Below are 123,105 nucleotides of genomic sequence, written 5' to 3'. Positions count from 1 at the left end.
TTATTCATTCGATAAAATAGGTTTACTTAGCAAGCATATGCTGCTTATTGCATCTAAATCAGACTGTGTGATCACAGTTCCTTCTTGAAGTTGACCGTTTGCCTGAAATTGTACTCAAGATATGCAACACCTGGTAAACCTAGTCGTGTAATGGGGATATGCCCCACATGTGATACCTAATTGAACGAAATCCATCAGGAACTTCTTATTGTACAAATGCTTCAAACTCCTACCAAATTTCATTACAGGGTCATTCCATGAAAAGGAATCTTGATAAAAATAATATACTATTATTAATTCTGTAATAAAGTAGATTATATTACACGAATTGAAAACAAAAGTATTTATTTTTATTTTTATTGACTTCATACATAGTTGAAGTTGGTAGTATGTGTACAATGGATTTGTATTAGGAAAAGTCAAATTGGCACACCTATCTAACCTCTAAAACTTCAAAATTGTGTACTATACACATGCTGTTGTTCACTGTTTGAATTCCCCACTCAATCAAAAAATTGTAAGTTTCTTTCCTATTATAGCATTTAATAAGTTAGTATGTATTAGTGACATACACGTAACAAAAAAAGTGATTGAGTTAAATTTATTACTAACCTAAAATAAAATTAATAAGTTTGATAAAATTGGCAGAAGTAAAGCTAGGAATGAGTTCATCATTCCCAAAAATAATGTAATGTCAATTAAACTTTCAAATGTTTGTTTATCATTTTCTGTCACACTTGTAACAAATAAGTCCAGAAGGAATGCAGTTGGCCTAGCTATCTAGGTCTTTGAAATGATGTATGTTTTTGAGACGTGTAGAAAAGGTTCAGTTTAGGATAAGCTGAATTCTTTCTTCTTTAAATTATAAATCAGCTTGATCAATGTTACATTTTGAATGGAGTTCTCTAGTATTCTATAAATTTAGTTTACAACTCTAAGCATAAGTCTAAAGTTCTTTATTAATAGCAGTAGGCTCCTTGCAGAGTAGGTAAAGTAGATTTATTCAATACAGTTCCAGCAATAATGAACTTCTCGTGGATGTGTGCAGATGCCTCCTGTAAAAAAGTCTCTGCTTGGAGAAAGACGATAATGACTGATTCTGACTTGAAAGAAAGAAAAAGGGATAAAGAAACAAAAAAAAAATGAATTGATATCAGATTCTAAAGTTAAGACAAGAGCAAGAGGCAATGCTTGCCAGAAGAATTGTTGGAAAAGGAAGAAAAAATCTTGCTGCAAGGTGTTGTCATGAAATTAACATCGGAAATTTCACCTGTACTTAATTAAAAAATAAGTTTCAAAACCTATTTCTGACTTCATTTATACGGTACCTAGGTTTTGTTGTAAAATAAAGCCGTTTTTCCTGCATATTGCACACCTAATTCAGTACCTTGTTACACCCGTAATAAATTCATATCTAAAAGAATTATAATCCAAAAGTAATTCAAGATTATGGAAATGTACCTCATTAACTGTACATTTTTAAAAAGATAGTGACATAATTCACAGTTATTCATTTAAATGTTTAAGGTCACAAATGGGGCGCTCAGAGCACAAGGGAATCAAGTCACAAAAATAAACTTTTCAGAAAATTAGACTTAGACTTTTATGTACAGTTACTTACCCATTAAAGGTGAGTGTGATTTTTTTAAACATCTACACCGTTGCAAAGATTGTGAGGACATGATTCTTTTGTGCTCTGAAAGTAGCCTCATCTAAGATATGTACAGACGAAATATCTCCCAATTGACCAAAAATGGACTTGATTCCCTTGTGCTCTGGACGCCCCAAATTTGTCTGAAAAATGTCACATCCGTAACCAAGGTTTAAAGTTGAATTAATTTGTTATGATTTTTCTAAATCTATTTGTTGGAGGTGTTTGCTCTTTTTGAGAAGATGACATTCCGATAATTGGTGTGCTGAAATAAACATTGTATATTAGATTAAGCTTAATTTTAAAATCAAAAGAATTGAGTGCAAAAATGTCATACCCATAACCTTGGAATGGCTTTAAACCAACTTTTCTAGCATACATCCCTTCGGCAGACAAAATTATAAGACATCACGTCAAAAATCTATTTTGGACTGCTTGTTTCTATGGAATAAACCATGCCCTCAAATTGTGATAATTGTTCATAATTTGTTCAGTTCTGTCATGATGCATGAAGACATGTTCCTCTATTTTCTCGTTCTTACATTACCTGATTTAGAGCAAAAGTGATATAGAATGACGTTTTGTATCTATATCACACTAACTCAACAAATTCAACTCTAAAAGATCTAACAGTAAGTAATGACATTTGAAGAAACTGTCGCTTTGTCTGGATTTCGACCACTATGAATACAAAGAAAATGTTATTTAATAATGAGGTGGATATTTTCGTGATTTGCTAAATACAATTTCTTTTTTTCTTCGAAGAGAGCTGTAAGTTCCGTGATGAATTTCTGGTGCAAGTCGTCGATCTGTTCTTGTGTAGGGTTAAGAATTTTCTCCATTGGCAGTGGTTTCCCAACTGAAAAAAAAAAATATTCAATTTCAATATACTGTATATTAAACAGCTATACCTATCATGTATAAAGAATCGATGAAAAGAGACATTCAATCCAGGTTCTTAGTTATATGACAGAAATGAAGCAGTTCAAACCTTTGAATCTATAATAATCTTAAGAATTGAAAATAAAGAGAAGATGATAACTAGGATGACGAGTCTCGGTGAACATCTTGTATTGAATCACAAGTGACGAGCACAGTGCAGTCCCATCATGGAGAATGCCAAGTGCTGTAGAATGGACATAAATATCTGCCCACAGCAAGAATCAAACTACAGACTACTTGGTGGGGAAAACATAGGCTATTCATGGACTATGGTGAATGGAATGTTATTTTACCATAACACAATATTTAGAGACTAATAGGAATTATTCATATGTAGATATGTAGCATTCTTTTTATAAGAAAGATCGTACCGTCGAACTGCTTAACATAGTCTATCCTCTACTGCATTAATACTTATACCCTACTATGTTGTTCTAAAAAAATTTGAATTGTTCCAGTATGAACTTAAAATAGTCTGGCACCAGGGACACACATGATAATGATTATTATTATCATCATCATAGTGATGATAGAAAAAAAGTCTACCTAGGGGTGTATGTATATCAACCAACTCTGTCTTGCACTCTGCTACTTACTTTGTTCCAAACATCAAAGTATTATATCCTAATGAGGTACCTTTAAGGTGGACTGCATACCAGTACGATACAATGCAAATCTTGGACAGACATAACAATGGGTTGTACAATATAGGAGCCACCAGCATGGTCTCAGGGTAGCTAGTGGTAAGTGATACTCGTGATCCCAGTCATTCTTGGCCATGTGTTCGAAACCTGCTTTGACCGATTATTACTGATCGAGGTTTTCCTCTTGAGATTTTCTCAAACAGTATGAATGTCGATAATCCCTCAAGGAATCCTCGGACTGATTTTGCCAAATTAAAATATCGCTATCACCAATCTCATTGATGCTTAATAACCTCTCAGGTGAAACATTGTCATTAAGTGATAAAAAAAAAAAGATGGATTTATTAAGAATTCATGATGCTGAGGCTACTTGTACTGCATGTGTAAACAGAAACGAGGCAGATTTATTCATGCACTAGTATTGCTAATCAGTATTCACCCAGACAGTTCTGCTTGAAGTTCTGGTTCTGCTTTCCAATCGAATTTACAGTGTGTCTGATGAAGACACAATTCTAAACGTTTTGAAACAAATTATAATAAACACATTTTAATTAAAACGAACCTGTTCTAAAAGTAAATATGGGCTCAATTTTTAATCTGTTTTATTATTGTAACAATATATAATTGTAATTATCGGTAGGTCTGTTATAATTATGTATTTTTGTAAAATACTTTTTCATATTATCTTGGATCATGTTGCAACATGGCGCAGTTGAGGCCATTGATACCTAAAGAGAATTTCAATTGATTGACTTATTGTTGAGAGCTTGTTGGAAACAAAAAGTCTCTCTTCGTGGTAAGTTGTTTGTTTTTTAAATTGGTTATTTAACGACGCTGTATCAAATATTGGGTTATTTAACGTCGATGGAATTGATGATAGCGAGATGAGGCCGAGAATTCGCTAAAGATTACCGTACATTTTCCTTATGGTTGGGGAAAACCCTCTGCAAAATCCCAACCAGGTAATTGGCCCAAACGGGAATCCACGCCCGAGAGCAGTTCTAGATCAGCAGGCAAATGGCGGTGGTCTGTGGTGAATTGTTACATTTATATTTTGTGAAGTGGTGTGGTGACAAAGGTAGCCTAAAATATGGCAGGATATATACTACAACGAAAGTGCGCATTTAATGACATTTGGCTGAAGAATAAGAAATTCGCGAACCGGCTGTCAAAGAACGGTGGTAAAATCGGGTTTTATAAAATTATTCTCGTGAGTTTTTCTGTAAAGTTAGAGTGCGTGTAAATGGGAGGATAAAGCGTCTCAATAGTTCAAATTCTCATGTTAATAAAAAGCGTGGTGTACTAACAAGTTCTATAGTTTTAATGTACGTATTTTATATAAATGGAAAACAGAAACAAGAAATAGTCTTCAATTAGGATTGGGTTCTGTCAGTCATATAAGTTTTGAAAATTCATCTGCATAATATTCAGGTTTGGGACCGATTCACCACGCTATTATTTTTTGTGAAAGGTGTCCGGCTGTAGTTAAAGTTAGCAACTCTGTCGTATATAATATATATGCACTGTAAACTAGATTTCCTCGATAATAATTGAATATAATTACTGTACATTCATTTACCTATTATTATCGAGGGACTCTACTTTAAACTGAGCTTTTCTTTTCTACATAAATGTCCAAAGGTAGTAAAACACGCAAGAATTGCGTAACTAAAGTCTTCAATTGCATTTTTGGGTACTTTCATTACATTTTACTAAATGCAGCGTGGTCACAGAGTACCTAAATCAAAGATTGAAGTGACCATGTGAAGGCACAGACTAGAATGGGCTGTTTCGACAAGTAGACCAGACACACTCCTTATTTCTGTGAGCGACGGAAACGTAAAGAAACGTTGAGTTTGAACCGCCAATGTTTCTGTATTACAGAACAACGCTGAAGTCACTTACAGCTAACAAGCACGGTGTAATAACATACAAGTAAGTGTACAAGAAGCTTTGGAAGATCGCAGTTTTTCTGGTCTTTATTAATTACAATCAAATTTACTTGCAGAATATGCCCGAGGAGTTATATATTTCGCATACGGTCCTAATGTAAGGAAGTAAACAGAGATGTATGTGATGGGGTTAGGTGAAAGTAACGTGCTATGCGTAAGTTATGTGCCTACGTAAATTAAATGCAATGTGTTGAAAAATAACAGTAAAGTATATACTGTAATTCTTTCACAAAACATTTAATGTTTACGTAAACACAGCGCATCTGTTGTTGCAAGTTGCCGTTGTACGAATTTGTCATTGAATTGTGTGTAGGTCTATATCAAGTTATCGTGGTTAAGTTGTAGTGTTGCACAACGGTCAGTGTTTTCTTTCTTTCTTTTTTTTTTTTTAAGAAAATGCATTAAACTTGTACATTGTGTTCAACAATAACAGTGAATAGTTCATAGAACTTTAATGGACGTAAACAGTGTCATTTGTGCTATAACGGAGCAGTGATAAGATTAATTTGTGTTTGAAGTGTTGTGTATACTTCCATACGTACAGTAGAAGAGGTTAGTGGTCAAATGACATCTTACACAACGAAAATAAGTTAAATTATTTACTTAATATGCCGTTGAAAGAACGTGATCATGGACATGTATAACTTCAATCACAGAGTTATCCACAAATTCGGCCAGATGGAGAACAGAAGTTAGGATTTTCTCTTCAAGCAGCCTGGTAAGGACTATTTTCCTTTATAATGGGTATAATTGCATTGTTTGTTATTGTCTGGTTCTGCTATAACTATAAGTACCGGTAACTTACATTAATCTAACTGCATCTATGTGCGAACTTCTTCCTGCCACAGAAATTTAACCTTTTCTATAAAATATGCAACACTTTAGTTACTTATGCTCCCTCAGTAGAGGTCTATACAAATATTTACATTACATTTTCAACGTATTCTTATGATTGACATATCGTAATGTCAGCCTGTTTACACTCTAACAGAAAAGTACAGTATGTGCCCAGGACTTCTATAGACAAAAGATGGAGGCTTGATTGATGTTTACTACCTAATTATCTAATACTCGTCAACCTGTTCTACAGTAAAAGACCACCACTGGTGTACAGATATTCCAACTTTCAGGTATAGGCCTATGTAAAATTTGGATACGTAATGACTTTATGGTGCCTGTAACAAGATAGTACCGGTACATAGATCTTGGCCCGATTTTATGATGCCTGTAACAAATAATACATAGGTCTTGGCCCCAATGATCTGATGGATACTAATTGTCACGATGAAATATCCTCATCAGGTCATCACTTTAAAAGCAACAATGTGTTGTGCCACGTATCGCATTGTTCATGTACCCTGCTCCACGGGACGCATGGAAGGTAACCAATTTTCTCTGACCCCGAGAATTTCTTTTGAAATGATCTGTGTGAGATCGTGTCGAATAAAATTGATGGTTTGTGTAATTGTAGTCAAAATACGGCTACAATGTGTGCAGAATGAACGCTGCATCGTTTGTTTGAAATCCGTCTAGTCCATGCAACAATTACATCACATGGATTCCATATGAACATCAAGGGAGTCCCGCCATGTTTCCATGTACTGTATTGTATGAATTACTTCTAAAAATTATTACATAGGCTAAGAAATTCCGATGAGTATGGAAAACCCTCGATATCAATATGTACAAATGAATTGTATCAAGAAATAACTTTAGTAATCTCCTGGTAAACAAACTGAAATTAAACTATTTAAATTAAGGGAACTATCTTTTGTTTGTGAATATGTAGAGGATACAAAGGCCTAGTACGCTTTGGTCTATCGGCTAGATTCTCTCTTTTTATATCACGATGAAATTTCCCACGTAGCTTTAAGGGTCTAGTTTTTTTATAAGTTGAAAATGGCACTGAGTATCTCACTGGTTGTGTCTAAGAATTTTATGTAGGGTAAAACATCTTGTTTACACTACTTTGAAATTGAGTCTTTCTATAAATGTATGGAATAATTCCACAGATTACAAATGAAGAGTACAGGGGAAAAACCTGGTAAGTTCACGTTTTATTGTTTTTACAGGAGAGCAAATTAAAAATTTCAAGGCCCATTAGGGTACAGTCTCTTGTCTTTGGGTTATCATTCTTCAAATTTCTGTGGACCAATGAGCTTGTTATTTTGTACAGTTAAACTACACAAATATACACTATATAAACTATTAAATGACATCTAAAACAAAAAATCGATAATTTTGGACTTATCACGTTTTTTCCTGTGTCCTTCAAATAGAAGTTCTTGAATAGAATTGTATTTTTCAGTTTAATGAAATAATATAACTTAGAAGTTTTGTATATTATTAAATATACCGGTAGATACTACGTTATTAGTTAATAGAAGTGACATAATTTGAAAGTGTTTACGTTCCAATAAAATATAAATGACACTCGGGAGGAAATTAAACGCAGAATAAATATGGGAAATGCCTGTTATTATTCGGTTGAGAAGCTCTTATCATCCAGTCTGCTGTCCAAAAATCTGAAAGTTAGAATTTATAAAACAGTTATATTACCGGTTCTTCTGTATGGCTGTGAAACTTGGACTCTCACTCTGAGAGAGGAACATAGGTTTAGGGTGTTTGAGAATAAGGTGCTTAGGAAAATATTTGGGGCTAAGTGGGATGAAGTTACAGGAGAATGGAAAAAGTTACACAACACAGAACTGCACGTATTGTATTGTTCACCTGACATAATTAGGAACATTAAATCCAGACGTTTGAGATGGGCAGGGCATGTAGCACGTATGGGCGAATCCAGAAATGCATATAGAGTGTTAGTTGGGAGACCGGAGGGAAAAAGACCTTTAGTAAGGCCGAGACGTAGATGGGAGGATAATATTAAAATGGATTTGAGAGAGGTGGGATATGATGATAGAGACTGGATTAATCTTGCACAGGATAGGGACCGCTGGCGGGGTTATGTGAGGGCGGCAATGAACCTTCGGGTTCCTTAAAAGCCATTTGTAACTAAGTACCTAAGTAAGTTACGTTCCAATAATTGACAGCAAGCATTTTATCGATTTTGATCGTAAGATGAACAGTAAGCGTAATCAGTACCAGTACTACGTAATAAATAATAGTAGAATGATGGACGGCTTGGGAATAAAGAAAGTTCCTTTCTAGTAAATACAGAGTTAGGATTCACCGGCGTGGTCTCGGGGTAACGAGTGTGATTCGTAATCCCGGTCGTATTTTTCCGTGGGTTCGAGTCCCGTTTGCCTGGTTTGGGTTTTTCCTGACATTAGTATGTTTTTTTTTATTAATTCGATTTAGAATTTTTTTTAGCAATTGATTAAATTATATTTTTTCTGTATTTATTTACTTTATCGATACCGTTCCTTTCCACTATTTCTCCATTTCTTCGTGTGACATTCATCCAGCTATGCTTTAGACTACCCCTCAGTCTCCGGAGCTCCTTATCTTTCGTAAATTTCATTGTTTTCATTCGCGACGTATTTTGTATATCCTTGGCTTTGAGCGTCGTCAGATTGAATTGTGTTTCTTTCCTCTTTGTTATTTCACTTTTCCTCCTTCATTTTCCCACGGCGCGTTTTCTGTGATGGATTGCATGCTGGGAGTACTGTAGCAGTTCAACGTGCTTGCTTGCTGAAAATCCTGCTCATTGCTGGCTGCTTTGGTAACGAGACCTATTACCCATGGCCGTATTTAAACATTCGCATTGGGCCCGGGGAAATTTACCACATATTTTGTCGCCCCCTTTCTTTAATCGATTCTTTGCAATGTAAACAGTCAACAGGGTCATTACTTTGAAAATTCTAAATCATGTGTACTCACAAGCAAACATTGTGATGGGGACATAAAAAAGTTAAATTTTTTTCTTCCAGCATGTTAATAATGTCACTTGACCGCAATTAAGAGGCCGTCCAGAAAGTGATTTTCCCCTTGGACAGTTTACAAAAAAAAAAAAAAAAAGCACAATTGCATGTAAATATTGATTGAAACAGATACAGCAATTGTTGCGCTATTTGTTGACATACCTCCCACTGCAATTCTCATGCCATGGACTCAATTTTTGTATACTTCTTTCGTAGAAGTCAGCCGCCTGGGATCGGAACCAGACAGCCCTCTGCACCTTTCTAGCGATCCCACAATATGACAAAATGTCTCAATTCCGGTGGGAAATATGTTGAAAAATCATTTACTGGCGAAGAATTGTTCGTGTTGTCTACTGTACCCTTATGATTTGACTCAACAATATTATCATTTATCACTTAAACCAGAAGCAGTAGACACAGAAGTACAGGTTGTTGGGCCGAACTTTTCGAATCCGTTTTCTTAAAATAAATCTAATTTTGGAATTCTTTGATTAATTCATTGTTCCGAATAGTCATTTTGTTTTTTGCATTGCGCACCACTTAATTTAACTCTAATGGTCCCTCTTTCATAATTAACAATCACTAACTCACATACCAACTGATCAACCTACCAGGCCACCATCACTCCGCATGTGCAACTGCAAAGAAACGTAACGTAAATAGTTCAACAGCGGGCTCTGTGCAGTTTGGGAAATGAGTAAGGATGTTTTGATTCACAATATTGTTTGATCGGGTATGCTATATTAAACCCTAAGTACATGGCCAGTAACTGTCTGTCAATCCCTTTCCATTATTTTTAACCTAATTCCGTACAAATATCACAGTCTTAATGAATGCTACACGTTTATTGTTTTGAGAATGAGAACGACACTGCGCGCCGTTTCACAGATGAATTGGTAATCGATCTTTGTTCCTAGCAAAAGTATTCTTTATTCGTTTTGGACTTGTTCGAATGTCGTATCACGATATATATTTTTTTTTCGTAAAGAATTACAAAATAAAAATTTATGTACGATTTTAAAGTGTTTTTTCCCCCTCATTCATAACTAAACCGCGGGAGTGCGGGCCCTTTACCGTCAAGGTATGTATGACTGGAGCGTTCCGTGGCGAGTGTACTGAACTCCCAGGTAAGCAACTCACTGTGCGTGCTTCAGACGTACAGTCTCGGGTATATGAATTGCATACATACAATAATCATACATTTCGTACTTACCTAATTGATGCGATATCGACGGAATCTTTTTCTTTACAATAATGAATTACAATGTACAACTATGTACATACGTAGATTGTCAAAGGAGAAACTTCATCGTTTATCAGTTAGAATATGTGTGTACTGCGAAAAGCTTCTTTAGACATCGCATGAGGTTAATGGAGCGTACGTGAAAAGGTTTACATTGTCATTTAAGTTTTTGTCCTGATTTTTCACCTAACTGTTCAACACTGCATAGCCATTATTTTTTTATTATACTACCTAATTTGTCATTTACCTTATCAGGACACAATCCTTGGGGTACCTTGTTAATTGTTTCCGATACTCTCTCAATTAATTTAATACACCCGGAAATTTGTAGACCAGACATTTCCAGTTGAGTTATAACTTGTGGCAAATTTCCGTAATTGGTCTTTATGAATTGTAGATTTTGGTGCATATTTTCTGAAATCAGGGATTTTGCTGTTGTAATGGCAGCTGAATCTTTGCCATCTAAATCATGAATAACTAGTTTGAATTTATTGTAATGTTCTGCGAAATATAAGGCAAGCCAGGTGCCCCATCTTGTAATTACGGATTAAGGTGGAAGGGGGAGATCTGGTGCAATTTCTCGAAATTTTAATATTCTTGAAGGGGCTTTGAGATTTTTTTTTCACATACGCTATAAAACAGTTCACATCGCTATATAGCCTAAAGCACGAATAGCTTCAGCAACTCTATGCAGTTCGTGCGCCAGACAAGTTAAATGCACCATGTTGGAATACCGCTCTGCTTTAATAATATATGAAGCTTCATCAGTGACGAAAAGAAGTACATTATCATATTTAATCTTTTCCGTATATAAAAGGCGCATAGCCTTATACAAAATTGGACAATAGTTGCATGGTTTACCTTTTCCAATTTCTCTGAAGTTAGCACAAATTTTTTCCCTGCACAGTTCTCGAAATGTATACCGACCACCACATTTGCCACATATCTACCACTTAAGTCTGTAGACTCATCAACTGAAACCCATAAATTTCCTGATCGTTTACGCTTTCTCGAATTTTGCCAATCGTATTCTGGTACGAAATTGGTAAATATTCTTTACGTATTGTTGCTTCTTCTGGGATATGTTAATTTGTATATTTTCCAGAAATGATCTAAAGTGGAGATTGCCCAAAGTTCTGAATGGAATGTTTGTGTGTACCAACATGTCACATGGGCCTAAGTCTACATTGAATTGTGACCAACTATTTGAACTCGACTTGTTCTTATTTGCGTTCAACATTTTCCTTGTGTCTTTTACTATTACAGTGTCTTTCAAAATAGTAACTTCTTAGTTCGTAATAATCTGAAATTACACACGACACGTACAACACTTTCTTCTATAATAGCCTAAATATTGTTGTTTTAGGCATTGTAATATGTGTCATTTCACATACGCAACTCTTCAGTATGACAGCTAACAAACTCTGAATGTTTCGGGTTCGATGCACGGAACAGTACGGGGAAAGGCGAGAGACACTTACGTCATACTCTATACCCGTCTGCATAGTTAACTGCAATCGCCGTGTTAGGGCCTGCACTCCCGCGGTCTATTCATAACAAAATTCGCAAGTGTTTCGCATGCCCTTCGGGCAAAAAGTGCCGCCCTCTTCCCATTGGTAAATATGGGTCTGCCTTACCTATTTTTCCTAAAGATGGGACATGACATTAGCGCTGCAATCGGGAAAACCACTGAATATCACATAGCGTGGAAGGCCTGTTGTTATGGTAACAATGGTTGAGTCCACACCTGTGGAGTAACGGTTAGCGCGTCTAGCCGCGAAACCAGGTGGCCCGGGTTTGATTCCCGGTCGGGGCAAGTTACCTGGTTGAGGTTTTTTCCGGGGTTTTCCCTCAACCCAATATGAGCAAATGCTGGGTAACTTTCGGTGTTGGACCCCGGACTCATTTCACCGGCATTATCACCTTCATCTCATTCAGACGCTAAATAACCTAAGCTGTTGATAAAGCGTTGTAAAATAACCAACTAAAATAAAAAAAACAATGGTTGAGTTACTATGATGTACAGAAGTAGGCTACATAATATGGAGTTTCAGTGCAGTAATTCTGCGTTTTCATATGGTGAAGAACCGGTAGAACGGAGAAAAATTCTCTCCGGCACGTGCTGGCGCTTTATCCATTAAGCCACACCGGATTCAAGTTCCGATGCCGGATTGATTCCCTCTCAGTTTAAGTTATACCTTCTGGGAACCAGAGGGGAACACAGGTGGCCACAATCCTCGATTAATTATTCTGTGACCAAACACACTTTGCAATTCATGCATAGAATTCGCAGCGATGTGCGCTGTAGCTGAATCCTGCTGAAACCAGTCACTCAATCGTTCATTTTTGTTAGTTGCGGAAAAAAATTATTTAAAATTGAAGTTACATAAACGTTTGAATCAACTGTTATGTCGAAAAATATGGGACCGATAATTCTACTCGCACTCACTGCACACCAAACCCCAACCTTTGCAGCGTGGTGAGTAACTTCATGATTAATATGGGGATTTTCGGTAGCCCAGTATCTATTGTTCTGAGTAGATAGGTGACCGTGAAGATGAAGCCACGTTAAAAGTGAGTCCACGTCGCCATTATGAACGGACTGCACAAATCAATTGCAATAATTAACCCTACTTACAGGATCTTGTGGTTGTAAACCATGAACTACAGTTACTCTGTACGGCTTAAGTTTCAGAAGTTTCGTTGCTACAAAAGCTGACGTTTTGGAAATGTTAACCTCTTGTGCTAAACGTCGCAGTGATTTGCGGGGTGAGTGCTCTAACCGGGCCCCTACTTAATCAAGCTTCTCTTCTGTCAGTATACGACGTTGTTGAAAACGTTTCTTGTTCAAAAAAGATCCTGTACCTCTGACTTTATTGACAAGGTCATGAATAGTTGACCTGCTAGGAATTCAAACACCTGCCGCTCAAACGTCAGACCCAACTCTCGTTGGAAAGATAATACTTTCGCTCATATTGTTAACTGTGCTTTTGCATTGTGAATTAGCTTCAAGAATAGATTCCTAGTTTCCGAGTCGCTCGATAAGTTTACTATGGTCCGTCCCAGGATTCTGTAGAGTAGAAATATGAAATAAGACCTCTCCGCAAGTGGTATGTGGGAGGACAGGACCAATGGCCGCTCTGAGCGGAGACATTGGTTGAACGAAGCTACCAATCGCTTGCAGGAATGGGATCATTTCTATCTGAACACTCTACCATGAGATTTTACCCCTTAGCGGCCTCGAGCTGATGCTGCCCGCAATACACTCCGGCACAGATGTACTCCTCCCCTATATGGATCAAGTCTCTACAGATACCTGGACGGACCATATAATTTCTTGTTTTAGCTTACATTGTAAATTATTCATCTTACCTACGACGATCATTTCTCGACGATATGGCAATGGCCCACTGCCGTAAGCAATTATAGGAGCAACTGTTGTTTTCTTTCTGATGAATTCTTGGAATCTTCTAAACCGTGATCCCTCAGGAAAATCCACCTGGGAATAAATATTTTGTTCTCCGAAACAGATGACAGGTACCAGTGGAGTTCTATTTAGAAATGAATATCATTAAATTAATACATAGCCTTTTTCATTATACACAACAATTCAAATAACTACAATATTATTTAAATAATTGAGGCGTTCCGTAAGAGAAGGGCGAGCCCGCCAAGGGTCGAATTTTGTGTTTTTTACTCCTCGGAATATTTAAGACACATAGGCTATCTGCAACTTAAGCCTGGCAGACGTTGGCGGGCTCTCCCTTACTACATCGAAATTATCATTGTTTGTAAGGTTGAAGAAACTGCGTAGTCTGTGAGAGGTTCATAATATTCATATTACTCTGTACGAGAAGGACGAATACGCCACTCCGCCTGAAGGCGCGCGCCATTAATTGTCTCAGTGTTGTAACCACACAGACGAGTACAACCGTAGTGAATAATTGCATGTATTTATGGACATTGCAATAGTATGAGCAGGACGAATGTACGATTCACCTTTGTTCCTTTTAACCTTATACGTTTATCCATTTTCCGACATGCCTCTGACGTTTCCTACAATAACCAGATATGCCTGGTTGATTATCACTGTCACTGTTACTCATACCAGGACGAATAGTATTATGAATAAATTTGAATAAGGAACAAAAAAAAAAGTTTCCTTCCCAGGCAGGATTCGACCCACGAAAGTCTTAGTTACCAGTCTATCGTGCTCTGAGTGAACAAGGATCTGAAATCAGCTACAAGGGTCGGTCCGGTTTTTTTGTCACTTCTGTACATTTTTTAAGCTCGTAGGTCTATATTGAATCCAAACTTCAAATACCGTACTAGGTTACGTATCCGAACCTACCCAACTTTTAAGTACTTTAAACTTTGTTATTAATGAATACTATTGGTTCTACTTACCCATGTTTCAACGCCAGCTTTACAAAACCTTTACGTTGTTTCAGAAAAATTGTGTACTGTCCAGGACGACTATAAAATGCTTCGGAAGCCCCTCCTACAGCAATCACTGTCAACGTTTTTGGTTTGCTTAGTATATTGCTGATAGCTTTCGGAGATGCTGGACAAATACCTGAAAAGATAACTTAAATTAAAGTTACAATAAAAAGCTATTTTATTGTTATTTTTAATTACAATAACGCTTGCGTCCCTTAGTTTTGTCAAATGTTTATGTACGAGTACCGGTACTGTTGTAAACACTTGTGTCTATGTATGTACGTTTGTATTTATTCACACTGCAAATGGTTAAATACCCGGTGGCAGTGGTAACTAATTAAACTTAATAATGGCAATGAATAATAAACATAATAATAAATCAAATTAATAATAAGTTAATAATAATACTAATAATAATAAATAATAATAATAATAATAATAATAATAATAATAATAATAATAATAATAATAATAGTGTAATAATATTAACAAGGAGCATCCTAAATTAAATGAGCCACGCTCACTTAAAATAACATTTAAAGTAAATCTAATTTGTATCTTAATCCTAAGTTCGAACTAAAACCCACGAGTATATGTTCATACATGCACAAGTACCTTTCAGCACTACACTCATTTCGCTGTCAACTCATCCACTGCACTGGGACTACGACACATTTCACTGATATCATCCTGATTTCACTATCACTTCAAAAACATTTCACTTATCAAATACACTATAAACTACAGGGACATCATTTTATTTTTACTTGAATTTTTATTGTACCTGCGTTTCTGAATGTACTTGACTTCCACCCCTTCACTAATGTTCTTGCTCCCGTCAGCCACACGAACTTACGGCCGCTGTTGCATTCGAAGTCTGCTAGCAGTGAAGTAAAGAGTACAAAGTGTAGTGTGTTTCAGAAATGTGTGCGTTTTCCTTAGAAGGAAGAGCCTATATTACTGAAGCTTATTTCCAGGGGCAGGTATTTATGGAGATTAATTTTATCATTTGTGTTTTTTAATATTAGTGTCGACGGAGATTGTTGGAGATTGATTTGTACTTTTGGCGGAGATTAATGGAAATTTTGGAAAATACAGTTATTTTGAAATTGGAGTATTAACACGGTATGAATATTACTTTCCAAATAATTAACATTAAAGGTTCATTGGATTCTGGTAAAGGTGCGGTATGGCCGATAGACAATATTTGTTGGATTGAGACTGTATTTAACACACATTCATTAAAAACGAAAAAAAAAAAAAAAAAAAAAAAAAACTTGCAGCCCTCAAATTAATACTTTCAAATTATTAGTGAAATATTGAATTCTCCGTCTTTTGAGTTCACTAATGTAATCAGAACACCTGGAATACCATGTAATATAGCCTACTTGAATGTGCAACAAATTCAAATGAAAAAGAAATGTCCGAAAAAAGAACTCAGGATATGAAATTCGCTATAAAACGACACAATAATAATAATTCGCGAATGTGTTCATATTTCGCTATTAGAACTTTATTTCGCGATTTTTTGTGATTGTTTTATACGCATATTATTAATCAGAATCACTTAATTCGTGAAGCTTAGTAAAAATATATTGTATATCTGTTATGTTGTGATTTTCGCGATCTCTGTAAATACCCGCCCCTGCTTATTTCGCGCAGGTACGGTGTGTAACATGACTGAATAACTTTATCTGTATGGACTGAGCAGAAGTGAAGATTAAGTTACCGAAAGTACGGTAATATGCTGAATAAAGTAGCCATTATGTATTGATTAAAACCGCCTGAAGAGTTGAGTTTGTAAAAAAAAAAAAATGTTACTACTCTACTGTATTTTGATAAAATACCGTAAAAGTAACCTAATGATCAAACTCAAAATCCTAATATCGTATTTCCCTGTAACATAAAAGGATACGCTACTTTTCTCTCCTCCTATAGCTAGTAAAATAATTTGTTTACATATTGCACTAGTAACACCAAACTCCTGTAATGGGAGGGGGTAACAGTGTTTCCGAGTATAGCCAGGTTAATGTCAAAAATGTTGGTAAAAATAAAGTGATGTCCCTGTATAAAATTTCACCGACACAAACGCACTTCACTGACATAACACACTTCTTCACTGATACAGCACTTCAAATAACAAAACATCAATTAGGTACACCTTTTAAATAGTGTGCATAATATACTACCGTTTATTAGTAAAGTCCTTAAGCCTATTTTTAAATACATTTTTGGTTATTGGTAAAGTCTTTAGTAAGTCTGCAGTAAAGCATTCCAGTCCCTGATAGTACGATTGAGAAAAGAAAACTTTCCAGTGTCGGTCCTCTGTCTTCTTTCCCTCAATTTATGTGAGTGGTCATTTCTTGAAGAGTAATTTGGCGGCTGCAACCTATTTTTTAGTTCTCTCCAAGCAGGCTCACCTCTGTATGTTTTGAACATTGCGCATAATCGAATTCCCGTTCTCCTGTCCGTGAGTTTGTCCCATTTTAATGTTAAATTATTACGACAACGCTTGAGAGCCCGTTTTTTAATATTTTCTAATGTCTTAATATGTTCTAATTTTTAAGGATCCCAACAAGCATATTCCATTACTGGACGAACTAGTGACTTATATGCAATCTCTTTGGATTTATCAGAACTTTTTCTTAGTACCTCATCACTAGGGACGACACTTTGTCCCAGTTCTCCACGAGGTTCACTGGTACTGGTGTATAGAGTACCTGTGTTTACTAGTTGATAGCAGCAGTCCAGCGACAGCACGCGACTGTTTGCTGGTATAGATCGGCGGAACGAAAATGCAACTTTTCTACAGGTTACCACTGCCGTATAGTATGTATGCGCGTAACATATGCCTTGATTAGTTACAAGTTTACAATATTACTTACACATATTTACAACAAACACGAGTTAGTCAAATTACACACAAGTATTTGCAATCGAGTTACGTACATTATTCTGATACAAATTGTAGTTCGTTACAATATACTGTATAACAATGTGCATTTTTAAGTGTGAAAAAGAGAAATTCCTTTTGTTTTCACTAAAAATATGCTTGTACTGCGAGAAAGTTTGCTCAACATCGCACGATGTTATACATAGGTGCATCTCAAAAAGATTAACAATAGTTGCACTGTTTACTTTTACTAGTATTTCCGATGTCAACAAAAATTTCTTTCCTGGTTCATTGGAGGACATCACTCCTACAACAACGTGAGCTACTTATCGTCCCACAGCATCCGATGTCTCACCTATAGATACAAATATTTTGTTACTACCTATAGCTGTCCGAATGGGATCAGAGTTTTTTAATATACAGACGATAAATAGATTGTACGCATTGATGTTATACTAGGCAGTTTTCTAGACGTGTATTTTTCCATAAACCGCTGAAAATGTGGATTACTGAACTTGTGTATTGGACTATTCGCCGATACCATCATCTCGCACAAATCATTATAAAACTCAAAGTTTGTAAACCGAGCAGATGAGAGAAATAACGGGAAACGTTCACTATGCTTTTTCGTTTCACATTGCTTTTGCAAATCTTAACGAACCTTTAGTTCTGTTTTGCACACTTTACAGCTTATATTATTGCCCTCCACACTAATATACTCACTTCCAAACGCAGTTGCAATTGCATTCAGTTTAGACTCTTGTCTGACTACATTGTATTATGTTTACATTACTGCACATAGAGCCACGATCACAACCACCTTGCCATTAAGTGACAACGGCACCAGTAGTACTGTAGGAACTGTAGGTAAGCCACTACAATGAAATACAAGTAGACAGCGGCAGAGAGCAACATAGGTTCGAATCCTAAACAAATCAAACGTACGTACGGTCGTGCTTCGGTGCAGCACACACAGGTTGCCCTTTCCTTTCACAGTGCAGTACCTTCGAACCCATGGCCTCCGTGACGTCAATATAGGCAAGCAATAACCAACCTAAAATCCGTCCATGATGGGACAAAGTGTCGTCCCTGCTCATCACAAAGTGTAACGCTCTCCATGCTTTTCCAGCTGTGTCAGTAACGTGTTCCTCCCAGCCGAGATCGCTGCTAAAAGTTATTCCTAGGTATTTACATTTGTTAACTTCCGGAATGGTTTCACCCCCTAACGTATACGATGCGATCATTTTATTTTTTTTTTTCTTGTAAAGATGACGGCTTTGCTCTTTAGAGAATATATTTTCATCTTGTTGACCATTTCCCAATCGTTTATTCTATTGAGGTCATTCTGAAGAAGAGTAGTATCTTCATAACTTTTTATTTCCGTGTATACAAGACAATCATCCGCAAATAAGCAAACCCTGGACAAGATGTTAACTGGCAGATCATTTACAAGAGCCAGGAATAGAAGGGGCCCCGTGGGACTCCGGAAGTAATTTCTATTGGGTTCGATAATTCCTCCCCCACCCGTACTCTCTGATTGCGACAAGTTAAAAATTCCTTGATCCACTGGAGTACTTTGAAGTCAATCACTGTTGATTGTAGTTTAACCAACAATATGTCGTGTGGGACTACATCGAATGCGCGTGAAAAGTCAATAATCACTGCATCTACTTGGCTATTTGAATTTATTCCGCCTGCTAAATCCTGACATACAGTTACTAATTGGCTCTCACATGAGTAACCCCCCTCCCCCGAAACCCATGACAATTATGTAACCAATTTGAATCATTTCAATGCTGCCTTAGATATGCTGAAATCAAGTGTTTTATCTGTTTGCAAACCACAGAGGTGAGGCTGACTGGTCTGTAATTTTTTGTAATCTATGAGGTTGTACCAAAAATCATGAATATATTTATGACAGATTGAAAAGAAGTCCACAGGAATATACTATTTATGAGAGAAGTGTATTTAATTTTCTGTATTACTCCACAAATGTCCTAAATTTTGTCACTTTTATTCAATCCAAATATAATATATCGGCATCCAATAGTAAGCATTGAAAATCCGATCGTTGTTGTTTTAGTCAACTGTCCGAAGACAGGTTTGAACCTCATAAGTAATACCAATAAGGCATCACTCTTAAGGCAACTAAGCCAGGAGTTAATGGGGTAGGGTTGTCAGTTCCTTTCCCCCATCCGATCGTTAGAGAAGTTTATTGTTATCACTTATCAGTGTAGCCTTTGAGTATTTTTACATTGGTCAAATAAATAATTTTATTTATTCTACTGCATGATATGAAAGTCCGGAGAAGGAGAAAATCGGTATGACTAAGGTAACACATAGCCTACTTAGCCTACTTTCTCCTTATACATGTTAATTCGTTTCTTTCGCTATGTTGTAAATGATATTACTATTTGTAGTGTTTCTTTAACCCTTGATACAAAACGTACATTACGATTCCAAGTAAGAAGATATACATTCGTTTTCTGAATTGCACACAACATTCATATTTTGTAATTTCTACGTAAAATATTTTACTTCCTTATAGATTTTACAGTAGGCCTACGGTGTGATAAAGGGCTATTCAAGAGTCACGAAATGCTTTAAAAATCCTGTAATTTTGTTAAAAATAAAGTTTATGGAAAAAAATAATAGTTTTATTCATAAAAAAATGGGTTCATTTTCACAGAAGCTTCTGCTTTAATTGTTTTACTACTATTGCTGTGGCAAATTAATTAAACAGTAACACAATCTATTCTCGATTAAGTTAATGCGTTTGTCTTTTTTGCAAATCCATATCATAGTATAATCGTTTTTGCCTCTACAATTGCGAATTGACCTTCTTCAGTATTACTACCTAAGTCTTAAATGTAATTGAATTTCTTACAATACACAGACAAGATTCATAACTCTGAAATTCTGAATGAATTGAGGTCTGGACCCTGGAATATATCGTCATTGCAGAAGCTTGTAAAAAATTGAAGTGGCGGGTTTCGTGGCAGACGAAACTTTGTAAAAACAATGTGAATGCTGTGATGGTTTGACAAGAATCCGGAAATAGACAATATTCAGAATATGGAACATGCAGTGTGAATCGAGTTGCAGAGGATCTATTCGAATGTACCTCTAAAGATAGATTATTGTTCTCACGTAACTGGCTATATTAGCATTAAACCCTTGTGAAACAAAAATTAAATACTTTTGCGGAAATTCTGTCAACATAACGAAGAGAGTTTAGAAGTGACATAAGATCCTAGAGCGAAACTGTAAGGAACGTAGACTTCCACCCCATTCCATACTGCGCGCCAAAAAGTAGAAGACATTCTTTGTGACGGGTGTAACGAAAAAAGTGGACAAAATTTCAGCTATGAATTCCTCATATGTCGCTATAGGAGAGAAAATGATATCAACATAAGTGCGGAAATAATTTCTGATTAGGGCTTGCAAGTATGATCTAGTGCACTCCAATACGTTTATTTGCTGGGATTATTATGATGCATTCTGTTTACATTTCCTTAAATGTTACTGTTCAAGTTGTCCCCTCCTGCCTAAATACACGCCGCAGCTCGTCGTCTCTTCGGGCCGTATTCATAGACATTCTTAGCGCTGGCTTCCGGTGGATAATCAGCGAACTAACGTTTTTCGTGTTCATGAACCTGTGTTAGCGATATGATATGAATCCTGTACAAGTAACCAGTCGATAGCTCGTAGCACGGGCTAGCAAAATGTCTATGCATAGCACCCTTCGAGATCCGAACATGTTTGACCCCCACGCTCAGCAGATCCCGACCCATTGCATTGTTGACATACTGTATATTAAGTCAACTGCCATTATTACAAGGAGCGCACTCAATTGAGTGACTTGATGGCCGAGATTCAAGAGTATTGTGCACTGTTGGGCGAAGAATCTAAGTAAAAATTAATAACTATTGTTACCATAACATATATTCTGTAGGACCGAAAATTAATCTTTACTTGGATTCTTCGCCCAACAGTGCTTAATACGCACTGTGGAATCCCGGCCACCAAGTCACTCAATTGAGTGCGCTCCTTGTATAATGGCAGTTGACTTAATATATGTCAACATATATGAGCCGTTCAGAGCAGAAGTGGTGTAAGTCAAAATTGGATAATGAGGTTTAAAGTAAAAAAAATCTGTAAAATACAGCGCAAAGTAGCAATTAATATGTCCTTCGTGCTATCCACTGACTACTAATAGTTTAAATAAATTGAATATTAATTGCTACTTTGCGCTGTGTCTTACTTTAACCCTCATTACCCATTTTTTACTTACACCACTTCTGCTCTCAACGCCTCATATGTCGAACATGGAGTAAGGTCACAAAGGGAAAAACACTAGAGGAGAGGGATTCGATCCGGTCTTGTAGATTGAACTTCGGCGTAGGTCAGTGGTTAGAGCGCTTGGTACGTAGAACCAAGGACCCGGGTTGGAAACCCGGTGCCGGAACGAATTTTTCTCCTCTAATAAACATCATTGTTTTTATGTTGGAAGTAGATACTTTAAATTACAAAAATGTATTAGACCTATTATTAATGTTGTGCAATTTTTTTCGATCCAAATGTGATCAATACGTAAAGTTGTTTTCGCAAAGAAAAATTTTCTACTTACCAAGTGCATGTATAAGTTCCCGGATGTAGAATAATTTAAAATGATAAGCCAGAGTAGCCGTGTAACATTTGTGGTTTGGAAAAGCTTCATCGACTTTGGTAGCATTAGTACCAAAGCTTATGAAAGTTCCAAGAGCCAGCATGCCATGTGGGAAAGAACAAAACATGTAACTCATAGTCGGATCCAATTCGGCTGTTTTTACTAGACGAACAGGAAAATAGTCGCTGAAATATCTCCAGAAGGCTGAATTTCTTACGCGTTGAGACCTGTAAACAGAAAATACAGTGAAAACTAAAATGAGAACAATAGTTCGACTGACCAGGGAATGCATCTTGGCGTCAGTGGAGCTTGAATGTCTTGTAGCATGTTTGTATCTAGCTATCACGACGATAAAAATGCGAATTGAAATGTGTGGGGAGTTCGTTCAATACCGGACATGTAAGGTTTTTTTCCTTGTAATTGAAAAACAAATTATTATATTAACTTTATTTTCCCTTTAACATGAAATTAACCATAGCCCTCTCTAGTCATGGCCCGGCCCACACTACGTGGCAACGTCGGACAGCACGTTAGTTGCCGTCCTATGCTATTGCGTAACTGTTAAATGCGAGAAAAGCAGTAGGCTACATCGTTTTTCTGTTTCAAAGGAAAAGTAATGACTTCCTAAATCTTCGGTTAATTCACTAAATATTATAGATCAGCCTATTATTGTCAGTTTTGACGCACAATGTTTTGCAATCCACATACATACTGGAGAGAGCTATGAATTAACAAATCAACTATAACAAACATTTGTAGTATAAACTCTTCAAAAAGGAATTTAAAAAATGCTGTAAAGAAATAAAGCGAACATGAAATTTTGCATAGTCTATATTTAGAAATTGAGTACAGCACCGGACGCATTTTTAATGTTGACAGTAATCGCATTCATACTTGTCTGATGTTAACGGAACACTAGCACAAGCTTCGTGAGTTCACATTTTACACGACAATAACGAGAAATGCGCACAAATATGCAGATTGTATAGTTATTGCTCGGCTATTCTTTGCTGTAGTCTCTCAGAGATCTTGTCCTGTTGGGAATATAGTGAAATGGTAGCGGCTACAATATTTCTACCACAGATTGCACACACACACACTGTTCTGTTGGCTCGTGGAATTCTGGCTTTGAGCGTAGCTTCTGGTGGTGGAATCCGTGGACTGCTAGTCTTGTCAGGGTGCTGTGAGCTCGAAGTTTGGTCCTGTGTAATTTCTATCCATCGTGGCATCCGTTGCGAAGAACTCCTGCGAGATCTCGTCTATTTTCTTTCTTTGTTCGAGTAAAGCTCTTCCGCTCGTTCTGAAGGTAACAACAGCATTTGTGACAAACATCCTCGATGAACTTTTCCCGGGCGAGCTCGCAAGCTAGTCGTAGTGGTGTATATATTGATATTACTAGAGCAGTCTTTAGAAATCTGGCATTAACTGCTTCCAAGTGTTCCAGTGCTTTTTTAAAAAATATAAATATGGCCAAATTAGATGTATGCCGTATATGAGAATCGGAGATATTTTTGCTCTGAAAAGAGTCATTGCAGTATCCAGCGACAGTGACTGTAACTTCTTATCTCGTAAATAGCTTTCGTTGCTGCTAATGCCCTTTCCTTTGCATGTACTGTTGGCTGAAGCATGTTCCGGATGTCTGGAAATTTACCTCAAGGTATTTGAAGATATTCACAATCTGGAAATTTTTTCCCATTGAGTATGATAGATTCACTTTCTCTATTCCCCCCCCCCCTTTTCTGAACACCATCTGCACAGTCTTCGTTTCGTTGACTTCTAGGCTGTTGTTGTGTGCCCATTCATTTTACACGATGAGCATTGGATCCTGTCTTCATTATGTGTTTCTCCACACAAAATGCAAGTGGATTCAATATCTTCAGATATATGTCCCCCCACCCCCCGGATATCATCTTTCTTTCGATGGTTTAGGATTAACTTCTGACATCATTTACGTTCTATAAATTACAAAACATGAACTTAAATTATGAAAACATATATAAATATCACAAAAGAGTACGTCCGGTACTGCCCAACTGAACAGTGTTCGGTACTAGCCGACACGACTGAAGATTTGAAACCGAGATTATTCTAAAATCATCACTTCAACTACATTAAGTCAAATCAAAAAGTATTATGTTGACTAATTATTAAATGATTAGTATGAGATACGATATAATACCCAATTTCCTGTATTTTAACTAAGCTTAATTTAACTCGACACAATTCACAATCAACTGATATATGTTACAACGGCAACTGTCACCGGTCAAAATCACACAAGTGCTCACAACAAAGGGTTGTAGTAACTAGTAGAAGGATTGACACAGTTGCTGCCATACCTTGTCAGTGATAAAAAAAATACTAGAAACGTTATGTCCGGCACTGAACGAAATCACCCTACCAGGTACTGATTTCAGTACTTCCCAACTCGAATAATTTTAGATGTGCAGGAAACACGATTTTGAGGAAAAACTCGCCAATTTAGTTTTAGAGTGCGAAGTTAGTGATTGAATTGTTTGTTCCACTCCTTCATCCCCAACCCCACTTTCGAATTTCAAATTGCATACACTATTTCTTAACAATGTTTATTATTGTCTCACTAATATTACTTATCTAACTTCATTATTTACTTCTACTTTCATTATTCACTTTCATGGTGTTTTACGGTCTTGTATTAATGTAATAAAAGCCAATTATTGTATTCAATTAGAGTCTGGCTGGACAGAAGAGAAAGCCTTCTGGCCTTATCTCTGCTAGATTAAATAAATAATAATAATTATTGTTATTATTGTTATTATTATTATTGTTATTATTATTATTATTATTATTATTATTATTATCTTCAGACACACCATTTTAAAGGAAATGATAAATCCAATAAGTCTACCGACAAATATAAAAAAAAGTCGGTTCATCCGTTTCTGAGATCTAGAAACGTTTCATTTAATGATTTAAAGTTCAGTTGATATACAGTACTATGAAGGTACTGTGCTATTATTATTGTATGTATTAGAAAACAGATCTGTTATTTGCCTGGTATGATTGGAGTTTCTGTTGTTGCAAAATTGCCCGGCGGTTTTCTTGAATTAATTATTTTTACACTCTTTGACAGATCATATCACTTGTGTAGGATATTTCAGTATTTATCGTTAACACTATCAGTACATCATGAACTATTGCTGTGATTCTGTTTCTATTGTAATTTGTTATAAATGGCTTGTATTCATTTTAGCCTCTGTAATTGTATTATTGTTATTAATTAAATTATAAGTTTCTGACTCTATCTCAGAAATGGATGGCCCAAATTTTTTTTGGTAGACGAATAGAGTTTATTATTCCCTTTAAGGATGTGTCTCAATATATGGGTGCAATTTGAAATTCAAGAGTGGGGTGGGGTGAAGTGGTAGAACAGAAAATTCAGTCAGCAGTGGTTTTGAATTTTCTCCTCAAAATCGTGTCCTCTGCATATCTAAAATTATTCAAGGCGGGAAGTTTTGAAATGAATACACGATAGCAAAGAGAGGATATTGGTCGTCACAGTATGTTGAACTGAATAATATAAGCTATATTGTGTAAATGATCAGCTCGTATTTTTCTTCCATTGTTACTTAATTTGACAAAAGTAGAATACTGTATAAATAAATAAATGAATAAATGAATGAATGAATGAATAAATACGCAGGCAGATAGATGGAATAGATGAAATAGACAGACAAAAAAAAAAGGAAACAAACAGGGAAAGGCAAGCAATGCAGACATAAATAAATATATAATAAATGAGAAAATGAGTACATAAACACATAAAAAGTACTGTCACTATTGTTCTCGCAGCATTTCCTGCTTCCTTTGTCATAGCAAATGTTTCTCAAATCACAGTGTCACCTATATAATTAGGCTACATTCATATTCAGGCATTGGCCTTTTCCAACTGGAAACCTACTGTATGATAGGACTACACACATATTCTATGGAGAGCATTTTAAATTAATCTAAGCCAGGCTGATGTGTTATACAATGGCAACGTTTTGTGTCCTCACTTATTTCCAGCTCTCTTAATAAAACGTTACTCCACCTAGTAGACATTTTTAAAGCCGTATTTCGAGTCCCGTATGTTACTACAGATACAAGTTGCTTTATGTTCAGATTCATTTCTTCACGCTTGGAGTAACACATTTCCTGTTGTATTTTCTTTAAATGCAAATGACATCGATAAAGTATTCTTCTACAGAGAGATCCTTCGTAACTCCGAGATTGAACATTATCAATTCTACTGTATCAATACCCGTGTGTTTCCACCTAAAGCAAGAGATTAGAGTTAAACCACTGTTTATGCATCTTTGATTTTTTTCTCGTTCAGCTAGTGTTTCAATATCCCTTATCCTCCTTTGTATTGTTCGTGGTGATAATTTCTTACTGTTAAAAATATCAGATTATTCGTGACAAATAATGTTAGCAACTATATTCAGATATGTTTTAATGAACTGCCCTTCATTATAGAACCTCATGATTTTGCGATTTCCAAAAACTTTTCCGTTCAGAATTACATTGGCTATGTTCATGCTCACCTATGATTTCGTGATAATCTTATGGCGTGTCGTAATGCCAGTATATATTTGATTTATAAGTGCGTATTCGAATTTTATAACACAAGAGGCGTCTAAATTGTCACCATATGCACAACAAATACTGTTCCTCCCATTCTTCCTTAAAAACACGTTTCCGAACAGATGTTGAAGGTTTTGAGAAAGAAACAATCTAAATCCAATCAGATAACACGCCACTGATAGATGCAAATGTAGATCTACTGGTGTTGCAGGGGAGTTGGAAGGAAGGGAGAGGGTGAAGCAAAGACAGTTTACTGCAATGCCCCTGCGACACCACTATTACTAGTGATCGCGATGACATTTTTGCCGATCTCTGGTCTACAGCTTCAGCACTTTCCTACTTAGAGGTTTATAGGAAAAATGTTTTCAACGATAGTACTTCTGTGTTGCTCTTCTAGGCCTACCAACAAGGAATTCAGCAACTTGGTCAATAGAAGAAGAACTTCTCATTGTTACACTTATTGAACGATAGTTCCCTAAAAAGCTTGGTCGACAATAATGTAGCAGAACTGATCTTATGCCTCTTCCTGACATCAGTGATATGTCAAAAGAACAAAAGTCAACAATAATAATCACTGGTGACACAAACGTTGGGCTTGGGTATCTCAGTCCTCTATCCTGAGTTTTTAGCACCATTTTCAGTTGAGCATTCAGCGATGTAAGATCATCTCCAGAAAACTACCGTGTTTAAAGGCACTTCGAAAGGGATTCAGAATGATTTGCTACTATAAATGCATTGACATCTACCAAGGATAAATAAAGGTTGAAATAACAGTAGTCGAGAAAACTGTACTATTAATATTTTTGTTCCTTTGCATCGAATCCTGGGCTTTTGATAGAAAACTGTGTAGACACCTGAATTTAACATTTTCTGAAAGAATTAGTGGAATGGAATGTAATTTATAAATTTGATTGTAATTTGAATATTTTATAAAATCACAATACAAAAAGAAAAAAAGAATCACAGAAATTGTTGAAAATTTTCACATGCTGTAGTTACATACGCTTCTGTCTGATTCAAAATTACAAGATTGCAGTGCCTTCAACAAGGAATCTATTGATTTTAGGACCGCTTACGTCTTTCAATGACGAGGTTACAAAAACACACTAGATTACCCCGTTCATCGTATGGAGTCTTCATTGCCTTTTTATTTGCGACGTACCTTTATATTTACGTTAACTTATGAGTTATGACTTATACTAGCAACTGTTGTGATTTTGTTTAGACATTGTATCATAAGTCGTGTTAACCACATACACAGGGTTGGCTCGTCCATAAGAGCTGCGGAGCTGCAGCACTCCCTGCTTTGACAGGAAAATAAAAATAATATTTATTTTAATTTGTAGAAGAATTGTTACAGCTTTTATTGGTAAATTGCTTTATATTTCATCTGGCCGGGAATATGTACGATTATCTTATGCATAATCTTTTTGCGCGTCGACTGTATTGGAATTGACACTGCATTCAAAGTAGTCCTGGGATCTGCAGGGTGGGACAGCTCATAGTGATATCTCTTGCATGGTCAGGGGGTAGAGAGGTGAAGGGAAGCAGAGGGGAAACTGCCGCTGTTTAAAATCCGTATTTCGCTGCAGTGGCTTGCAGAGCCAGGCCACAAGGGATCTTTCCTCCCCTCCCACACCGCTATTGTAATGCTGCGTCAAATGGATTCTCTATTCCCTTGAAACTTAATGACAACATTTTTATTTTCTTTTCACATACTTATTGTTGTAGAATCTTATCGAGTTAATATAACGAAATTAATATTCTCTTTTGCCTTATTATTACGTATATATCCAGCCTCCAGCAGAACCTAATATTTGCCTTAACTCAAAATGATTGCACGAGTAGAATCCTCTTGATATAGCACGTAAAATACGAAAGAGACTTCTTTTCCAGTTTTAGAAAATTGTTGACCGTCAGTATATCTGAGTGTTGCTTTGGTGTGACGTCTTAGTACCGTAACTTAACCAGTGCAAATTTGCAAGCGTGAGTGCGTGTGAATTACAGAATATTAATTTTATTTTTCTAACTTTCCCTTGCGGAGAAGATTGATGTAATGAAGTGAAATTAAAGGGTCGTCCATTACCCGACTTAAATCTTACTCAAGCTTCATCCAGTGCATAAATGTAAGGAAGTATAACAATGAAATTTACTCGAAGCGTTTGTGGTTACGTGGATGTAAACAAAAAAAAAAATCTGTATTTAGTTTTCCTTGCCTCCTCTTCGGTGGTGATGCTGCATGGACTAGGAGTGGTGTGACACATTTAGGACATTTGCCCCTAAAAAGCAAAATGCACGAATCTTCGCAGTCTCACCTGAAAATGTTGTTTCATTGGCTATGTTAGGCAAAACTAATATTGCAGTGCAATTAAGTGAAACGAACAGAACAAACATTCTCAAACACAATCAAGAAGTGAGAAAAAATCGTGAAATTATTAAAAAAAAAATATTGATTGTATCAAATTTGTGGCCAATGTGAACTTCCCCTTAGGGGACATGAAAAAACGATTCGAAGAACCCTGGTGTATTTCGTGGGTTGATACAGTTCGCGAGTAATCTAAATGAGCCTCTCAAAAATCATTTGGAACATGCCACTTTTGAAAGGCAATTCTAAGACAATTCAGAATGAACTAGTAGATTGCAAATTGAGTGTCTGCCGATCTGAAATTCAGGCTGAAATCGATAGTACTAGTTTTTTTTTTTAGCGATTAGCAAATGATGCCACAGACATCTCCCAACTAAGTCAGAAAGTTCTGGTTTTTCGATATGTAGTGCATTTATTTTTGTCCTATACTTATTAGTAATGATATCAAGAAGTGAAATTTGTATGTACCAAAATCTACTGCAGCTCTCCCAATCCACAAGTTCACGAGCCGCCACTGCACATACAAAAGAAATAAATGCTGTTTTCATTGACACAAGCGAAGCTGAAAAAAGGAGAAAAGTTAAGAATTGAGTTACTGCAAATCTGTGTGAAAATAAGTGTAGTCTATACATAATATGAAATTTAATAACATCAATACAAATTTTGTTTACTAATTAGAGAACGATCTAGCATCTTCATCACGGATTCTCCGTTAGTTGTGATTAACGTGGTGCTGTAAGGGCAACTTGCTCTGAAGTTAGGTTTTTATTTGCTTCCACACTTTCATGCACAGATGCTCTTATGATTCCTGTTTTTAATGTAGTCTCTATAACATGCTACAAGCATGAGCATTCATCATATCATTGAAGCCTCCTAATTGTCTGAAGTGACTGAAAAATAGCTCTTTGTCGTCACAGGGAAAATTAAGCATCAGGACATAGTGAAAACCTATATTTAACATATAGTGATGCAGACGACAGTTGACTGTATAGTGATAATCATCACTATACAGTCAACTGTCGTCTGCATTGTATGTTTGTGAACTGAACATGTCTTGTCTATTTCGCCCTTCCGTTTGAATTTGCGCAGTATACGGCAGACACGTGTCTGTGACCCATTGGAGACATTTATGACTAAGTAAACAAAAATGCAACTTGTCCTCATTGCGAGAACGGTAGGCCTGTGTTGGACTGCATACGTCGTGAATCGTGAATGTCAACCGCTTTTTTTATCGTTCTCATGAACTTGAAAGTTGCTTGTTCCTTGTTTGCTCTCTATTTCACCGAAGTGTTCACCTTGAACAGAACTGCAAGTTTCAAGTGCAGCTATGACAGAATAATAATTTCGCACATTTTACATACATTTTCTCAAGATTGGATGAGTACTTATACCATTTTTGTGGACAAACGACGAACTGGAGTGAAAACATGTTGGTACCAGCATTATGCAGCTTGTACACCGTTTTAACATGTTTTCCAATAATTTCCCTTTCATCTTCCCGAAAAGATTTCTCCAGGAACTGAGATCGCACGTTTTTTATGATGTGACTGATCGAAGCTAAGAAATAACTTACGGCTTTCATCCAAAGGGTGTTATGTTTCTAGTGCAGTCTTACCACCACACATTTTTTCATATAACGAAACCTTTACTTTACAATTATCTGTCACAATCCGCAAGACTGAAAATCCTGCTTCTTCAACAGCAGCAATCACTTTCACTGTTTTCTTGTATAATTGGTCACCATCCAGATTAGAACAGAAAAAGAATGCCACAAGAATTCGGCTCTGTTTCCTCATTCTTTGCTGCCTTCATTTGCCTGTTCATCAAGCAGTTCGTTCCTCCCAAGAAATAGGTCCAGTTGCCTGTAATATTGAAGTTTGGCTTGTTCTGTGTTAAGATTTTCTACTTCAATTTTTAATCTCTCTCCAGTGTCCCGGGTAATGTCTGTCCGGAGGATAAGTCAATATATTTCTTAAGGGCACTTATGTGAAGCAAGTGCAAAATATTCATTGATCTGATAAACTCATAATATCCTTTAGGAGAATTGTTGTGCCAGAGAACACAAAGTTTTAGCAAATCCTCAGTAACTTACACTTATTTTTTGTTTCTTTTCAAAACTCTAAGTTGTTGTAACGGTTAGCGCGTCTAGCCACGAAACCAGGTGGGCCGGGTTCGATTCCCGGTCGGGGCAAGTTACTTGATTCAGGTTTTCTCCGGGGTTTTCCCTCAATCCAATATCAGCAATTGCTGGGTAACTTTCGGGGTTGGATCCCGGACTTATTTCACCGGCATTACCACCTTCATCTCATTCAGACGCTAAATAACCTAAGATGTTGAAAAAGCGTCGTAAAATAACCTACTAAAATAAAAAAAAAAAAAAAACTCTAAGCTGTTCCAACAGAAATGTTGCCATCATGCTTTCGGACAAGCTAGCAGCTAGTAAAGAATCATATACCCTTTCGGCGAATGATTTTTTATTTTTTTTTCTTAATTAAGCCTTGCAGACAACTTGGCACATTTTGCTCTTAGTTCAGTTATGATTTTATTCTTTCTCCTTAGGGCTCGTGAAAAAGCGTTTTTGTTTTCATTTAAAACTTTAATGTCGTTCAAATTACGGACAGTAGCTATGCCTATCGGTATCAACTTGGATGGCTACGGAAACCTGATTTTCGTCACACGATGGTTGTTGATCTAGCCCTGTTGGTTCTGGTTCTGACCTTGACTACAAAATTTGGCTTGCTTTTGGAAAAGCAGAACCATAATTATTTCTTTTAGCCGCGACATTACGTTTGCGACTTTGTGGATCCATGAAGATACGATGGATTACCTTGAAAAATGATCGGGACGGAATTTGGAAGGAGTCGTCTGTTTTTAATGGAAATACTAAAATAAGATATGTCAAAATGTGAACTGCATACTACAGATCTTTTTGAAGGTTGCCACAAACTGGTTTTGTTCAGGTCTTGCCGCGATATTGATTTAACCCATATTTGACGCAAGTCAACATTTGACGGAAATTGATGAAAAGTGATGCCAGTTTAATTTTTATCACCACTTTTACAAAAGGATACGCAACAGTAAACTATTATGAATCGAAGTGTATATTAGAATATCAATTCGATAACCTGAAAACAATAAGACACTGTGTATGCAAACAAAGGCGTACAATAGGATTAGGATCAAGTCATCTGTGCATGCTGTAGGCCTGTATGTTAAACAGGCAACAAGCACACCCAAACGTCATGTGACGCTACGATACTGATTAGGTTGCTAAAGTAAAATGATGCTACGAACTATCTTTCAGTTTCAGATAAAACCAGCGGTGCGAATTAACGGGAGGGTGGGGGGATACCCTCCTGTTGGAAGTTATCCATCTCTCATAAATTTAAATTAACATTCCTGCCAGGGATAACTTTTACCCCCCTACAAAATATAATTGTTTTAATACGAGTATACTTTATAAAGTATAAAGTAAGCAAAGAAAATAATATTGGTATATTATTATTACCGGTAAGCTGACAACAGTTAATAATTTAGGAATTACATATCTTATCTTAAACCTGCTCATGGATATTGTGGCGCCAATCTGGATTGTTCTGGTTACTTGTGCGCCCATCTAGCGAGAGGGAAGGCGCGGGGAAAGGGAAACTCGAGCTTCGGTAGGAGCTGTATTGCGGTACGGAGCGAGGGGAGAAGGCTACGGTGACGGCGCGGAGCGGAGAGAGTAAGGGAAACATCGAGAAGCAGATTGCTCTCGAAAATCAACAAAACCACGCGAATCGAAAATTCCAGAATATGTGATGTAGTAATAAAAGCGCGAGTTGCCGACATGTCAGTCTGTCTGGAGTCAGTGAGTGTTGAGTCTTCAAGTCTTGGACAACAGGCAAGTTCGACGTGCATGGGCCGCATCTGGGAGACCTAGGTTCGACGTGTAGTGGATCGCAGCCGGGAGACTTGGGTTCGACGTGTAGTGGACTGCATCTGGGGAACCTAGGTTCGACGTGCAGTGAACCGCCGCTGGGAGACCGGGGTTCGACGTGCAGTGAACTTGAGTGAGTGATTCGTAACTATGACCGTGTCCAGCAGGCGAGTGTGACGCAGTTCGGGAGACTCGAGTTCGACGTGCAGTGCACTTGAAGAGTGAGCTAGAAGAACTAGCTAAGGCAAGCAAACTGTGAACTGAGAACTGATAGTCCTGTTCTGCACATAGTGCATTGTGAACATTAATTGAAATTAGGAGTACATTGTTGTTCTTGTCAATAATACACCTCGTGTAGAGTCATATTGTCGCTGTGTGGAGTGCTGTGTTGAGTGGAATACCCATTGTTGTAGGGTGAATTATTAAGAATAAAAGTCGCATTGTTGTCGGGTGTGTGGTGGTTAAAGCAGAACAAAAGTTACAATATAATTAAGTCATTCAAGTCATCTATTTTTAAAAGTGTGATACAGTCATGAAACAGAAGTGAGTTTATTGATTCCGGTACTTTGTTATTCTTACTTCCAATGTTTACATTTCATCACAGTAATGTCAACAACTTCAATAATAATAATAATAATAATAATAATAATAATAATAATTTTATGTAACATGATATTTTCTATCTAGGATTTTATCCCCCTCATCAGAAATCTTAATTCGCATCCTGGATAAAACTGCGCTATCATATACCCAGTACGCTTACCTTTTATATATCTCAACTATATTGCCTTATATTAACAAAAAAATTCACTTTACACATAAAAACACTTTTCACAAGCTTTCTCCCGCTTTATCTAAACAAGTATCTCAATTAATGCGCCAATTTCCCTATACAAACAATGTAAATTCGATGCAAACAGCTGTGTAATTGACATCTAGCGGCGGAGTTGGAAATACTACGACTGTAACGGCCCGCGGAAGATGATACAGAGGTCTTGTATGTAACTACAGCGTAGGCAACACCTCAGCACATCGCATTATTCATGACGTGCTTAAGTTTCACAAAATGTCTGCAAGGTGGGTGCCACGGCAGTTCACTTGCAACTTTGATACTTTGATAATGCAAACCACTCAAAGAGGCGATGGAAGGAAAGATATTTCCGTTCTAATGAAGAGGTGCACCAGACGGTGCATGAGTGGCTGCGCATTCGATTGCAAGATTTTTTCAGAAGAATCCGTGCACTTGTTATGCGCTGGAGGACCTGTGTTGAACGTCCAGGAGACTGTGTCCAAAAATGATGCATTTGTGTTTCACTTTTGTTCAACAAATTAAATGAAAAAAAAAAAACGGTTTTCATTAGACTCCCTCTGGTAAGACATTCAAACAACAGAGTAAAAAAAAAAGTAATGGCCCACTTGAGTATTCTAACATAAAAATGGAGTTTTAAGGTAAGCGTTCACTACATCGTATCGCACTCATCGGGCGAATCGCACGTATCGGAAAAAGACAATCTTTGCTGTAATTGTTATGTAACCGCGTTCACTACATCGTATCTCACGCATCACCTCTCGGCAAATCCGTCCACGTTTCTCGGATGAGCAACTTTTCCGATGCATGCGATCATGGCCTTAATAAATCAATTTTAATTGGTCAACTGTTACTATTATATATTATTTAATGTACCGAAGTACATATGATATTTCCATGCAGATGTTCTGCGTCATCATACGATGAAAGAGTAACGGAACGGAGAAAAACTGTCTCCGGCGTCGGGATTTGAACCCGGGTTTTCAGCTCTACGTGCTGATGCTTGATCCACTAAGCCACACCGGATACCCACCCCGGCGCCGGACAGAATCGTCTCAGATTAAGTTCCAACTCTTGGGTTCCCTCTAGTGGCCGCCCTCTGCACTACGTCATAGATGTCTATGAACGTAGGACTGAAGTCCACACATGTGCTGAGGTGCACTCGTTATGAGTGACTAGTTGGCCGGGATCCGACGGAATAAGCGCAGTCTTAAATCACGAAGTGATTTACGCATATCATATATATTATTTAATGTACCGAAGTACATATGATATTTCCATGCATGGATTTAAGACGGCGCTTATTCCGTCGGATCCCGGCCAACTAGTCACTCATAACGAGTGCACCTCAGCACATGTGTGGACTTCAGTCCTACGTTATAGACATCTATGACGTAGTGCAGAGGGCGGCCACTAGAGGGAACTCAAGAGTTGGAACTTAATCTGAGACGATTCTGTCCGGCGCCGGGGTGGGTATCCGGTGTGGCTTAGTGGATAAAGCATCAACACGTAGAGCTGAAAACTCGTGTTCAAATCCCGGCGCCGGAGAGAGTTTTTCTCCGTTCCATTACTCTTTCATCGTATGTTACTATTATGTTGTGCCATGTTCAGTGTCGCGCCAAAATGGCAGACGGAAAACTTATTTCGCTTGTAGAAAATTGCGAAGAATTATATAATTTGAGGCATTCCCATTACAGTAATCAAGTCATTTCTTACATATATATTATGTAACCAATATTTCTTTCGTTTCTTCTTCTTCAATTAAGACGCATGAAGCAATTACAAATTCTTATTCGCTAACAATCATAATTAATAGACCTAACCTCAACTCCTCTGTTTTCAGCAATGTCAATATCGTACGACGTCATGTTTCAAACAGCTGATAGGGGAATCCGATGAGGCGATGAGGTGGAGCCGTTACAGTGAACGCACTGCACTTAAAATATCCGTTGCGTACGATTCGTACGAGGAGTGCGATACGATGTATTTTATTTTATTGGGTTATTTTACGACGTTGTATCAACATCTCGGTTTTTTAGCATCTGAATGAAATGAAGGTGATAATGCCGGTGACTAGAGTCCGGGGCCCAGCATCGAAAGTTACCCAGCATTTGCTCATATTGGGTTGAGGGAAAACCCCCGGAAGAAACCTCAACCAGGTAACATGTCCCGACCGGGATTCGAACCCGGGCCACCTGGTTTCGCGGCCAGACGCGCTGACCGTTACTCCACAGGTGTGGACGATACGATGTAGTGAACGCTTACCTTTACAGAGTCTTTGGACTAATGTTTTAGTTTGTTTCATAAAAAGTGTAATAATTAAACCCAATTTCGAATTAATGTGATGCATTTTACATAAGTTGTCCATCTTCCTGTTATATCCCTTCATGAATAGGTAGTCTACATGTAATATTGAGTTATGAAAATCTATTGAAATAATGTTAAACATTTCTTCTTTGCTGTTATTACTCGTATTAGCCATTAAGTAGATCACAGTGGTCAACCTTTTCAACGTGGCTGCCCGTACGAATGTGAGACTACAACTCACAGCTCTGATCAGATTTAGATTTATTTAATAACATATAGGCTACATAAAAACGCTACATGAAAGTACCCCGAAAGAGCAAAGCTCGTGTTCGGGGACACTTCCGTTTTGATAGAAAGACTTGAAAATGACATACAAGTTTACATTGTTTAGATTCTGATTACACAGATTTTACATACCGGTAATTCATAAAAATATAAATCTCTACTGTTTCTAAAATAAAATTTAAAATTTTTGCACTAAAATCATATTCTTAAGAAGAGTAGATAGGACTTACATAAATATACATACTTTGTAGACAAAATACTTAAGAAAAAAGGTCGCATAAAGATGATAATAATAAAGTTAGTAATAATACTAACTGATAAAAGAGTTCTATTCAGTCAATACCTAACATAAAAACACAATAAAACATGTTATAACAACATTTAAACAGGTTTAAAAACAAACATTTCGCCAATTTTGATTGGCATCTTCAGGTCGTGTATGTCGAATAAAACATGTTATGATAAGTGAACACTTGGCGTATAGGGTTAAAACAGAAGTTAAAAATGTAATAATACTTAAAAACAGAGAATAGAACCAGCAAAAAGACACCACGATATATGTAGAAGCACTATATTGAAAGGTCGACAGTCGTGTCGCCGACCTCACGGATTCAAGATGCTTTTCCAACTTTTTGATTTTTCCTGCTTTCCATAACCGGCCACACGACCGACCTGTTTGTAGCATCGTTAAATCTATCATGAAAGCTGTACCTGCAATGACGGAAGAGTTGCGCCGTTCCCTTGGATCACACACCCCCCCTTTCAACATAGTGTTTCTACATACATCGTGGTGTCTTTTTGCTGGTTCTATTCTCTGTTTTTAAGTATATTATATTTTTAACTTCTGTTTTAACCCTATATGACAAGTGTTCACTTATCATAACATGTTTTATTCGACATACACGACCTGAAGATGCCAATCAAAATTGGCGAAATGTTTGTTTTTAAACCTGTTTAAATGTTGTTATAACATGTTTTATTGTGTTTTTATTTTAAGTATTGACTGAATAGAACTCTTTTATCAATTAACATTGCACTTAACGGAACCAATATGCCTTTAAAATTAATAATAATACTAGTAATAGCTGAGTGAAAAAAGAGACGATGTTGAGATTGGTGATAGATTAATATTAACTTATTATTAGTAGTATAATTAGTGCAGGTCATGTTGATATAGTAACAAATATGAGATAGAAAAATATACTTAGGATATAAATAAACTCCTTTTACAATACATAGTACATATAAAACAGAGAAGTCTATCATATAAATTGTTTTATTCTGAATCTGAAAATTTCATTGCTTAAAGTAGTCAATTCTGGATGAAATTTTATTCTCGAATTATATAGCCGTGGACCATAATTCGCACTGCGTAATGAAGCAGCAGATGTGAAACATTTAGGTTCAACTAAATTAAGAATTTAATTTCGTCTTGTATTATGATCATGTGGCCGAGCCACAAATTTCATTATATTTTTATGATATAATTTCATTAAAGAGTATTTATAAATTTGGTCAATTCTAAAAACATTCAATTCGGAATGGATCAAGTTTGTTGGATAATCCAGTCGCCTTTTCAAACAAATTTTGATTATACGTTTTTGGAACATAATTAAAGGAAGAAGAGCAGATTTTGTAATGCCTCCACATCCAGTTATACCATATTGGATAACTGATTCAACTATAGCCAAATAAACCAAACTTAGGACATGAGTAGGCAAGTAATGGCGAAGATTTACAAATTTGTAAATTGTTTTACTGATCCTGTTACATAGAAAGGTGATTTGTCTATCTCAGCGTTTCTCAAACTTTTTTGAAGTGGGGACCACTTTTTCAAGTCGGAACAGTTCCGCGAACCACCTTACTCTTGTTCCCTACGAAAGCAAATTTATCATTTTTGTTGCACATTTTAATACCAGTATACTTATATTTTAAAAGATAATTTATTTATTTATTATAATACTTTTCTAATTATATTTTTGTAGCCAATCACAAGTAACTTATAACAAATTCTGTGCATTGTTGATTCATCGCTTGCCTTTTAGCAGTTATTTGAAATCCTTACGTGGTACACGCTAGTAGTTGTCCATGTCTCTGTTAAATAGCACCCATTATAAATAATGGAAAACTGACTTCGATCCGGATCTTTGAAAAGAAAGGAACATGATGATACGCTTCATTAGGCAGTGCTAATAGTTCAGAAGCTGTGTGTGAAGAAATATATTAATATCAGTGATTATAGTGCCGTTAAAGAAATATCTAGTCCTAGTGGTAGCTATTTAAAGAAAAAATACTTTCGTAAATATGTCAAGAGTTATTTGGAACTTGGATTTACTTGGTGTGGCAATGAGAGTGAACCAAAACCTCGGTGCGTTATTTGTTACGAAGTGCTTTCAAACGAGTGTATGACACCCTCGAAATTGAAGCGGCACTTAGAGACGAAACACACAGTGTAAAAAGTAGGCGGATTTTAAAATAGACGGAGTTTAAAATTTGTTATATCGTCCTCTGGAAAAACAAATAAAAAAAATTAATGAAGAAACATGCTCGATTTTCAACAAGTAAAGATGCAATTTGGTGTACGACGTACAGTTACATGTTCATTTCAATGTGCAGATGTCGGCAAAACTATTAAGAAAGTCATAAATAGGCTACATGAAAAGGTTCGGTACTTTGGTCCTCTGTTATGAATTCGAGTGGTCCCTGGCTGGGTTAGAGGCTCAGCGCCAGATATGCAGGGAAAAGATGGCGAGAAAATCCACGTTCATAGTGCTTAAAATCCCTCTTTTGTTGCTGAGAGTAGAGTGGGAAGTGGGTAGACGAGTAGGGTAAGAAATTTCATAAAATATCAGTACTGGGAGAAAAAGTGAAAGGCGATTGTCATGTGTCATTTCCAAACTCTGAGATTTTGAGCTATAGTGTGATACGCAATTCGTTTGAATTTTATTTTTGTTCTGTCTTTTTTGAATGACCACAAGGGCAGACCTCGAGGACCACAGGTGGTCCGCGGACTATAGTTTGAGAAACGCTGCTATCTCATTTCAAGTGCTGATCAACAATAATTCCCAGGTATTTCACATCTACAGATTATTTCAGGCAAGGGCATTTACAGGTTGTAGGGAGTTTACAAAATTAATTGTGGATTATTCATTTTAAATGAGAAAGTGATTTCAATTTGTTAAAGAAAATGGCACCAAAGTAGTTTTAGTTATACTTAGAGATAGCAAATTTGCATCAAGCCATTTTTTTATCAAATTTATACCTATATTGGCATGCTTATAAATATCCTCCCAAGCTAAACCACTGAAAATTACCACCGTATCATCAGCGTAAGAATAACAGGAGCCATTATGTACTTTAAAATCAATGTTTAATAAGTCATTGATATATATTAAAAATGAATCGGTCATTGCAAAAAGGTCATGAGTCAACTTTTTTACGAAAATGAGTTATGCATTGAACATTGTTTTGTAGGGGTAGCCCGACCAGTCTATGTAAGAAGATCATGAATATACTTTCAAACAGTGCTGAAATCGAAGCTTTAAATTTCAACTTCTTGCAGAAAGGTCATAAGTCTTTGACTCGTGACCTTTTTGGAATGACTGACTTTAAATCTGTGGGCTATATTCAAAATGTTCATTCGCGGGAATTAATAGTGTTTCCTGCATCCTTTTCATTTCAACTGGAATATCCATAGTTGAAGGTAAGATTTTGTTGTGGTAAGATGCCAGAATCCGATTCTTCAAGTTTTGCCAGCTAAAATACGCAGTTCCCATCTTGCAGTGTCAAGCGAGCTGCAATAGCTGAAATGATGGTTCACCGTAGAAGGTCCAAGAAATTGTATGCCAATATTAATAAAATTTCTGAACTTAGTCTAAAAGAGAATAATGTTTGTGGATTGACCTTTGATTTTATGCAAAATTTGCCGCTGCCAAATATTCCTGTATAGAACATTTTTTATTTGAGACAGTTATGTGTTTGGCATACATAATCAAAAAACTAATCTCTCACATTTTTATGTATATCATGAAGAAAAGCACACAAAGGTGAAAATGACGTATGTTCATTTCTGTTTCATTACATTCAGAGAGCATATTCCACAGAATGTAACTGAGCTGCATCTATCGTCTGACAGGTGCGCCGGTCAAAATAAAAACAACACAATGATCCGCTTTTGTTTATCCATTGTAGCAACAAAGTGATTCCAAATTATATAACGTTACTCTTTCCAATAAGAAGTCACAGCTTCCTACCAAACGACAGGGATTCTTGGACTGTAAAGAAACTGATAAAAAGTTATGATAGGGTCTATCTACGTAAGGAATATGTTATGATTAAATAGGTGTCATGTAAGTTCTCAGTAGAAGCCATTGATGCTGTGCCTGTACTGGACTTTAAGCGATGTTGGTATATTTATTACAAGAAGACTTTTCTCTCTGAATCAAGTATTGGGAAAAATTCCCAAGGTACATAAAATGTCTTTTTCTCTTTCTAAGTGGATGGCATTTGAATACAACTCAAGCTTCCCTGGTCAAATAAAAACTTAACAGTTCATCGATGGTGCCGGCAAAGAGAAATTCAATCCCCTTCACAGTCACAACAAGAATCCTGTAATTCCTATAGAGTTGGCTTATCCTTCAAAACAGATGCCTATCAATGAAACAAAATGGGAACATTCTTGAGGTGAAGAAGTACAATCCAGCTGAGTATACAGAGTTTTACGATCAACTTCAGGAAAGGCCAAGACAAGGAGGAAAAGAAGTTGAAAATGATCAGGAGGACTAAAAACAAACAAACAAACAAAAAACTACTTTCTCAATATATCTTCTATCCAAAGTGAGTAGATTTTCATTAGAGTTCATTCTTGTTCTAAATATAATACAGCTATACAGGGTGATTCACGAGGATTTACTGTCCTTTACGGAGCTTATTTCCGAAGACATTCTAAGCAAAAATTATCATATAAAAATGAGTCCTATTCTCAATATTTACGGAATTATGTTTTGTTATTGGAACGCATTGCTGTGAACGCGTGATCATGGTCAGCCGCCAGCGCGAGCGCTATGGAAATCAAAGATAGCCGTATGCAGTTTACGTAGCATGACGAGTGCCGTTTACAAGCGTGAGGCGACATTTTTAAAAATGTGTTGCAAACTCTCCAAGACTGTAAATTTGGATGCGAAATTGAACTGCAAATAATTAAGTCGGTGGAAATGGTGTGATTTGTAATAACTGTTGTGATAAGTGCGTTAGAATAATGCAATTTTTTAGTTAAACACAGAAAAAGATGTCTGTACGAAGCAACTAAGGACTTTACAGCACATTTTTAGCTTCATAAAACTTGCTAATTAAAGAACTGCTCCTTCTGAATGGTTCATTCTCTATTTGTATTATTCTTTTACATTCAAACTAAAGAAAAACGTATTTTACAAACAACTTTAAATTAGTGTAACTCTGAAAGTATTGAGAATAGGAACTATGATTATATGAAATTTTTTTTTTTTTGTTCAAAATGTCTTCAGAAATAAACTCCGTAAAGAACGGTAAAGCCTGGTGAATCACTCTGTATAATATGAAAATAGTACGCATAAGTGTTCTCATTCATTGTATATTGGTACATTAAACAATTTATGTAATTAGAATATTATTTCCTAAAAATATATTTTATTAATTGGTAAAATGTGGACGTTCATTGCAAAAAGGTCATGAGTCATTGATTTTGAAAATGTGTTTAATGCCAAACAAAAAATGTTAAATGAAAAATATATAATGCAATATTTTCCTCGATAACGCTTTAATCATTGACAGTCGTATGAGCATTAAAAATTAGGTAGTTTATGCTGTAGGCAGTTTTTCTTTCTCCTGTAAAATTTCAATTTCTTGACTCATTTTTGAAATGACCGATTCAAATAGAATAGGACCTAAAATTTTTCCCTGAGGGACACCTATATCAATATTTACATTTTCACTGATATTATCATCAATTTCGGTTAACTGATTTCTTTTGTTTAAGTATGATTGAAATAAATTATGCACAATACCTCTGACTCCTATATCAAATAGTTTATACAGAAGTAAATGATGATTAACCATGTCAAAACTTTCCTTAAATCTAAGAAAATTCCTAAAAGTTTAGAACCGTTATCCAACTCCTGCATAATTTTACCAGTGACTTCAATAATTGCGTCATCCGTAGATAATTTATTTCTGAAACCATATTGATGTTTGGGCAGAATTTCATTTTTATCTAAGTAATTTACTAATCTGTTTTTTTTAACATTTTTCTAATATCTTTGAAAAGCTAAAGAGCAAGGATATACGTCTATAGTTATTCAGGCTTTTTCTTTCCCTGACTTATGGACCGGTACAACTACAGCATTTTTCAGAGATTCTGGAAAAACTCCTTGGATGGGGCATAGATTGAACATGTAAACAAGCGGTTTTAATATACGAGTATGTTTAATGGTAATCTTTAATGTGCTATTTGTAATTTTGTCGATTCCCGGCGAGACATTATTTTTTAAGGATTTAACAATTTTATTAATTTCTTCTTCGGTTACTGGTGATAAAAACATGGAGGAAGATGCGTGCTTATTATGGTCACTACAATAATTTTCCGAGTTAAATGCCGATTTGTTGATTTTCGATGCAGTGCTATGACCTACTTTTGAGAAATATTTATTAAATTCATTAGCTATGTCTGTTTTGCTTATAACTATTTCCTCCTCTTCATTTCAAAATCTATGATATGATGCTATTTTTGTTCACATTCACGTCTGTGGCTTCGTTAATAGTTTGCCAAAATTTCCTAGGATTATTTCGATACTTCTGAAATTGAGATTGATAATACTGAGTTTTCATGTTTCTTATAATAAGAGTTAAGTTATTTCTGTACTTTTTGTAATAATTTATTAAATTTAAATTATCGGGTTCTTTTATAATATTTCTGGCTAATTTGTCTCTTACACAGATTGACTTAATGATACCTGTGGTGATCCAGGGTTTTATTCTTTTTAATTTACAAGATACTTTAAGGTAAGATACATCTGTGCTTATGTCTATATAATTAGATATTACATTTTGGAATACTTGAAAGCATAATTTAGCATTTTCACAGTTAAGGACGGAATCCCAATTTTCTTTTTCTATAAGCGAAATTAGCTGATTATAATTTATATTTCTTTCTGGTATGGAGAGAATAATGAGATGTATTCGGGTTTTTAATTCCAATTTAGAATAACAATAACTGCATAGTGGTCGGTAATAGCACTGCAGAAAGCTGCAGGTACAAATTTCCAATGAAAATGACTTTCTTGCTTCTGATGCAGGCCGTAGGCTAGGGATACCTCCTACTACGGCAAATTGGTGAGCTCGTCGTTTTCGAAATGATAGGGAGATCAGACGACTCCCTGCTCCTGGGCACCGCGAATTTCTTTAAGGTGAGAAGATGAAGCCTAACGCAGTGCGCAATTTAGAAGATCCTTTCCTCACTGCTAATCAGTTGAAGCTGTGTCTACTTTCCCTGTTATTAACCGTTTGAGAATAGCTAATCTTAGAAAGTGTAGGGCTGCTCGGAAAGAAAACATTGAAGAACAAGCTGTAGATCCCCTAATCTTTGTGACCAGTTCAGAGGATTTCGATTGGGGAGAAGTACTTTTCCACAATGAAACATCTATCTCGACAGATAACAACGGACCTGTCGAAGTCTATCATGAATCTGGTCGTAGATTTTATACTCAATATGTTGATCGACGTCGAAGGTCGAGAGGCATTAGCTTGTCATGCTGAGGCTGCATCTCTCGTGATGGGGTGGGTATCTTAGAGCGTGTCTATGCCCGGATGCGTTCGCCGCAATATATTCGCCTTTTGAAAAACATGTTGCTCCCTAAGCTCAAGAACGTTATCCCATAGGGCCATTAATATTCCAGCAGAATTGCTGTCCGGTTCATATGTCGCAGGACGTTCAAACAGTTTCAAAGAAAGCCTGAGATGAAAGTGATCCTTTGGCATCCTAGGTCACAAGATTTGAAGGCCATTGAAAATTTATGGGCGAAACTAAAAGAAAAAATATTTAGACAATAGCTACTTCGGAATACAAACGAGACCTGGGGTCAAGGTTTGGAGGACCTCTCCCCAGGATCAGCACTATTCTGCGAGCTCCTACGAGGGTTGAACCCTATGGTGCAGCTCTGATCTATTTCTAGTTGAACTAAGATTTATATTTTGTGGCACACAATGATTGAAATGTGTTATGGCTACATGACAAATTTAAAGTCTGTACATGTCCGCGATGGCTCGAAGCAGGTGTTCGGGTGGCCGTAGGTGCTGTGTCAGTAGAGAAATGGAGCCTCTCAGCAAAGAACTGTGATAAAATACCTGCAAAAGAATGGAATGTCTCCATCTCAAATTCATCAATATATGACAGGCACCTTGGGAGAATCTACTGTATCATATGGTGTAGTAAAAAGGTGATGTCGAATGTTTAAATGTGAGAGCAAATCGTGTGAAGATGAACATAGTGGCGGTTCTTCGAGAATTGTCACAACACCAGAAAGTATCAATAAAGTGCATGATTTAGTGCTGCAAGATCGACGAGTCACATCATGAATATATATATAGCAGAGAAAATAGGTTTCTCATATCATAGTGTGCACAATATTTCGGTAAACGAATTGGATATGAAAAAAAAAATAACTGCAAGAGGGTATCTCGAATGTTGATGCCGACGCAAAAACGACAAAGACCAGCGCTCTGCGAGCAACATTTAACTAAGTTTAGAGAAAATGAAAAAAAAATTATTGAACGATGTGTGACTATGGATGACACGTGGGTTCACCATGAAACCAAAATTCGAAGTATGGAATGGAAACACAAGGGTTCACCGATCCCTAAATAATTCAAAGTGCAGCCATCAGCCAGCAAAATTTTGCTCTCTGTTTTTTGGGATGCCCAAAGTGTTATTTTGACAATATTTACAGAAAGGAGCCACAATAACAGGCCTTTATTACGCAAATTTAATTAAAAAATTTCGGGATGCTATCACGGAGAAACGTAGTGACAAGTTGAGGCGAAAGGTTCTTTTCACCAAGACAATGTTCCAAGTCACAAGTCCTTAGTTGCAATGGCTGAATTTTTTGAATTGCTGAGCCAGCCTCCCTATTCACCAGATCTTGCATTCAGCGACTTCATGCTATTTTCGAAACTCAAAGAACACCTGCGTAGGAAGAAATTTTCATCCTATAATGAAGTCATGTAGTCCGTAAACCAGTGGTTTGCAGAGGTTGGGCAACCCTTCTTCCAGAATGCTGTGAAAATGTTGGAGCATCGGTGGGAGAAGTGAATCAATCTACTAGAGGGCTATGTGGAAAAATGAGTTAAGATTTTTTTTTTCAACTATAAGTGAATCAGGGCTACAGCATGGGATTCAACCCTCGTAGATCCAATTCACAGAATAATCATGGCTACCATAGAAACCAACGTTATACGCAAATGCTTCATAGCCACCTAAGCTACTTATACGACACTGAAGGCCTGGCTTTCCTCACGAAGGACCGGGTCCAAAATATAGACAACAAACGTTATTGTGTAGATCACGCTATGAAAGGTCTCCAAGAGTTGGGTCATTACTTTTTTCTGATACTGTACAGCACTAATGCAGCAGTCACCTACGTAATGATAATGTTTATCGATGCCGACGAGCGTGTAGAGGGCACCATTTATCTGCGTCGGATACACGGCTACTTTGTCCATTGCAAATATGCTTTCGTTGGTCCAATTTGTTGAGGCAGCGTATAGACGGAATGTAAAAGGGCATACTCGAATAGTTCGTGGATATCACTTTAGAAACTGAATAAATATCAAATTTACCTTTATAAATAGGTTATATGTAATACGTTTTAAGAAGGTGGAAAAAATATACATTTTACGAATGAATTAACATCAAAGTTACGCACTTACTTGTATAGAAAAATGTGAAAGGCTTGTATTCCTCTTGATATGAGGAATGTTAATACAGAGAAATCTGTATAGATATTGACACAGTTTTATCATAGCCTACATCTTTTCATGTTGGTTTACATGAAAGATTATCTCACTCAAGCCTCCATCTTCATGGTAGTGACATAGTCGATTCAAGGGCATAGAATTCGGGTCCGAATGATCACAGCGGCTTGAAAGAGCGTCGCTTCTGTATCTTCTATATGTACTGTGTCACTTTAATTTTCTTAAAGTTTTGAAGAGCCAAGAGAAAAGGTTCGGAACAGAATTAGCAATAATATTTCTGTATACTCATACCTTCTAAACTCAACTAATGAATTGTTTATGCTTGTAAATTGAATTAATTTGCTTACTATGTATTGTACATCTTTGTAAAACTTTCGAATTGTTCCACGTCTCAAAACTGTAATGCTGAGGCCAAGCCTCCATCTTCATGGTAGTGACATAGTCGATTCAAGGGCATAGAATTCGGGTCCGGATGATCACAGCGGCTTGAAAGAGCGTCGCTTCTGTATCTTCTATATGTACTGTGTCACTTTAATTTTCTTAAAGTTCTGAAGAGCCAAGAGAAAAGGTTCGGAACAGAATTAACAATAATATTTCTGCATACTCATACCTTCTAAACTCAACTAATGAATTGTTTATGCTTGTAAATTGAATTAATTTGCTTACTATGTATTGTACATCTTTGTAAAACTTTCGAATTGTTCCACGTCTCAAAGCTGTAATGCTGAGGCAAGTTCTAAGGAATACAATAATTGAAATGAAAAAAGTTGATGATCCCTGACTTTATTGTGTTGCATTAATGAAAGTTTCTTACCTTCTTCGTAACGAGTCGCTTGAATCATGGTCATACCACACCCATGCGTAATACAATAGCACGAGAGGATAGTATCGCGTACAAAACAATATGTATAAGACCAGTGGAACTGAAACGAACAGCCCGCAGATACAAACTATCATGAAAGTGATGCATGCTAGCGTCTGCAGGTGCCATTTCAATGTTGAGTGGCAAGAATCAGTCTTCTTGTCCATCACGTCCATGATAGTTTCACCTGAAACAAAGGCATACTTTATAGTTGCCATTGGACTAAACAAAACAAACATGTAAATATACACTGTGCCACTTTGTTTTTACTTTTCTTGAAGTTGTTTTGTTTATTCATCTGTTTTACTATTAATTACGAAACGTTAACTCTTAAGTCTAAATAGATGAAAGTATTCAGTATCTACCAATCACCATATCTGGGAATGATGGACATTAAATATAATAATTTTATTACAATTTGATAACACATATTTACTTTATATGAAAACTCAATTGTCATAAACATGTTCCCAAATTCCAGCACTGTTTTTGTCTGATGGTCTTGCAGAATCCGATGACACAGAGTTTCTTCATTATCCACAGGAGTCGAAAACAACAAACGACTTTAAGAGTCCTCACAGAAAGAAGTGCAATGGATTGAAATCTGGTGAGTGTGAAGGCCAAGCATGTTCGGATCTCGATGAGACGAGCTCCGGCCTGTATTCAGGCAGATGGTCGACATTTTGAACAGTTCATCTAAGGAAATGCAAACAAAATGCCTTAGCACAATAAGCCTAAGACTGCGATACGTCCGGAGAAATGACGGCCTTTTTAAAAATAGATTTTATTGATCGTTCAGCGCTGTAGCACTATACAGTAGGGGCGGCCTGTGATTCAGAAGACAAGTTAAGTGCTGACAACTATATGTGACAAAGAATAATATTTCTTCTATCTTACCTTATCTCTTGTAGAGTAGGTCTGTTCTGTTCTTCAGGGCCGCGAATTTGTCAATGATGTCATCTAAAGTCCCTCAAGATGTTTATGAACTATACCCTACCGACTAAAAGTATTAGCTTTTACTACATACGAATCCTAGCTCTACTCATAACATTAAAAATTTACGTTCAACGCGTTTCGAGGTACAATACAACAACTTAACTTAAGTTTGTAACCGATAATAATATTAATTTTGATAGATAATCGAATGATGTTATCGATACAAATCTGCTGTGCACCCTTTGTATCCTAGATGGCTATGTGTTGCCAAGGAGTCCATGATCCGACGAGTGCATGCGTGTGTGGAAGCAAGAGGAGAACATTTTGAACATTTGTTATGCAACACTTGCTGCCAAGCTGACATAATCTAACAGATATTTAATTATGTTCGTTCCTTAATAACGAAAAAACTAAGGATTTTCGGACATAGACTATGTTTATATGAACTTCTTTTCTTGTTTTTGTGTGATGAACATGCCCCAAAGGTTTGTCAAAGTATTTCTGAAACACCCTGTGTATGTATGTATGTGTTTTTTTTTTGTATTTATTAAAAACGGCATGTTCCATTACACTGAGTAATACTACATGCACTGAGCTCTCTTATAATATTACAGTTATTTACAATCATCTATAACAATTCAAAGTTTGCAATCTAATTTGAAGATCAGTTGATTTCGTTTTTGCCATTCACTTATTTCTCTCGAAATATATGCTGCATTTATATTGATTTTCTGCAATTTAAAATTTACAATCTGATTTGGATTATTTTCTTTTCCACAATTTTCTCTTATTTTTTCTCTATAAAATGTTCTAAGGTCACAATTAATTATAGCTATCTACCGTTTATAGTTTACCATCTACTGTTAGACTGTGATGTTATTGCAGATTTTAAAATTATTGATTTTTTATGGTACTCTAGTTTTACAATTATTTACAATTTCTACCATTTACATTTAACATTATTTACAATTCTTGTTTTTTCTACAACTGGCTAATTTTCTCAAAAGGTATATTATTTACAAATTGTATGAGTTTCCTAGTATATTTTTTTATGAGGTCGTCTTTGTTAGGTGGCCAGTTTTCAGTTCTTAATACAGCCGCGATTAAAGCATCTCTTTCCTAATCTAAGAGTTTGCAATCGAACAATAAGTGGTCTACCGTTGGGTGGCTAATTTGACATGGGCATGTTGGATTGTTTATAATTTTAAATCTATGTACGTACGCTCTGGTTTTGCCGTGTTAACATTGCTGTATGTATGTATGTATGTATGTATGTATGTATGTATGTATGTATGTATGTATGTATGTATGTATGTATGTATGTATGTATGTATGTATGTATGTATGGTGCTTAAGAAGTGTCGCATGTATTTATAGGAGATAGTATAGATTGAAACCAGAAAAAAGTTCCTATAAAGAAGAATCCGGAAACAAATACCTGTTGAGATATGGCCCATGTTGTATGTCATATTTATGATTTGCTCAAGCTAACACGAATGACTCAGCCCTGCACTAACCCATTAATATTAAATATTATGAGGTTAATATAATGTGTAGGAATAGTTCTGACATTGTGAATTGTTATACAGTATAATCAAGAATATTTATTATTTTATTGAACATTTTGTCTTACATTTTCACTTTATCTGTTTAAGGTTAAAATGCAAATGAAGAGTCCACTACAAGAATGATGGATGTCACTTTCTTGTCGAAAATGAACCAAGACTGTCAATGCATAGCTTAAGACATATAGGGTGCTATTCATAGACATTTCGCAGCACGCGCTACGAGCGTACTAAGCTAGCCCCGGCTATCCACTGTTTACTAGTACAGAATTCAAATCATATCCTATCGCTAACACTGGTTTATAAATACGAAAAACGCTGATCATCCACCGGAAGCCCGCGCTAAAAATGTCTTTGAATACGGCCCATAGGATGTACATACAGAGTTACTGGCATTAACACTGATAGTCATTGTCCAGTAATGATCGGAAAATCACAGTTAAGCTTTGAGCACTAAGCATTTCAAACTTTCAATTGCTTCTCCTGCAAAATGTATTCCAAATGACATCCATCTTTCTTGCAGTGGACTCTTCAAATATTACAATGGACACGTGAACGAGTAAGGCTACACTATGACTGTCAGTGCTAAAAAGGTCAAGTAGAACGCTCTTGCGCCAGAGAATCCAGCGCGAATTTCATAGCGACATGTAAACATGTGCTGCAAGATCTTCCTGGCAGCTTCTAGCACTATGCAAAAAATTGAAAATAGCGCTCTGTTCTGACCATGTGTGTAAACGTGATGTGATACTCGTATATCTGTATATTAAAAATTGCGTAACGTGGACGAGTACCTTTAGTTTCCGTTTCCTTGACATGATTACACCACCTCAGTAGACGCTACTAGTCTGCTGGTGTCATTGTGAGAAGACAGTTTCACAATAAATTATTTCTCTGCACATAAAGATATTCCACATATTCGCAAATTTCATAAATTGTGCTAGTGGGAAATAGCGTTTGAGGGTAGCAGGGAGAAATTTCGAAAATTAATAAAATCTATGGGATTTTCATTTACTGAATATAAGAACAAAAGGAAACTCCTAATTGAAATCTACGATATAATGCCTAAACGTGCTGTATATTTAAAGTTGATGAAAAAATAGGAAAGCAGACAGAAAACCAATCACGTACCTTGTCGAGACCTACTTTCATAATATGCACTACAATGCTCATAAATGTTGGCAGAATGTAAAGATGTCTTGTGTGTACACTAATGATAGTTCCGACCTAAACATAGTAGTTGCACATGCTGGTGGTGATGAATGATTTATTCCTGGCGCTTCTGATGTATGATACAACATTTAATACGGGAGATTATCATAATTAAATCTACTAAAATGCATGACAATGCAAGTAATACCAACACTTTCCCCCCAGAAAGTATTTGTTGTGTGAAACAAAATCCACCTACCATATGAACAGGCAAATAAGTCCTTTTCTACCAATGTTTTAAAAGGTGGATTACAAACTTGACTTGCCGAAATTGGCATAGCATTTGATGCGAAATTGAGAAGAGGCGAAATTATTAGAAATAGTGCAGCAAGCTCCAAAAAGGTAAATTTCTTTAGTGACAAAACGCACGCACTAATGCAATTACATACGTAAGACTTACTCCTTGTCATCCAGATTAAAATCGTATAGGATATATAAAAATAAAATGTCAGCAAAATTAGCTTTATCCGTAGTCCAGTTAAGGACAATGATACTGGAAGCTTTTGCCACAATTTCACAGTATGATTGGATGAAAAATATTCAACATGTTCACAAAATTGAGAAAGAATATTGGACTAAGGATGAACTTTTGGAAGAAGTTTTGAACCAACGGCGTAGCTCGATCGGCTGAGGCGCTTGCCTACCGATCCCAAGTTGCGCTCGGGCGTGAGTTCGATTCCCGCTTGGGCTGATTATCTGGTTGGGTTTTTCCGAGGTTTTCCCCAACTCTAAGGCTAATATCAGGTAATGTATGGCAAATTCTCGGCGTCATCTCGCCAAATACCACCTCGTTATCACCAATCCCATCGATGCTAAATAACCTAGTAGTTGATACAGAGTCGTTAAATACTCAACTAAAAAGGAAGTTGAACGTGGGGGTACGGATGATGAAAACACAGTATCTACGTAGTACAGTAGGGAACTCTTTCTGGCACTGAATCAGTAGAAGAAGATGGATATGGATGGAGTAACGCAACGGATACAGCAAGTGAAACTGAAAAGAGACTTACTTTGGAAGAAATACGACCTTTATAAATGAGTTGATTATTCTCTTATTAATACAAAATAACTTTATGCAAATCTGGTTTTCAGCTAAAGCTCCCTCACAAAATAACTTTGTTTTTATTCTCATTAAAATAATTTAATGTAGCAACAAACCATGTATAGGCTACTTGTACCTATTATCAGGAAAACTATAACGATTGTAATTTCAATAGCACTACATTTCGTACTTCGTGCTTCAGTTTGAAACCGACTATACTGCTTTCCGCCACTCACACATCTGTGACACAGTGCATGAGGGTTGGTCACTGAAGGGAAACTAAGAGGTGAAGCTTAAACTGAGAGGATTCAATCCTGCATCGGAATTGGAATCCAAAGTGGCTTAGTGGATAGAGCGTCAGCACGTGAGCTGAAAACCCGGGTTCGAATCCCGGAGTCGGAGAGAATTTTTCTCCGCTCCACCGATCCTTCATCATAGAATAATTTATGCTTAATCTACCTAATCATTTTCCCTGACACTTTTTAACGGCTCCCAATAATGAGTGGACCTGGTAGGCGAGTTGGTATAGCGCTGGCCTTCTATGCCCAAGGTTGCTGGTTCGATCCCGGGCCAGGTCGGTGGCATTTAAGTGTGCTTAAATGCGACAGGCTCATGTCAGTAGATTTACTGGCATGTAAAAGAACTCCTGCAGGATAAAATTCCGGCACTTCCGGCGACGCTGATATAACCTCTGCAGTTGCGAGCGTCGTTAAATAAAACATAACATTTCAACTTCCCAATAATGGTGTTACATATTGTCAATTTTTTAAATTTTGGTTCTGACATCCCGTGGTTGGAAAGTTCGCTTACACGATCATAAAATCGTAGGTCGGATATCTTTGGACGTTAGTGTACCACGCTGCAGTCTGAGTTTGCAACGTCAAATTTTGAAAGGAGAGTTAGCCCATTTTCCCAAATTGTCAATGAGGACATCAAGTTTGACACAAGATCAATTACAGACATTTTGCAGGTATTCTTGAGGGTCTAATTCAAGAATTTTCTATCAGATTTCGAGATCTACACGATTTATCACAGAATCTTAAAATCTTTGCTGCGCCCTATTCAACTACTATAATAACACTACGCAACAATTTTTTTTGTCATGTCCCTGCGATAAAGATAGATGATTCTTAACGAAAAGTCGCACTGATTTTGAAAATGGCTATAGAAATGTCCTATCACGTCAGATTAAAAAGATATAAACACATTTAGAATCTCATATACGCTGTTTCAGATTAAATATTATGTTAGATTAATTCTATTAATATATAATATATATGATATAATGACGCATTCATGCTAGGTTAAGATTAATTCACAAATGTAGTTCTATATGCATGAAATAATATTTGGACCATATTCGAAGGGAACGTACCTGTAACTTTGCTTAAAAGTGTTTGGTAATATGTGATTTTCTCTTGTACTCCTACCTGCTCTCCCTCACAAGAAACCAAAAGTAATCCCCCATCATTATTTGATCCTTACGACCTTGGTACCTCTTCCTCATAATGGAAATGTCTTGATGAAACCATTCCCCTTGTTGATCACTAACATCACTCAGATTTTCCGGGAAAAAGTTTAGATGTGAATGAAGGAAATGGATTTTCAAAGACATACGACAACCCATGTTTTTTTTTAGCACTTCAATAAATTTGACACCAAAGTTTTGTAGTTTTCTTCTTTTGTGTTTCCGAGAAAACCACGTACAACAATTTAGAACAGGGCTGGGCATCGGGAGCGGAACCAGACTCTAAACGGGGACGCTTAATATTCATCCGTCGCTGAATCAACGCTGCGCGGTGTTCGGCGGGGAAGAAAGGGAATGAAGAGAAATCATATGGCTCCCCGTGAGAGAGCAGAATCCGCTCTTACTGATTTAGAATGATTGCCAAGCTGCTAATTCAACCGTTTGTAAATTTTTCTCAAACATTTCGTCCTCCATGAGTTTTCTGATTGAGGTACAATAAAAATCCCTTTTTTAAATTTTGCGTATGTTAGCTGTGGAAGTATGCATTGTAAATATGCAAATCCACTACCGTCCTTGTTGAATGTCTTAACACAATTCTTCATTAGCGCAAGTTTTATGTGTAAGGGAGGAAGAAGAATCTTATCATGTTGAATCAATGGTGTTTCTTTTACATTAATTTCCCCCGGAACATATTCCTGCTGCTTGTCCCACTGTTATACCACATAATGTTTTTCTGTAGCACGGCTGTCCCACCCACAAACACAAAAAACAACAATATTTTATGAAGCCCCCTTGCGAAACAAGCAGCAAACCAATTACTTTAAGGTCACCACATATCTTCCAAGAATGAGTCTCACATTTTAAAACACGTATAATCTTAGACATACTTTCATAACTTTCTTTAAGACTTACAGAATGGAAAACCGGGACAGATGGAAATTCATTACAATTGGGAAGTAACACTGCTTTTAAGCTAAACTAGAAAATAGCGACAATATTATAAAAAAAAAAAAAAAAAAAACAAATTGAGGATCGGGAAAAAAGATCACCCTTTGAATGTGGGTTTGACCCTAAATCAAGAGCTCGATTACCATTTTCCTTACGATTTTTCTTAATTGCAGTAATCTTTCTAATCTTTGATGTAGAAATTGCACTATTATTACCAATAACAATCATTATATGAATCTACAAACAATCGCCAGTCATCTGGATTATGCTCAACCCCTAGTTCACTTATTAAACCATTAACGTCTACACAGTGCCGGATTTAGGCCTGTTGCCTAGGGCGGTAATTTTCAAGGGGCGGCATTTTCTCTCTCTCTCTCTCTTTCTCTTCCTTTTTTTTACAGTGAAAATTGATTTTAAAACACTTGTTGCTAAATCTTTCTGAAATTTGTTCTTGAACACCTTGTGAAAGTCGGTTATTGTTTGTTATCGCATTGTCGCGGTCGCGGCGAGAGTAAAAGGAAAGTGTGCAGTTGCATAGTTACATTGTAAATTTAACTGCTTATATAAACGAGAATCCATTGCTGAAAATCAAATTGGATGTGTGTTTGTTAGCTATTTATCGCTATGGATAATAACCACAACTGTCAATTACATTTACATTATAATGATATCGTCAGCAATACTATTTAATCACTTTCCAGCATGTGCACTACCGTATGTAATTAAATACGAAACGTTTATTCCGCAAAGAGTTGGCGTTTATTTTCAATTTACTTTATAATTCCTATCAAGTAAGAAATACTCGTAATAATTATACCACCAACAAAACCAATGCTTAAAAATAAACCACAGCCTGACTTTCACAAATCAATTTTGTTTCAACAATGAATAAGTCTGAATATGTTTCTTTGCATCGAGTCTGATGTACTTCGTCAGATCCGGGGGCGGTAAACTGCACACACGTTTCAGGTATATGACCTAAAAGAAGGTAATTTACACACATGTAATTTGCACACACCGATTTTGGATATGTAATCTGCACACGCAAACAACCCAGGTAATAAAAACAGGATGTAAATTGCACACAGCGCTAAAATGGAATATATTTACTTTCAACATATTCACTATTACAGTAGTAACGTATTAACCAATAATTTATATTGGTAGGTGGTAGTTTTCTCGCTTAATGAATTCCACTGGGGATATATGCCCCTCATTAAAATCTTTTATATTTCTCTCTATTCTTTCCTCCTTAAGGAGCACTTATTTTTAATTTTTATAGCAGTAGATATCCCCAGAATGTTCACGTATGTGTCTATTTGAAATTCAATTAACCTGTTTGTAAAAGTATAAATATCTGGATGAGCAGAGTGAAATGTGTTGTTGAATCTACTATGAAAATACGTACAGATAGTGATTAATTATACGCTGCAAGCTTTCTGTTTTAGCTGCCCAGATTGAAGGAGGAAAGGTAGCGCCATCGTCTACATAGCTGTCTAATAAATAGTCACAAAAGTTATCTAGTCTTTTATCTTATGGCTTGATGATCACTAAATCAGATACAAAACAGTCGGAAACCTCATGTGGGTTTAAAAGCGGTAGACTGGATACAAGTTTTAGCCATCTGCCTATTTGAGAATCACATTTATATTTCTTTATGAAAGCATATTTTTTAAACTGACTAAGCCAAAATTGACTTAGGTGGAATCTACATCCAATGCAGCATGGATATTACTTATAAACAACTGTGTTCAAGGGCCAATGCATTATGTTGAACTGCTGCGTAACTAGGCCTATCCGTCCAAGTCAGTCTAACTCATACAGTACCTCTCTCCTTCCATCACAAACTGCATAAGTCAATTGTGCTTGTCACCCGTGACATTGGTTGACATTGCGTTCGATTTACATGTCATTTATTAAAAAAAAAATAGCCCGAGTTATGCTGTGTGTGTAATTTACATACAACCCCTACCACCTAGATTTTGTTATGTGTGCAGATTACACACCACAAGTGTATGGAAAAAAATATAGGCCTACCTGAAAAGTGTGTGTAGTTTACCTCCGCCCGTCAGATCAACTATGATGACATCATCAATGCTTTCTCTATGAAGAAAGTGCTAGGGAAATCTTTATACTTCACAAGTAAGATGCATGTATTTTGATTTCAATAATTTATTGTTTTCTGAATTGTAACATTTTATTTAAAACTAATTTAAACTAAACATGACCTGTGTAATAGCTTCTCATAAACTGTTTATGGGAGTTGGGGGGCGGAAAATTTTAGCACTGCTTAGGGTCGGCACTATACCTAAATCCGGCCCTGCGTCTACACAGAAACACATTCTCACATAAGTTACATCACGTATATGCAGGAAATAATATTACTTTACAACCCCATTAGAAGTACCAGACCGGTCTCTACTTGGATTTATCTTTTTGTGATGTCTACTTCTAGAAGAAAAGACAGATTTATTACCGGTATCCTGATAACTGACAAAGGCTTGGTTAGATGGCATAACAAATAATACATTTTCATCTTTATATTTTGTAAGTATGTAAGTAATCGTGTAGGACAGGTGTAGCCAACATATGACACGCATGTTACCAGGTGGCACGCAAAGTCGTTTTCGATGTAGAATATCTAGAAATTGTGACGTAATGTGACATTTTAAGCATTGTTTTCAGAATCTACGCGTAAAAATGGACTAAAACATTATTATCTTTACTGTAGTAAATTTCATGTTGAGTAGTGTAATTGATGATGTTCCTTCTGACCTTCAGTGCAAATTGCTCACAATTCGATGTGATAATGAGTTGAAGGCTAAATATGAATCACGAACAAACCGATCACAATTTTATGAACGTTTTTCGCAAACAGATCTTCCACACATGCACAAAATGGCTGCAAAACTGTTATCAGTGTTTGACTCAAATATGTGTGTGAGAAACTGTTCTCTCTAATGCAGATAAATAAATCTCCAAGAAGAGCTACTCTAAAGCCTTGGTTTTTCTGAACTGACGCATGCGAGATGCGAGGTCTGCGCAACTCGCAGCCATAGAAACCACTCACTATCTCTCGTGTAGTCCGGATTTGTGCAACGCGGGCCTCGCATCTCGCATGCGTCGGTTCAGAAAAAAACAAGGCTTAACTGATGAGTTGCAAGTGCAAGATCGATCGCACCAAACATAAGTCGTCTTATTCAGCGAGAAGAGACGTCCTCCTCATCTGCTGAATGAAATTTAAGATATGCAAGGACAAATGTATTATTATTATAGATGTTTATTTTTTTCTGTATTTAACCTACAGTTTGTCATTCATTGTTTATGCTGTATTCATAACCAAGTTTTTGTGTACTTCTATGCAACGTATTTCCATGACTATAAGTATTAATTGTCCCGCGCCGTGGCGTCGCGATCTGAGGCATTCCACCTAGGACCCGCGTTACGGAATGCGCGCTGGTTCGAGTCCTCATGGGGGAAGAAATTTTCTCATGAAATTTCGGCCCACCCAGCATCGTGATGCAATTGGGGAGCTACGATAGGTAGCGAAATCCGGTGCGAATACCAGCTATAAAGGCTGGGCTAACCACACGATACCTCCATTCTGGTTGGATGATCGTCCACCTCTGTTTCGGCATGTGGGCGTGAGGCCAGCAGCCGGCTGGTCGGTCTAGGCCCTTCAAGGGCTGTAGCGCCACGGATTATTATAAGTATTAATTAATCGAAAGAGTATTTAGTTATCATCACAACTGAAAATAATTTTTCTTTCTTAATCATAGCCTAATGAAATGAATATAACTATACATATTTACTTAGCATGTGTTGTTTGTGTTTCCTGATCATAAGCTGATGAACTGAATAGAACTAGATATTAGGTACAATGAAACTGTTAAATATTTTGATACGCGTTCCTTCCCTAGTGCAAACCAAAGACGTTTTATAGTTTAACCGGTGCAAACAGCTACCTGCAGTGCCTTCCGTCCGAGCGCATAGAGCCGAATTGTGCCTGCCTCTGGTCTAAACTAAACGGTAACTGGACTCGACTGTTAGAGACGTTCAAGGACACACCAGCATGCAATTCAAGTGTGGCCGCATGCAATTTAGGGCCCTTACACACGAGTGGCTTTTTGCCGCCAAGGTCTATTGCAAAAAGCAGTTGACCTTAGCGGCTTGTCGCGGGGATGCAGTCGGTAATATATTTAAATGGAAAACGCCGGTTCCTTTACACACGAGCGCTGACCCCGACTGCAGCCGCTGTCTTGCAGTCGGTCCCCGCGACGGGCGGAAGCATTTTCTGCTTACACACGGACGGCTTTTAGCCGCCAAGGTCGGCGATACGCAATGGTTCAAAACATTACATCTAGCTGGATATAATTAATATCTTTTCTCCTTTTTAACAGATTATCATGTAACTTTGTACAGTATTTACAAGTAGTACATATTTTGTATACAAACTCTGATTACGTTTGTATAAACGAAACTACCCGCTATAAAGGGTGCGTTTAGAGAAAATCAATAACTTTTCTCCTATTTAATAGATATTCATGAAACTTTGTGCAGTAGTTACACGTAGTCTTTTATACAAACTTTGATAAGGTTTTTATAAGGGAAACTACCCCTTATGTGTTGCATCTAGAGAAAATTATTAACTTTCTCCTATGTAACAGATTTTCATAAAACTTTGTGCAATAGTTTCGGGTAGTATATTTGTTTTGTATACAAACTGATTACGTTGGTACAAGGGGAACTACACTTGCGGGGGATGTATTTAGAGAACAATTAATAAGTTTTCTTCTATCTATCAGATTTTCATGAAACATTGTACAGTAGTTATAGATTGTATATTTGTTTTGTATACAAACTCCGATTACGTTTGTATAAAGGAAACTACCCCTTATAGGTGCTGAATTTATAGAAAAATTAACAACTACTCGTATTATTAACTTTTCTCCTATTTAACAGATTTTCATGAAATTTTGTACAGTAGTTACAGGTAGTATATTTGTTTTGTATAGCAACTCTTGTTACGTTTGAGAGAAAGTGGTGCATTTAGTGGAAATTAATAACTTTTCTCCTATCTAACAGATTTTCATTAAAATTTTCACAGTAGTTATAGGCAATATATTTGTTTTGTATACAAACTCTCATTATACTTGTGTAAAAAAAAAAACTGTCCCATTGCAGGGGTGAATTTAGATAAAATTAATACCTTTTCTCATACGAAACAGATTTTCATCAAAATTGTACGCTAGTTAAGGGTAACATATTTGTTTTGTATACAAGCTCCAATTATATTTGTGCAAAGGAAACTATCCCATTATAGGGGTGAATTTAGACAAATTTAATAAGTTTCCTTCTATCTATCAGATTATGATCAAACTTTGTACAACAGTTAGAGGTAAAATATTTATTTAGCAACAAGAGGCAAAGCTTTCTCAGGAGTTAGTGGAATAGGCTTTATAACAGCTGACATATATGCTCTTTTTTATTTTGTGACACGTTTCAGTGTAGTAATTGTAATTTCCTTCACAAAATTAGCAGCATCTTTCTTTCCCTGATCTGTCAAGCTTATCTGTGTCAGAAAGAGAAATTACTCCTTTTTTGAGACTGCAGGTTGTGTGTGGTAAATTAACGACGCTGTATCAACCACTAGATATTTTAGAGTCGATAGGATTGGTGATAGATGTTATTTGACGACACGAGACCGAGGATACGCCATAGATTACCTGACATTCGCCTTACAGTTGGAAAACCCTCGGAAAAAACCCAACCAGGTAATCAGTCCAAGCGGGAATCGAACCCACACCCGAGTGCAACTCCGGATCGACAGGCGAGCACCTTAGCCGAATGACGCCGGTGGCCTGCAGTATGTTTCTAGGTTTCCTTCTCTCAGACCTCTCAGAAGATTCAGAAAAAATTTTCCTAGGTCTGCATCGTCTGTCACTTTTTCCAACAGATGATCGAATGATAGCCCTGATATTCTGAAGTACCGTAGTGAAGAAAATTATCTTCATAGATACGAAGCTCGTGAAAAAGGCAGTGAAATTGGGGATACTGCGCTCATTGAAAGACAATCCGATGTTCCAATATTTTCTGCATTTAACACGTCTTTTTCTAGGACGGAGAAGAAATAATACAATTAGTTCTTCCTCGACGTGCATTATTACAATACGAGTGAAAAATGACACACCTTTTGCAGTTCGACTGCCGCCGGAACCGACGACATACACCGCCCGTGTCGACTGCAGAGTCGCCCATGTCGACGGCTTCTGCCGTCGAAAAACCGCTTATGTCGGCGGCAGACCGACTGCTTTTTGCAGTCGACCTTGGCGGCAAAAAGTCGCTGTGTGTAAGGGCCCTTAAAGTTCACTTTTTCGCATGCAGATCAGTGACGGATTTAGGCCTATGCAACCTAGGCAGTTGCCTACGGCGGAAATTTCCAGGGAGCGGCATTTTCTCTCTCTCTCTTATTCTCTTCCTTTTTCATTTTAGTTTTACAGTGAAATTTGTTTTTAAAACACTTATTGATACATTTTTCTGAAGTTTGTTCTTGAACATCTTGTGGAGATCGGATATTGTTTTGTTATCGCATTGTCGTGATCGTGTTGAGAGTAATATTACTTATATTGTAATGCCGATATCACGTTATTATACTTTGAAACTGCTTAAATTTAACTACTTATATAAACTTATATAAACAAAGATAAACCACACATGTTGGGCCAATTATACAGTGTAACGTTTCTCATATAAACAAAATGTAATGTTGAAAATCAAATTGGATGTGTGTTTATTATATTATCGCTATGAATAATAACCAAAACTCTCATTTACATTTCCAATATAATACATATATCGTCAAGAATACTATTTAATCACTTTCCAGCATGTGCACTATCGATATGAAAGGTTTATTCCGCAGAGTGAGAGTTTATTTTTCAATTTACTTTACCTATACTTCCTATCGAAGTATATTTCACCAACAAAATCAATGCTTAAAAATAAACCACAGCTTGTCTTTCACAAATCAATTTTGTTTCAACAATGAATAAGTTTGAATATAATTATTTCTCTTCGTTGATTCTGATATGCTTCATCAGATAGGCTTTGATGACATCATCAATGCTTTCTCTGTGAAGAAAGTGCGAAGGAAATCTTTATAATTCACAAATAAGATGCGTGTATTTTGATTCCAGTAATTTGTTTTCTGAATTGTAACATTTCATTTAAAACTAATTCAAACTAAACATGACCTGTATAATAGCTGCTCATAAATTGTTTGTGAGAGTTTGGGGGGGCGGCAAATTTTAGCACTGCCTAGGAATGGCATTATACCTAAATCCGGCCCTGAAGCAGATCCCTACACTTACAGCGTATTCCGAATCTCACCTGACCGGTGAACATCAGTGACGTCACGCTGGAGTGAAGTTATAGGAGAATGGAAAAATTTACACAACGCAGAACTACACGCATTGTACTCTTCACCTAACATAATTAGGAACATTAAATCCATACATTTGAGATGGCAGCGCATGTAGCACGTATGGGTTAATCTAGAAATGGATATAGAGCGTTAGTTGGAAGACTTGAAGGGAAAAGACCTTGAGGGAGGCAGGCGTAGATGGGAGGATAATATTAAAATGAATTTAAGAGATGTGGGATATGATGGTAGAGACTGGATTAATCTTGCACAGGATAGGCACCGATAGTGGGCTTATGTGCGGGCGGCAATGAACATCTGAGTTCCTTAAAATCAATTTGTAATTAAGTGATATAGATATTTATATATGTGATTCTCTTTAGTATTGTCTGGAGGAAGCGAAATGTCTAAGGAAAGATCAAAAGGTAGCTATTACTTACTGATAAAATAAGAGACCTACAATATGTTATAGTGTCCCGATCACTTTAGCAAGATCTCTTAGCAGAATAAAATGATTCTACCCTCTACATTTCAAGGTAGTTCACGAAACATACAGAAGCTAAGTGCACCAAGATGCTATCTCTAGTGTTGGAAAGCATGGCAAACCTGATATTTTCTTAACTCTCACCTACAATCCGCAATGACCTGAAATAGCTACTGCTTCACTCCCACATGAAAAACCGACTGATCGTCCTGACATTGTTACTTGCGTTTTCGCATTCAAACTCAAGAACTGAAGATGTATAGGTTCAATAAAAAGTATTTAGCATAAATTTTCTGTTGGTTCCATACATAAAGTGCTGAAAATGAACAAATTTTCCCCTACAAAATACAAAGTCACCAATAGCTCTGCGAAGGCGATTTTGATAGAAGAATAGAATTTTGTGAACAGATGTCTTAGAGAATTGAAGATGATCCAAATTTGACACAGAATATTTGCTTTGCTGATGAAGGTACTTTTTTCTTAAATGGGTTTGTTAACAAACACAATTGTAGGTACTGGGGTATTGAAAATCTTCATGCTTTTCGTGAAGATAACACCTAGTTTCCTCAGAAGACGAATGCATGGGCTGGAATTTTTGGGGATGATATTGTTGGACCGATTTTCATTGAAGAAAACCTGACTGGAGAATTGTATCTGAACATATTAGAAAATCTAATTGATCCACTTATAACACTGTCGCTAGAGAACCAAGTCAATGAAAGAAACCTGGTATGGGAGGAAAAAAAAATTGTTCTTTCAACAGCACGGAGTTCCCCCACACTATGCGGTACCTGTGCGACAATGGCTGGGTAGAAAGTTTTCTGGAAAATGGAATGGTAGGAGAGGTACTGTAGAATGGCCGTCGAGATCTCCAGACCTGACGCCTCTTGACTTCTTCCTATGGGGTCATTTGAAATCAGCTGTTTATACTCCTCCTCCTGAGAATATTCAAGAACTGAAAAATAGAATAACCCAAGAATGTAATCGGATTAGTATGGAAACACACCAGAACGTTCGCGAGGAGTTCCGAAATAGACTGTATTACTGTTTAACCAACAGTGGAGCACATTTTGAACACCTGATTTAGTGCAAAATAAACTTTTTCTTGTCAGGTTGCCAGGCAAAGGATGTGAAATAAATGAAGTATGAGTGCCCTTTCATAGGCCTATAGGGGTGCCATTTGAAATTCCAAAGTGAGATGGTTCGGGGTGGGGGTGAATCTACAATGCAATTAAGCCTGGTTTCAGACTTCCCCCTCAATATCTAAATTGACGTGTTTTTTGTTTAAATTTAATTAAATTTAAATAATTATTTATTTAGACTAGAAAGTTTTGAAATGAAAGCCCTGCATATATATAAAGGAATTGACTGGGTCACTGGCTGAGAAGAAACTGCATACTGAAGGATGCAGTGGAAGGAATGGTGAACGGGAGAAGAGCTTGGGGAAGATATCAGATAGACGACATTAAGATGTATGGATCATATGCGGAGACTAAGAGAAAGGCAGAAAATAGGAAAGATTTGAGAAAGCTGGTTTTGCAGTGAAAGACCTGCCCTTAGCCAGAACATTATGAATGAATGACTATATATGTTGTGAGATTTAATCGATTAATTGATCAATTTCTATTGTAAGATTAATCGATCAAAATATTTAATCGAATAATCGAGTCGATTAAAATTAATCGGTTGTATTTGATATTAATTATTATTTTGTTAATGCAAACTCAGAATAAAAATTCCGACAATATTCGTCTTTCAGCAATTGCTTACTTCAAACACAATAATACCGATCTTTTGTAACTGCAAAGCAGCTAGCATAGGGAAAATCTTTGCAGAAACCCTTCAGAAAGAGATTAAGATATGAAGATAGTGACCTGATCTACCCCTATTGAAAGTTGGAACACAATGCGAAATCCTTACTAACTTTGTCAGCTCGGCTTCCTAGCATATGAAGTACATACTTTTCTGGGATTCGCCCCCCTCATCCCTTAGCCATGGCTATACTGTGTGCAGGTGAGACTATCTTCTTCTCTTTTTAAAATGATGTAACCCAGTCTGTTGTTCTGTCGCAGTTCCTTTCCTGAGTTTCTAGATAAAGCTTTTGTGTTTAGTTTGCTAAAGAAAAAAAATCAGATTTCTGTGGTCTTTGAAAAAAGTGAAAACTCCATTATGTCGCAGGCCTATGAGAATTTAAGAAGTAAACTTGGTGAAACGTTTGGATTTAAATTGAATGATCGTGGAGAAGTGCTTGATAGAAAAAAAATCGTGTTTAGTGATGCAGGAAACACTTACTAAACGTAGAGCAGCACTTAATTCGGAGCATGTGAATGCACTCATAAGTTTAAAATCATGGATGAAGCACTAACTAGGTGAGTCTTCATACTTTTTTTAATTTGTGTTTGTCTCAAAAATCCCCGGAGAATTGACAATAAATTATAAGCCTACATAATGAATAATATATGTTAGTAAATAACTAAAATAGTATTGTTTTGTAATATAACGATATACAATGTACATACATACTTATGCTTGTCACAAAACATAAATTAAATTTAACAATAATTGTGTATTACAGTATATTAAAACTTTTTTCAAATCGATCAAAGCTGGATTAATATATCGATTAACTTCAAATTGTTAGTCGATTAAATATTTTGATCGATCGACAGCATTAATATATTTAAACTATTCTCCGTTATAAATGACGTCAAATGTCATGATTGAGATGCAGAGAATGATTTTATGTTTAATCCATGAAACGAAAAATGATTTCATGTAAGTATGTTTTTTGAATAATAGTTTAACAAAACAAACTACAAACAGTACTCTAATTCACACATAATTAAAAAAAATTGATAATTCTGGAGGACGACCACTTCACGACTTCCGAACTTCTTATCACAAACAACGATTTTATGCTCGACTTTCGAAAGGTAATACAAAATAAATTTCGGAAATATAATTTTGACTGTAACCTAATTTAACCTATACTTACGGCTTTTAAGAAACCCAGAGGTTCATTGCCGCCCTCACATAAGCCCGTCATCGGTCCCTATCCTGTGCAAAATTAATCCAGTCTCTATCATCATATACCACCTCTCTCAAATCCATTTTAATATTATCGTCCCATCAACGTCTCGGCCTCCCAAAAGGTCTTTTTCCTCAGGCTTCCCGACTAACACTCTATATGCATTTCTAGATTCGCCCATACGTGCTACATGCCCTATGACAACATAAACTAACCTAATCTAACCTAACCTAACCTAACCTAACCTAACCTTAACTAACCCAAGCAAAACTAAACTAGCTTAAGCTACTCCGTTCGCACTAAGCAGTAAACATCGCCTACCATCAAACATAACATTATGCTACCGTCCAGAACTACACAAAAGGTTAAAAATCTAAAACATGTAAAACTATAGTCCCCTGGAACAATTTACGCATATAAATTATGGGAATTTAATATAGAATAATAATACATGCTCAGAACTTCTAAAATCCATGGAGAAACTTTCCTCCAGAATTAATAAACATTATTGATACATAACGCCTAAAATGTGTAATGAGAAATTATGTGCCACCTTCATGACACTTATTTTATATTTTAAGTAAGTTCACAATTGCAAACTTATTCGATACATCTTTGGGAAATAGGATCCTAAGACCTAACGAATTAAGCAATGTACTTCCCTACTAGCCTATTTTTAATAAATTAAATTTGTTCATTTTTGTTCCGTATATTAGTAGTTTTTACTTTATTGATGTTGAAATAAATTTTAAACACAAATAAGAAATCCATCCGAGTGTTTTGTTCTACATAATATGTTCTACATATTATGTAAGTTATATATTATGCAATTATTAACATGTTTTAGGGACCTGATTTCATGCTTCTCGTAGAGTTCTGTGATATTTGTTAGACTACTACATAGCATAAATTATGTCGCTTCATTGTGCGAAATAGCGTGTAGCTGCACTCACCTTCTGTCCAACTTCCAGTAAGAAGCGAGATCCTGTAGTGTCAATTTGTTGAAGAGATTAAAGGCTTAAATGCTTGTTTCTAGAATCAACACCCTCCTTCAACGCAATCTCCCTTCCCTCACTTTCATCCAATCAAAGTACACGCTACTGAAAGATAAATAAAGATTAATATTGATATAATCGTTTTTTTTTTACTGTTAAGCTATGTTGCTGAAAAACAAAAACTTGTCGGACGTAATTCTTTTAATGAAGGCCAACTCAAGGAGTACTAGCGCAAGATCATTTGTCGCTTGGTATTACGTGAGACAATTTTGAGTTGATGGGAGCAGAGGAATAAGTAAACAGAATCTTAGTTTAGAAAAATGATAGAACTTTTTATAGTCTTGAAGCTATGCACGTCAAAACTTAATCTTTATAGATACACATATATCTTTTAGGGCATGAAAAACTATTGTTTCTTACAGCTGACTGCAACGATAAAAAAGCAGTATGGTTTTACACTCTCACTTTTCATTTTTCATGCCGCGCTCCACGACAATACAGTTGCTTAACTATTATTTAACTTGCGTTTGGAGAAAGGAATGAATCCTTCCTTAATTGGCCACTCCATTGAGGACGTGTCTAGTTATATTATGAATGTTCATGGAATAGTAAAACACTGCTCACGGCCTGCTGTTTATGTTAATTTAGTGCACAGAACTTTAAAAATAATATACTGTGTTCTTATTTGAAGACCTCGCCGTCCTCTATTGAATATTGTGTAAGTTACTCCATGACTTTGTGTAGTCATCACATAAAAATTATTAATGGAGAAAATTCGTCCCGACACTGGGAATCGAAACCAGGATCACTCAACTTTGGCCGGTGCTGTGGATCGAATCCAGGCATAGCTCAGTTGGTTAAGAGCACTCAGCTCGCCAAGCTGAGGGGTCCTGGGTTCGATTTCCGATGCCGGAACGAATTTTTCTCCATTAAACCCTACTGCTACTTTTGGAGACTAGTTAGTCCCAATATTTCTCCTTCGATTTCTATTGAGTCCTTTAGAATCATATGTATTCTCACTCCAGAAGTTGATGCAAAGATGCATCTGTCCGCAAAGGAAGGGCTGTTGTTGGGACGAATTGTAATTTCGATTCAGTATAGATTTAGGAACTTTGTTTCAGTTCGGTGGGCGATGGTCTTTTTTTGTACTGATTTACTCTGAAGCTTGCGACGGGTTTTACCTGGTGGCACGCGTTGTTGTTGTTTATCTTCCTCTCTGTCGCGCCGCCGGCAGAGGAGAAGTCTGTGGACAGATGCTGGAAGATCTTGTCCCCCGGTAGAGGAGATCTCTTCTCAGGGACCTTGTGGTTTTGTGGGCGTAGGATATAATGTGATGTTCGTCGTTCTCACGAAAAGAAACCAAGGAGTAGAGTTCCACTAAGTGTATTTATTCGGCTCACTTCCCTTGCTTGAGTCCAAGCGACGGAATACTGGCTGTTGTCTTCCGTGTGATTTCGGCTTCTCGTCTAACGCCAGTTTAAAATCGCTGCTGTCACTTTTTGAGTAAAACACAAAGCTAAAAAGTGCGAAATCTATACTTTATCACTTTGATCGGCTGGAAAACGGAGAATGATAAGATATACACGATCGGAACAGGTGCCGGAAATATTATTATTACTCACGCGATCGGCTCACAGGCCGTAGACTATATTAGTGAGTAAACACGCCACTGGCCGGCAGTCTTCTGACCAAACACACGATCGGCTCACAGGCCGGTAATCGTCTCGGGGCTACACGCTCGGCTCACGTCCTTTTAAATACTCACTAAGGTGACGCGCTCACCAGACGCTACTATTGTTTGCCAGATTCAAACAACGCTACCAGCGCGTTCCTAGACAGGAAAAACCCCTTTATGCTATACTAAAGTTCAGTAACCTACCTCGCGTCTACTAGTCTTAAATGCGTTAGGCGCCTGTCAGACTGAGTGAATAAAGAGCCTATTACGCGCTTCGCTGATCCCCGTGGCGTAGGTTAAACAAACATCTCAAAGAAATATAGAAATATCAAAAATGAAACAATACTATAACTTATATAGGAGAAAAAATATCTTACTATCGCCGGACCACCCGACTACAGCTTCAAATGCCCCTTTCTCAACAATGGAAATTCCCCTAAAGAATTTTCATTGTTGGGAAATCTCGCCTTCGGCAATGCCAGTCTACCGTTATCCCTATCGCGATCAGCCAGGATACACGCCATCTTGCTCAGCTATACAAATTCTAAAATAAACATGACATATATGTTTTTAAACAATCTCTCTGTGCACACAGTCATCATTCAAGCATACTTGTTAATCATCCCTCACACTATTTACATACATTATCTACAAAATTCATAAGATTCTTATTTACAGTGTCACACATTATTCAATCACGCATCCGCCTTGCGTACGCAGTTATACTGCGCCGCACTGTACATTGGTATCCTGCCTTTACACAATAGACTAGCTCACCATTCCAACTTACGTATCTATATTTACATTGTCTTGCCTGAATGGTCTTAGCAGCTGTTTATGGTATCTACCTAGAACCTTGTTTTTGTTTAGGTCCTTCAACTCGTAGGTATGGTCCCCAAATTTATTTGCTATAGAGAATGGTCCCTTATACAATAGCTCCATCCTCGAGTATCGACCTCTTAAAGCCGACGATAACTTTATGTCTCTTAACAACACTTGATCTCCAAACTTCGGTTCCCACCGGTGTCTATACCTCTTTACTTTTGACCTTCTCTTTTCTGCCTTTTTCTCTATCCTATCCAATGCCAATCTACACAGTTGTTCCTCATTCATCGAATCACCCTCCTGTATAGCCTCCGGAAGCTTTCCGATCATTGGATCCGGGTCTATCCCTAACATTAGTTTTATGGGAGCGGTCCCGGTAGTAGGGTTCACCGAATGGTTCATCACCTTCTCAATTACAGTACATTGTTTAAACCAGTCTTTGTGGTTCCTATGACATAAGATTCTAAAATACAATGATATGTCCCTGAGGGCTCTCTCGCATGGGTTTCCGCTTGGAAAATAGGCGGAGCAGTTATACATTTTGATACCTGCGCTTCTTAGTCTGTCAGTAAACAACCTCGATTTATGTACAGAAACGTTATCACACAACAATGCCTTCACTGGAACATACTTCGGTACATAATCATTGAGTATCTTATCTGCACAAATTTTACTTGATAATGATCGCACAGGGTAGATTTTTACAAATTTAGTGAACACATCATATGTTACAAAAATATATTTATGTCCAAATGCAGACATCGGCATAGGACCATGTTCGTCTACAGCTACGAGCTCGTTTTTGCTTCCCCTGACAATAACTTGTGGTACAGTGTCGAATTTTACATTCATAGGTTTCGCCTTCTGACAAATTACACAACAAGAGACAACTTTCCTAACTTTCCTTGCCAGCTGTTTGATATACACCGATTCAGCCAGGGTTAGCGAAACTCTCTCGCTCCCTGAGTGACTCATAGATACGTGAAAATCACGAATTAGTTCTTCTTCCATGCTAGTAGGAATGTACACCTTCCATTTCTGGACGTCTCTCCCGTGTAGCTTATACAACACTCCAGAGCGCATACCAATTGACTCACCTTGAGCCTGTGAGATCTCTTTAGCCGTGTTCTTCATATTTCTTATCGCGGGGTCCTCATCTTGCAAATCTGCAATCCTACGAAATCTACCCGCGAGTGAACTATTCCCGGTGGAATGAATTTTCATGACCGCGATCTCATATTTAGGGGCGGTAATAGTTTCCGGCAACCCCGATTTTGAATTCAAACGGGACAGACAATCTCCGAAGATATTCTCTGATCCCGGAATATGCTTTATAGTTACATCATAGGCGAGAATTTCATGAACGTACCTAGATATCCTAGAGTTGGTCAGTTTGCACCGGTTTAGGAAGCCTAAACTCACGTGATCCGTGTACACTACAATATGACGATTGAAAATGTACTGCCGAAACTTCTGTAGTGCGAAGTATACTGCAGAAATTTCCAACTCCGTAATTGATGCGTTACTTTCCGTCCGCGACAAACCTCTCGAGGCCGTGGCAATCACGTGTCGCTCGTTGTCTTCGCTAGTTTGACACAGTACTGCGCCATAACCATACGAAGATGCATCAGTGTATATCTGGTAAGGTAGGCGGTCGTTAGGCCTTTCCAGCAGAATCGAGTCAGCGAACAATAGTTTCGACCGATCGAAAGCCTCTTGTTCCGCTGCTCCCCATCTAAATGGTGTATCTTTCTTTAGGAGTTCCCTCAGTGGATGCACGTGTCGCGCGAAATTGACCAGGAACCTATTTTGGTATTGGAGGATACCCAGATATCTCCGAACCTGCTTCCTGTTCTTAGGAGGTGGGATCTTCATAATGCTCTCCACTCTCTCTCGGTTCGGCCTAACTCCTTCCGTTGAAATCACATAACCCAAGAATTCGGTCTCAATTTTGAAAAACGCAGTCTTCCCTAATTTCACTGTCATTCCAGCTTCCCTGAGTTTACTTAATACAAAATCAATGTCTCGAATGTGTCTCTGTATATTGTTCCCATATATCAAAAAGTCGTCCACATACTGCGCTAAAAACTCTTTTGTGGAATCCATGAAAATCCTATCGAGTGCTCTTAATAACGCCGATCCTGAACTTGCAATGCCAAAAGGGCAGCGCGTGTATTGATATACGCGTCCGTTGTGCAAAAACGCTGTATATTTCCTAGATTCCTCGTCTAAAGGGATCTGCCAAAATGAGCTCGTTAAATCTAAGCTCGTGAACACGGAACAATCACTCATCCTACTTAAAAGTGTATCTATGGGTTCCGTGCGGAAGTTGTCTCGGACTGAAAAGGAATTTACATGTCGGGCATCGATCGTGACCCGCAGGCTACCATTCTGCTTCCTTACCCAACACAAGGCGTTTACATACGGAGAATCTGATACTTCAATTATTCCGTCCCTCAACATGTTGTTGATGACCTCGTCTGCCTGCTCTCGTATCGAAAGTGGAATGGGCCTACACTTATGCCGAAATATCTCTAACCCCTCTACATTAATTTTATGAGTGTACACATTACACAGCCCCGGCGTATCTGAAAATACATCTAAATTTTTCACTACCACGTCCATTAATTGTCTTCTCTCTTTCTCACTAATCCCGTACGCTTCACTGACTTTCCTATTTACTGCCTCGAACGTACCCTCGTCAATCCTATTGTTCGCGGCGGCTATTCCTTCAACGCAGTGTCGCGACCCTACCGCGTTAACGTCACTTTCGTACAAGTGACTATTACGTAATGACTGCACCCGGGCTAATTCTACAATGCACAAATCACAATTCCCGCAGTCTACATTACACGTTCCCTTCTTACGGTCCTCATTTTCCCACGGATTGATCTCGATTACTGCATTCTTGCAAATTCGGATATGTTCTACAAAGAATAATTCCTCCTGCAACTCTCTTTCCCCTTTTGATCTCTCATCTCCTTCTGTGGATGCGCCCCCCGTGCTAAACGGTACGTGTCCTATGTTTCCCTCTTCGGTGATCACGCCTAAATTATTTCCTCCGAAATCTAATAACGCCTGCCATTCGTAGATACTTTCTACGCCAATTATAGCATCCATGGTTAATTTTTGCACCACTAGGAAAATTGCCTGTAGTCTTAGATCACCACATTCAATCTCGAAGAGCACCTGGAATCTAACTTTCTCCCGCTTCTTCCCTAACGCGCCAGCGCAGTACAGTGAACAAATCGGAAGTACCTGCAATTTTACTCCTGACTCTTTAATTTTCTGAAAAAATTCCATGCTGCACACATTGTTGGTTGACCCAGAATCTAATAGCACACAACAATTAACACCAAAAATCTTTACATCTATACAGGGTAATGTGTATATGCCCTTATTATCCGTTTCTCGGCATGTGATTTCACTCGGTCGGTTTATGTTGATCGTGTTTGCGGACCCTTCAGATAGTGTTCTATGACACTCGGCTACAGAAATCTCCGAGTCCTTAAGATTTCTGCATCCTAGTTTCCCGAAGCGGACCCATTTCCACACTCATCTCTCATTTCGTTCCTCCTTGCTGTAGGATCTCTACCCGGGCTTGCCGGCCTGTCACACTCGTTGCTACACGTGGCTGGCATTCTATTGTTTCCCTGCTGCGCCGCCACCATCAATGCATTTCTGCGGTCTCTTTCTTGTTCCTGCCTCCTCCAGTCTCCCCTGTTATTCCAGCCCCTACCAAAATTAGGCTGCCAGAATCCTTGCCTGTATCTCCTATTTCTTATCCAGTGGGGTGGGTTGCTGTCCCTAGGGTGCACATTTGCCTCTCTATCCGTATACCATCTTATGTGATTAATTCTGCGGACTGGTCCGCCCCCATTATTTCTCATCCTATTTACATTACTTCCGCTACCGCGGTCAACACCAGGATTATTGCGGTTGTACATATTTCTGACAGGTTGAATATCCCTCCTATTTCGGTTTGGACTGACAGTACCACTTTGACCCCGACTATTATTATTATTATTATTATTATTATACCCATAGCCTGGTTGTCTGTCAACTGCCCAACTATTTACATTCATGTTTCCTCGAGGTGGTGAGAGGGTGCCATGTGCCCCTCTCTCCGCCTTCGAGTGGCTGGAATAACCCTGCGTTCTCTTCTCTACACAATTAGTTGCGTCATAACTTTCGCCTCCATTGTGTGTCATGTCAGAACTGTCTAGCGCGGTCAGGAGGTCAATCGTCTCCCCAAAATCTCGTGGTCCCGCGATAATTAAATTATACCTAATATTTTCCGGGTAATGGGATATGATAGTTTGTATCAATTCAGAATCTGGCATTGGTGGATTTAGACTCTTTCCCTTTTTGACAAGCTCCATAAAGTAATCAATCATCGATATGCCTTTCTTAGCATCAAACCTACTATCATTGATTTCTTTTCTGATTTTCTGCTGTTGCCTCTGCCCCCAATACCGGTCAGAGAACTTTGTTTTGAATTCTCCATAACTAACCTGTGCGTCTAAAGCTACGAGAACCCAATTAAGTGGCCGTCCTCTCAGACTTTTTCTCACGACGGTCATTTTTAGTTCCTCTGGTACCCCTTTCACGTTAAAATACGTTTCCAATTCGCGGATATAACAGTGAGGGTTTGAGAATTCCACCTCATCAAATACGGGATAACCAATTTCATTAATGATATGCGTGGGATACTGTGGGCGACCTAAAGATGACCTCTCGTTTACAATATTTAAATTACATTGTTCCAGATTTCGGGGGTCTTTGTTCTCTCCGACCACATGATTACTTATGTTACCACCTCCTACTATATTTCCTAATCCCATATTACTGCTCCCGCTAGGCGTTCCGCTCACGCTCGGTTCGCTAATTGAATTATCGACAGTGACTCCATGGATCCTATCTTGCATCGAATTCCATCTTGATTCTAAACTCTCTAGGCGTTCTCTCTCTTCCTTTCCCTGGTCTCTCACTACTCGCCTAATCGCCTCCATCTCTCGATCCACCCCTTGTAACCTCTCATCTACCGTTCCTTCTATGGCCGACCTCGTCTTTTCGTTCTCAGCAATTGTGCTGTTCCTCACCTTCTCCTCTAGTTCTCTCATGTTCTCTGCCATCTTATCTACTACGACGCCTAGTTGACTTTCTATTTCCGTATTATTGTCTGCTATCTTCCCCTCCAAGTTTTCTATTCGACTCTCTATCAGCTGGTTTACCTGTTCCCTAATCTCTCTGGAATTTTCTCCCATCCTACTCTCCATTTCTGATAGTTTGCTGTCCATCTGCCTCATCAGTTGTTCAGTCTTTTGGCCTAGCCTCTCATCTATTTGCTTTATTTGTTCTGAAATTTGCTTCGCTTGCTCAGTACTTTGACCTAACCTCTCATCCATTCTTTTCATTTGTTCCGTACTCTGACCTAATCTTTCATCCATTTGTCTCAAACTCTGTTTCAATTGCTCTGAATTATCCTGTTTCATTTGTTCAAAATTTTGCTTAAATTGTTCTGAACTATCCTGTTTCATTTGTTCAAAATTTTGATTAAATTGTTCTGACATTTGTTTCGCTTGCTCAGTACTTTCACCTAATCTTTCATCCATTTTTTTCATTTGTTCTGTACTCTGACCTAATCTTTCATCCATCTGTCTCAAACTCTGTTTCAATTGCTCTGAATTAGTCCAAGCGACGGAATACTGGCTGTTGTCTTCCGTGTGATTTCGGCTTCTCGTCTAACGCCAGTTTAAAATCGCTGCTGTCACGTTTTGAGTAAAACACAAAGCTAAAAAGTGCGAAATCTATACTTTATCACTTTGATCGGCTGGAAAACGGAGAATGATAAGATATACACGATCGGAACAGGTGCCGGAAATATTATTATTACTCACGCGATCGGCTCACAGGCCGTAGACTATATTAGTGAGTAAACACGCCACTGGCCGGCAGTCTTCTGACCAAACACACGATCGGCTCACAGGCCGGTAATCGTCTCGGGGCTACACGCTCGGCTCACGTCCTTTTAAATACTCACTAAGGTGACGCGCTCACCAGACGCTACTATTGTTTGCCAGATTCAAACAACGCTACCAGCGCGTTCCTAGACAGGAAAAACCCCTTTATGCTATACTAAAGTTCAGTAACCTACCTCGCGTCTACTAGTCTTAAATGCGTTAGGCGCCTGTCAGACTGAGTGAATAAAGAGCCTATTACGCGCTTCGCTGATCCCCGTGGCATAGGTTAAACAAACATCTCAAAGAAATATAGAAATATCAAAAATGAAACTATACTATAACTTATATAGGAGAAAAAATATCTTACTATCGCCGGACCACCCGACTACAGCTTCAAGCTGCATGTTAAGATTCAAGGCACTGGCCAGTTAATGCTCCACACCACTTGCCATGTTATTTCATTGGACGCCCAGTCTTATAGAACCGGTCCTCCGAAGGTTACTTTCGAATTGCACGTGGCGTCTGGCCTTGTGTCAGTGTATACCTGTCAAGGAGGTTTTTGAGTAGCGACTGCATATAAGCTGTTACGGTTCAGTGAATCGTGTCTATAAATGCATAGAGATTATTATATAACGAACAATTGCCGCCTCGAAATCCACATCGTTTTTGATGTTCTGAAATGACAGTCATTCGCCGTGATCGAGTAGTTAACCTCTTTGCCTTCCACCTTGGTGACCCGGGTTCGATCCCCGTCTGCGCCATGAAGGTATTTGTGGTGAGGGATTTTCTCGGCGTTCTCCTGTTTCCCATTACTCCATAATCATCTTCATTCTGCGAGGTCTCAAGCCAGACCTTTAGAACAACAATGGCTGAAAGTTGTGCATATTCGTGTTTAGTCTTTTAAAATGATATTCAGGTTGAAAGCAACTTAAATTTTTTTGTATGTTAGTTATAATAAAATCAATACAATCTTAGGCTAATTAATACGTTATCTGTCTCCTTTGTATTTGTGTTTACCAAATATGAAGATTGCAAAAGTAGGATAGATTTTCTTCCGTAAGTGAAGATGTTAAGACTCCGATTCAAATTACGGAGATTAATATTGTATTTTGAAAACACAATCATGATAATTTCTTTTCTTTTGTGTGTCCTAGATAATACCCTAGATCATGTGATCAGGGATAATACTGACAGATAGTCTACACTGAATGAAAACAGCGTAATTTCAATTCATATTTGAAAACTTTAGTTATCACCAGTGTGCAATTGTAGTGTAAAGGTCCATTTCGGTACTGTAACCTTTTTTTTTATCATGTTAGGTGCAGTCGTGACTCTTCACCTCTGGACCGTAACAGTTTATGCGCAGTCGTGTTACTGTGAGTGTCTCAAACTAGTATGCATTCATTGTACGAAATAGCCTATAATCTTTATGTTATATTCTACTTTCATTAATGAAATAATTATCGAGCGTTATATACAAAGAGAGATAAGTAAATTGAATTGTTTAATTGCTGTTGATGAATAAGGAATTCAAAACGTTTCGGAGACTGTCTCATCTTTTTCTTCAGGTGGAAAAGGGAGAGTGAGAAGGGTATGCTGTTCGTTGGGGTCGTTACAAACAACTACTTTGCTTGACTAGAGCAGTAACTAGGGCTACATAGTATCAGTTAAACACTGCGTATAATTCCATATTATCATTTCTTATGGATAAGGCATATTTTAAGCTGTTTACGTTAATACGGCTTATTAAAGTATCAGCCCCCCACATTGATATTTATGCGTAACGGTTTACATAAATATTTCATTCTTATTACTTTTATATATGATTGTCAAGCAAATTTAAATAGTTTACCATATTGAGTTCGTCCATTTACACGGGAATTCTGTTCGGATTAAGATTCAGGTAAACACGTATTCTATCGGTATGACTCTGCACATACTCAATTGTCATTTGTTTCGGTTTTTGCGAAAGCGGTATTTTGCCATTAATTTCGTTACCAAATAGGCTTTTTGCAGCGCTCCTGCCACCTTCGTGTTCGCTCGACTAGAGTCCTGCATAACCGGTTAGGAAAGATGGGAAAATACATATTACTACTGAACGCCTGGCGCTATAGACAGTATGCGAAGCTCTTGCGTCTCGCAGAGTGGTCAAATGTTCGGTTTAACGAATGTCCGAGACTCACTCGAGTGGACGGCTATGAATCATGAAAGATGATAATATTGAGCCATTCAGGAGTTCCAAGAATCGTTGGAAGAATGCGATTATCATCGTGTACCTTTCAATTGATATTTCCTCCTCTCTCTTCATTGATTGAAGCACGCGTCGTGAAACTACAATCATTAGATTTGAGAGTGCTTTTATTTATGTTAATAACTTTTTATGTCCCTAAAAACGATTTATTAGAGAAATAATACATCCACTTAAAATAATTAAAATACATAGGCTATATTAACAACTATTCTTTCAGAGGTAGCCTATGTATTTTGAGTTTAAAGTATGAACGTTACAATAGTAAGTGTGTACATATTTGCTCTTCTATTTTGTAAGTAATTGTAATTTATTTTATTCTTGTATTTGTTTATATGTCAGATTACATCTAGCATTACGCCTATTTCCTTTGTTGTTACCGGTGTCCATTAGTTGATTCATATATTAGTTATGAAGATGAATGTACCAAAGCGTCCAATCAATTATAATCCTATTTCAAGCTAACTTACTCATGGATATTAAGGAACCCGCAGGTTCATTGCCGCCCCCACTTAAGCCCTCCATCAGTTCCTATCCTGTGCAAGATTAATCTAGTCTCTATCATCATATCCCACTTCCCTCAAACCCATTTTAATATTATCCTCCCATCTACGTCTCTATATGTATTTCTGGATTCGCCCATACGTGCTACATGCCCTGCCCATCTCAAAGTCTGGATTTAATGTTCCTCATTATGTTAGGTGAAGAATCCTTGCCGGTTGATCTACAACCGGTCGAATATAAACCGGTTCTAAGCGCTGTTCTGCAGCACTCTGCGCTCGACACCACTGAGTGTCCTCTCATTTTGTTCAGCGTTTCGCCATCTTTCATCATACATCCGAATCTTATAGATTTTATATTGTCTTTGTAAATATTTCGATATTCTGAAATGAAATCGAAACATTTGTCTTGTTTCAAAATTTTCATTATGTTACAGCTGTACAACACGTGTATAGCTCTTTCGGTATGCTGAGTTACGACTGTCGGAATGTCGCGAAAGCTGATAATTTTTTATCTCGCTTTCAGCCGCATTCCTCTCTCATCTCACTCGCGTGACCCGAATGAGTCGCCCATTCACAGCACGCGAACATCCTCGCTCTAGCATGTGTTATATACCACTGCCGCCCCCTTCCAGCTATTATAGGCCTACGTCGAACTAGAAGAGTTTCAAATCTCACCCTTTCTCGTCACATCCGATCCGCCGGCATGGTGCAGACGAAGATGTATTCTACATCAGAAGCAATTGTAAAAGCAACTACATAACTCAGGGGGGAACTGGAATATGTGCATCCTCCTATTGATTATGAAAACACTCGGAACACCACGTACAGGATGTCAGGGATTCGATGTTTTTCATTGATAGAATGATCAATATCCTCGAAAGTAACTAATGTAACTTTAAAAAATCCAGTACATTAACAGATGTGAGAAGTTGATTTATGAGTAGATATATGTCTGAAATGTTTAGTAATATTATTTTTATTGAACATTTAACATTAAAACGCGTCATTAGTTTGATCACATTTGTAGGTTAGTGATAATGATGCAATAACTAAAATTAAGGACGATCTGGACTCAATCTGGACATGGACACGGAAATTCCGACTTAAACTAAATCCAGAAAAATCACAGTCAATCATTGTGGGCCATTCACGTTTGTTAAGCACTCTTAACATACCAAATTTGTCCCCGATTAAAATATACGGCACCCAAATTCCGTTCAGTGAATCAGTAAAGAATCTAGGTATTTATATGGATAAAAGTTTAAATTGGAACATTCAAGTTGCAGAAACCTACAAAAAAGTATTCTCATTAATCCACTCGTTTAGACGATTGAAGAATTTTCTACCTTTTTCCATGAAAAAAAATATTAGTGCAAACACTCGTGTTGCCCCACTTCGATTACTGTGATATTCTGCTTACTGACCTAAGCGTTACTTCGGCGCAGAGACTACAACGTGTTCATAATATGTGCGTCCGTTTCGTCTGCAAAATTCGCCGGGCTGATCACGTACCCTCGAAATGTTGTCCTGGCTCCGTCTAGAAGATCGTAGGAAAATCCACTGTCTTTCCCTTCTCTTTCACATATTGCATTCTCCACTCCTGTCTATCTTGCGTCTCGTTTTCAAAATTTATCCACCCATCATAACCTAGACACACGATCACAACACTCCTCAATATTATCCATTCCCTCCCACCGAACATCCTCATATTCATCTTCTTTCACTGTGGCTGTTCCTCGACTTTGGAATTCCCTACCGAATAATGCCAGGGACTGTCAGACATCAAACCAATTTAAGAATAGGCTAACGAAATATTTTTCTAACAATTCTTGTTAACAATAACAGCTGTTTCAGGTTTCTCACAGATAAATATCTAAATTATCTCATTATAATAATAATAATAATAATAATAATAATAATAATAATAATAATAAGGGTAGGAAGAGAAGGCCTACTGGCCTTAGCTCTGCCAGGTTAAATAAATAAATTATTATTATTATTATTATTATTATTATTATTATTATTATTATTATTATTATTATTATATCGATGATGTTGAGGTAAAAGGACTTATCCCACAAAAGAATAATTTTTCAGAAACATACAAATTAAATTTTAACACATTGTTATTAGTTACCTTATATGAAGGAATGTAAACATAATTGTAAAAAAAAACATACCTTCACGTTTTGTAATTAAATTTTAAATAATTACACCAATTATAGCAAAAAAGTCACATTTAAAAAGTCTAGCTAAACACCATCGCATAGATATTATAGTTCATATAGCCTATTATATTACTCCTTGAACTTTAAAACGCTCCGTGTCATAAAAGTTTACAATGAATGCCACTGATGCGGCGAGCTTGGATTAGAGAGCGGAACTTGACGCGGGGCAAGAGCATTCTCGTACGGGCAAAGCATGCACGGGTCTGGTCTAAACAAAAGCTCTACTCGGGGACTAGCATGTTTAGATAACGTTGTTACAACAAATATATCTGGTGATGTAATTTTTACTGAAGTTAAGGTAGGCCTAAATCTTTCAGATCATGGTGCCATAGATATAACATTTAAATATTCTCTACCTTCTTTTAAATGTCTAAACTTTAGTCATCGTGGTTATCATGATTATAATTTGAATGCATTTATTGATTTTCTACTACTTACAATTGGCTAAACTACTTGAATCCTAGTAGCCATTGCTTTTTTGACGATTTTTTAAATGGTTCCTTAATGGTTTATTTCACTAAAAAAACAGTGAATGGCAACCACAGAGAAACAGTAATTTAAAACTTATGTTCATTTATTGCGTACTTGTTCTGAGTGGACGTCTTGTTACATTACTAATCAGATCGAAATGTCCAATATTTATGACGTCTAAGAAACAATACAAACGTCTCTTAAATCAGGCTAAACTTAATCATAATGTTTCTTACATTAATAATTCTGACAATAAATGTAAGGCAGTCTATAAATAATAAATAAAAATAGAGGTTTGCCGAATGCGATATCAGGCTTATAGTCCTGAACTAATTACATTTCTTGGTAGATATTGGCAGCAACTCTGTCTCCATGAAATCTTGAATTAATTCACGTTTCTCATATTATTTCATTGCATAATAATAGAATTTCCTCTTTACCTTTAACAAGCATTTCACTAATTCATTGGTGACTCCATAAATTCCTGCTACTTTCACATTATTTATTTCCTTAAGCGTTAACTCAACTTCTTCCCATAGAAAAGATAATCCTTTTTAATTTTTTCTTAAGGCTGCTTCATCTTTAATAGCTAACAGCAAACATTTCATGGGGGCCAATAAAAAAGTTATTTTTTCCGCCATGTTAATAATATCAAAACAAGTGCTATACAAATTTTGGCCACTCGAGAGCAATTACGAGGGCTGTAAAAATAAGTTTTCCTGGGGCCGTGTACAGAAAGAAAACACAGTTTCATGGAAAGATTTACAAGAACACACAGCAATTGTTGAGCTATTTTTCAACATATTCTCCATCGGAATTGAGACATTTTTCATACCATGGGATCGACAGAGAGGTGTAGACGGCTGTCAACACACTGGTTCCGATCTCAGGCGACAAATTTCTACGACACAGGGATATAAAAGTTAATCCCACGGTATGACAAATGTCTCAATTCCGGTGGGGATTATGTTGAAAAATAGCTCAACAATTGCTGTATCTGTTCCAATAAATCCTTCCATGAAAATGTGTTTTCTTTCCGCAAACGGCCCCAGGGAAACTTATTTTTACGGCCTTCGTTTTTGCGCTGGAGTGGTCAAAATTTATATAAGCATTTGTTTTGTTATTATTAACATGGTGGAAAAAAAATTAACTTTTTTATTTGCTCCCACGAGGATGCTTGCTTGTAAGTTAGGCCTATCTGGACGATTCCCTATCTCGTATAGCTCTTCTATTTCTTCCATCTGTTCAGTAATCTTTTGCAATACAACTTCAATGAAATGCACTGAAAAAGTAAAATTAAAACTAAAAATTTGTACCATGTAAATGACGTATATTTTATACATTATGGATTTTACATAGTAAGTAATAAAATCGCTATTTGAGGCAAAATAATTGGGTGCAAACACTTTCTAATTAAACTTTTATCACGGTAATATAGTCAGGCCGAAGGAATTTATTTTAGCTCAAAAAAGTACAGGAAGACTTAAAATAAAACTGCTGTGTCACGAGAAATGATATTATTTATTTTAAGTAATCTAAATACATCCTATAAGGATGGGAGTTCTGATCATATTGGACCTTAACGTGTCCCCATAACGTACGTAGCACAATTCATATCTTGAAATTAATATTTACTTCCTTGCGTTATCTAACATCTCAGGGTTAATTTTTCAAAAGATGAGTTGGCATTCGCTTTTATGTTATCAATAGCTCTGGATCGCAGTACATCGACATCATCGTTCAAAACTCCAAACAAAGAAATCGGGCTGCGTCAGATCTGGAAAATTTAGAGGCCACGAAATTGGTCTATCTCTACTGCACGAATTCATATTAAATGTTGTTCAGAAAATGACGAACTTATTTTGCCCAATGAGGTGATGCGCCATCCTGCTGGAACACCGTGCCCACGCTATTTTTCTTTTGCAGCTGAGGTATGAAAAGCGAAATATACGATCTGTTTCTGGAGATGCATATCACGTCTTAATGCCTGACTGTGCATATTTTCCACGTGCGTTGGTTTCGTTATAATGTATCGGGAAGGAGATAATAAGGTCAAATGGTACTCTTACAGATTGACACCATGGGTATCAAGGAAGGGATTTGCCCCTACTGATATGAAAACCTGCAGGCGCCCCTTGAAGAAGGTAGTTTTTCCATAAAATTAAAATTATTATAACATCGTAATTATTATTATTATTGTTATTATTATTATTATTATTATCATTATTATTATTATTATTATTATTATTACTATTACTATTACTATTATTCTGTCGCATGTTCACATGCACTTCTGTGCTCAAAATAATTCCTGGAATAAACTTCATACTAGTACATGTAAATGTAACTTCGTCCGTCATCTAGTATTAATTTATTTGCTGTTCCTGTGATTGCCAGACTTCCTAATTTTGGCAGAAAATAACGATACATGTTAATCTTTTCAATTTATTTGTAAGTAAGCCATTCATTTTATTGAAAAATAGCAAAGGGTTAGATCATTCTTTATCAATTTCACTAATGATGGGAGTAAAAATTGGAATCGTACGGATAGTCTACTTGATTGTTAACATTTAGGGGAAAATTATTTCCTTTTTGGGAATAGTTTCTATTTGGAACTAATGTGATAATAGGCTATAATTTTTTCTTGTACTCTATCCAAGGAATAAGCTATTAAAATTTACACAGTTATTACTTTATTGATACTGATTTATTGTAAGTTATGAAATTATTAATCTGATACTTATACCGTGATATAGGTTTTTCTGTAAAATCATGCACCTCTTGGTTTGTTTACGTCTGTATCTTTCTACATTTGGTTTCTAAAAAATACATAGGCTATATTATTTGAAAACAACTACCTCCAGTTTTTGTGGTGTGAAACACTTGTCATTAATTTTCTTCTAGGATGATAAATGGATATACAACCTTCGAGCTCCAGGAGCCACAGATGCTTGTTTTGTGGACATCGAGCATGGTACCGAACGAAAATAGAAGCAAACAGTTGCTGCAGTTGGACTTGTTTCTGTTGCTGTTGATAGGAGCCATGAATCGTTTCAGCTCTATGTTGAAGGTAAATGTGAAGTTCATACAAAAGTTTCCTATGGCGTTGAAGTTAGTTTTGTTCGGTTTGGGTAGTTCAGTCTAGTTAAAGATACTTTCATTTCAACTGACTGGCTGTGAAAAGCATTTCCAAGTTGTCTGTCAGACTGGTAGATTGTATTATACAGGAAATTAAATTTCAGGACGTTTTGTACTATGATTGGCAGATAATTGTAGCCTGCATGTGACATGTGAATGACTGAATTTGGGCTCAAATTTTTCTTGAAATATATTTTCTCTCGTATATGATAGATTTTTGTAACTATTCATACCGAAAATAGATTTCAGCTGAGTTTGTAAATTGGCACAAATGTGTTTTCTTAAGCTTTGGATGGAAAAACATAACTTTTGTATGTGCGGACTGGATTGCTTACAACATGCTTCGCTCATAGTCGTTATTTAAGAATTAATATGTGTGAGTTGATGGTGAATCATTGTATAGAAATAAGTCTTGAAGTTAAAATTGAACACAAAGCTATTTATTTAGGAGTTTATGACACTGGCGTTGCTGATTCTCAAATAGATACTTCTTCGTTACCAGTACGATATAGCAAGTGTAAGAGTAGCTTAATTACTCTAGGACTGAAATATAAAAACCACATACGCAAATGTAAATGAAATAGAAGTAATTTGAGATACAACATAGGCGTTTATCTTTTCACTCAGTCTACGGCATAAACTGCTACGTTAAAACTACAGTACAGAAACGCGACGTAGTATTTGTAAACTTTTGTTTTTGTCTTGAAATCTAAATTGCGTGACATGACTAGTTCATTATTTGTCATGGAATAATGTTTAATATAAAAAAACATTTATAAGTACTTAAATGGTTATTTACTGAACATAACTTGAATTGTTCTCAATTATTTCTTTAAACTTCTACAATTGAAACAACCTACAATATCTCACTTCATTAAGGTTGGAGTTTTTCGTATTTTCTGGGGTAACCTGTCGTTGCTTTTTCAGCTCTATTTATACTTTTTTTCACATGTATAAGATAATACTTAAGATAATTTGTAACATCCTTCAATTTATTCAGTCTTACGCGACTTTTCTCTCTTCTTGTTCCTGTTTTACATCACTGACTGGATACTTAGTCTGTCCTATTCTCAGAATCGTCTTGCTACTTCAGATCTATCAATATCCTGTCTTACAGCAGGTTAATAGAGGAAAACTTCATTTATATTTTGTTTTTATGGGGTTTAAAAATGCATAAGTGAGGAAACTGTATAATTGGAATGACATGAAATAACATTTTAAGACTGTATGGAAAGCACAAGTTAAGTCAGTTGAGGACCTAACATTCTAAATGTGCTAAGTGCCAAAAACAGCTTCTGAGATATTGATGAACACACTGCAAAATGCATGTTGAGATACCTACAACACCATCTTTTGATGCATGATTCCTTTACAGTTGAGTTGCGACAAAGACACATTTAATATGATATTCTCATGGGGATGTTCCTTTCTTAGATTGAATAAAATTGAATTTGAAAAAATTGGCACATCACATTTAGAATGTTACGTCTTCAATTTAGAAAAATTTTTACAACATAAATTTAGAATATTATAGATAAACCATTTTTGAGTTTAACATTTCTGTACTCAAATTTATGACAAATGTTCCCGAACAATGTAAGATTTGTGGGAAATCGTAGCTGCTTAGAACCAAAGCTAGTTGATATCTTACATTTGAAACTCTAATCCAGAAAATTTTACAAAATTGATTTACCTAGTTCTTCATTTAATAATGTGTGGTTACTTTATTCCCTAAAAAAAAAAAAAAGTAGGCTGTGTTGCTGACACTTGGACTTTTCCTGGGTCTCTTGATGCACCCTATTGGTTTAAGCGCGTTTTCCTCAATTTTGACTTTAGTGAATCTGCCATTCTAATGCTATCTTACACTAATTTTCCACTAAAATTTTACATGCTCACAACACCCACACCGCAACTTCTAATTGAATATCATTATTCATTCGAGAAAATAGGTTTACTTAGCAAACATAAATGCTGCTTATTGCATCTAAATCAGACTGAGTAATCACAGCTCCTTCTCGAAGTTGACCGTTTGCCTGAAATTGTACTCAAGATATCCACGCACTCTTCACACCCTGTGTGCAACACCTGGCACACCTAGTCGTGTAATGGGGATATGCCCCACATGTGATACCTAATTGAACGAAATCCATCAGGGACTTCCTATTGTACAAATGCTTCAAACTCCTACCAAATTTCATTACAGGGTCATTCCATGAAAAAGAATCTTGATAAAAGTAATACACTATTATTAATTCTGTAATAAAATAGATTATATTACAAGAATTGAAAACAAAAGTATTTATTTTTATTTTTATTGACTTCATACACAGTTGATGTTGGTACTGTAGTATGTGTACAATGGATTTGTATTAGGAAAAGTCAAATTGGCACATCTATCTAACCTCTAAAACTTCAAAATTGTCTACTATACACATACTGTTGTTCATTGTTTGAATTACCAACTCAATCAAAAAATTGTAAGTTTCTTTCCAATTATAGCGTTTAATAAGTTAGTATGTATTAGTGACATACACGTAACAAAAAAAGTGATTGAGTTGACTTTATTACTAAACTAAAATAAAATTAATAAGTTTGATAAAATGGGCAGAAGTAAAGCTAGGAATGAGTTCATCATTCTCAAAAATAATGTAATGTCAATTAAACTTTTATATGTTCTTTTATCATTTTCTGTCACACTTGTAACAAAGAAGTCCAAAAGGAATGCAGTTGGCCTAGTTATCTAGGCCTTTGAAATTACATTATATGTTTTTGAGACATGTAGAAAAGGTTCAGTTGAGGACGAGTCTGAATTCTTTTTTCTTTAAATTATAAATCAGTTTGATCAATGTTACATTTTGAATGGAGTTCTCTGGTATTCTAGTAATTTAGTTTACAACTCTAAGCATAAGCCTAAAATATTAGTTCTTTATCAATAGCAGTAGGCTCATTGCAGAGTAGGTAAAGTATATTTATTCAATAGAGTTCCAACAATAATGAACTTCTCGTGGATGTGTGCAGATGCCTCCTGTAAAAAAGTCTCGGCTTGGAGAAAGATAATAATGACTGATTCTGACTTGAAAGAAAGAAAAATGGATAAAGAAACAAAAAAAAAAGAATTGATATGAGATTCTAAAAAGTTAAAAGACAAGAGCAAGAGACAATGCTTGGCAGAAGAAATGTTGGAAAAGGAAAAAAAAAAAAAATCTAGCTGCAAGCTGTTGTCATGAAATTAACATCGGAAATTCCACCTGCATTTAAGAAGACTGAAGGCAGCAAATGTAGGTCCCAAAGAAATATTAGAAAAGAACAGCTTGAACTCTTGTACAACTTTTATTGCAGAGATGACATTAGTTAACCAGGTTTCGGGGAAAAGAGATACACAGTCTGTCAAAGATCCAGAAACTGACAAGTGACATACGTATTCTCCAGAAGAGATACATGATTGTTACTATAAGGGAAGTCTTTCAGTTGTTTACAGAAGAGAATGCTAAAGGGCAATGAGAGAGTTGGGTTAAGCAAGTTTTACGAATTAAGTTTTGACCTCCTCATCTGCTCCTACCATCCAATTTACTTCACAATGTTTGCGTCTGCCAATATTATGTAAATTTCAAATTTAGAAAGTTGAAGCTGTGAAAAAGTGACATATTTTCCTGGAATGTCAGGCGCGAACTTTTGGAAATCTTATCTTTCATCTTTTCTTAGGAAAAATGTATGACTAATGTATGATATTTTTGTAAAACTGAGATTTTTCACCATATCATTCAACCTGAGACAAATATTGAAAAGAATATTATTTATAGACATTGGAATGAAGCAGGTAGCCAGTCAAAATTTACAGAAGTGGATCTCCACTCGAAGATGTCGTCAGTGAGCTGAATGACTAACTTTTAAGGTTCAAGGCTCATTACATCGTTACCAAGATCCAACATTCATTCAGTGTTCTGCCCAAGGGCAGGCCTTTCACTGCAAACTTAGCTTTCTCCAATTTTTCCTATTTTCTGCCTTCCTCTTTGTCTTCTCATATGTTCCATATATATCTTAATGTCGTCTATCATCTGATATCTTCTTCTGCCCAGAACTCTTCTTGCATTCACCATTTCTTCCAGTGCATCTTTCAGCAGGCAGTTTTTTCTCAGCCAGTGACCCAACCAATTCCTTTTCCTCTTTCTGATAAGTTTCAGCATCATTCTTTCTTCACCCACTCTTTCCAACACAGCTTCATTTCTGTCCACTTCACACGTTCCATTCTTCTCCTTATCCAAATTCCAAATGCTTCTATTCACTTCTCTTCACTTCGTTGTAATGTCCACGTTCCTGCTCCATGCAATGTCACATTCCATACATTGACTCCATACCGGTACATGCACATTGACTTCTTAGCAGCAGCTCATGTTACTGCTTATAGTACATCCCACTTCTCTACTGTCCACTTCTCTACTGCCTCGTTTCGAATTCGCACATTTACCTTCTTTATTTTTTCTTCCTATGACCATGGTCGTCATCTTATTTACATTTATCTTCATCCCGTACTGCTCACAGCTGTCATTTAATTCCAGTAGCATATCCCTTAGTATGATCTCCACTTCTGCCAACACCACCATATCTGCAGCAAAAGGTCCAACAATTGTTGAACAAATTTTGTTATTTTTTATTTTGTTTTCCTAGTTTAAAAGTAAAATAACATATGGCTGTACACAACTTTTCTAGCCTACATCTCTACAGCAGACCGAATTATAAGACATTATCACGTCAAAAGTCTGTTAATTTGGACTGCTTGCTTCTATGGAATAAACCATGCCCTCAAATTGTGATAACTGTTCATAATTTGTTCAGTTCAGTCATGATGCATGAAGAAATGTTTCTCTATTTTCTCGTTCTTACATTTTCACGCTGTACCTGATTTAGAGTAAAATTGATTTAGAATGACGTTTTGTATCTTTATCACACTAACTCAACAAATTCAACTCTGTGAATGATCTAACAGCAAGAAACGACATTTGAAGAAACTGTCGCTATGTCTGTATTTCGACCACTATGAATACAAAGAAAATGTTATTTAATAATGAGGTGGATATTTTCGTGATTTGCTAAATACAATTTCTTTTTTTCTTCGAAGAGAGCTGTAAGTTCCGTGATGAATTTCTGATGCAAGTCGTCGATCTGTTCTTGTGTAGGATTAAGAATTTTCTCCATTGGCAGTGGCTTCCCAACTGAAAAAGAATAATAATATTCAATTTCAATTTCAATATACTGTATATTAAACAACAGCTATACCTATCATGTATAAAGAATCGATGAAAATACATTCAATCCAGATTTTGAGTTATGTGGCAAAAATGAAGCAGCTCAAACAGCTGAAGCTGTAATATTATAATCTTAAGAATTGAAAATAAAGAGAAGATGATAATGAGGAGAACACGAAGTCCTGTAGAATGAAATAAGTATCTGCCCACAGCAAGAATCAAACTACAGACTACTTGGTGGAGAAAAACATACGCAATTCATGGACCATAGTGACTGGAATGTTATTTTACCATAACACAATATTTAGAGACTAATATAAATTATTCATATATAGCAGTCTTTTCACAAGAAAGAATGCACCATTGAACTGCTGAACATAGGCTGTCTTCTCCAGCATTAATATTATACTCTGCTACGTTGTTGATCTGAAAAGTTTTGAATTGTTCCAGTACGAACTTACAATAGTCTGGCACCAGGGACAGACATGATGATGATGATAATGATGATGATGATGATGATAGGAAAAAAGTCTATCTAGGGATGTGTGTACATCAACCACCTCTGTCTTGCACTCTGCTACTTATTTTGTTTCAAACATCAAAGTATTATATCCTAATGAGGTACCTATAAGGTGGACTGCACACCAGTACATTACAATATGATGCAAATCTTGGACAAACCACAGACATAATTGGTTGTACAGTCAGTCGTACAACTGCAGTTTATTCGATATTTTGTATGATAATTTCACTGTGTGTGGCATTGTAGTATAACCTACAGTATGTCATGGTCTAATTGGATGGCAGTACAGAGCTTCCATAAAATCTGTCATATTACTGTACCTGTATATCGAATGACAGGTGCAACATGTAGAGATTGTTACGACCGTTAATAACATCTCTTAAGTCAGCTGCTGTGATATATACACACAGTCGAAACCGTTTATAACGACATCACTTTTAACAATGTATTGTCTATAACTGCAAAATCTAATGGTCCAGTCTAAACCCTAGAAAATTAAATTTGAAGTTTCAGCAGTCCAACAACATTGCCGTGAACACGCCCTTCTCTTGATATAGATGTAAGAGGTCAAAGAACTCGATAACTCAGTGTCTCTTGCTAGATGAGCTATTTTCTAGCACTGTGTTGCAACCAACTTACAGCATGCAATTGCTTGAATTTAGAGGTTTTTAAAATTAAATTTACACGAAAATCGTCCACAATATGAAATATGCCAGAGGGATAAATTATTCTTCTTAGCTTTATAAAATTTTTAGTAATATTTCAATAGTCATTTTAATGCTGCATGCATTTGTATTATTATTAAGGAAAGTAAAGTGGTAATGTCAGATTCGTGTAATTTGAAAAAATATATATTATAAAATTGCAACAAAATCGGCCAAGTCAAAATTGAAAACAAGGTAAAAGGTATATTAATTACGAAATAGATTTTAAATCTCAAGGGAAACTAAATCTACAAAAATTAACTATGTAACTATGAAAAAACAACTTTCTTAAATATCATCTGTTGGTCTCTGGAGGTTTTTGCTGAATAGTGAAAAATTTGCCTAGTGACTTCGCCAGTTTTGATACTAGACGCCTCAATTATACATGTACGAGTAGCAGCAGGAGACTGAGAAATAAGATATAGAGTCATTAAGTGAGCTTAATGGCCAGCTCATCACAGATTACAAGTGAAAGTTCTTGTGAAGTACTGTAGCCTATAGAATTGTAATTTTCAATTTAACAAAAAGGATGTCTTCTATGTATATCATTATAAGATATAGGCCTACATATTTATTAGTTGATAGAATTGGCATCATAATTTGAGAGAGTTTACGTTCCGGTAATTGAAAATATGCTATTTATGGATTTTAATGGTAAGATGAACAAGTAAGCAGTGTAGTTGGTACCAATAATAGATGTTGGACGACTTATACACCCAAGTTACTAAGCAGATATAGGAGCCACCAGCAAGGTCTCAGGGTAGCTAGTGGTAAGTGTGACTCGTGATCCCAGTCGTGCTTGTCCATGTGTTCGAATCCTGCTTGGACTGATTACTGACCGGGTTTTTACCCTGAGATTTTCCCTAACATGAAGTCGAATGTCGATAATCTCTCAAGAAATCCTCGGACTGATTTTGCCAAATTAAAATATCGCTATCACCAATCTCATTGATGCTTAGTAACCTCGTAGGTGACGCATTGTCGTTAAGAGACAAAAAAAATGGATTTATTAATAATATGATGTGGAGGCAATAGGCCTACTTGTAGTGCATGCGTAAACATAAACGATGCAGATTCATTCATGCACTAGTATTGCTAACCAGTATTCAGCCAGACAGTTCTGCTTGAAGTTCTGGGCCTGCTTTCCAATCGAATTTACAGTGTGTCTGATGATTACATGGATCTAAACATTTTGAAACAAATTATAATAAATACATTTTAATTAAAACGAACCTGTTCTAAAAGTAAATATGGGCTCAATTTTTAATTTATTATGATTTTATTGTACAGGACCGTTTTTGCAAAACTTGCTAACTGCAAAATTTGCAGATTGAGATCATAGTGGATTAGTTAACATCAAGCAGGCCTCTACACGATGTTAAAGGCATCTTAGTAAAATTGAATTATTTCTCTTCATTGTAGTGTGTCAAAGTGTGATCGTTGCACCTATAACCTACTTGTTTCCATTCAGTTTTTTGTGTCTCCTGTAAAATTTAGTTTTTTTCAGTTAGCAAGTTTTGCAAAAACGGTTATTATTATAATTATCGGTAAGTCTGTTATAATTATGCGTTTTTGTAAAATACTTTTTCATATTATCTTTGATCATGTTGCAACATGGCGCAGTTGACGCCATTGATCCCTAAAGAGAAATTAAATTGATTAACTTATTGTTGAGAGCTTGTTGGAAACAAAATGTCTCTTCGTGTTGAGGTGTTTGTTTTTTAAATCGGTTATTTAACGACTCTGTATCAAATATTGGGTTATTTAGCGTCGTGGAATTGATGATAGCGAGATGAGGCCGAGGTTTCGCTAGAGATTACCGTACATTCTCCTTACAGTGGGGGGAAAAAACCTCTGCAAAGTCCCAACCAGATAATTGACCCAAGCGGCAATCCACGCCCGAGCGCTGCTCTGGATCAGCAGGTAAATGGCGGTGGTCTGTGGTGAATTGTTACATTTGTGTTTTGTGAAGTTGTATCGTGACCAAGGTAGCCTAAAATATGGCAGGACATATACCACAATGACGTATTTAATGACGTTTGGCTGATGAATAAGGAATTCACGAACCGGCTGTCAAAGAACGGTGGTAAAATCGGGTTTTATAAAATTATTCTTGTGAGTTTTTTCTGTAAAGTTAGATTGCGTGAAAACGGAAGGCTAAAGCGTTACAATAGTTCAGACTCATGTTAATGAATAGCGTGGTGTACTAACAAGTTCTATAGTTTTAATGTACGAATTTTGTATAAATGGAAGTAAGAAACAAGAAATAATCTTCAATTAGGATTGGGTTCTGTTAGTCATATTAGTTTTGAAAATTTATGTCCATAATATTCAGGTTTGGGACCGTTTCACCACGCTATTACTTTTTTATGAAAGGTGTCCGGCTGTATTTAAAGTTAGCAACCCTGTCGTATATAGATTTCCTCGATAATAATTGAATACAATTATTGTACATTCATTTATCTATTATTATCGAGGGACTCTACTTTAAACTGCGTTTTTCCTTTTCTACATAAATGTCCAAAGGTAGTAAAACACGCAAGAATTGCGTAACTAAAGTTCCAATGGCATATTTTGGTACTTTCATTACATTTTACTAAATGCAGCGTGATCACAGAGTACCTAAATCAAAGATTGAAGTGACCATGTGAAGGCACAGACTAGAATGAGCTGTTTTGACAAGTAGACCAGGCACCCTCCTTTATTTTTGTAAGCGACGGAAACGTAAAGAAACGTTGCGTTTGAACCGCCTATGTTTCTGTATTACAGAACAATACTAAAGTCACTTACAGCTAACAAGCACAGTGTAATAACATACAAGTAAGTGTACAAGAAGCTTTGGAAGATCGCAGTTTTTCTGTTCTTTATTAATTACAATCAAATTTGCTTGTAGAATATGCTGAGAATTTATACATTTCGCATACGGTCCTAATGTAAGGAAGTAAGTAGAGATGTATGTGATGGGGTTAGGTGAAAGTAATGTACTATGCGTAAGTTATCTGCCTACGTAAATTAAATGCAGTGTGTTGAAAAACAACAGTAATGTAGCCTATGTACTGTAATTCTTTTGCAAAACATGGGCCGTATTCATAGACATTTTTAGCGCGGGCTTTCGGTGGATGATCAGCGTTTTTCGTATTCATAAACCAGTGTTAGCGATAGGATATTATTTGAATTCTGTACAAGTAACCAGTGGATAGCCGGGGCTAGCTTAGTACGCTCGTAGCGCGTGCTGCGAAATATCTATGAATAGCACCCTACGTCTACGTAAACACAGCGCATCAGTTGCTGCAAGTTGGCGTGGTACGGATTTGTCATTGAATTGTACTGTATGTACTAAGTCTATATCAAGTTATCGTGGTTAAGTTGTGTTGCATAACGGTCAGTGATTTTTTTTTAAGAAAATGCATTAAACTTGTACAATGTGTTCAACAATAACAATGAATAGTTCACAGAACTTTAATGGACGTAAACAGAGCGTAATTCATGCTATAAATGAGCAGTGATAGGATTAATTTGTGTTTGAAGTGTTGTGTGTAACTTACTTCCGTACGTACAGTAGAAGAGGATAGTGGTCAAATGACATCTTACACAACGATTAGTTTTTTTTAACGAAAATAAGTTAAATTATTTACTTAATATGCCGTTGAAAGAACGCGATCATGGACATGTATAACATCAATCACAGAGTTATCCTCAAATTCGGCCAGAAGGAGAATAGAAGTTAGGATATTCTCTTGAAGCAGCCTGGTAAGGACTACTTTCCTTTAGGGTATAATGTGTATAATTGCACTGTTTATTATTGTGCGGTTCTGCTATAAGTAACTTACATTAATCTAACTGCATCTATGTGCAAACTTCTTTCTGCCACAGAAATTTAACCTTTTCTATAAATATGCAACACTTTATTTATTTATGTACCCTCAATAGAGGTCCAAGGCACATACCAAATATAGGTCTATAAAATATTTACATTACATTTTCAACGTTTTCTTATGATTGACATACCGTAATGTCAGCCTCCTTACACTCTAACAGAAAAGTACAGTATGTGCCCTGGACTTCTATAGCCGGAAGATGGAGGCCTGGCCGATGTTTACTACCTAATTATCTAATACTCGTCAACCTGCTTCTACAGTACACTAAAAGACCGCCACTGGCGTACAGATATCCCAACTTTCAGATATAGGCCTATGTAAAATTTGGATACGTAATGACTTCATGATGCCTGTAACAAGATAATACCGGTACATAGATCTTGGCCCGATTTTATGATGCCTGTAACAAGATAATACATAGGTCTTGGCCCCAATGATCTGATGGATACTTGTCACCATGAAATATCCTCATCAGGTCATCACTTTAAAAGCAACAATGTGTTGTGCCACGTATCGCATTGTTCATGTACCCTGCACCACGGGACGCATGGAAGGTAACCAATTTTCTCTGACCCCGAGAATTTCTTTTGAAAAGTTCTGTGTGAGATCGTGTCGAATAAAATTGATGGTTTGTGTAATTTTAGTCAAAATACGGGTATACCGTAATGTGTGCAGAATGAACGTTGCATCATTTGTTTGAATTCCGTCTAAGTCCATCCAATTACATCACATGGATTCCATATGAACATCAAGGGAGTCCCGCCATGTTTCCATGTACTGTATTGTATGAATTACCTCTAAAAATTATTACAAAGGTTATGAAATTCCGATAAGAGTATGAAAAACCCTCGATATCAACATTTACAAATGAATTGTATCAAGAAATGACTTTAGTAATCTCCTGGTAAACAAACTGAAATTAAACTATTTAAATTAAGGGAACTACCTTTTGTTTGTGAATATGCAGAAGAGCATAGGCTTAGTTGACAACCTTATCATAGGCATGTAACTAAGCTATCATTTCTCTTTTTACGTAGGCTAAATGTCCAACCGTAGACAATTGTACAGGGACATCATTTTATTTTTACTTCAATTTTTATTGTACCTGAGTTTTTGAATGTACTTCACTCCCACCCCTTCTACTAATGAAGTTCCAACTCCACACAGAGCCAAGACAGCAGATAGTAAGCAGTACTGAGTTACTGAGTATAGTACGTTCCAGAAATATGTTCGCGTTTTCCAGTGACGAAAGAGCTTTCAATATTGAATCACATTTTCGCACAGGTACTGTCCGTTTGCCTACGTCGCATCCCGATTTCCCCCACCTGCTTCTGCTCGCCCCTCTGTAAAAGCTGGGCTGTCTTAGCTCTTTTCTGAAAACATTAATTTCTCTTAGGAATTGGACGTTTACGTAATATTATACAACTGTTTAATTTAACTTAAATAAAATGGCCTCGTTAAGTAATTAACTGTCACGTGATTTCCTCCCTTTCTACAATCATGCGGCATAACCACTTGGACGGACAGTAAATAGCATGTCTGAGTAATTTTATATTTTCGGGTCGGGCAGAAGTGAAGATTGAATTCACAGTACGTAGAGGAGGTATAGAATTATTTCAACATGAGTTACTTGTACGAAGGACGAAACTGGCAATTGGAATTAGATGCAATAGTCTATAGTGCGATAATATGCACAAAAGAACTGAAGCCTGTATCGAAATGAACGGCCACCATTTTCAAAATTGTGTTTAAATATTCATATTATGATTATTTTTCAATTTAACTTCTTTGTCTATATTGTACGCTAATGTGCTGTAGACAGTATAATATACACCGCATAATGAATACGTTCGCATGGATAACTCACTTCGTGAGTAAAAACACTTATTCTTAATACAGTACTGTACTTTGATTAAAGAAAAACCTAATGAAAATTATCAAACTCAAAATTGCGATATTTCCTAGTTTACGTAAATGGATGAACTACTTTTCTTCCTTCCTATACCTAGTAGAGTGATTTGTGTTTTACGCCGGTATCATCGAACTCCAGTCTTGGAGGGGGGAACAAGCGGTATTTCCGGTTCTCTAAAGGTATAGACAGGTTAATATTAAAAATGTTAGTAAAAATAAAATGATGTCCCTGTATAACTTATGTCTTTGTATATCATATTATGAACGTATAGACAAGAATGAGCTATCGCCATATTACCATAGCTATTTCCACAAGTAGATCACTCCGCTCCTTTATTTTATTAGCCACGGAAATTATATATCATCGAGTTTTAATCCGCCTATAATATTTCTGTAGAATAGAAGAACAAGTATTGTGTAATAACATAGAAGTGTACAGGAGATTTTGGAAGATAGCAGTTTTTTTTTTGTTTTGCATTGGTTACAACCTAGATCATATATGTAACAATAGGTCGGCTTCATAGGCTTTGACGTTAACAACTTTTGTCAGATTTACTACACTGTCATCTAGTTGTTACATAAGGAGTCGCGTCATAATTCCCATTTGAATTGCATTAGCGACTGTACTGCCATCTCGTGTTCGTTTACGGCGGACGGGTGGCGATCCTGGCGGTTGTTCTTTTCAAAGTGCTGCCGATTTTAACATAGCGATGAGTTATCTGTTACATATAGGCTATGATCTAGGGTTACAATCAAATTTAATGTGTACGAGCACTTGCGTAGGAAGTAAACTGTAAACGAGCATTTAAGAATTTCGCATAATGCCTACGGTCCTAATGGGTCCTAATGGCAGGAAATAAGCAGAGAAATATATTATGAGGTTAGATGGAAATGTGCTACGCTTAAGTTATCCTGTACATAAATTAAGTGCAGTGTGTTGTTGAACAACAACAATGATATTTTGTAGTTCTTTCTCAGAATATTTAATGTGGACATAAACAGCGCAGTTCATGCTACAGTATAACGGAGCTGTGAAATGGATTAGCCTAAATTTGTGATTGAAATGTTATGTACAGTAGAGAACGATCGTGGTCAATTGATAGTATTGTAAAACGACCTGTTTACTTCACGTTGATATATAAATTACGGTCTTTATTTATTTAATAATATACTGTATTATACTACTTCCGTTGAACGAACTTGTTCATGGAGATGCCTGACTTCATTCAGCGAGTTACTGTAGGTCTGTCCACAAATTCGGTCACAAGAAGTGGTCTGTCTATAAATTCGGCCAGAAGAGAAATAGAAGTAAGGTTTTTCTCTTCAAACAGCTTGGTAAGGACTACTTTCCCTTACAATGTGTGTAATTGCACTGTCTGTTATTATCTGTTATGCTTAACTCGTTTCTTTTGATCTAATGGTGTTTGCTAACTTATTTCTGCCATAGAAATTTAGCCTTTCCTGTCGAGTTCTGCAGCAATTTGCTTCGATACTACGAGTAAAATACCGTTACTGGTGTACAGACATCCTTACTTTTAGAAATGATGTGTAGCATTTAAATGTAATCATTTTGTGATAATAAGCAAGTTGGCATAGTAATGTGGTCGCTTCTTGTCATTAAGGTCGCGCATGAACTATCCTCATCAGTTCATCTTTGTGAAAGGAACATTGTCATGCAACATAATCTGTATTATTTATCGCGCTTTATGGGACGTATGAAATTGAAAAACGACCGATTTTCTTCTCTCTCATGAATTTTGGCCCTTTCTAAACATTTAGGCTACTGGGTTTGCGAGATACAGCATAATGTAGAATAAAATATATATTTTTTGTGCAATCTAGTCAAAACACGGCTATGATGATAAACAGAGCGAACTTCTGTTTGAATTCTTTGTATGGTGCAGGAGTTTTTTTTATTAATTCGATTTAGAATTTTTTTTTTTTTTTGGCAATTGATTAAATTATATTATTTTGCATTTATTTACGTTATCGATACCGTTCCTGTCCACTATTTCTATATTTCTTCGCGTGACTTTCAACCAGCTATGCTTTATGCTTTATACAGCTTTATGATCACTCTCCGGAGCGCCTTATCTTTCGTAAATTTCATTTTTTTCATTCGTGACGTATCTTGTACATCCTTGGCTTTCAGCGTCGTCAGATTGGATTGTATTACTCTTTCCTCTTTGTTATCTCACTTTTCACCCTTAGTTCATTTTCCCACGGTGCGTTTTTTGTGATGGATTGCATGCTGGGAGCAGTGTAGCTTACTTGTTGGAAATCCTGCTCATTGCTGGCTGCTTTGGTAACGAGACCTATTACCCAGGGCCGTATTTAGACATTAGCATTGCGTCTGGGGAAATTTATATTTTGCCGTCCCGTTCTTTAATCGATTCTTTGCAATGTAAACAGTCAACAGGGTCATTACTTTGAAAATTCTAGCAGTCATAAATCATGTGTACTCACAGTCAGCTTCAGACAGAGGAGTTCTGCTCTTGGAAAAATTGAGTCATACAGCATAATTTAAGTGTTCTTTAAAATATTTAAATGACTATAAAATAAGTTTTTAAAATACCGTAATAGTTAAGTAATATTTTTGATAAATTAATTTAACGTAGGTATCTTTTACTATGTTCTACCCAGATCACATACTGTATAAACTTATGGGTTTTGAAGGCAACCACTTTTATTAATTTCACTTTGCTGCCATCTATCGACTGCAGAAGAAGTCACGTTATAACTCTCATTTGAATTGCTCAGAGAAACTGTACTTCCATCTAGCGGTCGTTACCAATCGACAGTGGCAATCATTGTGGTTGTTCATTTCGACATGTTACCGTTTTCAACACGGGGATGACCAATCTGTATGTGATCAGGGGTTCTACTTGTCGGAGGAAATAAAATGTCACTATCATTTACTGGCGAAGAGTTGTTCGTGTTGTCTACTGTACCTATATGATTTGACTCAACAATATTAGCATTTATCACTTAAGTCAGAAGCAGTAGACACAGAAGTACCAGGTTGTTGAGCCGAACTTTTCGAATCCATTTTCTTAAAATAAATCTGATTTTGGAATTCTTTGATTAATTCATTGTTCCGAATAGTCCTTTTGTTTTTTGCACTGCGCACCACTTAATTCAAATTCAAATTTATTCACAATTTACATTTGAAATGAATAGGCCTACAAATGAATAGATACCCGAAATGAGCTTATGCTCATATGAACTCTAAGGTCTCTCTTTCGTAATTAACTAATCATTAACTCACATACCAACTGATCAACCTACCAGACTACCATCACTCCGCATGTGCAACTGCAAAGAAACGTAACGTAAATAGTTCAAAAGCTGGCTCTGTGCAGTTTAGAAAATGAGTAAGGATGTTTTGATTCACAATATTGTTTGATCGGGTATGCTATATTAAACCCTAAGTACATGGCCAGTAACTGTCAATCCCTTTCCATTATTTTCTTATAATATTATTAATTGTCATTGTCGTTATTTTTAACCTAATTCCGGACAAATATCACAGTCTTAATGAATGCGACATGTTTATTGTTGCTTTGAGAATGAAAACGATACTGCGCTCCGTTTCACAGGTGAATTGGTAATCCCTCTTTGTTCCTAGCAAAAGTATTCTTTGTTCGTTTTGGGCTTGTTCGAATGTCGTATCATATTATTTTCATAAATAATTACAAAATAAAAATTTATATACCATTTTAAAGTGTTTTTTTTCCTCATCCGCAACAAAATTCGAAAATGTTTCGAATGCCCTTCGGGCAAAAAGCGCCGCCCTCTGCCCATTGGTAAATATGGGTCTGCATTACCTGTTTTTCCTAAAGATGGGACATGACATTAGCGCTGCGATCGGGAAAAGCACTGAATATCACACAGCGTGGGGGGCCTGTTGTTATGGTAACCACGGTTGAGTTGCTATGATGTACCGAATTAGGTTACATAATATGGAGTTTCAGTGCAGTAATTCTGCGTTTTCATATGGTGAAGAATCGGTGGAACGGAGAAAAATTTTCTCCGACATCGCGGCTCGAAACCTGGTTTCCAGCTTTACGTGCTGGCGCTTTATCCACTAAGCCACACCGGATTCAAGTTCCGATGCCGGATTGATTCCCTCTCATTGTCAGTTTAAGTTTTACCTTCAGGGAACCAAAGGGGAACACAGTAGGTAGAACTTAGACTGAGAGGGATTTAGTCCTTTCTACCGATTCTTCACCACACCAAACGGTTGAGTTGTCAAAGTTACAGTTCCCAAATGCTGATTCGATATATGGGAAATAATGTATTGCTAGGAATAAACCTGTTTCAGTTTGTATTCCTAGACATAGTCCTAATGGTGAACCTAAGTTTCGTTAGATTCTAATATTAGATGGTGCTGGTAAGTCAAAACGTTGACTTTTTTAATAAAGAGTGTCTAATTCGTAATTCATTAATTTATTTGTCGTAATGGTCCTTTTGAAATGTTTGTAATTTTTGGTACTACGATTAATCTTAGAAATGAATAGGAAGATGATATATATTGAAATTAGGTTTGTTGGTTCATCATTATATAACTTTATTAATGAATTTATTATTTCATTTTCTATGTTGTAAATATGTTCGTGAATTATAACTTCGCTCAATAGCTCTTTTGACGCCATTTGTTGTGCACAGAATGTCAGAATTAATACGTTTCGTGTTTCATTCTTTGTCGATTTTTGTATTGTTTTATACCTTCGCGTCATTTATCAATGAATATTTTAACGTTAGCCATCTAACGTCAAATGCTCACTTCAGCCGATCGCGTGGTCGTCTATATTGGCCACGCAGCCTCGTAGTTCCAAGCTCGACCTGTCATGTCCCATTAAAAAAGAAATAAATAGTTTGCTGCATTTCCAGGATAGTTTCCATGCTAGTACTCGTGCGTGCTTCTATGTTGGGTCAGTGTTACCAAGTGTTTTCCAACTAAATCTGTTCTTTTTTTCCCTATATTTCTTAGTTTCTAGGAATACAACAATCAAATATACAACTTTAGTTGTTTTACACTTCTGGTTTAGTTACTTTATTACTACGTTTACTATTAGTAATGTAGGACTTCAGTTGTTTTCCACTTTTGGTTTAGTTTCTTGTTGTTCATGAGCGATGCTTATACTGTACTGGGAGTGAGAGAACAACAGACGATATTACAATTTGAACAGAAGAGAGCAAATGAAAAGTTTGGATTCGAAATGAGTTTTGGATACGGTTGAACCAAAAATGAAGTTAGGACTTTAATTGTGGCGTACAGGGAAGAAACTTGCCAGTTGCTTCTAACACAGTTTCCATGTTTGATGTCTACAAAGTTCAAGGGCGCAAGGGTCCGGACCTCCCTCAAAGTGATCAGTTGCAACATTTTTACTGAATTTTTAAGCATTCATTAATTTCCTTTAGTCTTCTGCCCAAGGGCAGGTCTTTCACTGCGAACCCAGCTTTAGCCAGTCTTTCCTATTTTCTGCCTTCCTCTTTGTTTCCTCATATGATCCATGTATCTTAATGTCTTCTATCATCTGATATCTTCTTCTACCCCAGACTCTCTTCAGTTCACCATTCCTTCCAGTGCATCCTTCAGTAGGCAGTTTCTTCTCAGCCAGTGATAGCATATAATTCCGTTATATGTAATTTCACCGAAATGATTAACATACATGTACATAACACTTCTGATTTGACATCCATTGTGATATCACAGCTTCTCCACAAGATACTGTTAACAAACTAAAGTAAAAGCCAAGAAAACTGCACTTCATTTTGTAAAAAAATAGAAGGTATGTTTATGTGTGTATGTGTGCATTTATGTAACTTAACATCTCTTTATTGGACCAACCCCAAGAGAAATTCCTGGGTGCGCGATTGACGAAATTTCACGCCCTATCGTCCCAACATGCAAGGGATCCCACTCCGGTCACCGAAGCAAACACGGCAGCCAGCAGTGTAGCCAGCTTAGCCCCAAGCTCGCTGGCCAGCAAGGAAATAAGTGCCGTGGGGACCGGGTAAGTAACTATAACGTCATTGGACCGGGCTTTAGGCCGGCAACACACTATAGGCTCCACGCGTTGCAGGGAGAAATGCACCGCCGCGCTCTGAGTGGCGAAAATGGTTAAGTTCTTGCGTGTTACCACGCAAGCATCAGCCGTCATCTCACCGCGTGTCATGGCAGATTTAATAATAACAGTGGTATTTCAAAGTATTTTATATGACAGTAATCAGCTAAATTCTTCTAAGAAAGGACGTTTACTTGCATAAAGTGGTCATGTATTGAATTTACAACAAAAACAGTTATACGGAAACAGTGTTAGCAAACAACCGTATATATCAACTTTCCACACATTATATGCCAAACCTAAGTATGCTAGTAAACTGTCTGGGCCTGACTCCCCATACGAAGAAAGAAAATTTAGTGGTTATAGTTCGAATTTAGTGGTTATAGTTCAATCTCTAATGAATCACTATTAGGCCTAAATGTCCGGGCTGGTGTTAACACAGACAGGAATTAGGGAACCTGTAGGCTAGATGAACAACTACTGTTGTATTTAAATGAAAATTCTCTCTTTGAATTTTGTACACGAGTAGTCTTTACTATAGAACACAATAATTATTCTGTTGTATTTTTCTTTAGAATGATAAAATATCTTATGGAACTTCATTATATCAATCATTCGTAATGTTGTACACCGGAATATTTTCGTCTTTTGCTTGGAATGGGAGAAAACCTATAACAATTAAAATGTCAAATAATTACTGTATCGATGTTGACTGCAATAATAGGTACATAAAAAAACGAACGTAATGAAACTTGGAGGTTGTGTTAATTACCTATCTTGGCGTATTCTAATAAATATAATTTTTCTTTTCCAGTTTTCTCTTTGTTTCTATCGCGTTATGGATCTATCCGGTGGAACAAGAGAAGAATGTGCACTGAATTCACTAATTTTACTGTGATTTGCAACGAAAAACATAACTACGTTTTCACAATAGGATCTTATTTAAAGGAAATTAAAGCTTTAGGTTTACTTGATATGTGTTAAGGCAGTAGTGTCAGAGTTATAAACTCCGAAACCGGTTGTGGTGCTAGAGACGTCCAGTCAGAGCGTGAACTTGCTTATGTCTGTGGAAGCACCGGGGCACGCAACGAGTTATAGTGGAGCACTCCGCTCCGTTTAGGCTGTGTCTGACAACGCTGTGTTAAGGGATAGAATACGGAAACTGACATGAAGAAGTAGCAGATGATGGTTAAATAACAGAATCAGCTCCTGTCAAACCCAAAGAGTATATGGCAACGTTGCGCAACTCTCGTTGGAAGGTAATAGTTTCGCTCATTTTGTTAACTGTGCTTTTGCATTGTGAATTAGCTTCAAGAATAGATTCCTAGTTTCCGAGTCGCTCGATAAGTTTACTATGGTCCGTCCCAGGGATCTGTAGAGTAGAAATACGAAATATGACCTCTGCGCAAGTGGTATGTGGAATGGCAGGACCAATGGCCGCTGAGCGGAGGCATTGGTTGAACGAAGCTACCAATCGCTTGCAGGAAGGGGATCATTTCTATCTGAACTCTCTACCACGAGAATTTTACCCCTTAGCGGCCTCGAGCTGATTCTGCCACAATACACTCCGGCACAGATAGACTCCGCCCCCATATGCGCCAGGTCTCTACAGATACCTGGAAGGACCATAGAATTTCTTGTTTTAGCTTGCATTGTAAATTATTCATCTTACCTACGACGATCATTTCTCGACGATATGGCAATGGCCCATTGCCGTAAGCAAGGATAGGAGCAACTGTAGTTTTCTTTCTGATGAATTCTTGGAATCTTCTAAACCGTGATCCCTCAGGAAAGTCCACCTGGGCATAAATATTTGTCTCTCCGAAAGATATGACAGGTACCAGTGGAGTCCTATTTAGAAATGAATATCATTAAATTAATACATAGCCTTTTCCATTATACATAACAATTCAAATAACTACGATATTATTTGAATAATTATTCAGGTCACATTGTCAAAGACCTTCTTCTTTCGTCAAGTGAGCTGGTCTAACCCCCATTTCAGAAATATTCAAAACAACAAACAAAATTAAGAGAGGCAGCGAAGTATCAGCTCTATTACTGTAGATGCTTAACCTACTGATACGGCAAACAAGAACTTCAGAAACCTTTTATTGTCGGACCATCGGATCTGTGCCCCTTCAGCGCTGTCGTCGTTCTTGAAAAAGTTAACGCCTGTACTCACTCCATTCCACCCGCTTTCCTCCCACCACGTTAAACAGCAAGCAATGAACCTTGCCGAATATGGATGTTGCCAAACTTCCATCAAACGGTATCATAAATAACTGGTCCTCCATGCTACAATATCATTTCTTTCAACCAAAATATATCTTGTACTTCTACATTTTTTAAACCCAAATCTCATGTCTCGAATCACTTTCCGCAGCGTTTCTCTCCAACTTTAGAAAATATTGTCTATCGCAACCTTCAGTAATTTCTTCAATGTCGGAACTTCATTCTACATGGTATAAAATTCTTGTATCTTTCTTCTTAAAATACATAAGTTCATATCATCTACAAGAATTAAAGGTTCCCTTGGTCTGTTCTTCCCTGGTTGAGTCTAGCTTTCCATCTCCTGCACAGCATCCCTCTCTCCTGATTTTCTTTGTTAGGCGCTCTGACCTGCCTATATAAATCGGATAAATCGTGAAACAGCGAACTCCAGTAGGGGAAGTTATCCCCACCCTCGCCGCTCGGCACTTCGCTCGCCTGCTCTCTCTCTCTCTCTCTACTATCTGCCCCGCTTCGGTGGATCACTGCCTACCGCCTCGCACGTATTTCATATTTTACAACACAATACGTTTTTTCCTCGAACTAACACGTACTAATACACAATACAACCAAATTAGGGCGCATTAGACAACAACACAACACAACCAAATTAGGTTGCATTAGACAACAGCCGCATGTAATGTTGGTTTTTCATAAACCAACACTCACCTGTTAACTTTGCACTGTCCTCGAAGTAACACAATAGTCACCAGAGCCTCGTCTGCTATAATCCATGCTCCTCACAGTACCTTATAGTATTCACCTTCAAATTCTCCCTGCACAATTTGAGGAAGAAGTATACGTCTTCGGTACGGCTCATCACGACACGTGGTTCCGTCTGTACACGAAGCTGGATACGGACACAATGAAGCTCTACCAGCGCGCGTTAACGCTTATGCCACCCCCGCAGTGAACCCTACCAAGCTAAATTCACAAGCCCGCCACTTTCCACCCACGCTATTCGGTCATTGTCCCCCGCGCCATTCCTTCTTTGTCTCCCGCTATGAATCCTTGTACCAATCGTATTTCTGCAATACGTTACGGCAGTTCCCTTGAACATAAATAGATTCATTTTCCCTTCTACCACCAACTCGCCTCAGTAGGCGAGAGGTCTAAAGCGTGACCAAAAAGCGTGCGTGCGTTTCGTTAGTTTCGTTAGGAAGACACCCGGATCGAATCCTACCCACTACGAAGTCATAAGAAAAAAAAGAGAGAGACATGAAGCAATGAACAGAGAAGAAGAGGCCGGAGAGAGAGAGAGGGACAGAGGATGGCAGGACGAAGTTCCTCTTTTGCTTCGTAGATGCCGCATTCACTCTTTTTGTTCCACTTTTCTCCGCTAGATGTCACCCCCACCGTAAACCCCTATTTCCACTTTTTCCCGCTAGAGTGTGTTGGGACCTTGTAGGGTAGGGGATACAGTGACTGTAGTAGAGGAAAAGTGGAAAGGGGTCGTGGGCGGAGCTTAGCGTTTTACGATTTGCCCTGCACATTAAATTAAACATTATTGCAAACACGTAGATAAAATAGTTCAAATCAACTGAAGGGGTGAGAATGAAATAGCCCAAAGCCACACTTTTAACAAAAAATTGTTTTGTGCGAGTGCATTTGTTACACATATGGGAAAGCTACTAAGAAAATATTGTAATAATTACTCAACAAATGGCATGGACCTAAGGACTTTAAACCTTTGGAAAAGTTTGTTTGTGTGGCTTAGGAATATTTTTTTAATTTCATTCTAATTGTTAGTATTATGTATATATATATATATATATATATATATATATATATATATATATATATATAATTTTCACTGCATATACAATGACAAATGAACGTTTTATTTCACAAGAACTTTAAATTCAAATATGTTACTTACAATATAAACCCAATTACACTTCTTTGATATCAAGTTTCGTATCAGTTCCCTTTCATTTGAACAACTGATGTAGATAGCTTGCATAAAATCTGGTTCAGTTTCACATAATGTGTGTTCTTCATCGTCCTTAAATTGAGTCTGTCACGAAGAATTGAAGCAATCAAGCACTAAGGCATACGTTAGGCCAAATCTTAAACTTGCGGTTGACACACAGTGGAAGTAATTTTGTTTTTCTGCTTTCTAATTTCAACAATTTTAACATCTCATTAAGTGCAATATTTAAGAAAAGTTTCATCTAAATGTTGTCGTAACCAACGTTACATAAGCGTAATTGACGCTACTGTTACTCGCTTCACATATTTTCAGATTTCAAAATACGCTCGTGTAGAATTACAACTTGTTTTAAGGTATCAGTGAAGATAAGGATGAATACTAAAAGACAGTGATGAAACTAAGCTGTAAAATACCGAGTAGGCCGAAAAAATCTGCTTACCTTTTATCTTTTTATACAGCAGATGTTTCTCGGCTTTTCTATCAATATTTTTTTGTGACACAGACCCCACAAGAAGATGATGACCTCTCATTTTCAACCCCAAACAGAATACATGTATAACAATATAACTTATTTGTCTCAGTGCACTCTGTTAGCCAAGAATATTTCTTATACAATGAAAATTGAAATTACCTATTTTGTCTTTCTCTATCCGCTATTTTAATATGTAAAGGTAGTGTCAATACCTATCTTTCTAAGCACATTTTGTTTCATACGCGGTCCATTCCATGTCAAATCAACACAAAAAAGTGGACTTTTCAACCCGACCACCTCAGATTTTTATTAAATTTGGTGGGATGGTAAAGAACCTTAAGTTAACTAATCATGTAAAATTTTAGCCCTCAATATTGCACGATATCCATACAGCAATTCTGACAATAAGGGAAAAAATGTAAAAATGTAGCATACTATGTCAACAAAAATAATTCATAACGTCTCTTCTATTTGAGGTAGAATCTTACACTTGGGCTTATTTTAAAGCTAAGGGATCATAGGTTTCAATAAAAATAAGTTTGCATCAAAGTAATGAATTCTTTATTGAATGGTCACGTGAAACACATTTTAACATTGAATATCTATATATGCGGGACATAAATTATTTCCCGAAAAATGTATGTTATAGAGGTAAGAGTGTTCTCCCATTGGTGTAAGTTTCATTTTGGAAACGTTTCAGGAATATCGGTAAAAAATAGGCTATATCAATGTATTGGTTTGTAGCACTTAAATCCATCTTACACCAACACTGCATGCGCGCGAGTTCGTACTTGTCTGATTATCTGCGTCGTCGATCTGTCAGGCTGTCATGAGTGGCAGTTTATACAGTCTTCAATTTATACAAAATGTGCGATCTGTTTCAAGTGCAGTGTTGTTAGTTTTTGTAGTATGTGGTAGTTTTGTGCGATGTAATGGAGTCGCGTTTTAAGTTATAGGCCTATGTCTGCTGCAATCCCTTCGAGAAATCAGGGCATTGTAATTAGAGGAAAAATTTAAGAAATGTTATATCGTGGATGATTAATGTATTTCCTGATTTAAAACAGGAACAAAAGGTGTGCGCTATGTGTCGCAAAGAAATACAAATATAATATATTGCTATTACGCAGAATCCTCAGAATGACTCTAGTATTGAAGAATACGTCGATTCTACAGCAAATGTAAGTTCATTAAATACAAGTCCTTTTGACCAAGGTGTGTTCCTTATTAAACAAAAAAGGCTATAACAAGAGAAATATAAGAGACAGAAATTTGAAAATATTGTAAAAGATAAAGTCTTCGATATTAAAGACGCCGAGGAACCAGGACCTTTCTGATTCTCAAATTTTGTCTCGGTTACAGGAAAATTTTCAAAATTCAGGTAAAAGTGAGAAAATCACCATTTTAACACTACTACCTAAAAGCTGGAGCGTAAATAATATAAAAAAGAGTTTCTTTCAGCTTTCGAATACATAATTCGGAAAGCAAAAGTCCTGGCAAAGGGAAAGGGAATTTTGTGTTCACCAAATCCGAAACCTGCAAAACCCTTGCTTGCGGCTGTTGCCGGTAAAGTTAAAGAATTCTGTTGTTCTGACGAGATAAGCAGAATGATGCCTGGTAAGAAATATTTGTTGTGATTAAAGAATCAGGGAATAAATCACATGAGCAGAAATGAATTATATGCAGTGTTTAAAAATTCTAACCCTGAAATGAAGGTAATATTCTCCAAATTTTCAGCTCTTAGACCAAAAAATTGTATTCTAGCTGGAGTTAGTGGAACTATACTGTCTGTGTTTATGTCCTTATCAGAATGTAAAACTTATGCCGGAAGCAATTTATTAAAGTTTCAGGTCTACGTGGATTTCTAGAAAATTTTCTTTATACCTTCCAACTTATCAACATTTCTTGGCTACTATGGTGTGCAATCCTCCTCATATAAATTGCTTCTTCAGGAAATGTACAGAATGTCCTGAACCATTCAAAATAAGAGAGGGTTTAGAGAAATGATTCGAATAAAACTTCAGTGAATCAGTGACCTACAAGCAGTGGATGACGACTGACCCATCAACGCTTGAGACCATAATGAAACCCAAAGACAAATTTTTCGACTGTCTCTTGCAGAAACTTGGTGATTTACTGACTCACTCATTTATATCATCTGAACAAAGTAAGTTTCTACGTGATATGAAATCATTTCTACAGCCATGTCAGCTTGTTGTGTTATGCGACTTCGCTGAAAACTATTATTTCGTAATCCAAGATGAAATTCAGTCATATCACAGGACTAATGTGCAGACAACCGTTCATACTTTCGTAATATATTATAACGAATCGTCATCCGATACAGTCTCTATTAAAAATCTGGTAATAATTTCACACTGCCCTGGTAGAGGGGCAGAGAAGGCCTGACGGCCTTATCTCTACCAGGTTAAATATATAAATACTACTACTACTACTACTACTACACTGCCCGAAATATGACACTACAGCTGTACATCTGTTTCAAAAATATCTAATGGAGTCATTAAAACAAACATCTGTAATTCACCACAAAAAATTATGTATTTCTCCAATGGATTCTCTGCTAAGTATAAAAATAGAAAAAAATTCCTGAACCTCACATTACATGAAGAAGATTTTGGATTTCCAACAGAATTGCATTATTTTTGCATATCGCATGGCAAAAGAGCATACGACGTTGTAGACGGGACACTTAAAAGGTTTGCGGCTTGTCCTAGTTTGCAGAGACCATCCGATAAACAAATAACTACACCTAGGGAATTGTACGACTGGACAAGGGATCATCTCCCAAACATTAATATAGTTTATGTGACTGAAAAAAGCTATACTGAAGAGGAAAAAATGCTTTCTCTTCGATTTGCAAAATCCACCGCAGTGCCTGGAACACAAGTTTCATACAGTCCTGCGGTTTAGGATGGGTATTATACTTGCTGAGCAATTTTAAAATGCAGCTGAAACAACGCATCATCCTGTCTGGAAAGATGATCAGGCTATTTCATCTCAGCAATGAAAGGTAAGCATTTCTTACAGAACTTCAGGTTTAACAAAATCCATGTGACAATTTATTTGAGATAATAATTAAAAAAATTCGAATTATGTACTACATGTTAAATTACATAGCGACATTCAAGAATATGATCAAATATAATTAAATACAACGAATGTGTGGGACATAATTATCGCGACTTATACGGTTAGCTTACGCTTGCAGTGACATAATAATTTTTATCTTTGTAACCTATGATGATTCCAAGTTGAAACTTATCAGTTCATTATATCACTAATTGAGGCGTACTATATATTTTTTTCCTTAAAATAGAACCCCCGCGTTTTTAAATATGAATATATGAAAATTGTTTCACCATGTTTTTTAGTGTAATTGAATACATGCAGAAAACAATATAAGCAACAAAAACTATCACATATTAAGAATGTATCACCCAATTTTTGTAAATTTATCTGGAGACGTTGTTGAGATATATAATTTCAATTGAAGCGGCGTGCTTACAAAAATATGAATTTTCTTCACGTTTGAAACGCCACTGACAGAAAACGAAAAGCACAGGACATATGAAACTCAGCAGTTTTAGTTAGCGCGGCAGGTAAAACAAACCCTCAAATTTTGAAAGAAATCTGAGTCGGTCGGGATGAGCGCCTTGTTGATTTGATACGGAATGACCCACGCCCAACTTGAAAACGATTTGTATTTTAATTCTGCAACTAATGACATGAATGTTTTCTCAGTATGAGCCATTTTACACAAAATTAGTATGTAAAACAGACACACACACGCACACGCGATTAAAGTTTTGATTAAACTAACACTTAACAATGCAGCGCATGCACAGAACACCAACATAGCGCGACGTATTATGTCACGGTTGACGCTAGCCTCGCTTCCTGCTACCCCTGATCACATATGTAACAGATTTGTTAGCCATATAGGCTTTCACGGCAAAACTTTTATTAATTTCACTATGCTGTCGTCTACCTACTGCACAAGAAGTCACGTTATAACTCCCATTTGAATTGCATGGAGGAACTGTACTTCCTTCTAGTAGTTCCCAATCGACGGTGGCGATCCTGGGGGTTGTTCTCTTCCACATGTTATCGTTTTTAACATGGGAATAGCCAATCTGTTATAATTATATGTGATCAGAGCTGCTACTGAGTCGTAACGAATCGGTATCCCGGTCTCCCCTCTAGCTTGTGAGTGCCGCTGCCTGCGAGCGAAGCAGTCGCTCCTCGCTAAGAAACTTCTGCCACAAGCCTCTCGCACAGAATTGTCCAAGCTTGAATGACTGACTACAGTGAATTTAATATATGGAAAGATCGGATTGAAATCAAGTGTTACAATACATCGTTATTACGAACTTATACAATTACTAGATATAACTCTTGGGGCGTAAACCAAGCCTGGAAAGTCTTTTAAGAGCTTCGCTACTGGTGAGAGGATTAAGCAGTTTTTTTTAGATGTAACTATTAATTTACTGTACGCGGCACATGTTTGTATTTAACTCCTATTATAAGCAATATTCATGTCTGAACATGTCATAACTTACCTTAGGCTACTTCTCTCTGTTTATAATAATATGCATCTATACTAATAATAAATCTGTAGCCGAAATTTTTCTGGTAATTTTCGATTTTCCAAAAATAATTGCTCCTAACATATATAATTAACCACCCTGAAACCGAAAATCGCTTTTTTGAAACCTTTGTTTGTATGTCCGTCCGTCTGTCTGTCTGTCTGTCTATCTGTCTGTCTGTCTGTCTATCTGTCTGTCTGGATGTTTGTTACCTTTTCACGCGATAATGGCTGAACCAATTTATATGAAAATTGGAATATAAATTAAGTTCGTCGTAACTTAGAATTTAGGCTATATGGCATTCAAAATAGTTTATTGAATAGGGGGGTTATAAGGGGGCTCGAATTAAATAAATCGAAATATCTCCCTTATTATTAATTTTTATGAAAAATGTTACATAACAAACGTTTCTTTAAAAATAATTTCCGATAAGTTTTATTCTATGCAAAATTTTGATAGGACTGATATTTAATGAGATAAATGAGTTTTAAAATTACAATAACAACGCCAACTAAGGCGGTGTAATGAAATAAAAAAAAACTGACTCCGTCTATAAGGGGCCTTGGACAACAACAATCGAAAGTTATGAAACATTGCCTACAGAGAATGTTTCTGTGTATGTATGAAGTAATATCGGAAGCTTAAGTAACCGATTTGTATAATTAATTATTAATTCACCATAGGAAAGTGTAGTTCCTATAGATGGACATAATGCTATAATGTTATTACAGTAACTTCTGAGTGAATCCAGGACAGGTAAGATTAAAATAGTTTTTTATGCACAGAAAACTTCATAGGCTATTCTGTACATTCGTTACCTGCATTTCCTAAAATAATGTTTATGACTCTGGATCAAAGTGGTCGCATTTTAATTTTTTTAAATACAATTTAAATTAAGTAACATACTAAACGATTTATTCTTCTATCAAACACGAATGTTCCCTGGATCAAATGTTCTATTTTAATTATGTAATTACTTTAGATTTATTTCTAACGGGTGCAGCGGAGCGCACGGGTACGGCTAGTATAATATAAATTCAGAACCAGGCAATTTTGCACACTGAAAGGATTGATTGTAAACAGGTGTAGCAAGCGCTAATAAGCACCAAACCAACTCGCGGGAAAATACAAGAATAACGCATTTCTAAAAGAAAATACTATATTAATGTTGTGAAAGTTCACTTCATATAGCTACTTCAAGGAAACATGGAAATTTCAGACAAAATTATAATTTTAAAATTCAGTGCTTTTGTCCTTAATTTTGTGGAATGACCCTAGAGGACTTTTCCATTCATACTATACCAAGAATTCGTCTCTTAAAAGGATTGTAATTGAACTCTTTCCACTCTGTATAATAGTACATTCCTGAACATAAGAAGCGCAAATTGTACCGGTAAAGTTAGTCAGTGAACATCGTGTTTTAATTAAGACCTGTGTTCATTTATTATAAATACAAGTGTAAATGAAATCCAGTCTTTTATATGGCGTTTTATTTAGTTTTATGATGAACATTTACAAAATTTACCTCATTTTAAAATGACCCACATCGTAATTTAATATAAGTTAATAAATACTTTTTATACCATACACATAAGCATTTGAACGGGTATCATGTGGAAGGGAAAGAAAGAATATTCTGTATCGCATTCCAAATTGATTAGTTACCACAGGGAGGAAGATAATAGTTGGGTGCTTATCTTACGGGAAAGTGTTCAAGTTTTAGTGTTATGACCAGCATAAACGACGAAAATTCATGCAAACGTTTTGTTTAGGAGTGTACAGTAATGGCAAAAAAAAAAAAAAAACCGGACCGACTCTTGTAGCTGATTTCAGAGCCTTGTTCACTCCAGAGCACGACAGACTGCTAACTAAGACTTTCGTGGTTCGAATCCTGCCTGGGAAGGAAACTTTTTTTTTGTTCCTTATTCAAATTTATTCCCAATACTTTTTCGATTGCTGGTAAAATTCATGTTCTGGGAATAATAAGTAAAATATCGCTGCAATCGAAAAGTATTGGGAATAAATTTGAATAAGGAACAAAAAAAGTTTCATTGCCAAGCAGGATTCGAACCACGAAAGTCTTAGTTACCAGTCTATCGTGCTCTGGAGTGAACAAGGATCTGAAATCAGCTACAAGGGTCGGTCCGGTTTTTTTTTGCCACTACTGTACATTTTTTAAGGTCGTATGCCTATAGTGAAGCCAAACTTCAAATACCGTTCTAGGTTACGTAGCCGAACCTACCCAACTTTCAAGTACTTCAAACTTTCTTATTAATTAATACTACTGGTTCTACTTACCCATGTTTCAACGCCAGCTTTACAAAACCTTTACGTTGTTTCAGAAAAATTGTGTACTGTCCAGGACGACTATAAAAAGCTTCGGAAGCCCCTCCTACAGCAATCACTGTCAACGTTTTTGGTTTGCTTAGTACATTGCTGATAGCTTTCGGAGATGCTGTACAAAGACCTGAAAAGATAACTTAATTTATAGTTACAATAAAAAATTATTTTATTGTTATTTTAATTACAATAACACTTGCGTCTCTTAGTTTTGTCAAGTGTTTATGTACGAGTGCTGTTGTAGACACTTGTGTCTAAGTATGTTTGTATTTATTTACACTGCAAATGGGTGAATAAACGTTGGCAGTGGTAAGTAATTACACTCAGTAATGACAGTTAATAATAAACATAATTTATAATAAATACAATTAGTAATAAATTAATACTAATACTACTAATAATAATTAATACTAATAAATAATAATAATAAATAATAATATAATAATATTAACAAGGAGCATCCTAAATTAAATGGGACACAATCACTTAAAATAACATTTTAAGTAAATCTAATTTGTATCTTAATCCAAAGTTCGAACTAAAACCCATGAATATATGTTCATAGAGCCCGATCGCAAACTTGTGGCACCTGCGCGAAAGACGAATTGGCATCCACTTAGATGGACTCGACCAAGAGTCTTGCTAGTGGGAGGGTGTTTGAACAGTACGCTGTATGAGTAAGCAGTCGCCGCACACACAGAATCCCCCACTGCGAAGCCTCAGAAAGAAGCTCGCGCATGTTGGTGCCACGAGTTTGCGATCGGGCTTCTACATGCACAAGTACCTTTCAGCACTACACTCATTTCGCTGTCAACTCACCTACAGCACTGGGACTACGACACATTTCACTGATACTATCCTGATTTCACTAACACTTCAAAAACATTTCACTGTTCAAATACTTTGCACTACCACTATAAAGTATAAAACTTCACTGACACAACACACTTCACTGACAAAACATACTTCACTGACATAATTTACTGATACAACACTTCAAATAGCAAAACATCAATTACACCTTTCAAATGTAGTGTGCATAATATACTACCGTTTATTAGTAAAGTCCTTAAGCCTATTTTAAAATACTTTTTTGTTATTGGTAAAGCCTTTAGTTAGTCTTCAGGAAAGCATTTCAGTCCCTGATAATACGATTAAGAAAAGAAAACTTTCCAGTGTCCGCCCTCTGTCTTCTTTCCAATTTATGTGAGTGGTTGTTCCTTGAAGAGTCCGTACTCTCTGAGAGCGGTAAGTTAAAAATTCCTTGATCGACTGGAGTATTCTGAAGTCAATCACTGTTGATTGTAGTTTAACCAACAATATGTCGTCTGGGACAACATCGAATGCGCGTGAAAGTCAATAATCACTGTATCTACTTGGCTATTTGAATCTATTCCGTTTGCTAAATCCTGACATACAGTCACTAATTGGCTCTCTCATGAGTAACCCCTCCCCCCCCCGAAACCTATGACAATTATGTAACCAATTTGAATCATTCCAATGGTGCCTTAGATAAGCTGAAATCATCTGTTTCTAAACCACAGAGGTAAGGCTGACTGGTCTGTAATTTTTTGTAATCTGTGAGGGTTTATCAAAAATCATGAAAATATTTATGACAGAATGAAAAGATGTCCACAGGAATAAACTCTTTATGAGAGAAGCGTATTTATTTTTCTGTATTTCTCTAGGGATAGCCTAATTTTTGCCACTTTTATTCAATGAAAATAATGTATCGGCATCCAGTAGTAAGCATCGAAAATACGATCGTTGTTGTTGTTTAGTCAACTGTCCGATGACAGGTTTGAACCTCATAAGTAACACCAATAAGGCATCACTCTTGAGGCAACTAAGCCAGGATATAATGGATAGAGTTGCCAGTTCCTTTCCCCCATCCGATCGTTAGGGTAGTTTATTGTTATCACTTATCAGTGTAGCCTTTGAGTATTTTTACATTGGTTAAATAAATGATTTTATTTATTCTCCGGAGAAGGAGAAAATCGGTGTTGCTAAGGTAACACATAGCCTACTTAGCCTACTTTCTCCTTATACATGTTAATTCGTTTCTTTCGCTATGTTGTAAATGATATTACTATTTGTAGTGTTTCTTGAACTCTTGATACAAAAGTACATTACGATTCCAAGTAAGAAGATAAACGTTCGTTTCCTGAATTGCACACAAAATGCATATTCTGTAATTCCTACATAAAATATTTTACTTCCTTATATATTTTACAGTAGACATACGGTGTGATAAAGGGCTATTCAAGAGTCACGAAATGTTTTAAAAATCCTGTAATTTTGTTAAAAATGAAGTTTATAGAAAAATAAAAATACAGTTTTATTAATAAAAATGGGTTTATTTTCACAGAAGCTTCTGCTTTAATTGTTTTACTACTATTGTTATGGCAAATTAATTAAACAGTAACACAATCTATTCTCGATTAAGTTAATGCGTTTGTCTTTTTTGCAAATCCATATCATAGTATAATGGTTTTTGCCTCTACAATTGCGAATTGACCTTCTTCAGTATTACTACCTAAATGTAAGTGAAATTCTTACAGTGCACAGACAAGATTCCTAATTCTAAAATTCTGAATGAATTGAGATCTGGACCCTGGAATTTGTCGTCATTGTAGAAGCTTGAAAAAAAAAAAGCTGAAGTGGCGGGTTTCCTGGCAGACGAAACTTTGTAAAAACGATGTGAATGCTGTGATGGTTTGACGTGAATGTGGAAACAGACAATATTCAGAATACGGGAAATGCAGTGTGAATCGAGTTGCAGAGGATCTATTCGAATGTACCTCTAAAGATAGTTTTTTCTCACGTAACTGGCTATATTGGCATCAAACCCTTGTAAAACAAAAATTAAATACTTTTGCGGAAATTCTGTCAACATAACGAAGAGAGTTTAGAAGTGACATAAGATCCTAGAGTGAAACTGTAAGGAACATAGACTTCCACCCCATTCCATACTGCGCGCCAAAAAGTAGAATACATTCTTTGTGACGGGTATGACGAAAAAAGTGGATAAAACTTCAGCTATGGATTCCTCATATGTGGCTATAGGAGAGAAAATGGTATCAACATAGATGCAGAAATAATTTCTGATCAGGGCTTGCAAGTATGATCATAGTACTGGGCTTATAAGTCGGGGTTCAAATCTCTGTTCACCCTGAATTTATAACTTGTGTCGTGCAAGTCCAGGCGACATGTGGGTTTTCTCCTGGTGCTCCGTTTCCCTGTGACACCTCTACAATTCGCCATCATCATTCATTACGAATGTAATATGGATCCGTCGCCTGTGGTGCGCTCTGGATAGTTTCTGTCGAACCATGTGATCTACGTTTCTCGGTACTACTGACGTCTATACTCTTAGGGCCATATTCATAGACATTCTTACCGCGGGCTTCCGGTGGATGATCAGCGAACTAACGTTTTTCGTATTCATAAACCAGTGTTAGCGGTATGATATGTTATGAATCCTATACAAGTAACCAGTCGACAGCCGGGGCTAGTTTAGCACGCTCATAGCGTGGGCTAGCGAAATGTCTAAGAATAGCACCCAGTCTGGGCGATTAACGACAAGTTAAGGGCCCTACCATAGAGAAAAAGGAAACTCATAAGTATCTGAAGAATGGCTTTTATGTACAATTCGAAAGACGAAAGTTCATCTTGTTATTTGATTATTTAATTTTTGTCTCTTTTGAAAATAATAGTATAAGAAAATGAACTAAACAGTAACATGATTCACAATATGGTAAATGAACTGAATTGTATGGACATGCGTGAAACGTGTCGTGAAAATGTTCGACTATCAAATAATTATCCAGAAGTAGGTATATCGTATTTTAATTTTTAGGAAGATGTTGTAGGCACAATGTGTATGAATGTTCAGTCAGCTGTCCGAAGACTGACTGGAACTACCAGCTACCCATAAACTGGAATGAGGTTGCCTGATTCGAATTATATATGACGTCACAGTGCAAGTACAGGTACTTTCGTATACAAATTAGTTACGCATTCTCCACCCTCTTCCTATAGAACAGCGGTCATCAGCACACTGCACCCTTGAGCTAGCGTCTCTTACCTGCGGAGAAGACACTGCATTATGGTGCTTTCTTAGCTCCTGGCGGGTATGCTCTCTACCTCTTCCTGCTGCACGACGGCGCACAACATGTTGCTCCGCTTACCCTTTACCCATTTCAGGGAGTGCTGACGACCACTGCTTTAGAAGCTTTTAGAGTGGGAAAGAAGCGAAACAAAAATTCTGAACATGTTAGGCCAATACTAGTTAAATTACGAAGGGGAGAATCTTGAGTAAAGATTAATTTTTAGTCCTACAGAATATATGTTATGGTAACAATGGTTATTAATCTTTACTTAGATTCCTCACCCAACAGTGAATAATACTGTGGAATCCCGGCCATCAAGTCACTCAATTGAGTGCGCTCCTTGTATAATGGAAGTTGACTTAATATATGTCGAACATGGAATAAGGCCATAAAGGGAAAAACACTATAGGAGAGGGATTCGATCCGATGCTGTGGCTTGAACTTCGGCGTAGCTCAGTAGTTAGAGCGCTTGCTACATAGAAACCAGGACCTGGGTTCGATCCCGGTGCCGGAACAAATTTTTCTCCTCTAATAACCATCATTGTTTTTATGTTGGAAGTAGATACTTTAAATTACAAAAATGCATTATTATTAATGTTGTGCAAATTTTTCGATCCAAATGTGATCAATACGTAAAGTTGTGTTCGCAAACAAGAACTTTCTACTTACCAAGTGCATGTCCAAGTTCCCGGATGTAGAATAATTTAAAATGATAAGCTAGAGTAGCCATGTAGCATTTGTGGTTTGGAAAAGCTTCATTGACTTTGGTAGCATTAGTACCAAAGCTTATGAAAGTTCCAAGAGCCAGCATGCCATGTGGGAAAGAACAAAACATGTAACTCATAGTCGGATCCAATTCGGCTGTTTTTACTAGACGAACAGGAAAATAGTCGCTTAAATATCTCCAGAAGGCTGAATCTCTTACGCGTTGAGACCTGTAAACAGAAAATACAGTGAAAACTAAAATGAGAACAATAGCTCGACTGACCAGGGAATGCATCTTGAGGACAGTGGAGCTTGAGTGTCTTGTAGCATGTTTGCATCTAGCTATCACGGCGATAAAGGTGCGGATTAAAATGTAGGGGGAGTTCGTTCAATGCCGGACATGCAAGGTATTTTTCCTTGTAATTAAAAAACAAATTATTATATTAACTTTATTTTCCATTTAACATGAAATTAACAAATCAACTATACCAAATATTTGTAGTATAAACACTTCAAAAAGGAATCTCAAAAATGCTGTAAAGAAATAAAGCGAACATGAAATTTTGCATAGTCTATATTTAAAATGGAGTACAGCACCGGACACATTTTTAATGTTGATAGTAATCGCATTCATACTTGTCTGATGTTACCGGAACACTAGCACAAGCTTCGTGAGCCCACATTTTACACGACAATAACGAGAAATGCGCACAAATGTGCAGATTGTAAAGTTACTGCTCGGTTATTCTTTGCTGTAGTCTTTCAGAGATCTTGTCCTGTTGGGAATATAGTGAAACGGTAGCGGCTACAATATTTCTACCACAGATTGCACACACACTGTTCTGTTGGCTCGTGGAATCCTGGCTTTGAGCGTAGCTTCTGGTGGTGGAATCCGTGGACTGCTAGTCTTGTCAGGGTGCTGCGAGCTGGAAGTTTGGTCCTGTCTGATTTCTATCCATCGTGGCATCCGTTGCGAAGAACTCCTGCGAGATCTCGTCTATTTTCTTTCTTCGTTCGAGTAGAAGCTCTTCCGCTCGTTTTGAAGGCAGCAGCAGCATTTGTGTCAAACATCCTCGATGAACTTTTCCCGGGCGAGCTCGTAAGCTAGTAGTGATGGTGTATATATTGATATTACCAGAGCAGTCTTTAGAAATCCGGCTTTAACTGCTTCCAAGTGTTCCAGTGCTTTTCTTTTTGGATAAAAATGGCCAAATTAGATGTATGCCGTATGTTAGAATCGGAGATATTTTTGCTCTGAAAAGAGTCATTGCAATATCCAGCGACAGTGTCTGTAACTGTCTTATCTCTTAAATAGCTTTCGTTGCTGCTAATGCCGTTTCCTTTTCATGTAGGGCCTACTGTATGTTGAAGCATGTTCCGAAGTCTGGAAAGTTACCTCAAGATATTTGAAGATGTTCACAATCTGAACATTTTTCCCATTGAGTATGATAGATTCACTTGCTGCTATTCCCTCCCCCTCCTTTTTCTGAACACCATCTGCACAGTCTTTGTTTCGTTGACTTCTAGGCTGTTGTTGTGTGCCCATTCATTTTACACGATGAGCATTGGATCCTGTCTTTATTATGTGTTTCTCCACACAAAATGCAATGAGTTTCAACATCTTCAGAGATATGGGTTCCTTTCTGCTTCTTTGAGGTTTTTTTTTTTTTTTGGGCAAATCGCAATATAGCGAACGCAGAAGCTCCACCACGACCCCTTGCACTTTTCCCCTACTAGCTCATCAGACACTCTATGTGATAGGCTAGTGTTGTGTCGAATGCACATTTAATGTGGGTGGGGATAACTTCCCCTACTGGCGTTCGCTATATTGCGATTTATCCATTTTTTTTTTAATTTCATCTTTCTTTCGATGCTTTTGGATTAACTTCTAATATCATTTACGTTCTATAAATTACAGAACATTAACTTAAATTTTGAAAATATAGCTATATAAATACCACAAAAGAGTATTTCCGATACTGCCCAAATAAACATTGTTCGGTACTGGCCGACAAGACTGAGGGTAAGAAACCGAGATTATTCTAAAATCATCACTTCAACTACATTAAGTCAAATCAAAAAGTATTATGTTGACTACAATTAAATGATTAGTATGAGATATGATATAATACTTACCGAATTTCCCGTATTTTAAGTATCAAGGAGAGGACACGCTCTGTATACCACGAATTAAATCAGATTTTATGACATGAAAGTACAAGACACACTGTTTAAAGTCATACCTTGTATGGGTGGCCAATGACCCCTTGTTTTGGAAATATTGGCTATTGTTTGTGACATACTTTCGTTAGGTGCTCAATAGGGAAGCATTAGACTGTGTAACGGCGTAGCTCATATGGTTGGATGCTGAGTTGTTATCCAGACAACCCGAGTTCGAACCCTAATGCCTTCTCATGTTTTAAAGCTTGATATTATTATTATTATTATTATTATTATTATTATTATTATTATTATTATTATTTTAATTCACTTTCAGTTGTCAATTCCTATATTCAAAGCCATGTTGAAATGTGCGTGGTATGCATCAAAATTGATAAACGAACGAGAAGTGTTTGTGAATGTGAAGGATATCTGTTTTGCAGCAGAAGTGCGGAAAAATGTGTGTGACTGTGGACAACCTTCTTTCATTTGCTGTGCATGGTGCAGGAAATATGTATGTTTTATGTGTTTTATGAGATCATAATGAATCGGTTACAAAATAAAATGGAATAGCTGCTACAGAAATAGAACAGACACCAGTGACACATCTTACATTCCTACGTGAGCAGTATTTCATTGTTTATTCTATACAATACAATGTTAGTTAATTAGTAATTTCTTTAAAACATGATGAAGTATTCAATACATTGAGAAATATGATATACGTATGTAAATAGATAACTGTGATCACAATATTAATCATTATTAAAAGAAAAAAATATGGAACCAGTTAAGATTCTAACTTAGGTTGCCTGGATAACAACTCAGCATACAACCATACGTATGGGCTAATGCTTCACTATTGAGCACCTAACGGAAGTATGTCACAAACAATAGCCATTATTTCCAAAACGAGGGGTCATTGGCCACCCATACCAGGTATTACTTTAAACAGTACGTCTTGTACTTTCATCTCACACAATCTTATTCTATTCAGTGATATACAGAGCATGTCCTCTCCTTGTAAGCTTAATGTAACTCGTCACAATTCACAACCGTCACGTTACAAAGGGAACTGTCACCGGTCAAAATCACAATAGTGCTCACATCAAAGGGTTGTACTGGTAGTAGCTAGTTCAAGGATTATTACAGTTGCTGCCATACCTTGTCAGTGATAAAAAAAGACACTAAACGGCACTAAACGAGCTCTTCCTACCATATGTTAATTTTAGATGTGCAGGAATCACGATTTTAAGGAAAAACACGCCGATTTAGGTTTAGAGGGCGAAGTTAGTGATTGAATTTATTGTTCCACTCCACCCTCAATCCCACTTTCGAATTTCAAATTGCATACACTATTTCTTACCAATGTTTATTATTGTTTCACTAACATCACTTATCTAACTTTCATTATTTACTTTTACTTTGATTATTCACTGTCATGTTGCTTTACGGTCTTGTATTAATGTAATAAAAGCCAATATTCGATTAGAATTAGTCTGGCTGGGCAGAAGAGAAAGCTTACTGGCCTTAGCTCTGCCATAATAAATAAATAAATAAATGAATGAATGAATAAATGAATAAATGAATAAATGAATAAATGAATAAATAAATAAATAAATAAATAAATAAATAAATAAATAAGTAAATAAATAAATAAGTAAAAATAAATAAGTAAGTAAAAAAATAAATAAGTAAAAATAAATAAGTAAGTAAATAAATAAGTAAGTAAGTAAATAAGTAAGTAAGTAAATAAATAAGTAAGTAAGTAAATAAGTAAGTAAGTAAATAAGTAAGTAAGTAAATAAGTAAGTAAGTAAGTAAATAAGTAAGTAAGTAAGTAAATAAGTAAGTAAGTAAAAATAAGTAAGTAAGTAAGTAAAAATAAATAAGTAAGTAAATAAATAAGTAAGTAAATAAATAAGTAAGTAAATAAATAAGTTAGTAAGTAAGTAAATAAGTTAGTAAGTAAGTAAATAAGTTAGTAAGTAAGTAAATAAGTAAGTAAGTAAGTAAATAAGTAAGTAAATAAGTAAGTAAGTAAATAAGTAAGTAAATAAGTAAATAAGTAAATAAGTGAATAAATAAATAAATAAGTGAATAAGTAAATAAATAAATATTATTATTATTATTATCATCATTATCATTATCTTCAGGCACACCATTCTAAAGGAAATGGTAAATCCAATCTGCCTACCGACAAAAAATAAAAAAGTCGGTCCATCCGTTTCTGAGATCCAGAAACGTTTCATTTAATGAATTAAAGTTTAGTTGATATTATACAATGCTATGAAGGTACTGTACTTTTATTATTGTGTGTATTAGATAACAAATCTGTTATTTGCCTGGTATGATTGGAGTTTCTGTTGTTGCAAAATTGCCGGCGGTTTTCTTGAATTATTTTTTTTTACACTCTTTGACTCTTTGACAGATCATATCACTTGTGTAGGATATTTCAGTATTTATCATTAACACTATCAGTACATCATGAGCTATTGCTGTGATTCTGTTTCTATTGCCATTTGTTATAAATGGCTTGTATTCATTTTAACCCCTGTAAT

The 123,105-nt window shown here is 36.7% G+C and overlaps 2 protein-coding genes across 3 annotated transcripts in view; both read right to left on the bottom strand.

The window, feature by feature from the left end:
- Positions 1–1,593: 1,593 nt before the first annotated feature.
- Positions 1,594–66,659, bottom strand: LOC138705957 (diacylglycerol O-acyltransferase 2-like). Its single transcript, XM_069834772.1, has 6 exons — positions 66,522–66,659; positions 47,421–47,655; positions 22,277–22,542; positions 14,721–14,889; positions 13,686–13,864; positions 1,594–2,510 (listed from the first exon to the last, which is right to left on the bottom strand). The coding sequence occupies exons 2-6, from the start codon at positions 47,642–47,644 to the stop codon at positions 2,353–2,355; spliced, it is 996 nt and encodes a 331-aa protein (XP_069690873.1). The 5' UTR covers positions 47,645–47,655; positions 66,522–66,659; the 3' UTR covers positions 1,594–2,352.
- Positions 66,660–88,530: 21,871 nt separating this feature from the next.
- The window catches only part of LOC138705955 (2-acylglycerol O-acyltransferase 1-like), a 65,506-nt gene continuing 30,931 nt past the window's right edge, over positions 88,531–123,105 (bottom strand). The window contains exons 3-6 of one of the 2 annotated variants that reach the window (XM_069834768.1): positions 118,349–118,614; positions 113,526–113,694; positions 103,617–103,795; positions 88,531–88,824 (exon numbers count right to left, since the gene is read on the bottom strand). In XM_069834768.1, the coding sequence (XP_069690869.1) occupies positions 88,667–88,824; positions 103,617–103,795; positions 113,526–113,694; positions 118,349–118,614 (772 nt within the window). In that variant the 3' untranslated portion in view covers positions 88,531–88,666. The remainder of the gene's footprint in view (positions 88,825–103,616; positions 103,796–113,525; positions 113,695–118,348; positions 118,615–123,105) is intronic. The other variant, XM_069834769.1, reaches the window with a different exon arrangement.

Source organism: Periplaneta americana, chromosome 9, assembly GCF_040183065.1.
Source record: "Periplaneta americana isolate PAMFEO1 chromosome 9, P.americana_PAMFEO1_priV1, whole genome shotgun sequence".
NCBI classification, from domain to species: domain Eukaryota; kingdom Metazoa; phylum Arthropoda; class Insecta; order Blattodea; family Blattidae; genus Periplaneta; species Periplaneta americana.
This window is presented reverse-complemented; position numbering and strand designations above follow the sequence as displayed.

Excerpts from the sequence above, each read along its gene's own strand:
- LOC138705957 (XM_069834772.1), bottom strand. The coding sequence starts at position 47,644 with ATGGACGTGATGGACAAGAAGACTGATTCTTGCCACTCAACATTGAAA. Across the intron at positions 14,890-22,276 it reads GGAACTTATACATGCACTTG|GTATTTGTCCAGCATCTCCG; the intron begins GTAAGTAGAAAA and ends TTATCTTTTCAG. Across the intron at positions 13,865-14,720 it reads AAGCTGGCGTTGAAACATGG|AACTCCACTGGTACCTGTCA; the intron begins GTAAGTAGAACC and ends ATTTCTAAATAG.